This window comes from Natator depressus, chromosome 7 (genome assembly GCF_965152275.1).
Source record: "Natator depressus isolate rNatDep1 chromosome 7, rNatDep2.hap1, whole genome shotgun sequence".
NCBI lineage: Eukaryota > Metazoa > Chordata > Testudines > Cheloniidae > Natator > Natator depressus.
In genome coordinates, this window is record NC_134240.1 from 56741078 (window position 1) to 56885256 (window position 144179).

Sequence of the window (144179 nt, forward strand, 5' to 3'; positions counted from 1 at the left end):
ATACCACTCTCAGCAGTAACAGTACACAACCGTTTAGGCAGTGAAGGATGCCATACCCAATTAGTCAGTGAGGGAATTTAGAAGACAAGAGAGTGGACAAGTTATCCACGTCAGAACTTGGCTGCATGTCTGTTGAACACCCGACATCTTCAGAAGTGCCATGACATTGTAATGGCCAGACATGACTGGGAGTGCAGTTTTAAAACATATTCATAATAAGGCTCCTCTAGTAGCCTAGTGCCCCAGTACCAGACCGGGATGTTTTAATACTTAATGAGTAGAAGGAGAAATGGTTTCAGTAGGTGGTGCTCTAACACTACTTTCTGCAGCACCTGTGTGTTCCTTGGAGGTCTCCCCTACAAGTACCCAACCGGCCCAGTGCGATGTTGGTACAAGGTGGTAAAGGCTGCCAACAGTATTGCCTGGCGTGTTAAACATCTGCTGAAGTCTGGTAGCACCTAGATTTGCTTGGTTTGACTGGCTTGTTTGCAAGACAGAGAGACTTTCAAGATGCTCAATTTTGGCCTAGCTATTCCCACTAAAGGGGAGTTTTACCACTGATTTCAATGAGAACAGAGTTAGGGCAATGCTGTAAGCTTCTGAGAACGCTCCCTTCACTTCCAGCACCCTGTAAAATATTAAAAGTTAGTACTGAGCTTATGATAAGCGCATGCAAACCAGAATAAAATTTAATATTTATTAGAATTTCTTCTGGTAACAGCACTCAACATCTTAACAAACCAAGTTGTGAAGTTTTAAAAAATCTAGGATTACAAAAAAAGTTAAAATAAGTTGTTCCTTGTATTTAATGGCAACAAAGGGAATTTTCTATTTAAAAAAACTGCCATATAAAGAGTAGTATTTTAAGAAATAGTGTGATTACCATGATATGTTATTTGCAGAATGGATACACAGTATATGAATGCCAATCTGAACGGAACAGAAGTGCAGAAAGTACCACACTCTTTGAAGCTCTGGACAGGTGGTTCGAAGTAAGGGGGAGACTTCCTAGTGAAATAACTTAAGATACCACACAATGGACAAAACACAAGGTAGAGTACAGAGACATTACATGACACCCTCATTACAGCACCCCCTCAAGTCTGGTTATACAGTAAATATGAAACTTAGTAAAGTGCATCTTTTAAAGACTTGTCTAGTGAAATAGCATTTTCAGATATAAAACACTTAACACAAGACGTGCAAGAACAGTTAAAATCATAGTGTAAGTTTTTAAAAACTACTTTTTAAACTTTTGATTCACTAAAGAATAAAGGTGTCAGCTACAGTAGTGTTCACATTATTCTTCAATCAGATGCATCCTCATGTGCTTTTGTTACTTGGCAAATCTTTAGATATGGAGCAGGGCAAAATAAATGCAGTCGAAGCAAATGCTGCTTCTCTCAATGTAATACAATTCCGCCATGGCAGCACAGCCACATGCAGCACAACCATGGTTAGATTTTGGGAAGCTTTGGTGCACTAACGACGGGATTAGTTTCCTGCAAGTACCTCCGCCCCGCACTCTTGTAATCGTAGGTGCAGGTGTGAGTCTCTGCATAGCGATGAGTTGCACAGAAGTTGTTCCCACATCTGAAGAATGAAGAACATGAAACGTTAGGACTCACCTTCCAAGAGCCTGTTTCTCTGTGACACTCCGAAGATGCCCTTTGCCTTGCCCTTTCCTTCCTTTTTGGAGTTACTGCTCCCCCCAGCCCCCGTTACTGGGTCACCACTGCAGCTCTCTTCCATGGGGAGACAAGGAAAAGACTGCTTTGGGTATGAGCTGGCAGAAAGGTACCCAGCATTGCTCTGGCACTTAACTCCAATCATTCCAGCTTTATAGAACCATCCCAGAATGTGTGCAGGTGAAATTCAGGAGAAATCAACCAACCATTATTTACCTCTTAAAATCCAGCCACAAATATCACTCCATCCCAGGCTGGGATGAACATGGAGGCACAACTACAATTCTGCTACACGAGACGAACTTTGCCTCTCCCCGGATAGCAGCAGCAGATACAAGTTAAGAGAAGGGAATGGTTTTGCCCTAGAATTTGACAGCTTGACTAGCTAAAATTCCTAGCATGACAAAAGGAAAAACGGCACACTGCAGTCTGCTGCTTGGGGAAAAGGACTAAGGGTCTGTCTCCATGGCAGTTAGCTTGGGTTGGAACGTGAGCATTACCTTCACTTGACTCCCGGCCACACACACAAATCTCTAGTTTGAGTAAAGTCAGCATGCGGTAACTAGCCCGTCAGGGGTGGGTGGGTTGAAGCTCAAGTGATGCTGATGCTTGAGCTAGCAATGCAGTGAGGAAGCAACAACATGAATTACAACTCAGCAGCAGCCAGTCAAATCACTCTGTGCAGCTCAGGTATATATAGTTCTGAGGCATGATCCCTCTCACTCACATTAGGCTAGCTCAAGTGCAGTAATTTGAGTGTGCTAACTCAAGCTAACTATTGCAAGAAAGACACACCCTGACATAAGCTCTCCCCAGCCACAGCTTGTGGCCCTTTGCCAAGGCAGTGGGAGTGTAACAGACTGTCAAAACGAATGTCAAGTCGTAAATACTTATTTCAGGAAGTTTCTGAGTTTGCGTCTGATAGTAATGTGTTCAGCTGTAAGAGCTGATTAGGCTATATGCCTACTCTATTTAGTTTTCTGGGTTCTTTGTCCAATGTTCCTGTAGAATTTTATACTGATTTACTGATTTTTAGGTCAATTCCCAAGGTCTATAACTGGAAGTTCTCTTGTACAATTACATTCCTTACCTGGTTGTCCTTCTGTTCTAATAGAGGAACATCTGGATCTTTTTAGGGTCTCAGGAGTGGCAGACCCTATTACATTTTCAGGTTCAAGCAGACCACTTAATCTAATTCCACAGGAATCTCAAGATAGTCCCTCAATACAGAAATGTGTAACTTCTAAAATCTTTACAAAACCAACAGGCTTTAGAGAATCAGTCAGGAGGCAGTGCCTCATCCTTCTGTCAGTCCCCAGTGCCAGCAGCTGCAACGGAGACTGTCTGCCTCATTGACAAAAGTTAAGTGAAAAATTCACACCCCTGACGGATCTAGCTTTGCTGACCCAATCCCCACTGTAGGCACAGCTATGCTGACAGAAACATGCTTCCATGGACCTCACTACTGTTGTGCAGAGAGCTGGTGTTCCTACACTGATGAAAAAAACCCTTTTGTCAGGGCAGGCTGCAGCTACACTGTGGGATTATGCTGGCATACCTATGGCACTCCAGCTACGCTGGCATAGTCTCTGTGGTGTAGACATACCCTTATTTTAGCCCAATCTGGTTCAGGTGTTTCCTAGGGTTTCTCTTAAGATAACTCAACGCTACTCAGGAACTAAAATCTAAAGAACAGATTCTCCTGGACCCATTTTTGATATTTTGGCTAACAGAACTTCTTAAAGGGAAGACAGAATGGAGGTGGGGAAGCCAAAAATTGAGATGCTATCATTGTATTAGGGCAGAGGTTCTCAAACTGTGGTCCGCGAGTTTGATTCAGGTAATCCACAGATAGTTCCCTCTAAGGTGCGCACCTGGGCGGCCACACACGACAAAATGAAGGGCCACCCACCTAATTAGCGGAGCTGTGCAGGCGCGGCTCCCCTAATTAGGTGCCTGGACCCTGGAGAAGATGCACATGTAAGGTGAGGTGGTGGCCTTGGGGGGAATAGGGTGTAGGTGGGAGGAGGCAGTGGGGTGAGAAGAGGGCGTGGGGGAAATTTGGGATGCGCAGGGCTGTGGCGGCCAGAGAATGAGGTGACTTTCCCCAGCTTCTGGGCTGTGGCTGCCAGGGAGAGATGGCCCGGCTTCCCAGCCTCAGCTCTGTGGCAGGGGAGAGACCCCCCTCCTTCCCAGCCCCAGCTCGGGGGCTGCCACAGGGGGAAGAGCGGGCACATCCATCGCATTAGAAAGGTAAGACTACTGACATTAAAATACGAGTTGTGTGCTTCTATTTGTAGAACAAAAAAAAATTATTAAGGGTTTTTTGTTTTTTTTGTTTTTTAAATATATAGCGCTTTTATCCAAAGTGCTTTACAATAGTTAGCTGTTGGTACAAACAACATTTGGAAAGATCATTAAGTGGTCTGCTGAGACCCTCAGCAATTTTCAAGTGGTCCGCAAAAAAAAAAAAAGTTTAACTACCGAAAACTGTGGTTCTCAAAGTTAAAATTCTTTTAGAAGACCTAATACAGGACAACTCTAATACGGGGGGGATCACACCTTGGGAAAATGACTCAAGATCTATATGCCAGTATTTCTCCCTCGACACCCAGTGAAGGTTTATTTGGATTTACTGTCAATTTCTTAAATTCTCTGGATGCTTTAACTGTTTAATATGAAACCTGATTTGAGAGAGCGCAACTGAATGCAAGATACATGGATGAAAAGTAGTAAAATTTTATCTGAAGACGTAAACATCCATATCTTTACTGATGTGGCGAAGGCCACCCAGGCTCATTTGCCTTCCAATCTTTCTTACTTGGAATGGAAACAACGCAGAGAAACCCAGTCAAATAATGGCTCATAGATAAGGTAGCTTATTTTTATGATTTGGATTACACCAATGCTCTTTTGGCACGTCCTGCATCAAATCCTCTGATTTTTTCATTATGAGGAAGTTGCCTCAGAAACTCACATCGTTAGTTCTAGTACTGAATTTTTGACATTTTCTTCTGCTAATTCCCCCCTTTCTTTTTTTGTGAAATGCACCATTATCACCTTGACCATATCGATTTGCTTTGATTTAGCACGTGGGGTTAATGGTAAAATTTATTTGCTTTGAGAGGGAATAGTTTAACACATTTTTCTTTTTTCCTCAGTATGTTTAGATCACACAAAACAAACAAAGATTCCCATCAACCATTTTAAACTTTAGTGGTTTATCTTTCCCCACCTTTAGATTGTCTGACTTTATGAAAGCTAATTAAAAACAGAGGATAAATGGAAGAGTGTTCAGTAGCGACTGCCGTTTTACACAAAATAGACCACTTTTAAAAACAGTACGTTACTGAATACAAAGTAATAAAGAGGAGTTGCTAGCTAGTTGTTTTGGCTTACCCCAGGGTCGAATGTAACCCTAGAAGTCAATCAGACACACAAGTTGGGGAGGTAATATCTTTTATTGGACCAACTTCTGATGGTGAGAAAATTAAGCTTTCGAGCTTACACAGAGGTCTTCTTGAGCTCTTCAAGCGAACGGAAGAAGAGTTCTCTGTAAGCTCAGAAGCTTGTTCCTGTCACCAATGGGATAAACACCAATAAAAGATATCACCTCCCCAACTTGTCTCTGGAAATCCTAGGACTGACACAGCTACAACACCACTGCATGCAACTCTGAAGTCAATGGCAGATTTACACAGAAATACCAACCAAAGCAGCGTATTCTCCAAGTTGCTACAAATGTATGTTCTTAAGTTTCTCTCACTGATGACGGAATCTTAGACAAGTTCTTCCCACACTAGTTTGTATTCTCCCCACCATCATGCTCTCTTGGCTACACCTAGTGAGCCAAAGTCTCCTGTGAGCCCAGACGTCTTGACTGCAAGGGCACAGGATGGATACCCCCGAGAACAGAGAATACATTCTCTATTTGAACCTCATTTCTCACAGTTGAGGAAAAGTTAAAGTCATGAACAATTCTCTCAACTTGTTCTGAACACTAGTTGCCTTGTGGTTTACCAAGCTTTAGAATTACTGTACCTTCCAGAACACACCCACCCACACCTACACCCCCCACCCTTTTGTCTGATCACAGCCATACATTTTAACCATTTTTGTTATATACTCAGCCTACCTGCATTCATAGCTGGTTGCCAATCCAGTTTTCTTGCCACAGAGAAAGCAGTGCTTTGTAGTTTTCTTTTTTGTTTGCATTGAACCATTCACAGGTGGGAGATGGGTTGCTTCACCTGCTTTCAAAGGTAAAACATGTAATGAACATATTGTATAGTTACATTTGCTGTTAAACACTTGTATTTCAAGAGATGATATTCAACTACTCCCACAGCCAGAGAACATACTTTGCCTTTACATAGCACCTTTCAAAGGGGGCTCCCAGTCTATTTTACAAGCATCAGTTAAGCCTCACAGCATCTTAGGAAAGTGGAAGTAGGCTATGGGTCCTGACATACAAGAGAGGTTATGCAACTGATCTAAAGTTTACCTTAATGAAGGGCAGAACCAAGTGGTGCAGCTCCAAGCCTGTCTCCCTGCTGCACTGTGTGTGTTTTTATTTTGTGATTGGAACAGAATGCCTTGACCACTGGTGACTTTCCAGTGGAATCAGTGGACTGTTAGGATGTACCCAGTATAGAGCATATGCAGCAGCAAGTAAACTCAGAGATGTTTGCCCTTTAAATATCACAGTATAACAGGTGTCTGGCTATGTTAAGTTAACATTTTAAAGTTTTGCAGGCATATGACAAGTTAACAGGAAAAAGAAGGCATGAAACAACAAGATACTCATTTTCCCCTTTACCAGAGATTTGAACACTTTAGTCAGTCACCTTGTCCATGCACACCTACTGTATGATGCTATGTGGCAAGTGATGGTTAGCAATCAGGAGAGGAAAATACCAACCTATACAGAGGATTATAAATGTATTTCTACTGCACTGATCACCATAGTACCTGGATGCTCACAGCACAAGCCATCAGTACACAAGTACTTTATGTACGGCACATCTTAGTTTCCAATAGCCAGTCCTTTACAGATGTAACTGGCAGCGGACCAAATTCAGCCCTAAGCTAAGCTGACAGCTCCCAGTGCGTGACTGGGAGTTGTGCCTGCTTACACAAGGGCTGAATTTGTCCCACTGAAGCTATGGCTGCTTGGCATGGAAGACTTATTTCTAGCTCTAGCTAGTTCACACCAACAGTTTCATCCTCTAAAACTGTGATCAATTTACTGGAGCCATTTTGGGGAGCGGGTTTTGTCCCCAGACACTTACCAGGGGGTTTCAGTTAGCCCAGTTTGGGAATGGTGTTGAGAGCAGTATATAATATTAAGGGTTTATACAACAGGGTGGGTTTAAAAGTATTTTTCCTACTGTGGACCACACAGATTCATAGATCCCAAGGCCAGAAAGGCCACTGTGATCATCTAGTCTGACCTCCTCTATAGCACAGGCCAGAGAACTGCCCCAAAATAACTCCCCAAAAAAGAGAATGCCTCATGGACAAATGCCCTTCCATCTGCAATCAAATAATATCTTTGCTGCTCGTACAGCAATTGCTTACATGGAGAAATAATATTAGGGAAGCTTTTAGCTCACTGTTAGCTGTCTTTAATGTGTTACGGGAGCTGGAAATGAGAGAAGCCAACACCATGTGACTAGCCAGCCCTCCACAGACCACTAGCGATTTGCAGAGTACAGTTTGGAAACTGCTGTTTTCAATACTGTCTTGCTCCTTCCAAGGCGATTCACCTGGCTGACAAATTTACTGTAACATCAGCCACTGAAGAGTGAAGTTTTCAGCACACTGCAGGAGACCATTAGCAATTCGTTTCCTAGGAAATCTCCCAAGGCTCTGCACAGTGCAACACCAGCCTCTCTTCTTCTCAGATGTCTGGAACTGTTTGCAAGACATGCTGTTTGTTGGCATAACAGTGGTTTTCAACCTTTTTTCATTTGCAGACCCCTACAAAATTTCAAATGGAGGTGCGGACCCCTTTGGAAATCTGAGAGACTCTGCAAACCCACTGGGGTCCACGGACCACAGGCTGAAAACCACTGGCATACCGTGCATCAGGCTAGACCCTCTGCTGGTGTAAACTGGCATAGCTCTATTTAAGACCGTGTTGCTAGTTTATACCTCCTGAGAATCTGGTTCACCATGCTTTGCCACAAATGCTTGAAAAATAAATGCCTGGTAATAAATTTGACCCTGCCAGTCTCTGTTAAGACTGCTTAGATCTGATCTTCCAAGTGCATTCAATTGCATTTCATCTGATTATTCAAATGCTGCCACTTTGAACCACTCAAAATGCTTCAAAGCAGATGAAGGAGAACACTGTGTAAGAGCCTATTAAATATACCCAAGCAGTTTGCAAACAAGATTGTTTGCAGAGTTAAAAAGACAAACATACCAGAAGTCAAGCTACTTGGCAACCAATAATAGCTGGAGATTACAATACAGTATACATATCTCATATGATAGATGTTCCAAGAGTAACAGAGTCAGCTAGTGTTCTCACAAAGTTTTATATGACCTACATGTACAAAGTCTACTATATACCCCTCCCCCAACTAAAGAAAACCTGATAGATTTTATTTGTAAGGCCCTTCCAGTCAAATACATTGTTCCGGCACAGATAACAGCACCAAGAGTGGAGCAACAAAAAAGAACAAACAAGCTTTGACAGTGCAAGCGCTATGGCAAGCATGTATACACAGCCATGTAATAAGTCCAGAAGGAGGAGAAACCTTAATATCCCACTTACCCTTATTGGCTGTACACGATCGCAGAGGAGAAGGAAAGAAAACAGTACCAAGTCCTACAAAATACTCACCCCCAACTCAGTTTTTGGAGTGGACTACATAAGCAATAGCTTCCTTGACCCTGGTGAGTACCACTATAGCGCACACATACTCCCTTTAGACTGGAGATTGGTGCTAAGGACACAGGCTGACATTAATGTAGCTTTGGATTAACCAACAATGACACCAGCAGTGGAAAGAAGACAGTGTCCACTGCCTCTGCCCATTGGTCTTCTGCAGTTGTCACCGTGAAAGTAATAGGATTCCCTTGTGAGGAACAAGGTCTTCTAGTTAATTCATCACAAATATATTTTAGATCTTATTGCTCATCACTTTTTCCAAAGTCATGCTAGGTGGAGGAAAAGACTGTAGGACAACTGTGAAGGGTGTGAAGCAAAGAAGGAAAAGAGTCAATCATGCTCAACTGATTTCTTAACTCCTAAGTAAAAAAGAGTCACTGCTATTGTGAGTGATTTCCTTGGACTTGCATGTAGGTTTAGGGATTGCCTGCAGGCTCTGAAAGTTAGAAAAACTAGAGATATTCTATCCAACCCCAAAGCAACAGTCCTAACTACCTAAGAGGTCTTGCCTGCACCAGAAAGCTATGCAAGGCTTGACGCCAGTCGAGGCCTTCCCAGGCACCTGATAGCGAGAAAGGTTTAAGAGTTTTAAAAAGATGAAAAAACCCTTGAGTTTACTGAGCCAACACAAAAATAACTATTAAAGCTAATCTGAAGACAAAATGAACACATTGATACTTTCCTTGAATAAGGAATTAAATATAACCAAGAAGCTTATCTCCAGGACTGTGAGAAAGAACGGCATTCATCATTACAGGGCTTACTCTGCAACACACTCCCTGAGATGCATAACTGACTCTTTAAGGAAAAAGGTTCACAGAGACAAAAGATCTGGTGAGGTCTTATCAGGCCATGTGCTGGAGCAATCATTGCTTAAAGCAACAGTAGCTAGTAGCAGTATCCTTCTACCTCTGTCCCTAACAAATAGCTAGACTTGTTTCATATGGCAGAGCTACTTCCATACACTGAACTAGGCTAGGTGCACACTGTTCTTGTTCTCTAACAATGGGACTACAAAAATTGTTCAGAGAAACATCTGCTTACATACAACTGAGTTTTAATCACACACCAATGACCGTTTAACAGTCAGATTATCAAAACATACTAATATTCAAAATGGAACCAAAAATAAGTATGTTATTCATGGGAACTTGTCCAGAGATAAATACTCCCCTTAAAGAATATCTAATGTTGTTGGATATCCAAATATAAAACACTTGCAAGTTACAATGATATTCTGAATACTAAGATCTTACCACAATACCTACAACTGTACATGCATGTAAAAGACAGTATACCTATGTAAAAGGTCTGAATCATTTACAAGTACAGTGCATTAAAATCTGTCCTGCTCACTTGAAATTCTTAAGAGTATATAACTCTAAATGAGGTGTGCATCAACTAAGCTATTAATGTTAAAACTATCTTTAGGCAAACACATTATATAAATCATTGGCAGTGTTAAGTAGATAGTAGGCTACAACTGAAATACAAAATACTGCAACAAACAAATCTTAATGAACAATGGTAAGAGTTATGTAAAAACAAAAAAAAGTGGGATGAAACAAAGCAAACAGGCAATTTTTTTAAGACCAGGTCTACACTACAAACTTACATTGGTTTAACCATGTCGCTCGGGGTGTGAAAGAGCCCTACCCCTGAGCAACGTAGTTATACCAACCTAACCCCCGGTGTAGTCAGCATTATACTTCTCCCGTCAACATGGCTACCACCTCTTGGGAAGGTGGACTAATTATGTCAACGGGAGAAGCTCTCCTGTCAGCCTAGTAGCGTCTTCACTGAAGTGCTTTAGTGGCACCGCTGCAGCGTTTTAAGTGTAGACCTGCCCTAAGAAAAGTGTGTATTGGCAAGGAAAACGTGGCAGCTAGGCATTAGGAAGCGTACAGGAACAAGATGGCAGCAACAGGTAAGAGCTTATTTTATTAAAATTAGAAATATAGATCAAGATTTTTGACCTTGGATCCCCAAAGTCGGGCACCTAAATCCACATCTAGGCATTAAACATGTGACTTGATTTTTAGTAGATATTCCACATTCACAACTCCCCACTAACACAAGTAGTGTGCTCTAATAATAAACCAAACTCAGGACCTTACCTGTAACCCTCAACTTCCACCCTGCCCTCACCTGCTCCATGTTTCCTATTGCAAGGTCTTTCAGGACCCAGTCCTGCACACGTAAGAGTAACTGCACTATGTGAAAAGAAAGGGAGTACTTGTGGCACCTTAGAGACTAACAAATTTATTAGAGCATAAGCTTTCGTGAGCTACAGTGGATGCAACCGATGAAGTGAGCTGTAGCTCACGAAAGCTTATGCTCTAATAAATTTGTTAGTCTCTAAGGTGCCACAAGTACTTCTTTTCTTTTTACAGATACAGACTAACAAGGCTGCTACTCTGAAACCCCTCACTATGTGAGGAGTCCCACTGACTTTAATAGGTAAATAATTGTTTGCAGGATCATCCCCTTTACATTACAAACCTCAGTGCAGAGAACGTGTGTATTTTTGTGGATGATGCAGAACACTCTTGGGCTCTCAGTGAACAAAAATAATGCAGCTAAAACACAGTTACACCACCACGTCCATGCTCTTATATAGCACTGATGGAAAGTGCTTTAAAAAGAAGGGCAATATCATTACCCCCATTTTACTGATGGGGAAGCTGAGGCACGGAGAGGGAAGTGGCTTGCCCAAGGTCATCCAACAGGGCAGTGACAGAGCCAGGAATACTCTCCTGGGTCCCAAATTCTACCCAAGGTCAGAATGAGATCCATGTATGAAAGCACAACTCAAAACATTCAGGTTTAATCCATTCTGTAAAAATCTAGTACAGAGAAAGTGTTTCAAAGCTTTATGCCCTACACAAACGTATAATTCTTGCTCTGTGTTTGATAGCTGGGAAGAGACTTAAACAAACAGTCAACTTCAGCTCTTTAAACAAATTCACATTACTTACCTACTCTTTTCCCTGAAGCTGCAACATTTCCATTCATTCCAAGCCCATGGGCAGACTAAAAACAAGAATATTTTAAGTGGAATTACTGACAGACGGTAGACAAATAAAAGATTAAGCAACTTCATATCAGCTTGTCTGACGCTCATGTTGTATCAGTCAATATACGTATGAAGAGAGCTATGAGAAGTATTTTGTATATGAAGTTCAAGTTAACTGGAACAAACCTTGTTTAAAAATGACTGTGGTTTTAATAGTCTTTCCATACTTTATACAGCATATTAGAAACGTGGTACAGCATATTAAGGGTCTGTGGTTAGGCACATACAGTGGCAGTTATAAGGTAGCCTTTAAAATGGCTCACAATTAATGAATAGCTGGAGGAGCCAAATGACATTTCTACACATACAGTATTTAGCCAACAGAGTTACAAGTAGTAAAGGAGTTTACATTCTGAACCAAAAGTACTTTAACATTACTATACATCTGTGGGGAAATTGCCTCTAGAAACCTATTAGCTAAACATACAATCCAGGTGCCAAAGAAATCTAAAAAACCGTCTGTTTGAACTATTGATAGCATGAGATGAGATTTATAGTTCCCCAGCTTGAAAAATAGGCATTTTTTGGCAGTCTTTACTAGAGACTACTGTACAGGAAAACCCCAATTGTTCAGGAAATACTGGTACTTACTAGGAAGTATTCAGCAGCTTCATCTGGGGGAGAGGCTTTCCTAAAGCTTTCTTCCTGAAAACGCTGGAGGTTCGTAGGTAGTGCAATACCAGAAGTCCGAAACCTGCCTGTCCCGCAGGAATTCTGTAAACTTTCCCTGCTTGTGCTTCGGGCCAGCGAAGCTAGAAATTCTAAGTTATTTACAGAACCCACAGGTTCTTTGAATGCCTTGTTTGCCACCTCTGTGATGTCCCTAGCCTCTATTTTAGAAATGATATCAGGTCTTTTGCCAGGTGAATCTACCTTCACACCACGAAATCTTGTAGTCCTTGGAAAAGAGGAGTCTGCCAAATTACGGACCTCCAAAGATCGGAGCAGATTTGGGGAGGCAGCAGGTCTCAAGTTACTGACCTCAAAGCATTTGGGTTGTGTCTGTGGTTTCAGAGAACTGTGATGTGCCATTTGGGCTGAATATCGAAGAGGTGACAAGAGTGTGTTCTTCGGAGGACTTAGTTCACGAGTGTTGAGAAGCCCAGCCTCCATTGTTGTAGTACTCAAGATGTTTGTAATGGGTTTGCTATGCTGTTCTACAGCCTTAGATTCCTCATCCCCCTCAGACAGTCCAAGCTCGGGGTTTAGCTTCCCTATTCCATATAACTCACTATACTGTTCAGCAGTGTTTGCTTCTGCTAACAAAGCAAAAGCATCTGTTTCAGGTAGAAGCTTGTCTTCTGTTGCACACAGTTCTACGTTTGTTAGATGTGGATTCAAGACAGGATCGTTCTCATTTGTGGATGTCACATTTTCTAAAGCTTTTTTGGAATTTGTAGGTAGCGATGGGACAGGGGGAAGGAAGTTATTTGTAGAAAGTTTTGCATTTTCTAGTTCGACACGAGATATTTTCGGTGGTAGTCGAATGCTATTAACTGACTGAGACCGGGAGGTGCTCTCCCAATTGTCATCTTCCTTAAGAAAGTCACTAGTAATGGATGGCATTGTTCTACCAGCAGTGGCCAAAGTAGCCAAAGCTGAAAGTGCATTCTGGGAAGACTCCGAGGGATACGAATTCCCAGGAGGAGGTAGGCAGGACTGTCCAATGTGGGGGAGTACTCTTAAAAACCGGTGACGAGCAGCTGCTGCTGAACTGCTAGACGGTCGAGGAGTCATAGGTGGACGAGGTTTCACCTTGACAGTCTTCTTAGGCTATTTCAAAGGAAAAAAGACATTAATTGTGTTACAGTAGCATCTAGAGAATCCAACTTAGACTAGGTCCCCATTGTACTAGGGGCTGTATGTACACATAGCAAGAGATTGATCCTGCACAGAAGATAAAGGAAGTACTCTCATTCCTGTTTTACAGACAGGAGACTGATGCACAGAGACTAAAGTGACTTACCTAAGTTCTACTGCAGAGGTGGGAACTGAACCCAGCCTAGTGCCTCAGTCTCTTGTTCATACTCTTGCTAATTAAAAAGGCATGAATACTTTCCAGCAGCTAATTATCTTGCTTACTGATTAAGAAAAGCGGGTGAGGTAATATCTTTTATTGGATCAACTTTTCTGTTGGTGGAAGGACAAGTTTTCAAGCTACACATGTGTAGCTCAAAAGCTTGTCCAATCCACCAACGGAAGTTGGTCCAATAAAAGATATTACCTCATCCACCTTGTGTGTCTCATATCCTGGGACTGACACCACTTGCTTATTGACTGTACTTATAAACACTATAGCATTACTACAAAACAGCAGACTTAAGTATTAAATAGCCTTATGTCAGTGAAGCATTGAAAGGTGATACAATCTATGATACAGCACTGAATTCTTTGAACGCAGAGGCAGTGGGTCCAGATTAAACTATTATTTGCATAAAAAACATGCCCTTTATGTCTACATTATCCAAGAGCACAACCAGAATGTATTTAATCAGCACTCTAGAAAGACCTGCACTGGGAAGGCATGAACCATTTTATCGTGGGGGTATTGAGAACACAGCCTCACCTTTTTACTGAGATTCATGTTCTCCATCTTTGCCTTGAGCAGCTTCATTTTATTCATAGTAATCGAGTTCTCAATAATCTGTTGGCCAGATGGAGATGCCTCTGATTCTTCGTCGTCATCTGCATATAAGTTATAAACTGAACCACCACTGAAAAGAGAAAGAAAACAAAAACTATCAATGTAGAGTACACACACACACACACACACACCTACCTAGAAAGTCAAAGCCAGTAGTCCATCTGTTTGTCAAAGCATTATATGAACTGTATGAAAGGATATTTCAAAAGTAATTTTCTTAGGTGAAAACAAGAATTCCTTAAATGGGATGTTCACACCATGAAATGATAATGAGATTAGAATATAGGCAAGCTACTGGGAAATTGTTGTACTGTATGCAGTTGTTTTGCACTCCACTATATATTTTCCCCTAAAAGTCAACATCCAGTTCCATTAGCGTCTCCTGCTGGCATGGCCAAAGCTGTTAAATTGTGCGACTCAGACAACAGGCTGATCAGTTTTCCCATTAACCAGACACTGTCATGGAGGGAAGTCCAAATTTCTACCCACCCCCAGGGGTGCTTTCACAAAAAATGGAAATGGAGGGGTCACCCATGTGGATTTGACAATATATGTCTGTTTTTTAAAATAAAAAACAAATAGGATCAGTTAGGGTTCTAAAGAATCTCATTTGGAAAAAGGAAACACTAATACCATTCAACCTAACAAGACAAAATACGTCTAACACAGCCTGCCAATCAATGTGACTGATCACTGGAAATAATGTAACATCACACCATCTTCTCAAATACACAGAATGGAAGTAGAATATGCACCTCAATCTGTTTTAAATCTTATACCTGATTGTTTTCCCTCTAGCAAGCATTATTCTATTAATACACAACTAACATTTAACTATGATACACTGGGAACACTAAAAAAGCTTATAGGTTTTGATTCATACAAGTGTCTTATCAAGTTTAACGGAAGTATTTTCTCTCCAAGAGAGAGATGGAAAGAACTAACAGCCAGAAAGTAGTTATCGCTGGTCAAACAGGTATAATTATAAACAAAGCATGCCAAATTTTATATTTGCACGAGCCAGATATGTCTAAATCATATGATCACAAATTAAAGCGGTCATCTTCCATGGTTTACAGTCAGTCTGCTCCACTTAAATGAAGAACCAGTATTTGTGTTGACTCTCTAGGCACAGATCAAGGACAGTTCTTGGAAGAATAGGAAGGCAAATCCTAAATTAGCATATGAGTAACAGTCATGTATTTCAGCACTAGAAACTGAACAGCTGTGTGTAGAGAGAAACCACAAACATTTGATACCTTTACTAGTAAAGATTATGCATTAAAGAACCCTTCCAGCCTCTCAACCTTGCAAATAACTAAAAAAAGTCACTTCTGTCTGCCTGTTGTTCACCTACAACTGTTCTAAGCAAGGCCTACGATAACTACAACAAAAGAATTGAGAGCTCTCCCCACCCTCCCCCGCTTTTTACATTGTGCAGTTGACAGCATGTCTCTTTCACTGCTTTTCCTGTAGTAGGTTTTCCTGCTTGAACAGGTCTCACACCACCCACTGGGGGCGGGGAAGTGGGGGGCGCGGGGGCATTTTTTAAAAAGAGGAAAGTGTCTGGAAAACCGCAAATTGTGATGGGAATTTGGGGAGAGAAAGTACCTGAAACTACCTCTAAGTAATTGTTTGAATTAATGGATTTCAAGCGGACTGGGTCCTTTTAAGTATCAGTCTTCATGAGTTCCATGCTGTAAAATTCATCCTTACCTGAAGTAGGGTTTGAATAAGCTCCCAATCCCATGGGCCCCAGGAGTGGTGAATGAGGGCTACACCAAGACTTTAGCAACCTTCCTCTTCAACATAAAGATAATGTAATTACATTATTTGTTTACTGTTTAGCAGGTGCTAACTTTTACCTTTACTGTAAGGGTGGGATAAAATGGTCCAGAAGGACAGGCCACATAATCCAAACCAGCCCCAGGTAGCATCAATTGCTCTGGGGAGGAGAGGTTTGGGGTGTGGGAGGGGGCTCAGGGCTATGGCGTGGGGCTGGGGATGACGGGGCTCAGGGTTGGGGCAGACAGTTAGGCTCTGTCTGGAGATGAGGGGTTTGGGGTGTGGGAGGGGCTCAGGGCAAGATTAGGGGTGTAGGAGGTGAGGGCTCTGTCTGGGGCTGGGAATGGGGGGTTTGGGGTGTTGGAGAAGCTCAGGGATAAGGCAGAGGGTTGGAGTGCTGGAGGATGAGGGCTCTGGCTGGGACTGGAGATGAGGGGTTTGTGGTGTTGGAGGGGCTCAGAGGTAGGATAGAGGGTTGAGGGTGCGGTGGGGGGTGAAAGCTCTGGCTGGGGATGTAGTGATTCCACTTCTAACCGTTGGCTGAATCAATGGAGGCTGATAGATTGCCGCCGCCGCCCCCCCCCGCAAAAGTTTAAACTCATTTAGAAAAAGATGTTTACCTTTCAGAACTGTTGTTCTTCGAGATGTGTTGCTCATGTCCATTCCATTGACTCCCAAGCAGTATCATCGAAGGGGGGTTCAGAGTTCATGGACGTGTCGATTGCAGTACAGCTCTGCCAAATCCAGCATCATCTCTGGCTTGCTGGGTGATAGCGTAATGCACCATGAATGTGTGTACTGAAGACCACATTGGCCTGCAGTTGTCCTGGATAGGGACGTGCACCAGGAAGGCAGCTGAAGATGCCCGAGCCCTAGTCGAGTGAGCCTTCACTATCAGTGAAGGCACAACCTGCGCCAACTTGTAACAAATACGGATGCAGGCGGTGATCCAATTCAAAATCCTCTGAGAGGACACCGGAAGACCCTTCATCCTATCAGCTATCGCGATAAAGAGCTGGGTCAATCTGTGGAAGGGTTTGGTGCACTCCAGGTACAACGCCAGGGCACGCCTGACATCTAGAGAGTGTGCAGCCGCCTCTCCTCATTGGTCACGTGAGGCTTTGAACAGAACACCAGGAGGAAGATATCCTGGTTGACATGGAAGCGTGACACCACTTTTGGCAGGAAGGCTGGATGGGGCGCAGCTGGACCTGGTCCTTGTAGAATATCGTGTATGGGGGCTCCAAAGTGAAGGCTTTAATTTTGGAGACACGTCTCGCCAAGGTAATAGCTACAAGGAATTCAACCTTCCACAATGAGTGGGAAAGGGAACAAGAAGCCATAGGCTCAAAGGGCGGACCTGTGAGCCAAGAGAGGACCAGGTTGAGGTTCCACTGGGGAACTGGGTCCCGGACCAGTGGAAAGTGTCTTTTAAGGCCTTTCAGGAACCTGATCAACATCTCATGCAAGAACACCAATCTACCCTGGATGCAAGGCCAATATGGCAGCCAGGTGCACCTTGATTAAAGAGAAGGTGAGACCTTGGGGCTTTATGTGAAGCAGGTAATCCAGGATGGACTGCAGAGACAACTGGATTGGGGAGATATTCCGTCCCGACGCCCAGCAGGAGAAACGCTTCCACTGTGCCAGGCAAGTTGCTCCGGAGGAGGACTTTCTGCTCTCCAAGACCGCCTGCAGTACCTGACAACAGTAGGCTTGTTCCTCTGGATTCAGCCACACAGCATCCAAGCAGTGAGTTGGAGAGGTTCAGTTCAGGTGCAGGAGTCGACCATGATCCTGTAAGAGGAGGTCCGGGCAGCTGGGAAGTGGCCACGGGGCTGCTACGGCCAAGTGATTGAGCATTCCAAACCAATGCTGGGGAGGCCATGCTGGGGTGATCATAAATGACCATGCCTTGTCCCTCTTGATCTTTAGGAGGACTTTGCTGATGAGCGGAACTGGCAGGGAGGCATACATCAGGTCTCCTGCCCATGACAGGAGAAAGGCATCAGATAAGTGAGCCTCTGCTGAGGCCTTGGAGAGAACAAAACTGATGATGCTCTGTTCTGTCTGGTGATGAACAAGTCCACTCGGGGAGCTCCCCACTTCTGGAAGAGCATTCTGAAAACCTCCAAGTGAAGGGACCACTTGTGATGAGAGAAGGACCTGCTGAGGCAATCCACCAGTATGTTCCTGACGCCGGGGAGGTGCGAGGCTTCCAAGTGGATCGCATGCCGGATGCAGAAGTCCCACAGATGGAGGGCCTTCTGGCACAGAGCTGACAATCAAGCTTCCCTCTGCCTGTTGACATAGAACATGGAGGCAGTGTTGCCCGTCAACCCCTGCACCACCCGGCCAGAAAGTTGGGGGTGGAAGACTCTGCAAGCCAGTCGGAAGGCTCCCTAACATTTATATGCACCACAAGCTCCTTTTGAGACCATAACCCTTGAGTCCCAGTGTACCAAGATCAGACACATCCGAAATCAGGGAGACCATGGGTCGCAGGCTCGCGAATGGTACACTTTCTACCACCAGAATCAGATCAGACTACCACAGCAGAGAGGTAAGTACCCACGGAAGGATTGTGATGACTTTGTCTAGGTGATGTCTGGCCGGGGAGTGGACCGACGCCAGCCACATCTGAAGGGGATGCACCCTGAGTCTCGCATGTCAGACAACGAATGTGCATGCTGCCATGTGCCCCAACAGTCTGAGACAGACCCGGGCTGTGGTGAGAGGGTGTGCGGTGATGCTGGCTGTTAGGATATAGATATTCAGGCCTGCCTGTAAAGGCCTATACTTTAAGAATGTAGGTATATGTTTATCATTTAGCTAGTAATAGTGGTATACAAGAAAGAATCTGTGTAAGGGCCTTCTCTCACTGTGACAGTCTGAGGCCCTGTTCTTAGGCCAATGCCTTTGGCTAAGCAGCAGAGGCAGCCATAAGCTGGGAAGCGAACGGTCACATCCTCACATTCCAAACTAGTCAATATGGGGCTGTTAGGAAGGTGATCCGATCTGTCACCTCCAGAGAAAGGGAAGAGCCTAGAAGATGTAAAAGGAAATTTAGGTTGATAGTTTTCTGTCTGGTAAAAACTCACTTATCAATAGACACAGCTGGGAAACCCTTATGTCTTTATAGCTGTAATTGTGAAATCCTCACTTCTTTATTGTTTTGTCATTATAGTTCCCACTTTGCTATTCATAGAATATCAGGGTTGGAAGGGACCTCAGGAGGTCATCTAGTCCAACCCCCTGCTCAAAGCAGGACCGATCCCCAATTAAATCATCCCAGCCAGGGCTTTGTCAAGCCTGACCTTAAAAACGTCTAAGGAAGGAGATTCCACCACCTCCCTAGGTAACCCATTCCAGTGTTTCATCACCCACCTAGTGAAAAAGTTTTTCCTAATATCCAACCTAAATCTCCCCCACTGCAACTTGAGACCATTACTCCTCGTTCCGTCATCTGCTACCACTGAGAACAGTCTAGAGCCATCCTCTTTGGAACCCCCTTTCAGGTAGTTGAAAGCAGCTATCAAATCCCCCCTCATTCTTCTCTTCCATAGACTAAACATCCCCAGTTCCCTCAGCTTCTCCTCATAAGTCATGTGTTCCAGTCCCTTAATCATTTTTGTTGCCCTCCGCTGGACTCTTTCCAATTTTTCCACAGCCTTCTTGTAGTGTGGGGCCCAAAACTGGACACAGTACTCCAGATGAGGCCTCACCAATGTCGAATAGAGGGGAACGATCACGTCCCTCGATCTGCTGGCAATGCCCCTACTTATACAGCCCAAAATGCCATTGGCCTTCTTGGCAACAAGGGCACACTGTTGACTCATATCCAGCTTCTCGTCCACTGTAACCCTGAGGTCCTTTTCTGCAGAACTGCTGCCGAGCCATTCGGTCCCTAGTCTGTAGCGGTGAATGGGATTCTTCTGTCCTAAGTGCAGGACTCTGCACTTGTCCTTGTTGAACCTCATCAGATTTCTTTTGGCCCAATCCTCCAATTTGTCTAGGTCCCTCTGTATCCTATCCCTACCCTCCAGCGTATCTACCTCTCCTCCCAGTTTAGTGTCATCTGCAAACTTGCTGAGGGTGCAATCCACACCATCCTCCAGATCATTTATGAAGATGTTGAACAAAACCGGCCCCAGGACCGACCCTTGGGGCACTCCACTTGATACCGGCTGCCAACTAGACATGGAGCCATTGATCACTACCCGTTGAGCCCGACAATCTAGCCAGCTTTCTATCCACCTTATAGTCCACTCATCCAGCCCATACTTCTTTAACTTGCTGGCAAGAATACTGTGGGAGACGGTGTCAAAAGCTTTGCTAAAGTCAAGGAACAACATGTCCACTGCTTTCCCTTCATCCACAGAGCCAGTGATCTCGTCATAGAAGGCAATTAGATTAGTCAGGCATGACTTGCCCTTGGTGAATCCATGCTGACTGTCCCTGATCACTTTCCTCTCCTCCAAGTGCTTCAGAATTGATTCCTTGAGGACCTGTTCCATGATTTTTCCAGGGACTAAGGTGAGGCTGACTGGCCTGTAGTTCCCAGTATCCTCCTCCTTCCCTTTTTTAAAGATGGGCACTACATTAGCCTTTTTCCAGTGGTCCAGGACTTCCCCCGATCGCCATGAGTTTTCAAAGATAATGGCCAATGGCTCTGCAATCACATCCGCGAACTCCTTTAGCACTCTTGTTTATTTGCATGGTCTCTGTCTGGTTCTGTGATTGTTTCTGTCTGCTGTATAATTAATTTTGCTGGGTGTAAACTAAGGTGGTGGGATATAATTGGTTAGCTAATCATGTTACAATATGTTAGGATTGGTTAGGTAAATTTCAGAAGGATTGATTAAGGTATAGCTAAGAATATTACTATATAAATTAGGGGCAAACAGGAAGTAAGTTGGAATTTGAAAATAAGGAAAAAGGAACTTGGATTTAAGCTTGCTGGAAGTTCACCCCAATAAACATCGAATTGTTTGCACCTTCGGACTTCGGGTATTGTTGCTCTCTGTTCATGCGAGAAGGACCAGGGAAGTGGGAGAGTGAAGGAATAAGCTCTCAAACACTGGCAATCAGATCTGACATTGCCCTGAACCTGGCCTCTGGCAGGAACGCTCTAGCTCAGATAGAGTCGAGCACCACTCCGATAAACTCTATCCGTTTGACCGGGATCAACATTAATTTTTGTTCGTTTATCAACAGAGCTTGACAAGTGGCTTGCAATGTCTCGACGCTGCACTGGACCTGGACCCTGGAGCAGCCCTTGATGAGCCAGTCGTTGATTTATGGATAGATCTGGATACCCTAACATCTGAAGTAGGCTGTCACCACCGAAATGCATTTCGTAAACACCCATGGCACCGTTGTTAGGCCAAAAAGGAGCATTGCGAATTGGTAGTGGGCAGTCCCAACTACGAAACGTAGGAACCGTGTGTGTCCGTGAAATATCGATGGGAAAGTAAGTGTCTTTCAGATAGAGGGCAGTGTACCCAGTCTCCCGGATCCAGGGAAGGAATGATGGAGGCCAAGGAGACCATGCAGAACTTCAACTTCTTGAGATACTGGTTGAGGCTCTACAGGTCGAGGATAGAGTGTAGACTCACCTTGGCTTTTAGGATAAAAAAAAATAGAGTAAAACCCTTTCCCTCTCAAGTGCAGAGGGACTTCCTCCATGGCTCCCACCTGCAGAAGGCCCTGCACCTCCTGAGTGAGCAGATGCTCATGAGAAGGGTCCCTGAAGAGGGACGGGGAGGAAGGGTGGAATAAAAATAAACTGGAGGGTATATCCCCCTGTTACTGTGCTGAGGACCCACTGGTCCGATGTTATAGAGACCTAGGCAGGGAGGAAAGGGGACAAACAGTTGGAAAACAACAGGGGAGCGGGATCCAGGACACAGACTGGAACATCGCCCTCAAGCGTACTCTCAAAATGCCTGCTTGTTACCCAGCTGGTTACGGGTGGAGCTTGAGTGAGCAGAGGATGCCGGCTGACGGCCTTGCCTGCGCTTATAGCCCTTGCCCTTCTTGCGGAAGTGCTCTGATCGAGGTCTGCTCCCGAACCTGTGGGGCTGTTGCGGCTTAAACTGCTTCCTCACCGGCCCCGGCGTGTGAAGGCCCGGGGAGCGCAAGGTAGCCCTGAAGTTTTTCAGGCCATGTAATTTACTTTGTTCCGAAAACAGTGCCAGGCCATCGAATGGGAAGTCCTGGATGGATTGTTGAACCTCCACTGATAGACCTGATGACTGCAACCAGGACGCCCACATCATAGAAATGGCCAAAGCCATGTTCTGGGCTGCAGAGTCTGCCGCAACTGACGCTGCTTGGAGGGCCGCCCTGGCCACAGCTTTGCCCTCATTGAGGATAGCCATGAATTCCTTCCTGGGTTCCTCTGGCAGCGAATCCATAAACTTGGGCATGGACTGCCCAATATTAAAATCATAATGGCCAAGTAAGGCCTGATGTTTGACCACTCTCAGCTTGCGGCTGGATGTAGAATAAATTTTTCTACCGAAGAGATCGAGCCTCTTTGCCTCCTTGTTCTTAGGTGGCAATCCCAGTTGGCCCTGTCTAGCGCGCTCATGGGCTGCCAACACAACCAGTGAGCTTGGGCAGGGTGGGTATAAAGATATTCATACCCCTTAATGGGGATGTAGTATTTTCTTTCCACCCACTTGGAGATGGGGGACAGGGAGGAGGGTGTCTGCCACAGGGCATTAGTAATTTTCACCACTCACTCGTTCACCAGCAGTGCCACCTTGGAGGGGGCTGCTGCCCTTAGCACATCAAACAGGGAGGCCAAGGGTTCTGCCAGTTCCTCAGCTTCCAGCCCCACGTTTGACACAACCCTCTTCAAAAGCTCCTGGTAGGCCCCGCTATCACCTCATTAGGCAAAGATGGGGAGGAGGCAGGTCTGCCAACTCTGCCGCTTCTGCTAGGGGATCCGAGGCCGAGGCCGGCTAGCCCTAGAGAGCCTGTTCTGACTCTGCGTCAGAGTCAGTGGGCGAGCAGGAGACTGTCGCTGACCGTCTTTCAGATGCCCCCAAGAATGACCTACGCCCCTGTGATGGGTGGGGAAACCCCCAGGGGTTCTATAGATGCCAGGGTTCGGGTCACTGGCCCTACGGCCATGCTGCCACTGGTGGCTCAGAGGGGAATGCCAATGCCTCCAGTGTGTGGCCTTGGCTTACGAACAGGGTCTCCTCCTTGCTGTCAGAGGCCCAAAGAGGAAGAGACTTGTCTGGGGGCCCAGGACAGTATAGAGGCCGCCTAACTACCCTAATCCCGTCAGCTCTGGCAGCGGACCTCCGCTGAGGACCTGTACAGGGGTGATAGCTCTCGGTGTTGCGTCCCCGGCAGCAGCGTTTGGTGGATTGGCAATGGTACCCCAGCAACTGACGCCTCACGTTCAGAGAGCGGTGCCACGCCGTAAATCGGGAGTGAGAAAACCGATGTGTCGGAGACCGTCGACGTGCCCACGGTGAACCGTACTGGTGATCGGTGATGGGGCTCCGAGGACTGGAGTCTCAACCCTCCGGAATGGTGCCATGAGCTGGGAGACCGCTGGTGATCGATGCCTAGAACCTGCGGAACGCTGCCTAGAGTCCATGGACTAACGCCAGGAACTCTGGCAGGTAAGCCGACCTGCGTCCGGGAGCTGGTGGCACTGTTCAGGCAAGTGCTGACGGGACACCCCCTGCAGCAAAGAGTGGTGCCACACTGATGGAGACCACTGGAAAGGTCCTAAGGCAGGTTTACTCTTTGAACAGGGCATCTCAGCAGCCGGCGCGGGTGGCACTAGAAGAGACAGTATGTCCTTCACAGCCTGAAAGGCCTTCGGGGTGGTTGGCGGGTCTTCAAGCGGGCTCAACAGCTCAGCAGGAGTCAAAGCCTGGCCACCATCCAGAGAGGAAGAGTTACCCAGCATGGGTCTTTGCTCTCCTCTTACTCTCTCCTTCCCTTCATAGGATGTAGGAGAAAGCCCCCTCCTGGCCTTTCTTTGCTTTTTAGCCAGTACCGGGGATGGGGAATAGTGCCAGTCGCTGCCGGCGGTGCACGCCGCACTGAAGCTACAGCACTTGGAGCAGAATCCGATCTCGTCGGCTCCGAGGCCGGTGTGAGGGCTGACTCCATAAGGAGCACTTGGAGACGAATGTTCTGCTCCTTTTTGGTCCGCGGCCTAAAGCTCTTGCAAATGCAACAATTGTCGCTCACGTGGGTTTCCCCTAAACATTTCAGGCAGCTTCTATGGGAATCATTGACTGGCATGGGTTTTTTGCAACAGTCACAAGGTTTGAAGCCCAGGGACCAGGGCATGCCCCATCCCTAGGCTGAGACCCGTACAGGACTAATTAACTATTTCTAATTTAACACTAAGAGAACTATTAACTATACAACTTTAAACAGCTACACACAACAAATTAGGAAAGCTTGCCAAAGCACCATCACTGGCGGTAGGAAGGAACTGAGGGAGGGGAGAGCCGGTGGCATCCCTTATACCAGCGCATATGCGCGCCAGTCCAGAGGGTGCCAGAGTCAGTCACCTACGGATACCAGTGAAGGAAAAACTTCTGGCACCAGTGCATGTGGCAAGCACACACACCTACAACGGAATGGACATGAGCAAGCACTCGAAGAACCACCCTTGATTTTGCCAACTGACATGCAATCACAAATGGAAGCAGAACAGACAGCTGAACTTTTAACTCAGCTACCAGAAGATTTTAAAGAATTGAGAATGTTTTATTAACAGATTCCTAAATTCTGTGATACTATTAAGTTTGAACAAAAGTTAAGATTTTGTCATTATGTATTACACTGGTGTAGTGCATGTCATCATGTCTCAAGTTGCTGGCCTCCGCACTGGTAGCAGCCTACTACTGAATGTCACCTAGTAAAGTTAATTTTCCAGTTAAGGTGATAGAGACTTGTAGCTTTGGTGCTGATGGTCTCTAAGTTCTAGCACAGCTGGCCACGTGTGATAGACCTGATGCCTCAACAGCGTTCATCTAAACAAAACCTATCACTGTAGCTGTCAACAGTACTATTTCAATACTGATCATTTCAGCAAAAAATCCAGCTGCTTGGGTATCGAAGGCAAAACTTGGATAGGATCCTACCACTTCCAGCTGCCAATCTGACTTCTACACATGACTATGACGTCACTGCAGGATAGGTAAGGAAGAAAAGTTTGGGCTGTGAGGGGAGTGAATGTTTATAAAACTACACATGCAACTTTATATGGAGGGCAAAAAGTACTGAAGCAACATTTCTTTTGCTCTCAGTTTCCAAGTTTGCTCTCATCAGAGATGGAAATTCTGGATTGCTCTCAGAGGCCAAGTCAGCTTTGTTTCACTTTGTATTGAGAAACAGAGAATATTAGTCAGCATTACTTACCTCCTCTGTAGTCTTTCTACTTAGTTAGGACATCCAACTTAAACACTATTTTATATATTTAAATACTAATCGTAGAACCATGGAGTTAGAAGGGACCACAAGGGTTATCAGTCTAGCCAAGATGCAGGATTCATCGTGTCTAAACAATTCAAGACAGACAGCTATCCAACATCCTTTCAAAAACCTCCGGTGAAGGAGCTTCAACGACCCCGCTAGGCAGTCTGTTCCATTGTCCTACTGTTCTTAGTTAGGAAGCTTTTCCTGAGATTCAACCTATATCTGCTGTGCTGTAGTTAGGACCCCCTGCCTCTAGTCCTGCCCTCTGTGACAACAAAAAACAACTTTTCTCCATCTTTTTATGGCATCCTTTCAAATATCTGAAGACTGCTATTATGTCCCCCCTTAGTCTCCTCTTTTCCAAACTAATCATACCCAGTTCCTTCAATCTTTGCTCACATGGCTTGCATTCCATCCCTTTGATCATCTTTGTTGCTCGCCTCTGGATCCTTTCCAGTTTCTCTACATCCTTTCTATACACTGGTGACCAAAACCGGACAAAGTACTCCATCTGAAGCCTAACCAGCACTGAGTAGGTACTATCACCTCCTGTGACTTGCAAGCTATGCCACTGTTAATGAATCCCAAAACTGCATTTGCTTTTTTTGTCACAGCATCACATTGCTGACTCATGTGATCCACCACAACTCCCAGATCCTTCTCAGCAGTGCTGCTGCCAAGCCAGTTATCCTCCATTCAGTGTCTGTGCATTTGGTTTTAATTCCCAAAGTGTAGCACCTTGCCTTTGTTTAATTTTAATTTGTTGTCTACAGCTCAGTTCTCCGATTTATCAAGATCCCTTTGAATTTTAGCTCTATCCTCCAAAGTGTTTGCAACGCCCCCGTCTCCCAGCTTTTATGTCATCTGCAAATCTGGTCAGTAATAGTAATGCTTGTGACAGTCTAAATATTCCTTAACTTGTGTCCAAAGAATAACAGCTGAAAAGTTGTACAGCTTTCCCCCCTCTGAAACCAGGCATCGAAATCAAAACCCACTTTTTACCTTAAAGATTCAGATAATGGTGTTAAAGTGCCATCCCCCCTGTCTACAACACGGAAGAAATTCAACTGATCTCCTTCCCGGTACACCAAGAAGGTAACTTGTTTGTTGGATGGCCCCTTCTCCCAGACCTCATCTCGACTGGGGTCCATGTATTCAGCCATTTCCCTAATAGGGTCTTCCACAGGAACTATAAGGAGAAAACAGAATGAAAAACAGTCTATTTCAACATTGAAGTCTAATCCCTCAAAGAGGTTGAGGTAGAATACCTCAGCCTGCATACTGTGTTTAAAGAAATCTACAGTGATGGTCTGAAAATGTCACCGATGGAACAGTCTTCAGGAAGAAAACAGTAATCTGTACAACTTGAAGTGTTGAACCTAAAATTAGTTTTTTCAGCCAGCACTCAAACATAACACACCTGTATAGATGTAGTCCCAGTGGTTCCAAGTCATTCGTGGGAGTGCATTCAAGAGTCTGAAGCACTCTAGTACCTGGCTCAAGTTCCCACACCTCTCCCTGCTATGTTTATATCTCAGGGGACTTCAATGACTGGTGGCGGTTAGCCCAGAGGAGCCAATGGAGCCTCCCTGACTTGACCAGTCTAAATGACAACTATGAGCCTCTAGCTATCTGAGACAGGGTTTTATCACTCAGCTTCACAAGCACCCCCATTCCTCCTGTCAGAGACATTAAAATCCACATCACAGACACTTTGCAGTCACTCAATGCCTCACTCACTGCTCTTTTTAAAGGGAATTATAGTCACAAGAACTCCAGTAGCACCTGCTACAACGTTTAGGAAAGCTATGGCATGAATGCTTTGACTACATCATTGTGTGTATTTGGGGACAGCTTAGAGGTAGGGTTATTTTTAAAGCTCAGGTGCCAGAAATAGTTGACTGGAATGGTAAAAAGCACAGCCTAAAAATGAAGGTGTTTGTTATTATCCCCTATTCATCTGTCTGGTTCTCCGCCCCTTTCCATTACTAGCCCTCTCCCTTTGTTGACTCCTTTTATTGAAGCAGACCCCCACATCACCAGCTCCAAGCAGAGTTTCACATATGGGAAAGGATGGAATGAGATAAATGAGCAGACCATGGGATCCTGCTTAGTTATTGAAGATCTGGCATCAGACCTTCCCTCTCCCTATCAGCCTACAACAGCAGAAGAGAGAAGTTCCGTACATACTGGTGTCTTAGGACAGAAAGCACACCTCTTCCCCAGCACTGCAGTACATGCATAGATGGGGAGCAGGACACAAAAGGAAAAGGCAGACCACACACAGAGGGGCTGTCAGATGTCCAAGGATGGGATAGAAAGACACAGGAGAAACAAAGTTAGCTGGTTAAGGGTGGAGAATTCTACTAACTAGATTTATAAGTAAAATAAATTAAACTAGCACCACCACCTAGAGAAACTGATAGGAAAACCTTAAATATAAAGTTCCCCCTAAAATATTTCAGAGTAGCAGCTGTGTTAGTCTGTATTCACAAAAAGAACAGGAGTACTTGTGGTACCTTAGAGACTAACAAATTTATTTGAGCATAAGCTTTCGTGAGCATCCGATGAAGTGAGCTGTAGCTCACGGAAGCTTATGCTCAAATAAATTTGTTAGTCTCTAAGGTGCCACAAGTACTCCTTTTCTTTTTTCCTAAACTATTTAAATCTCATTTGAAAGTGAGCAGAGATACAAAGATCAATGAAGTTAGACCCACTTTCGTGTTTTAAACCTTGATTAATTTTCCCATTCTAAAATGAGAAAAAAGAGAGTGAGGTTAGATTTGATTACTCGAGTCTGAATTAGAGAAAATAATCCCAGCAGAGCTCACTGTGTTTTAAGTATATTGAGCCGAATATTTTTTCTGGCAAAGAGATTAGTTTGGGGGGAATTCTAGCAGAAGCCTGTGAAGTGACTGATGTTTACAACAAACTGCTTTACAGTTTATTTAGAAGGGCGGGAACCATTCTACCTTCAGTTTTGCCAGAGTATGATTAGAGGAACGAGCACCTTTGGAAATAAAAACTAATGTAATTCTATGAAAATAACTCAACCTACAAGCACTCAGTGACAAGACTAGAGCAGAGTTTTGTAAAACAAGGCATTTTTACAGTTATGTATGGTAGATTGTACTTACAGTGACATTGCAATTGAGGTTTCATTATATGAAAGCTCTAAGTGTCAGGCAGATTATTTTTAATTGCCTTTGAAAGTTGAACTCATATAAGCCTGATTAGATGTGAATCCCCTACAGAATGTGTAGAAGTTCTCTTCTACAGCGTGCTTTACAAGTGAAAATAGCAAAGGGATTTCCTCACTTTCAGCTTTCATGCCTCTGTGGGTTTTATCACAGAACAATGCTTTACCTATCCCAGGCGAGGCTGCTGCCCCATCTGTATGTAGTAATAAGCAAAACAGGCATCAAGATGACATGCTGAGGTAACCACTGCTGCAGTTTTAGAGCTGCTATTCAAGGGGCATAGAGATTCTGAAGTCATAAGAGGATGTTTGGTGCATTAATTCTCATGTTCAAACTACATTGCTCTTCAACCTCAAAGCTATTTCAGAATATTGCTGAAGGGGGCGTTTGCAAAAAGATCTGGATGTCCTAGTATATATGCTTTGCAAGCATGAACTGTTTTCCCACCTTGAACCCCAGCTGTCATTTCGTTGGATAAGAGTCACCTAAAAATTGCAAGGTTCAAAAAGTTTGAAAATTAAAAAGCAAAAACAAATCAGTCCGGGGTCAGCAACATGTCCGTGGTAAAAATGTTGAGGTTTCTGGTAAATTTTCAAAAAACTGAATGACTGAATGACATAAGCCCCCACAAAGTCCGTCACTAAGTACGGTAATTTTGTCAAGTGTCCGTCATACAACATGGTGGTGCCGACCCCTGAATCAATCTATCACATTTCTAGTTCAGAATCAGTATAGAGGCAGTCCTGTGCACGTATTTTCATCACCATTCAAAGTGCACTCCATTCATGAAACTATTTGAAATCGGTAGCTCCACTTTGCTGCCCTCTTCAAAACCCATTCTCCATTTTCACCAATTAAATTTAATATCCTCCTTTTTTGCTTCCCTTTTCACTAGACTATTAAAAATTGAGAACAGTTTACGTGCAAACAGATGATGTGTTGGGTCATGTGAAATGCAGAAGCTGGCAAGGCCATGCGTTGCCAAAATTACTGCCCTACTCTTCCTTCATGACTAGGGATGCACTACAGAACTTCATATTATTAGCCAAGGATGGACTTTATTAGGATGACTCCTCTAGAGTTCTGCGCAATGTATCTCACCCTGAAAAGTGGATAATAAAACAAAGGGTTAACTTATGTCAGGTTGAGGAAGAACTGCCACTGAAGTAAGCAATGAAGATAATAGAAACAATCAAATCTCAGGGCTCTGACTAATTTGGAAGGAAAGAAAAAACAAACCTCTTCAGAGGGAAGCTAATGTGATCTCAAAGCACGACATGCATTGAAGCAAAGGCTCCCATAATCTCTACACACCAAATAGCTCTGGATTCCTGATACTACTCTTCTCATCCCATCCTGTCCCCCCACCCCCTTTTTAAAAAAAGAAAAAGGGATACCGACTTGAAATATAGCCAGTTTTATAAAATGAGTTAGTAACATGTAGCACCCGTGTCCCCGAGTTCGACAGACTATACACAAGTGTGCTAAATGAAAAAAAGTTAAAGTCCGTATATACTCGATAATAAGCTGGTTTGTTTATAAGCCCACCCCAAGATGGATAAATAAAAATGGAAAAATTTTATGACCCATTCATAAGCCAACCCTATAATTCAAGGGTCAGCAAACTTTGGCTCCAAGGCCATCAGGATAAGCCGCTGGCAGGTTGAAATGGTTTGTTTACCTCGAGCGTCCGCAAGCACGGAGGTAAACCTAAGTTAACAAAGTGTCCCGGCGCACCAGCTGCTTACCCTGACAGGCCGGGACAGCAACTGGTGGGGAAATTTTTTTTTTTTGGGGGGGGGGGGGTGAAGAGAAGCTGCGGGCCAGGGGAGTAACCCCCGTGACCACCCCCCACATGACCCCACCCCTAGCCCAGGACTCCCACACTCTCCCCATCCCATCCCTTCCCTTCCTACCTTATCTGGGGAGGGCCGGAGAGGATGTCTCTGGCCTGGCTGGAGCTGCCCCAGCAGGCTGGGCAGTGCGGCCGCAGCCTGGTCCAGCAGGCTGGACCGGGTGGCACGGCCACAGCCTGCTCTGGGGGCCGGGGCCGAGTGGCACGGCTGCAGCCGGAGCTGCAGCTGCTTCGAAGGCTGGGGGGAGAGCAGCGTGGTCAGAAGCGGAGAGAGACTGGCCCCGCCTCTTCCCTTCTGGCTCTGCTGGCTGAGCTGCCTCTCCTCGCTCCCTCTGTTGGGGGGAGGGGCTGTGTCCCACCTCTCCCGCTCTATACCCATTCATAAGCCGACCCCCTTCTCTGGTGCTTCCCTTTTTTACTAAAAAAAATTCAACTTATGAACGAGTATATACAGTAATTATATTCTAATAACTTTACTAATAATAATCTTAGTGTTATAAACAACACCAGAAAATACATTTTTAGGCAAGCATGATTTTTAAGATGTGTCCCTTTACCAACGCATAATATATTTTCACATTTCACATTACACAATTAGGACATGCAGAATTTAGACATTCCAACAGAATGGTAACTTAGCCATGCTAGCTGAGATTTTTCAATGTTAGTTAGGAATTTGGGGATTTCAATGGACATCCAACTCCATAAGTCTCCTTTGGAAATCCCACCATCACGGGTACATATCTATTCCAACATTTCTAATTAAATATATAGATAGTACTTTATTGTATCATTAAATTTATACTGTAAGACATGCAGTTCAAGATATGTAAGGCAGCCATGTCAATAGTTTTATAACAATATTCACTTTTCAACATCTAATCCAACTTCACATCAAGAGTTTCCTTTAGGCTAATGGGTTTGGGCTAATGGCTCTTAAAACCACAAAAATATGACAAATGAAAGATGGGTGAACAGACCCTTACATATTCCTCAAAGATCTTCCAATTCCTTTACAATCGAAGTCCATTCAGCCAAAAAGCTTGGCTAAAGTACAATGGTCTAGAGTTACGAGTACTTGTGCAAGAGTCTTTATTAGACTGTCTTGATGCTTCACATGAAACCAACACAAACTTGCACCTACCTCTTCTAGTGTTAATAGGCCCACCTCGCATAGCCAGTACCAGCTTCAAAGTGCAACCTTCTGAAATGCTGCGAATAGTCAACAAAAAAAGTGAAGTTTTGTAGTACTCTCAGTTTCCAATAGTAATAGTTATATTTGGAACAGTTTGTTTTAGTTTTATCTTACACTCACTTGTAATCATTCAAGCAATAGTCATCCTCCAGCTCCACATTATTCCAAATTAAGTGCTGCTGAGAGACAGGAATACCTTCAAAAAGACATTAAAAATCAGTCAATTAGTATAACATCACTGTAGAATCTTCTTCAGAGAGACTAAAAAATGGTTGACTTTTCCAGCCACACCACTTGCCAGACGTTATCCACGCATTTAAATACATTGCGAGGGCTACAACTTTAGTCTAAAGAGCTACCACCCATAGTTAGGGTTTGTCTATACTGCAAGTTGAGGTGTATTGCAACTCAGGGAAGCACACCCATACAATTAGACCAGGCTCCACCAGTTTGCAGTATTTTTACTTCTGTGTCTGTAAAATCTGAACTTTCAGATTCTGGTGCAGTATCCACGGCTGTGCAAAATTTGCACTGCAAACACTCAAAGGTCTATTTTTTAAACTACAGAAACACTTTACTAGTCTTATGTCTGGTAGAGCTCGTTATTAAACCACACCAACATTTTAGGACAAATTTGACATGACAGCATATTATTAGAAGGAAACAGGGTTGAAATGCTGAAGAGCAGCAGTGTAGATGAGGTCTGTGTTTTGCACTGGAAATTACAGGAAGTCATGTGTTTCACTTCCTGGCTAACTTTGTTTTCCCTCCATGCATATGGACAACTCGCTTATTGGTTGGCACTCATTTAAAGCAAACTGTGCAGAGCTCAGTAATGACCTTTTATACCCTCCTAAAAGGAGGGTGACAATTTCTAGTCTTGATTTCTTGGGTAGACTCACAACCAGACTCAGGTTTGAAAGGAAAAATATTTTTAATCGGCAAGTTATTTAAGACTGAGAGGTAGATAGTCAAAGGCACAAATCACAGTTAGGGTGTTGGTCTGTCTGCTGGGCCTTTGAAAATTAACAAAGTGTCAGGTGGAAGCAATTCTGTCCAAATGACCCACACAAAGTACAGTACATTTTAAGACTTCATCAAAAACTTTCTACAAATAATGTAAGTAGAATGAAACTATATGGAAGTCACAGACTGCCTGCCTGCAGGAGAGGTGTAAACACTAACTTTCGTGCTGAGGTACAAGGGTCATTGCACTGGACGCAAAAAGCTAGCACTCCCTAATGCACGCAAATACCTCCCAAAACACAGCAGTGAAGAATCCTTAGCTTTTGCATCTCTGTTGCTCCTATACATATTCCTTTCTTAGTGGCCTAGTAAGGTGGAAACAGAAAAATCATACCCATTGTATGGTTTGCGCTCCTGCTGGCACTAGTAAGATTCCTTCAGAGGACAATTAACACACTGAGAAAGAGTTACTTGGCCTTATGAATGAATGATGTTTATCCAAATGGCTCTTCATAGCCGAACACTAAAATTACATTGTAGTATGTACACTTCCCTTCATCCTCTAAGACACTGAAAATTGAGTTGTGCTGTGACAGAAGAAATATGGAAGAGGATGCTATTCTTGTATACAACTGATAGAGTAAAGAGAGGTGCAATTACTCCTTGGCAGGATCGAGTGATTTAAATCTTACAAAATCAGGCTGAGGCTCTGTTTGAAAATATGCGATACTGCAACTTTAGATTATAATTTAAATTCATTATAAATTATAAACACTGTTTTAAAATGCTACTATTGGGAGAGTCTTTTTTAAATTTTACAGAACTGCTATAAGCAAACCACAAAACACTGAAAGTTGAGACCCTTATCCTGAAAACACTTACGCAGGTACTTACTAATTTTAGTCCCATGGTCAGTGGGACAACTAAAAGTTAAGCATGAACATGAGTATTTGGAGCATCAGGGGCTAAAACTGTAATAAAATATTCTTCTCTTTATGACATAAAATCTCTTATTCCATTTTGTTTTGTGCTAACAATGTAATGTTACTTAGACTTTCAATATATTAACAATTATTGTTTCTTTTTTTTTTGCACACAGGCCAAAGTTCGCAAAAACAGGGGCCTATGGGTGCAATTTTCAAAAACATCTAAGAGACGTAGGAACACAAGGGCCATGAACTTCAAACTGCAAATCCTGAAGGAAGACTATCGACTGCTGAAACATTTCAGCTTTCTTCACCTGAGGAAGTTCAATATACTGTATAGGAAGGTGATACTGATTAGCAATACAGCATGGTCTATTTGCTTATCAATTTGGTGTCTGAGTTTATGATGGTCAGGCTGTTAATGAAGCCACGGACTTAGTCTCTGTCTGCATACAGCAACACTTTGAGTGTGAAACTTTTTAATAGGAAAAAACAGTAAAATCTGAAATTCTGCTTGTAATTAGGAAGCTACAAAACATTCACTTTAGCAATTTAAGACTACAGAACAGGAAATAAAGAACTAGCAGCATGGAAATGAGTAAAAATTATTTTTTTAAATGATGATTTTAAATCATCCTGCTTCATAGTCAAATTCAGCCCTCAGTTTCAGCCATGAGTACACGATAAGTGTGCATGTTCGTAAATGAAGGCAAATTTTGGCACAATGTGTGTAAGACTCACTATGACCACAAAGAGGAACAACAGAGGGTTAGTGTACATAAGCGTTCTCAATCTTTGTAGATCTTGATGGATGAGAAGTTACTAAGTGACTAGTAATTAGAGCTCAACATGAACTTTCTAATGATTAGCTTTTTTAATAGAGAGAGAGAGAGAGGGTATTTTGCAATTTAAACAGATAGAAGCACAATGATCATAACAAGCTGACAAAAAGTAGCAAGTTTGCCAGCTATAGGCAATTTGTAAGAAATGGATCTTTTCCTTACTATACATTTTTGGCCTACAATAATATCACCAAACAAAAAACTTTATATTATATTGTAGTTTACATAACATTTGTTCTTAATTTGCTTAATCCTAACACTTCAAATATTTGAAGCAGATCATAAGTAGTTTCTATTGACCTTTGTATGAAGGATAACAGAAAAATACAACGCCTGCATGTAACAGTGAAGAGAAATTTTCCTTTTTTGGTGATAAAAGCCTCAAATATTTTATAATTCATAAGAGCCATTTCTTCGCAGTTTCACTAAAACAACAGATACGAAATACACCAAAATTACACCTGGTAATTCTAATGTCTGTATGCTCAATACTCCATTTACTTGTATATTCTAATACTTAAAAGTGAGGGTATAGAATAGTGTAATACAATAGGAGTTCTTAGTAATATTTGCTTGATAACCTAGAGTACACTAAGTCAATTGGAAGAGTCAGTAAGTGACCGAGGAGGATACAAGTGGCATCAACTATGCATGATATCCAGTTATGACACTATAGGACCCCAAACTCACCACCTCCACAGAGCTCTTGTTATGGAACACTGCACAATGTCTGTGATAAACTGCAGCAAGATACAACTTCCATAACTTAGTTTTTAAAGTGATCTTGCCCAGGTGTGTGTAATTTTAATACTACATTGTTTAAGAGCAGGAAGAATGGTTATCAACATTAATCAAATGTCTTGTAAGATCTGCCTAATATTTTGAAAAATATAAGCTGCAAAATATTATGATACAGCAGAATGGTTTGGAACAGTAATGACAGATCATGGTAAGACACAAATACCAGTAAAACTGGGTTGAGCAGAGATGTCACACTTTCGTGAGCAGTTATTCACTAAAAAAGTGATAAAATGACATATCTCAATGACTCTGGATATCGACAATATGGGTTTTTCTAGCTGCCATCCCTGTAAACTCACCCAGCAAACTGAAAGTCAAGCTGACTTCTCTGATTTCTGCATCACCAAGATAGACTGCGAGGGCAGAATTTGGCCCATAGATTTACAACCCGTGCACACTGAGGCTGCACAAGTGTATCTGAGGAAAGACTTTGGCCCTCAAACTGGAATTTAGTCAACAATTATGTTTGATGCACATATGAGAATAGAATCAAGCTCTTAATATCATAGCACTGCAGTCAACACACCTAGCAAGAGTTGAGAACACAACAGGGCATGAACAGGGCACAAAAGAGCCGGTCGGTATGTTTGCTGTTGCTACAGGGCCTAGTGCGCAGTTCTGAAGCAGAGCTCACATTTTGGAGCAACTGTCAATTTTTTAAAAAATAAACTATGAACTACAAGTAATGTCCCCATCAGGTTATGGGAGGGGTCGCTTCTATCCCTTCAACATTAGAAGCTGCCAACAAATTTGTACGTCAGCCAGAAAAAAAGGCATGAAATGACATTAGCGCAGTGCCCATTTGAAATCTGTCAAAGTCACCTATGAAGGAGACACGTTCACATGATAGAGCAACAAATGCCTTTTCTTCAGCTGGCTATTTAATAATTGGTCACATTTAAAGTCTACAGCATGAGCAAAAGCAAACACAAAAACAAGCTGGCAAAAACCAGTGAGTTCTTCTGCAGTAAAACAGTTTTCAACTTAACATTTCTGATTACACAGTCTTTATTGTCTGAATTTGTCATGGTTTTGTCTGCCTTCAGGGGGTGATTTCCAATTACTTTGATAAACTGATAGATCATTTGTTACAAAATGTTCTTCTGCAACAAATGATCTAACTTGACTCCTACAGAGTCAGAAATATTTTTCATTCTTCTTAAGATGACAGTACTTTTTTTGGTGGGGGATGCTGAAAAGAAAATAATTTTACTGTTTGCAATAACGGACGCACAGACACTCATTTTTATGATGTTTCCTATAAATCCTACATTTAAAATGCAAATAAAGTAGTATCCATTTCTGTAGGTTCATATACAAGGAAAACTGAATTAGGTGTCCTTTTGCAGGATTGTAGTTTATCTTCTATGAGGAGACAATTCTGCATACAGACTCAGAATATAAAACTGACAATCATCATGAGGATCACACAGAGCCACCTCCTCCTATGAAGCATGTGGCCCTGCTACTGGGCAGTTCTAATCAGTACTGAACAAGTAGGGCTCAGCTATGTCTCAAGGTTGCATCAGCTCAGCTGGTCAATTGGAGCTCAGGGGAGGGGGTGAAAGCAAATTCAGATTTTGCCTCTCTCCAAACATCTACTGCCGCTCCAAATGACAACCTGCTCTGCAAGAGCCAGGGAAGCAATCCAGGTCCTCTCCCCGCCTCTCTGCCCTCAAAAGCAGAGGGCATAATTTACATTTCTATACAGCACACTATCATTTTCTCCCCTCTTGGAGCCAGCCTGTCAGAGACAGCCCCTGAAGTTCAATCCCATTCTGTCTCACTACATCTTCCAGGTTTCCTTAGTGTATCTGCTTTAACATGCCAGAAACATCTCCTCCACCCCACAACATGTGGATCAGGAAACAGATTTGTATTTAGTGCTGTAACTAAATAGTCTGTTCCCTTTTTTATTATTATTCCACCTTGCATTTTATTACCCCAAATATTCCTCTGAAGGTCAATCTATACAACTGGAACCGTCAACACATATTTGCAAAACCCTCCTCCAGGTAGGACTATCTGCTGGAAGAAGTCCTTGTAGAATATTGACTTTTTAACATTTACTGTCCCTGACCGAAGATGTTGAGTTGGCAAAGCATTCTTTGCTTTGCCTAGGAGATCCTATCTACACTGGGGAAATTTTTCCAAAAATGCAAGCCAGTTTTAAACCCTCTTACAGCAAGAGGCATAAACAAGATTCCAGCAGCCAGAACTACTTTCTACAGCGGATATAAACCCCAGCACAGGCAGTACCACCATTTGCAGTGGTGGAGCTTGCCTCTGCAAGAAACCAGAGTAAGCTGCAGAGTTCAATCCACTCCCACTGCTTGCTTTTCAACTGAAATCAATTCTGTGACATCACAATACGTTGCTGTAAAAGTAACCACCCGTTGATCACGACTTTAAGTGGTAAGGAACAAGACTGATGCTGTTTATATGTAATGCACTTGTGATACAGAATATGAAGAGAACTGGAGGAAACATATTTCTAAAAAGAACATTTATAAAAGGTAGATCCAAAAAAGAGAATCGTGATCTCAAATACTGGCAGGTAAAAACAGGAAAAATTGTTCTGTATTTTGCCTTAAGGAAAGACAACTATGGGCTGAGGGGTGACTTTACAAATGTAAAAGGTTCACTTGCGGGGCCATTAGAGGGAGCTGGGTAGGGATCACTTTCAGTCCAACAGCAACAGAAGAGATAACCAATCATTCCAGTCTCCGCAGTATGTTTTCAGTAAAAGAATTCATATTTACGATTTCATTGTATTGCAGTCCAAAATCTTACCACTTTATGATCACTTTGCTTGTGTTAAGTCTTGATCTACATCTACAGTGATTTATTGTCACGTCCATGATCATCAATCAATATGCTGTTTCTTAAAAACCCTAGCATGCTACCTTAATATACAATTTCTGCAGGAAGTGAAACTGATGTGGTGCAGGTTGCTGCTGATGGTAGTCCTATTCTGAGGAAGACTGACTATGAGAGCATTTAAATTCTTATGCCATTGCTATCACAGACAAATGAGGCTCTCTTTTTCACTACAGCATCTGCAAAGTCTCATTAAATGGAACAGTTCTGGGTGAAGCAAGAATCCAGGTTACCACTGCCTTGAAGATAATCAAGTGTGTTTTGCTAGGACAAGTTTGAATCTTTGCATATAAGTTTCCTGTGATGTGCATGGGCCAGACTGCATGTGTGGGAACAGATCTGTGGCTAAAAGGCATGACCACCACATCAGCTCTGGTTGAGCTTCAAGCAGTTTCACACGCACAGAGAGAGGGTTTAGATGTGCTAGAGGAACTTTGGGGCTCTTACCTGTTATCAAAGTTTACCTGTGCTCTTCATACCTGGTTAAATCAGCAGAGAGGTGTTGGGGCTGTTCTTGGTGAGATATCCAGCTTTCTTAAAGCAGACATCAACTATTTCCACGTCCCTAAACCTGCCCAAGAAGGTCAGATTATGAAATAGGGAGCAGGAAAGTGGCTTTGGCAGCATTTGAAATATTCATATTTACTTGGTCCCCATCTGCCTGTTTTCAGGCCTGGTTACAGTGTAGACAATGTACTGGTGTCTCCTGATAATACAGCAATGGACAAAAGAACAGTTTTCTTTGCTAGTTTTTAATTCTGCCAGCAGCATTTGTTATAGTTGACCATTGTTGAGTGCAGACCTTGCACGGAAATTGTTAACGTGATTCTGTATTTCCCCTCACAGAAATCCCACAGATTCTGTATTTCCTTCTCAGAGATCCTGACCTACACAATAGCATGGGGTAATTACTTGCCTGTAGCTTACATGCAAAACTTACACTTACAGTGTAAGATGGGATGTTTCACCATGGCATTCTATTTTCATGTACAAGCTGATCAACTGCAAGTCAGGAAAAATTGCCTGTCTGCCCCTATACAGCACATTGGGGAGGATCTTGGGGTCTTTTAGCCCCACCCAGGAACACTAAGCCATACAAGTGATTTTCAGAGATGAGCACTGGTGGACTTCTGTGTCTTCCACATTTTTGTGGAGTGTATTTATCCGTAATTTAAAGCCTATACAATCAGATCCATTATTCAGGAACGTCAAGCAGTTTACCACTTTCCCACTCTGAGAAGTGCAACTTGTAAATCATAAAGTTCAAGTAAGTGGTACTATTTTTAACGATAACACAACCTTTAGTGACAGTCAAATTCTCATTGTGATCCTCTCACAAGTTAGACATGCCTACCGCAATATGCCTATTCCCTAGCCTCCAGATTTTTTCTGCAGGAAATTCAAGCTCCTTTTCCTCACCACCTTCAAGGACTTCTACAGATTTCCATTTTCCTTACTCCTCTTTCTCCCTATGCACCACCAGCTCTGCTCACCTTAATATGCTATTTCCTTCTTCCACTTACAGCTCCAGAACTTTTCCTTACATACTGCCTCCCCTTTTCCTCCTCTTCTTGGAACAGCTCTCCTGCTCCTGTGCATTAAGCAACTGGACTCCCAGCAGAAGCAGTATGTCTCAGTCAAGGGAGATTATGTGATAAGCATAGTGACTATCAATGCAGGTGACATATTCAAAGTGGATGTTGGTGGAAGTGAGCAAGCTTCTTTGTCCTACTTGGCATTTGAAGGTGCAACCAAAAGAAAGACCAAATGTGGAGGTGGGAGATCTTATTTATGGTCAATTCACTGTAGCCAATAAAGACACGGAACCAGAGATGGTCTGTATAGACAACAGTGGAACAGCGAATGGAATGGGAGTAGCTGGACTCCCTTCCCCCAAATCCCTTAACTCACTTGATTTGGCTAGCATTCTGCCACACACATATTTACTCTCCATCACCATACTTGGCAAAGATGAGAAAAACAAAAAACAAAAACAAAAAACCACACATACACAAACCTCTTCCTCCACTCGTCATACAACCCATATCCCCACATCCTCCACATGAGATTTAAGAACTTATGAAGTCTACTTAAGGCCTTATCTACATGAAGGAAATTCACATCTGTATAGCTACATCGGTGTAGTTACACTGGTAAAAACTCTTAATGTAGACATGCTAAACTGGCACAAAATGGGGCTTACAACAGCACAGCTGACTTTGGTACCGGTGCAAATCCCTCTGTATACCGGTGTTGCGCAGTCTACGTTAGTATTTACACTGGTGCAAAGCCACTGATTTAGTTGCACCAGTGCAAATTTTCATGGAGGTAGATTTAATCCTTAGAGTTAGGCCTCCTGGGAGTGAGGCCGTACTTCACATGATGCGTTAGATTTAATAATTAACAATAAGTCCCCATCCACTGAATAAAGTCTTTACATACTGGAGAATAAGATCAGCATAAAAGGTGTTTTAACTTCAACACATGCAGCAAATTTGTCACTTTAAGAAAAAGCAGAGTCCAACTCCTGACTATACCTAGAAACAGTTAGTGAACTACAGGCAAGACAAATCAGCAGCTTCTTCACATTAACACTCCAATGCTTTAAAACTCTAGTATGTGAACCAAAAAGTTGTGTCTAAAATAATCCTCTGACACAGTGAATAATATTTCCAAAAAAGGAGAAATTGTTACAGATTTACTAGTGATAAACTGTGCCCTTATAATACCTTAGCAGGATGTACAAAAACAAAGAGGAGTAAATTACAAGAAATGTCAGAAGTCTCTTTAAACCAGAGGTTACTAAACCATTTATGTACAGCATCACCCAATTAAATTAATTCCCTATCCTGATCTTCAGCACAATTATAATTAAGGGTCATTTGCAAATTGACTTTTCCTTTAAAATGATATACAATGTGCTGACTTTATAAAGGAGAGAGACAAGTACCTTCCAACCTTTGAATTTTAGCTTTCACGGAAATCACGGTTTCAAAGGGAGCCACTCGCAGCTCAAAGCACGTTCCTGTAAGCGTCTCAATAAAGAGCTCCATAGTTTCATAAAAAGGAAGTTTGTAGTGAAACGGTCCCACGTTATCATCATTGAAAAAAGGAGGTTCTTTCTTGTTGGCCATTACAAAGGATTTACAAATTCCTTGTGGAAAGATTAGTTTGGAAACGTCGCAGACAACTGTGTTCCAGCTTTGAAAACTGGTAACGCGTATTGCTGTTCATGTTTCAAATGTTGCACCTAAGGAGAACACAAGGGCAGTTTCAGCAATGGCAGGATGCGCTCTTTGGCAAACAAATCGCTCGCTGCTGACTTTTAAACACAAGGAATCATTAAATAAACTGGTGGTTAAAGCCCACAAGGCAGGCAGCCGGGCGGTGAGAGAGAAGCGTAACAGTGCTAGGTTAGCAACACCACCGGAGATAAAGCTCTAGCTCCGGGAGCGGGACGGGGTCACAACAGCCCCTCCACGAGGTGTGCCTAGCACGTGCCGAGGAAGCGCCCATCCCCCTGGTGCCAGTGTTGACCCAGGCCCCAGCCGACGAGGGCGGTGCTCGCTCCGCGCACGCAGAGCCCCGGGCGGGCTCCTGACAGCAGGGCGAGATCCCTGCCTTGAAGGGCGTCCGGGCAGATCGCCTCCTGGGCCCCGCGCCGCCCGGCTCCGTGGGGGCTGCGGGGCCCCGCGGGCTGGGCCGGGCCGGGCCAGGCGCCTGCAAACAAAGGAGACTGCGATCCCTGCCGGGCGGCCCCGAGCGCTGCGCAGCTCCCCGCCCCGCCAGGAGAGCGGCCCCGGGGGCGGGGCAGGCGGGCGGGGCGGCCCCGGTGGGGGCGGGGGTCTCGAGGTCTTACCTGCCGCAGCCGCCAGGCCCGCGCGCGGGGTAGCGGGAGATGAGCGCCAGGCCCCGCCCACCGCTCCTCACGGGAACCCGCCGCCGGCCCTGGGCGCCCTCATGGAGGAGCTGCCGCCGGGAGAAGGGGACAGACAGGGAGGGGGAGCCACCCCCTCCGCCTGCGCCGCCGCTGTCGCTAGCTCCCTGAGCCACCACCGCGCCTACCTACCCTTTGTGACATCCCCTCCCTCCCACTGACCAATGAGGCGGCCGTTCTTACAACCGCTGCCCAATCACGTCGCCACAGGGGCGGTGCTTCTGTAACCAGCAGGGACGGGTGTCCGCCAGGCCTTAGCGCTTCCTGCTTTCTGCTTGTTGTGGTCGTTACGAGGGGAGGGGACGGGAAAGGAGGAGGACCCGGATGCAGCCTCTCCCTCGCTAGCAGTAGTCACGTGACGCCGTTCTAACTTTGTTGCCTCAGGGGCTGATGGGAAACGTAGTTTCAATGGTGCTAGGCTGGGTAGAGCGGGCGGTTATATAGGAAATCGACCACTTCCACCTTTCCCCACCCCCACACACCCCTTCTGCCCGCAATAATTAAGCAATGCCCATAGGCAGCTGTTCGGGCAGAGCTCTTTGCTCCTATGTCATCAGCCCCTGCTTCATAGGGGAATAGGTACCAGATATAACCACACTGCTCTAAGGCGCTGAACCTTTAGAGACAAGCACTCTCACCCTTACCACCTCTTCAAACAAAACTCAGCATGTGATTTACAAAAAAAAAAAAGTTTAGCTCTGCTGAGGTTCAAGCTCTTCTTCACTGCCATGAAAGACTGAAACGTGGGGTGTTGGGGGTTGTTTTATTTCAGTCGAAGCACAAACTCTCTAATCATAGGAGTGGAAGGGACCTTAAGAGGTCATCTAGTCCAGGCCCCCCTCCACTCTTGGCAGGACTAAGTATTATCTTTCATAGGCCACCCAACACCAGAACCTAAGGTTAAGAAAAACATAGGAACATAAGCTACAAAGAAAAGGCACGGTGCTGCTATTATACTAGGGTGACCAGATGTCCTGCTTTTATAGAGACAGTCCTGATGGGTAGGTCTATTTTCTTATATAAGCTCTTATTATCCCCCACCCCCATCCCAATTTTTCACATTTGCTATCTGGGCACCCTATATTACACCAGCTTTGAGTTGCATTTCATAAATAGAGAGCATGTAGATCTTAGAAACAGCACTGGTCAATCAAGGGCCTCTCATCCCCCTATCATTATGGAATCTACTTTCTCCTATCTTTCAGTGTAGCATCACACTGAGCTATCATTAACCACAGAACAGGTAGAGCACAAAACCACTGCCCAAGCTTTCCCAGATGTGGCTTAACAAATGCGGATCAGCTGTGAGCTAGACATACTCCATACAGGCTGAAAGGAAAGTTCTCCCCTAATGACCACCTTTGCTCCTTGGCCTCTCTTTGAGGACTAACAATAAGAGGAATAATTAATGCTCTGTGTGAAGAGTGGGTTTTGTGCTGCATAAGACTTGCTTAGAGGAAGTGGACCAGGACCCCCTCAAATTCACTTCACACATGCTTGAACAGGCAGTAGCAACAGCTTTCCATCAGTGGTTAATTGAATTCTACTTAGCCTGGGACAATCTGTAGTCTGTAACCAATTGAGTTAAAGCAAGTAAAACCAGAGGTAGTTTGGTAGCTGAGGGATAAAGCAGGGGGAAATACACAATACCAAATATAAAAAGGGGAGGGTATTTTTTTTGGAGGGAGCAGGAGAAGGATAATCCCATTTCTCAGATCTTTGGTGTCTAAAGGCCAAGATTTTCATCTGACCACTGAGTTTGGTAACCCAACTGGAGACACTTGACAGGAGCTTGAGTTTTAGAAAGTACTGGCCACCTAAAAAGCTAGAGACTTTTGAAATGTGCTTCAGGATGAACATCACAAGTCACTTCTGAAAAATTAGGGTCTAACTATGCAACAAAACACTGATGTGCTATTGAGGAAAGCATGGGGTATAAGAGCATTAGCGATTGGAAGAAATAGGTAAGGGGGCTCCATTATACATTTGGTATATAGGAAATTGAGAGGCAAATAGGAGATGCATTTAGAGAAGGAACCCCGGTCTGGGCTCTTGTGGATGTGGGTGGCCCCTACATCACATCAGGGGTTTGTCTTATCTCCATCTCTCTCAGAACAGAGGGAAATACCCTTATTTAGTCCCCCATTGTTTGTTTGGAGAAGCAGACAAATACCCACTCATGGGGCTCTTACCCATGTAGGAAGAATGAAAAATCCCCAAGCAACATGGTTCTCTAATAGGAGTCACAGCTGCTCACACCCCCAGGGGAATAAAAACTAGTATAAGCAAGAGGAGAATTGGGTCCCCAAAGTGTGACATAGGTGCTGTCTCTTGATGTTTTACATAGCATATGTTAACATATATGACCACATAAATATACCACACTACACATTGTGCTTATGTTTTACAAAATATTCACCCACAAATCACAAACTCTTAGCAAGCTATTCAGAGAAGGTGGATCTAGCTTATAATGTCTGTCAAAACCAGACATTTTGGAACTGGAAATTAACAGCCTTAAAATAAATTCATGCAAGGTCAGCTATAACTCTGAGGCTCCTGGTATAGTGCCCTAAGCCTGGCACTGCTGAACCAAGTCCATTTTCAATAAGATAGTAAACAGCTCACCTCACCCAGCAGAGCCCAGGAACAAAGATTGGTTTCTTGGCAGCACAGTTCACCAAAAGAACAAGGCAGGTGTAGTTAGCACCTGTTAATAAACTAACCGCTTCACTTTTTTAAAAGGTGATTAGTTTAGCTTTTAAACTATGCACAAGTCAGAATCACTGTCGCTCTCTGGCTTCATGACCAGTTAATATCCATGCCTGAATTACACACGATTTCTCACCAGCATAGAATGACAAATATCCTCTTATACCCTATTTGGAAGGCTGTAAACTGAGGATTTAAATATGCCATGGACCCTGGACACTATCCTTCCAGGATAGTTTGTGGACCTGTTTTAGCAGGCATTAACTGACCACCAGTTAATGGTATTACAAATGCAAGGTTAATGTTGTGGGGTCAACCTAGGCTGAGCCCAAGGGCAAACCAGAGCTGGGACAAAAGTCTGTAAATGCTATTCAAGCCACTCCACAATCATAGTAATTAAAGTTAAAACAGCACCACACATCCAGGGGCAAGGCAGATTGGCAAAGAAGTGAGGTGGAAACTGCCCCTGCCCCATGGAGCAAGTGAGCCCTTTCATCTCTAGGGCTACCAGTCCTTCACTTGCATTGTAAGAATAAGCTCTTTGGGGCAGGGATGTTTGTTCGGTGCTTGTACAACACCTTGCACAGTGGGGCCCTGGCCCATGACTTGCGCTACTGCGATACATAAACACTTTCTCAGCAATACCAAAAGATTCCGATATGAATAGCTGAGAGGAGGAGGAAAAAAACCCATTTTATTTCTTGAAACCCCTTTAAAGCCTTTATAATGCAAGGGAAGGGAATAAAGGTGGAACTCCAACACTGTCACATCTCTCTTTCTGCAGGTCAGATATGGGCACTCCCATAAACCCGATGATGACATGTGCCACCGAGCCATTCACACTGGATTATGACACAGATCAGGGAGACAGCGCTAGCTCAGTTTTAAAACCTGCTCAATGAGGACGCCCACGTTCTCCTCTCTACACATTTCAAACTGTCACTATTATTCCTGTTAATGTTAATGGAGCGGTTGTCAAGGTAACAAGCACAACTCTTCAACGTTTGCACTGGAGCTTCCCCCTCCGCCAGATCCTGCTGTTGCTGGCTCCTGACCTCTAGCCACATCCTGAATGTTACTATCAGTCATGCCAATTCAAGGGCTGGGAGGGATAGAAAGCAGCTATCCCGAAATTAGTGACAGCCACTGTCCAAGTTAGAAGGTACAGGAAAGCTGAGCATCCGTCGCAAGAATCACTCTTGCAGGAGCGTTTACTGAGTGACTGCTCAGAGCGTTTCTTCCTACGCTGACAGCTAAGGCAGAAGAAGTATTTTGATACTGAAATTGATGCAGATCAGAAAGCACCTTTCACAATAAGAGAACAAAAGCAGGTTCACACTAATGGGCTGCAGGCAGGATTTGACACTCACCCAGCTCACAAATGAAACCTTCCACATAATATAGACATACACACACACACACACACACCCCTACCTTGCTCTTCTAGGACACACTAGTGCAGGGGTGGGCAAACTTTTTGGGTCGAGGGCCACACTGGGGTTGCAAAACTGTCTGGAGGGCTGGGTAGGGAAGGCTGTGCCTCCCCAAACAGCCTGGCCCCCATCCCCTCCCCTCCCACTTCCCACCCTGACTGCCCCCATCAGAACCCCCGACCCATTCACCCCTCCTTGTCCTCAGACTGCCCCTGCCCCTAACCGCCCCCCCCCCGGTACCCTACCCCCATCCAACCCACCCTGCTCCCCACCCCGACCCCTATCCACACCCCCACCCCCTGACAGGCCCTCTGGGACTCTCACACCTATCCAACTGCCCCCATTCCCCAACCCCCCCCCCAGAACCTCTGCCCTATCCAGCCACCCCGCTCCCTGTCCCCTGACTGCCCCGCCAGGACCTCCTGCCCCTTATCTAACCCCCGCTCCCCTGCTCCCCACCTACTTACCATGCCGCTCAGAGCGGCAGGACTGGCTTATTGGAAAGCCTAGGAGGTGTGCGGGTGCAAGCGGCGTCATAACTTCAGGGGACAGTAGAGGAGGGGCAAGGGGCTAGCCTCCCCAGCCGGGAGCTCAAGGGCCGGGCAGGATGGTCCCATGCGCCAGATCTGGCCCACGGGCCATAGTTTGCCCACCTCTGCACCAGTGCTTAGGTTCCGTTGTCAAAGTGGAATACACTATATTGCGCTGCACTACTGGACATACATAGATCTATTTGCTTCCTTTCTAGGGGCACTATCAACTAGTTTAGGTCCAAAAGCATTGGTTCAGAAAGCAAGGGAATTATTTTACAAACCTAAGGTGATTACAGCTTTTAACTTTTTTTCTGCAGGCTTGGAAACCCAGATACACCAGTATTGTGCTGGAGCAGGAGAACTTGTAAGTGAAAATGACCAGTCATTTCACTATCTGTCTAGGTAGTTCTATGGCACCCACTCCTGTACTGCAGGAGTGCCCATTAACATTAATGGATTCGTGGTCAACACCTCCGTGAGTTATGGGAGTATTACAGAGTGGGAACTGAGACAGAGAGAGTAAGGGCCTCACCCACAGCTCACTTACATCAATGGGAGTTTTTCCATTGAGTTCCAGTTTTTGGATCATAAGTCAAATAAGAAATCCAGGGCAGAGCAAGAATGTGAATGATCCTTCGAAAGCAAAAAAATTCACCTATTTCAAGTCATGCCAGTGACCACGGAAAACTTTAGTTACATCTGGACGCACATCCCTGGTGCCTCAGAGATAAAGGGATCATTTCACCCTTGCTCAGCATTACAGATTATGAAGGTCCCCAGACTAGCCTAGCAAGGCTAGAGCACTGATTTACTATTTTATTCATGGGACTGTTTTTATGCCAACTCCTGTAGTACAATCCTACTTTCTAGTTAGCTGTAGCGCTCCCTAAGTTCTGTTTGCCTGGGTGTTGGTAGAAACACGACAGCATTGTGATGCTGTGCCAGCTCGGCACGAAGGGCTGCATGGCAATGAAGCATGAATGGCATGCAGCAGAATGCCATTCCATCACTTCTCAATGAACCAAGATAGGCTGAGCCTGTAGCTGCATACTGCCACAAGAGCTCAGATGCAAAATGACCCAGGCATTATTATTTAGAGTGCCCTGAATAACTATGGAGCTGTATATAGGGCACAACAACCGGTGTCTGCATTCAGGAGTTCTGAAATTTTAATGGATGTTAGATTGTCATTAAGCATCCAAGTTTACCATGAATACTGCCAACTATTTCATTGCTGATCATTTAAGCATAAAAACTCCAGTCAGACTGAGATCATGGGCACAGCTGGACAAAAACCCCTTTCCCTCCCTCTGCTACCCTGATCTTTAGTGATACTGGAAAGGATAAGGCAGAGAAGTTATCATATCCCTGCTCAAGGAAGTCAGCTGAACTCTGACATAAGCAAGTTGTGATCATGCAAAGTTTTGAGGTGGCAGCTATTTCAGATTTAGAGTCTTCGAGTCCACATGCTGAAAGAGGCTGTGCTCTAGACCAGATCACTTACAAATTGACAAAAATTCAGAAGACGCTTTAGAATGTCAAGTTTGGTGAGAAATGCAAAATTCACACGAGTTTAGTATCAATTCTCACAGGATAACGAGAGAGAGTTAACTGGTGACCTACCTTTCCAGCTTCAGATCTAACTGAAGTTCACACTGGATCTCTTTTTTTTAAAAACATCCAGCCATCTTGCTGACAGAAGTGGATTTTTACACCCTTGTGGAGTGCAGACTGTAGGATTGTGATGGAGACTCAGTTACTGACTCATTGCCATGGGGCTGCCTAACAGATAGGCGTTGAGTCACTCAGGATTATATGGTTACACACCTGGGCCCTTGTTCTTAAAGCACAGCAGATGCAGAGACATTTAGGGGAGGAATGCTCAGAAAGCAGAAACATCCCTTGTTTTCCTCTTTCCTCCCTACTTTTGAAATAAGCCACCCCCACCCCCGGGATTGCGCCAGGTTCTGCTTTCCAATGGCATTACCTCTACTGGAAGGTTTTCAACGGTTGTATAGCTATTGCATCAAAAAGCACTACATTAAAAGAACACTAAAGTGGCAAAATCAAGCACCTGAAAGTTAGGAGATAGATAATGGAATTAACACCTCCCTCTTCTCCACATTGCCCAGGCATCAGCAGATGGCGCAAGGAGACACTCTTCCTGTTCTCAGTTTTGGTGCCCAGCACCCTGGCAACCCCACCAGCCAGGAGGAACAATTGTAGGGAAAGTCCAGCTCATTCCCTGCAGCCTGGAGATGGAGCATGCTCAGTCACCGTGGCGATGGCGCATAGCCAGTCCAGTCACATATAGGAGATGAAAAGGGGACAGAGCACACTGAATGCAGATAGAATCTAGTTTGCACATGCTCGGTAGATACTTGTTAGAGGCTTATAACTGGGCCAAATTCAGGGAGACTTGCCCCAGGGAGGGTAAAAAGCACATCTGACACCAGGGCAGCTCCCCTGCCAAAATTCGAGCCCCTGCTTCCAAGCCCAGAGCCCAACTTTCTAATGGCACAAAACTGAACATCCTAGCCCCGCCCCTTCCCTAAGGCCCCCATCCGCTCACTACATTCCCCCTCCCTCAGTGGCTTGCTCTCCCCCACCCTCACTCACTTTCACTGGGCTGGGGCAGAGGCTTGGGGTCCAGGAGGGGGTGAGGCCAGGGATGAGATGTTTGGGGTGCAGAAGGGGGCTCCAGATTTGGGGGGTCTCACCTTTGGCAGCTCCTGGTCAGTGGCGCAGCAAGGGGCTAAGGCAGGCTGCCTGCCTATCCTATCCTGACACTGCGCTGCACACACCCCGGAAGTGGCCAGCAGGTCTGTCGGTAGTAGGCGGGGGGAGGGGGGCAGGACGCTCCCCACACTGCTCTCGCCTGCCACAGGCAGCACCCCCCAGCTCTCATTGGCCAGGAACCAGCCAATCAGATTGCGGAGCCAGTGTTCGGGACGGGGGCAGCACGCGAAGACCCATGCTCCCCCCTGCACCCGCCTAGGAGCTGGACCTTCCAGGGTGCAGTGCGGTGCCAGGACAGGTAGGGACTAAGCTGCCTTAGCATCACCGACCAAACCTTTAATGGCCCAGTCGGCGGTGCTGACCGGAGCCGCCAGTGTCCCTTTTTGATCTGGTCTTCTGGTTGAAAACCAGACACTGGGTCACCCTACCAGAGGTCCTAGAGATTCTCAGTGATTCCAAACATTATGCCCTGTAGATGGGACATAGTTTATACCATTGACTAGGTGTGCCCAGTGACGTACAATAAAACACAGTTATCAGGTAACACATTTAGGGCCTGACCCCTGAGAGGTGCTCAGAATCCTGACTTCAGTGAGAACAGCAAGTGCTCAACATCTCTCAGGTTCCTGAATAATTTCTGGGCTCTCCAATTACTTTCATTCTTTGTTAACTGTAAATGAGCTTTAACCTGGGGGGGGGGGGGGAGGGAAGATGACTGCAAAACAGTCCCTCAACTGCACAGTGCCCCAGCACCAAAGGATCTTGTTCCTCCTCCCACTAGTACCAATGGAAACTTTGCCTCAATCCAATATTTTTCAGCAGCTTGCATAACGTCATGGGCAAAAATCTGTTCTCCATTCCTCTAGTTCTTACTTGGCACCCTCTCCTCCAGGAGGATTTATCTATTAAGCACTGACAACATGCTCCAATCTGTAAGAGACAAGAGGTAAAGTAGCTCCCTGATGGGAGGAACTGACATGAACTTACAGGATGCTGCCAGCAGACAGACTGCTGACCTAATGAGAGATGTGGCGTTGGTTTTCCCCATTTTTGGATCTGGAGGCAGAGGCTGCTAGCAAACAGCAGAGCAGAAAGCAAAACAAGCACAGCTGGACCTGGTTCAGCAGACATCATTTACTATTTCACAATATCAGTGATTTTTTCTATAGATCTGTTCAATAAAAGAACTTATACTTTGTATAATAGATTACATTATCACAGGTATTGCACAAGCTATGTCATCTGGGCAGCACTGAAACAGGACTGAAGAAAGTTATGATTGGAGAATCTTTTTACAGTGTTAGGCGTGATTAGACCCAATGCAGGGAAGAGATACTAACCATGTAAAGTGGGGAGCCAGTCATTTGAATGTCCATGGTTATCCGATTCTCTACTCAAAGAGAGCTGACATAAAAGAGTACTAGTACTGGACAGGATAACCTCGCAGAGAGGGCCCTCTCTCTGCAACGCCCACCATTGTTTATTGGCCTCCAAAGGCATTCAGTGGGTCATCAAATGTACTAGATGCCTTGCTTTCAGATTTTGATTCAGAGGCTGTCTGTGAGGATCGGCCTTTGCGGGTGGATGCCTTGGCTTGGCTGCTAGAGGAGAAGATATCATCTAGAGAAAGAGAAAAACAGCGATTGAAAAGGAGAGAAGCTGCTGCCAGACGTAAGACGTTACACAGAAAAATCCCCAACATGTAGCAGTTACTGCCAAGGATACTTTGCTGATAAATGCTTTCCTGCTGCTTGTGACATGAAAATGTATTTGTGAGGGCATATGGGGGAGCTTTTAGCTGTCTGTTTTTACCAGGTATAGTCAGTGAGAAGGAACAAAAGAAATCCTGATACTTGGCATTTATGCCAGCCAGAGATCTCAAAGCACTGAACAAGCACTAAGTGAAGCATCACAATGCTGAGTTAGGCATTACATCCATTTCACAGATGACTAAGTCACTTAACTTCTCTGCAGCTCACCCAGCACCATACAGGAAGCCAGTGGCAGAACTGGGAGACAACTTAAGAGACTCATCCAGTCCTGTGCTTTAGAACCATTAAGTCATACTTCCTGCCTACAGATTTGCCCTTTGGAGAATGTATTATTCATGCATTCACACATATGGGTTCTACTGATTAACACTTTTCATCTCCCAAGTGTTGTACAAACATTCACATTCCCCTGGCCCACTAAGGCATTCCTGCGGCTGGCAGTCTGGGAATACCCAGGTTCAAAGAATTAAGAGATTTTTTGCTAAAACAAACTGCAAAAGTTGTCAGCATTGTTACCCAAGTGAGCTGGAAAAGACTCACACTTGGGGAGGAACTTTTACTACTGTCACTGGCACCTCTGGCTCTGCAAATCAGGTACCTTAAAGCAGTACTGTGAAGTGGAGAACGTGGTTCACCTGGGATCAGAACAAGGATGGATTTAGAAATGCATTTAGTGGCATATATGGATCACAGGCACAATGGGAAAGCGTTAGAAACATTCTCAGGTTTAGAGGAGATGGAGGTTTAACAAGCCCAGTCTCTTTCACAAATGCTGTTGTGCTCATTCACATGCGAGGCAGTGAAACTCATGGGGCCATTAATACTTTAGTATGGAGTTTATTAGTTTCTTCTGTTGCTGTTGGAGTGACCCTAGACAATAGGCCAGAGCCAGCTCTCTGCCCCCCACCCCCCGCAGGGTGGGGTGTCCCATGATGGCATATATCACATTGTGCCATCATGTGCCAGCAATGCCCCTCTGCCATGTACATTGGTCAAACTGGACAGTCTCTACGTAAAAGAATAAATGGACACAAATCAGATGTCAAGAATTATAACACTCATAAACCAGTCGGAGAACACTTCAATCTCTCTGGTCACGCAATCACAGACATGAAGGTCGCTATCTTACAACAAAAAAACTTCAAATCCAGACTCCAGCGAGAAACTGCTGAATTGGAATTCATTTGCAAATTGGATACTATTAATTTAGGCTTAAATAGAGACTGGGAGTGGCTATTTCCCCTTGTTTTTTCCTACCCCCCCCCCCCCCAGACGTTCTGGTTAAACTTGGATTTATGCTGGAAATGGCCCACCTTGATTGTCATGCACATTGTGGGGAGAGTGGTCACTTTGGATGGGCTATTACCAGCAGGAGAGTGAGTTTGTGTGTGGGGGGGGCGGAGGGTGAGAAAACCTGGATTTGTGCTGGAAATGGCCCAACTTGATGATCACTTTAGATAAGCTATTACCAGCAGGAGAGTGGGGTGGGAGGAGGTATTGTTTCATGGTCTCTGTGTATATAATGTCTTCTGCAGCTTCCACAGTATGCATCTGATGAAGTGAGCTCTAGCTCACGAAAGCTTATGCTCAAATAAATTGGTTAGTCTCTAAGGTGCCACAAGTCCTCCTTTTCTTTTTGCGAATACAGACTAACACGGCTGTTACTCTGAGACCTGTCATATTAACCCAGGTGCACACAGAGCACCTGTAGAACCACATGACCAAGCCCCTCATCTGGGCTCTGAATGCTGAAGGTTAGGGACACATGGGCCAGAGATCAGGGGTGGACTGCCACTACGTGCCACTCTGCCTGTGCGAGAAGTCTATTCTCGCTGCCCTCCCCCTCCGCTGCACATAGCCACTGCTGTAATCATAGGAATATGCAGCTTTAATCCAGGATAGAATTTCAGCAAAAGAGAGCAGTCTAGAAAGGCAGCAGTATGGAGTAAATCCCAGTTGGCAGCCCTCCAAAATAAGCCATCCAAGAGATTAGCTTCACAGCCATTTAGGGTCCTCCCAGCTTCCATGGGAAGTATAGTGGGTGCTGTAAGGAGTGAAGTTACACCCCTAGCTTACAACACAGGGACTAAAAGAAGGGGAGGAGGAGGGAGCCTGCTCTCTGTGGCAGGGAAAGCAGCACTACTTGCAGAGGAATGCTCAGTTCCCCAGGAGGCAGCATCCTAAACACAGGCGGAGACAATGCCCAGAGGTTTTTCGGCAGCTGGAATACCAGTGTTGGAAGAGAGGCACTATAAGGATCAGAAGGATGGCTTTAAATACAGTCAGGGTCCCGACACCCACAGGGGAAGATGGGGGTCTGCACTCCAAAGAATAAGGAATTGAATCAACTGGTTGTATATAATGCTATCATGTGTAAATACAGGTCAAGTAAAACATGTAAAATGCTGAGCTTGGTGGTCATTGGGAAGAGTGTATACAGGTTATGGTTCTGAATGTATGTGTGTAGAGCATGGTCATTGTAACAAAGGTCTAACTCTCCCAACTTTGCAGCTGTCAGGAAGCAGTCAGGCAGGGAGGGGTACCTCCCAGGCCAGTGGCTTACACAAAACTAACCAGGGACAGACAAGGGCAGACCATGAAAGTAATGGAAAGCCATTGGAATGGAAAAGACAACCTCAGTCTTGGAAAACTAAGGAAGGAGGGTGTTTCCCCTGCCAGGTAGAAAGAAACCCCCCGCTGCAAACCCTGTCAGAAGCGAAGGGGTTTGAAGTGAAGACTCTCCATGTAATGCAGAAGGTAAAGCGTGAGGTGGCATCGTTATGTTCACTGTCTGTGTAACTTGTCTGCGTTGCTTTATCTGACTAGTCCACCTTTGAATCTGTATTTTATCTATTAAATGAGCTTTTTTGTTTATTTTGAGCCCCAAGCAGTTCTCTGTTGTGCAAACTGTGTGGCCTCAAGTGGACTGATAACTGGGGGCAAGTTTCACTCCTTTGGAGGGGTGACAAATGAGAAAGGAAAACTCTGAGTGGTTGGTAGTTAAGAACTTGGGGGGCAGATCTGGGGAGCCTTGGGACCAGACAGGTTATTGTGGTCACCCTGCCAAGGAGTATACGCTGTTGAGAGACAGGGTGAGACGATTATGCCTGTAGGCTGGCAACTGGTGTCAGGGCTCTGAGCCATAGCAGCCTAGCATGAAAGCAGCCAAAGTTATAAGGCTGGTGGTGACAGAAGCCCTTGCTGGTCTGGGTAATCCCTAAAACATCACAGAGTTTATGGGGAGAGATTAAAGGAACTAAATAGGTGCCTCTAGGCTAAGCAATGAGTGAAAGTGGTTGTGTGGCAGGGGAACATAATTAGTTTACAAATACATCAGAAACTAGGAGTGATTGGGTGCAGTTCGAAAGACAGCATTCCCAGCAGGAAAGGCTCAACAGGCAGTGACAGCCTCTGGTAAAATGCCACGGTGGGCATTGCTACCAGCCCTTAGCTAAACAGCTATGGAAGATGCTATGCCAGTCCTGTTCTGGGGCTGCCAGGCTGATCAAAGAAATTCAAGTGTCTTCCCTGAAGTCCTGCTGGTGCATTGAAGGCAGCACTACCTAGTTTGGAGCACTGAGCAGCCGCCCCTGCATGATCCTTCATTTGGAGGTGTTGTGCCCTTAAACCAACTGAGAACAAAAGAGATGTAAGATTAGGGTGAAGGTACATTCATTTACATGGACATTTCTGACTTGTGCTCCAGGTGCCTCAGTGCCAGAAATGCCACTGCAAACAGTGAGCTCTAGTGCTGGAGACTGCAGGATAACTAGAGCTGGGTGCGAATTTTTAAGACAAAATGGCTTTGGGTCAGAAATTGTGAATTCATCCGAACTGAGACTGTTGACTGGAAAACGCTCGATTCTGACAATTTTCTGTTTGGAAACAGTTTTGAAATTGTCAAGACGTCCCATAGTTTGGAATGAAAGTAGTTTTCTTTATCAGGTGCTTTCAGATTCATTCTGTCCAAATTTCTATTAATACATTTTATGAAAAGCTCTTGTGAAACTATGTTCAGTAGCTACAAATTAAGGCTGGATTTTGAGAAGCACTCAGCACTGAGCTATCTCCACTCTCTTTGGAGGCAATGGGAGTTTTACCATTGACATCAATGGGAAGAAATGGGCGTCAGGGGTGATTGGCTGCAAGTAATTGGAGTGGGACTTTCAAAGCAGTTTATGCTATCCTCACTCACTGAATAGTACCGTACACAGAAGAACAATTCCCCATTAAAATCAATGGGAACTATTTGTCAAGTGAGGTACTCTTCTGTGAGAGAAAGGCCAACACAAACTGGCCTCTAGTGTAAAATATTTTAGACTGCCGAGCAGACACTGATAAAGACAGATATCTCTGCTATGTAAATCCAACACAGAGAGGGAATGGGGGGGGGGGGGAAGGGAGGAGTTGTCACAGTGTAAGATGCAGCCATCTGCTCCATTCCAACATTCAGTCTTCATTCCCATCTCTCTTTAGAGCAGATGAATATTTAACCCCAAAATACATTCTCCTAACTGTTTAAACTCTATAATCACTTGGAATTTCGTGCCCAGAGGTTAAAGGCGGATGGTACTAAGAGTCTTTTCAGGTCCCTTTTCATTCCCCACCCCCTCTAAAGTTCTAAAACCCATCCTTTGTCACTGGGGGATTTAACACACGACTGAATCAAGATGAAGACAATCAAGTAATACCAAGAAGGCCCTTACCCATATCATCATCAAATATGGATTCCACCTTTTTCTTGGTCTTCTTTTCTTTTGGTTTTACGGTGAGAGCCGCAAAAATGTCAGTGTTATCATCAAACAGGTTAGAATCCGACACACTCTCTTTTGTTCTGTTCAGAGGTTTAATGGCTTCTGTTGCGAATATATCATCCTTGGAGCAAAGCATAAATTGTACAGCATCAGTACAGGACATAACTGAGTGTTCGGGTTCAGCTACACCCAGCAGTAGAGAGTTGGAAGTCCTGTAACTACCCTGGGCATCGTAACTCTATCAGGTTAGGCTCAGGTCTTCAATTTGGCATGGGCAGAGATCTAGTCATTGCTGATACTGCACAGGCCAAGTGCAGGATATGAGAGAGCAAGGTTAAGGGGAACAGACAGGCCCAGACAGGATAGGGGCCTCATTCCTGCATTACCATCAGTGCTGTTGTGTAGCTCAGTAGCAGCAGTCAGGTCAGAGCGGGAGCTAAGCATTCCCTTAGCAGGGAGAGAGCCAGGTCTCCTCAAACGCACCTGCTGTCTGCCCACACGCCATCCCTTTTACCCCCTGGTCTGGTAAGAAAGAGTGAGATTTAGAGGACAGCATTTTCTACAGACCAGGCCTCATGCTTAGCCTTACTTGACCCACACAGGCCCCATTCCCCTCTGTGCTGAAGGCAGAATGATTTTGCCCAAGGCCCTAGTGATACATTTCCTCCCTTTCTATTTAGGAAAAAAGAATAAATCAGCCATTACCTCAAAGATATCTTGAACTTTCGGGTCAAGGTCTTGCTGGGTGGTGGGTTTCAACTCCTTCTTCCTCGCAGTTTTCTGACTAGTGAAGAGATCTTCATCCTCCAGGAAAGAGATGGGGCTGCTTTTCTTGGACGCTTTCTGAGTTATGGGCTGGAATAAATCATTGCTGCCCTGATTGTCCAGCACTGACAGAGCAGGCTTCTTCTCACCACCTTTAAGGGGCTTGTTGGCCAAGATCTCTGAGGTTTTAGCTTTGGCTGCTGGCTTCGACACTGAATTTTTCACAAAAAGATAGTCGGACCCAAACAAGTCATCCTCTTGGCCTGTGCCTTTACTAGAAGGGCTTCCAGCCATTCCAGGTGACAGGCTACCGCCATCTGTTGGCGATGGCAGCTTAGCTGCCGTAATGTTTTCCGTGCTTCCCTTAGCATCTGGTTCAGCAGTGCACAACTCCTTTGCATCCACTAATGCAGAGCTCTGCTTGGGGAGCAGCAGCTGCGGCTCCTCTGTGCTGTTCAGCTCCTCGTTCTCACTGGACTCTTGAGCAGCTAGCCTCCGGGCTGTCCTGGAGGGAAGCCTTCGTTTGTTCATCACCTTGATCCTGCTCTGTGAGAAGAGGGAGATCAGGTTGTGTTAAGGGCTTGAAGGCAGACATGCCCTTGACAGAGACCCTGCTCTCCTCACGTTCTATCTTCCCACGTTTTATTCTAGCCCATGATGGGGACCCGATGACCCCCCAAAATCTAATCCCAGCTCTGAGAAGGTTTTGTAATTTTTTGTTACATGAACATTTAATGAACACTAAGGTAAATTTAATATTAGAGCTACCACACTCTGCAAACTTTCATATTGCCTCAGCCCCCACTGTGAGGTAGATCGGCAGCACAAGAAAACCGAGGCAGGCAGACAAAGCAGAGTGCTCAGATCACAGAGCGAGTCAGTGGCAGAATACAGAATAAAACTCAGGGCTTCTGGCCCTCAGCCTTGTGCCATAACACAAGACCATCCCATAACAGTATTAACAATCGCCAGGAAACACCCTGTATCGAGGTCAATGACCAACTTGAGTCCACTGGCTACTGTTCAAACTATCAACTCTTTGCACCAGGTTACTTAGTTCAGTGCAGAGAGCTTTGCTTGGCAGTTATTGCTTAATTAGCATTAGTCACATTACACAAGCAAAATTAACATGAGTGAAGTGTTGGTATGATGGTTCTTTATTGTCTTGGATCACAATCCTGCAGCAGTCTTGCAGTAGGATTTTGACAGAATACTGTATTTAAAAAAAAAAAAATTAAAAATTAAAGAACATAATGGCCATACTGGGTCAGACAAAATGCCCATCTAGACCAGTGTCCTGTCTTCCGACAGTGGCCAATGCTAGGTGCCCCAGAGGGAATGAACAGAACAGGTAATTATCAAGTGATCCATTCCCTGTCATCCATTCCTAGCTTCTGGTAAAACAGAGGCTAGGGACACAATCCCTGCCCATCCTGGTTAATAGCCATTGATGGACCTATCCTCCATGAATTTATCTAGTTCTTTTTGAACTATGCTATAGTCTTGGCCTCACAACATACTCTGGCAAGGAGTTCCACAGGTTGACTGTGCGTTGTGTGAAGAAATACTTCATTTGTTTTAAGCCTGCTGCCTATTAATTTCATTTGGTGACCCCTAGTGCTTGTGTTATGAGAAGGAGTAAACAACACTTCCTTACTTACTTTCTCCACATCAGTCATGATTTTATAGACCTCTATCATATCTCCCCTTAGTTGTCTCTTTTCCAAGCTGAAAAGTCCCAGTCTTATTAATTTCTCCTTACACAGAAGCTGTTCCAGGCTCCTAATCATTTTTGTTGCCCTTTTCTGAACCTTTTCCAATTACAAAATATCTTTTTTGAGATGGGGCAACCACATCTGCACACAGTATTCAAGATTTATATAGAGGCAATGTGATATTTTCTGTCTTTTTATCTATCCTTTTCCTAATGATTCCCAACATTGTTAGTTTTTTTGACTGCTGTCACACACAGAACAAATGTTTTCAGAGAACTATCCACAATGACTCCAAGATCTCTTTCTTGAGTGGCAACAGCTAATTTAGACCCTATCATTTTATATGTATAGTTGGGATTATGTTTTCCATTGTGCATTACTTTGCATTTATCAGCATTGAATTTCATCTGCCATTTTGTTGTCCAGTCCCTCCTGCTTATTTCAGATTTTATTAGTCATATGATCTAACACCAGAACACAGATTTTTCCATTTTAGCTGATCTTTTGAATTTCATTTATTTGAAGTACAGCCTCCTGCAGTTCACACTGCTGCAAAAACCTGAAGGCTTTATTCTAGCCCTGTAGTACCGTATACAGGAAGGGAGATTTCGCAGAGCCAGGGGGAAGGTAAGGGCAGGCACCGACATTCTCCATGTTACTGAGCGCTACCCTGGAGCGGAAAGCCGAGCCGGACAGGTTTGCTGTGTCTTGGGGCCGGGGGCGGGGGTGGGGGGTGGTGGTGTCTGTATTTGTGAGAGGAACATAGTAGTTATACGTCTGCCTACCATGGAATGTGGGTCTGTGTATTAACAAGGGCGTGTTTGGAGAGTAGTGATCCCATGTGGATGGGAGACGCGCTTTAAGACTGATCCCTGTGCAAGTGGGTAGTTTGAAAGGGGAGGGAGAATGCTGGGACAGTTGCTTTGATTCAGCCTTTGGGGGCAAAGAACAGGGGGTGTATTACTTCAGGACTGTTTTGTATCTTAGGGAGTTTAACCTATAAAAGCTCCAAGAAGCAACAATACTAGGTAAAATAGCACAAAGGGATCAATGAAAAACATTTCAGTGTGCTCTCTCTCATACATCTATCTCAGATCGGTGTGGGAAGAAATGAGAGTGGAGGTTCCCCATCCTAAAGAGAAATCTGAGGTTGGGCAGCCCATCCTCTGTGGCTAGACTCAGGTGCTACAACCTCCCCCCTTTACAGATCACGCTGCTTATAGCATTAGAGAAGGGTTTTCACAGGTCAGTGCACGTGGCACTGGAAATAAGGATTCCTGCAAGGCAATGGATTAGTGCTAATGTGTAAGCACTGCAACCCCATCAGTAATAAGGAGTCATATCATCCATTATTATTATTATTATAGCAACATCTGCTGCATCCTTCTAAGTCCTTGTGGCTTTCTTCTGCTTCTTGTCTAGTAATGATCAGTCTAGTTATGATAGAAAAAAATCAATATTAAGACCCTCAGTTATCTTGTTCAAGTCATTTCTGTTGAAAACAAGAGATTTGTGGATCCATAAACCCCCACACTGAAATTCTAGTTGCTCGGTTCAATTCCATTTAAAGACCCATTAAACCCTTAAGTACAATATGGCATTTACAGTCAATAAAATAACGGCATGAATGGAAAACCAACTACTCAAGAGAGAAAGAGCAGTCACTTCAGAGCAGCAACTTCCCCCTCCCACCGCAGAGTGGATTTATTGCTCAGGCAGGAAGCAAGAGCGAATGCCCTGGAAAACAATGTTCTTTATCCACAGAACAGGGACAGCACTGAAAGTAGCATCACTGGCTTCTTCTGTAGCCCTTACAGTGTTTCACGGAGGGATGCCGCTCTCAGGAGTAGAATGGAGTTGTCTCCCAGCTAGATTTGGCAGAGAGTTATGCTGAAGTACAGCTGCTATCCTTTCGTGGGCTAAACAGTGTTGTGTCACTAGAGGAGGAAAATCCCCTGCTTCTGTAGAGCCCGACTGAGCAAACCACCCCTACATGCAGCAAAGTACTTAAGGCACAGGCCATAAAACCCACTAATTTTTAAGCTCACATAACCACTGCTCAAACACACAGTTCTCTACTGAACTTTGATATCAATTTGACTCATTCTCTCTGTAAGCACCTTAGTACCTAGGCACAGAGATTACCTTATTAGCACTGTGCAAGGTATCCACTTGCATGGGATGATCAAAGCTCACACCAGCCTCCTCACGGTTTCCTACAGCAGAAAAGGTTTCAGCACTTTGTACACCATCCGGCTCGTGCAAGGGAGTCTCCAAATTTGGCAAAGCAGGCTTCACACTGGAGATCTTAGGAACTTCACTGGGTAGTAAAGCTGCTGGGTTAATAGCTAAATTAGCCTAAAAAACCATGAACAAAATTGCATTAGTGTTTCCATAGACACAGCCAAGCACCAAAGAGACAGCATGGTCTAGTGGGTAGGGCACTGGGCTAAGACACAGGATTTCTGAGTTCTATTCTAGCTCCGCCACTGACCTTGTCCAAGTCACTTCACCTTTCTGTGCCTTCCTTTCCCCTCCCCCTTCATTTATCCTTTACCTGTCTCACTAGGTTTATACAGCGCTTAGCAAATGGGGCTCTGATGGGAGGCTACTGTAATACCGAATTATGAGCAATCCATGGCCGATTGTTGAACAAAGTTTCTGTACATGCTTGAGAAATGCAGTGCTGAAGAAAGATACAGTAAGTTAGGGAACAGTCCCCCCCAAAATCAGATGAAGAATTACAGATACCGCTGCCCAGAATCAGCCTCCATAGTGAACACAAGATAAAAGCATTAAACATGCAGTATATAGAAAGCAACAACTGAAAATCAACTGCGTCTGGAAAGAGGCCTGGAAGATGAGGCAGTAAAAAGGAGTTTTTGAAAAATAAAGCGCCATTAGTGAGGCGGGGAAGTTTTTATTTTTTTTGAGAGAGAGAGAGAAAAAGTCAAAATGCCAGTAAAATAATTACTTGTAGTTTTCCAATCCGAGACGAGGGCTCTTTGGTTTTAATGGGAGCAGGACCTGTGGATTTCTGCACAAAATTACACTGGATTAAAAATCATCTGGATAAAGGAGATTGAAATCTTCACTCCAATTGGAGCCTGCATTTTAATATGTCTAGAGGAAAGAAGCTAGTTCTGGTCCCCCCGACTACTCAGCAAGAACTGGAGAGGTGACCTTGCAACGAACACTTGGTTCTCACCATAGTGCTTTTCATTCCCAAAGCCCACACAATTAACCCTTAACTTCATCTCCCTATGGCCCCCTAGGCAAGAAGCTACTGCCTCGTCTTGTCCTGGTCCCCGAAGCCCAACAGCATATAGCTCCTGCCTACATACCTGACCTGATCTCCCTTCACCTCCTCCCACACGGCATCTTGTCACACCAATGCTGCCAACCACATTACTGCCCTCATCTTCTCTTTGAGGCAAGTGGACATCTCTTTCCCCACTGCCCAGTATGTACGGAACACACTCCTGAAGTCTGACAGTCTAGGTTTCCCTCCCCAAAACTCACTGCTGCCAAGCAGCCTAGAAGCAGCGAAGGGAAGGATAGGTACCCAATTAAAAAGAGCCAGGCCATCAGGGTATGTACATGCCCTACACATAACTGCACCAACTTTTTGACACCACCCTTTTCCTCCTCCCCACATCTGTTGATAACCCACTCGTGTACTGTCAAGTTGATTGCTCTCTAGCGCAGGGGCCATGTGTTTGATTACAAGGAACCTAGCACAATTCGAGGTGCCTGAAAAAGACCCCATTGGCTTTCCTCACCGCATTTCCATCGTCACATTGCTGCTGTCAGAGCCTCAAGTCCTCCTTCATCCTCACAACACTCCAGTTTTGCCCAACAATGCAAAGGCTGCTTTATAATTTTTAGATCCCACTTTACACTAGCTCATGCTCAAATCCATCCATTTCCTACGCCATCCCTTGCAGGCAGGCGGATCTTTAAACGAGTGAAGTCACAATATATCAGTGTACCCAACTTTGGCATCGCCAGCAAGCTGGGCCACCAGGAGGCACAAGGAAACTCTAGTCTAGATCACTAATATTCAAGCTGAAAAACAACAGAGCTAAAGGGACACAACACTGCAGTTCAAGCTGTTTTCTTGTTCCATTTACTTCAACTCTAAAAAGTGAGTTGACAGCTTGGTGATATCTTTGGATCAGCATGGCTACAATACTACTACATACAGCTTGGGGATAGGTCTGTCCATGTCAAATTGTGAATTCCAATCGCATACGCCATTTGTGACTGTAACCTCCATTGCAAATGGGGGACCACGGGCCTTGATGCTCGGTGGACAGACTGTGTTGGAGCAGCTGTGAGAGAGCAATTAAGGGCCATCAACAAAGAATGGCTCTTGCTCACTAGAACAATGGGTTTTCTCCAGCAGGGCCAAAGACTTAACAACTTTATTTGAAGAAGCCTGACCGAGGGACTAGAGCCTGGACCTACACCCAGCTTGCAGCACATTGAGAAACAGGGGACAGATTTAAAAAAAGGGGTGCTTTCTCTATGTAAGGGAGGCCAGACAGCAGCAGAAGCAAGACCACCAAGAAGAGCTGCCTGGCCCAAGGACTTGGCCCAAACCCAAGACTCACAAGAGAGGTGACATCAGACTGAAGGCAATTCCCCTCAGGAGTGTGTTGCTTTCTATAGATCCCCAACACTTGTTGGCTTTTGTAAGAGTGAAGAAATCCCTTTGTTAAGCCCATGAGCCTTGCTTTACCACAACGTGGCCCCTGAAGGGGTAACTGGGCAACTAGAGCTGCCACAGTTAGGGGGACTCTTGGGAAGGGAGAAGGGGACATGTTTAAGTAACTGGTGGCTCAGGAGGGCCAAGGCACTGGTTTTGGGGTCTAAAGGGAGACACACTGAGGTGCTGCTGCCCAAGAAGGGAATCAGATATGCCCCTGGAGTGTTCCCGAGAGACCCAGCGCTAGAAAACAGCGACCAGTCACTGCCCAGACCCAGTGGGGCTTAGAAGCATCTGGGATCCAGCAGTTAGGACTCCTCAGGCTGGGCCAGTTTACAGAGGCCAGAAAAATGTGTGCTTCTCAGGGCTTGTCTACACTACAAAATTAAAATCGACGTACGTTGACATACAGTCACTGCAGTAATTAAAGCACTGATTCACATCCACGCTTACGCCTGCTGTCAAGAGTGCGCGTTCTTACCAGTAGCGCTTCCAGTGATTGAAGTGGAGCACTGACAGCTGAAGCCCAGCCGCCCTGATGTTAACAGATTCGGCTGTCAGCGCTGCAGTCGAGGGGGGGCCAGCTGTGAGCCCAGCGCCCGGCTGACAGCTCAGGCGGTCAGCACCGGGGCAGCTGGGATGGGGCTCCAACTGTCAGCCCCACTTGGGGCTGACAGCCAACAGGAGATGTAAGTAACTCAGTGTCTACATGGACACTGCATTGCCTGCACTACACCAACAAAAGCAGTACGCCTCTCATGGGAGGGGGAGTTATGATGTATAGCAGGGGACTTACTTTGGCGGAAGCAGTATTGTAGTCTAGACACTGACATAATTAGGTTGACATAAGATGCCTTGCATTGGCCTAACTCTGTAGCATAGACCAGGCCTCAGCGTCTCCACATCAGGGGTGCTCCAATTACAAGTAAAGAGATGCGCTAACTGCCAGCCCTGCAAACTCACCTGGGGCTCCTCCCTCTAGTTATAAGATGCTACGGCTGGAATCTAATTGATAATTCTGTTGCGGCACAAGCCAGAACACAATCCAGCTGCCTCTCCGAGCTGCGTTGGCTCTGCAGGGCCAACAAGAGTAGGAGTCTTATTAGCGGACAATAAAATTCAAGACAGGGTGCTGAACGCAGGGGAAGGATGCAGGTGTCATTGGGCAAGAGTCTCTTCTTACCCTAACCACACTTTAAAGCTCATGTCCATGAGAGAAACTGAGATTTATTTAAAGAAAATGCAAGCAGGAGAGGAAGGGTCAATAAATCTTCATTTTTCACTAAATCATTAAGTCAATGGGCCCAATTCTTCATTGCCCTGCACCTGGCATATTCATGTAGCCCAGGGCTAAGGGGGTGTAATACACTACTGTTCTGATTCAACAGCATTTTAAACCCAATGACAGAGAATGCCTCAACCTTTTAGGAAAGGGAACTGCTGCTCTAGTTTTCCCAAGTACAGTATTAAATGTAATCTTTATGAGTTACAGCAGGTCATGCTGCTATGCTACAGACGAGGCAAAGAGTCGGTTTCCCTTATCAGTTTACACTGACAACAAAACCAACAAACCCTCTTCTGCTTGCTTTGTTTGAACCATTGAACTTAGATGCTTACCTCAGTGGTTTCTGGTTTAGGTCCCTCATCTTGTTTGGCATTCAGCATATTCTGCAGACCCTTACTGCTCTCCGCAGAAGGGCCAGAGCTGTCCTTTTTCACTACTGTTTTCTTTTCTGCTACTTTCTGAAATTAGAATTTTTTTTTTAAAATGAGTCTGCAAAAATATTTTATATCATCATTTTCTTTTATGGTCAGGTAAAAAACTATAGTTTTCTGCACGCTGTCTATCCCTTCCCGCACCTTCTAAATTCCAGTCAAGCTTTTCTAGCTTGACGAAAAGCAAACTCCTAACATAACATAAATCCCTCACATATAAGGCAACAGGAGGAAGGGCTGAGGTTTGGGGCTTTAAATACACACACCCTCGCTGAGGACTGGCTCTTTGCTTGGTTTCAAAAAGAGTTGATTAAGTGCCAAATGCTCATAATTTTGGTAAACACGACCCTAGGTGTGATTATTAGTTCAGCGCACCCTTTTCCAAATTAGTTTGCCAACTTTATATCACTTGAAAGTTGGGAATGTTCTTACTGATTTTACAGCTTAACTCGTTTCATGGACTAAGACGTAAAATAAGATTAAAAGAAAGAAAAACGGGTTCAGTATATTTTAAAGCCTAAGAATACGTTAGCAAATGCATTCTGAACTGCTCAGAGTTTAACAGAGGCCATCCTGAACCCTGCTTGTCTGCTGCTGCTTATGCTGTAGACCATGCCATCCCTGACTGGTCCCTAAATGACGTGCCTGGAGTTTGTCATTGAAACCAACCTAAGGCCTTACATTAAGCCAATCTGCAAAAGGTTTCCAAGGACATTATTTGCGGGGGAGGAGGGTTCTTCTGAGTCATGCACAAAGATAACTACTAGCAAATTATACTAGCAAATGAACCTCTTAGGTCCAAGCAGGTAACAAGAATTGGATCTCTGGACTAAAAGAACTAAGGTCTGGGACAGAGAAGTCCTACAGGGAAAAGCTGAGGCAGAGTCATGCTTGCAGAGGAAGCTTGGGAAAGGTTTATGATTGACAATTGTTAATGGAGTTGTCGATAAAACAAACATCAGGTAAATATGAGCTCTATACAGTGTGAATTCTTCAGAGCAAGGGGAATGGAAACTCAACTAATTTGCCAGTCAAATATACAGAAGTCAGAGAGTGTGAAGGTTGATCATGGAACTGTAGGGCTGGAAGAACTCATATAACTCATCCCCTTCCTCCCCCACAAGGTCATCTTAATGTAAAGATTGTTAGCTCAACCGTAACATCTCCTTGTGCATGTTTCATATAACTACAGATTCTCTGTGTACACACACACACTCACACACCCCTGTAGAAAAAGAGTGTTAGTATTTTAAAATACACAATAATTAACTGTGAGGAAGATGGGAGGGGAGGGATTAGAATCATAGACTATCAGGGTTGGAAGGGACGTCAGGAGGTCATCTAGTCCAACCCCCTGCTCATCCTCGTTCTGCTGAATTTCTAGACTATCAAAGAAGTCTAGTCAGTTCCAGATTTTGATTAGTTTCCCCAACCAAAGTCAGTGGCTCTAGGAAAAAATAAATTCTAACCATAGCACAATAATTCAAAATAGTGCATAGGCTGTTTTATGGCAAGTGCAGTTCTAGGATAAAAGGCGACTAAGTGGCAGCATTGTGGGCGTCCATGTTTATTAACTCTACTTTCCATATCAAGTGGGCTCAGCTTATTAAACCCCCTTGTGAACGGTCATCTGTGCAAACCTGCCCGGGAATCAGAGAGCAAGGCTGGAGTTCTTGCCATCTCCCACAGCATCACCTTTGTAAAGGTTCTACAGAACATGTCAGGACCTCAGCGACACAAGGGCAACCCTACTGCCCCCAGTGATTTTGCACAACTCTGACCAGTTGAAACAGCCAGTTTAATTGATGATGTACAAGGAGAAAGAGTCCAACTCATTTTCCTGTAGCTTTGGTGACTCAGCAGAAGTTAAAAAAACAAAAAAAAATATCAAGCAATAAAAAGACACATTTGTCATTAAAATCAGCTGATGTGAACCTGAATACACACAGGGAACAGGTCTGTTGAGCAAGGTTCCACTAACTGAAGAGAGTCACTTTAACAATTTAGTTTCTACTCTAAACGCAACTGATTTCACTTGGAAATCTATGTTACCCCACCCCTCACACACACCTTTTTTCTACATCTTTTAAAGAAGTCATTTACAATAAAAAGGCAAGTACCGGAGGCTTTGCTTTAGCAATACTGAAGAGATCATCCTCATCATCATCTCCAAAGAGCCCTCCTGCAGATGACAGCTTCATACGGAGTTTTGCAGACTGAAATAAAGACAGAATGCCACATAGGTCAAAGCCACATTTCTAGCTGCTGATTATTGCACCCACATTTACTCTGTCATTTCTGGCGGTCAGCGACCTTATCCAGAACACCCGAGTAAGGGACATCAGAGCAATGTTACAATTAGTACATTTCAAAGAATCCATTTTTAAACAGCAGGTTCAGAACACTGCTTTGAACTCACCCCTGATTTCTTGGACCTGGCAAAGAGATCAACATCAGGATCATTGTCTTTCTGTAGCTTGTGACTGAAGAGAAGTTCCTCGTCCTGAAACACTCCAGTGCTTTTGGAATGAGAGCTTTTCTCAGCGGGCTGTGGGAAGGGGAGAAAAACACACAGTTACAAAACCCACTAACAGTTTGTTCCCAGTATCACACTTGTACACTAATGAAGTGGGTTTGCAATACAAGCCAGGCTGGCCTTTATACACACAGCACAGTTGTACAGCTTTAACTAATCAAATCAACTCAACTAAACGCTAAACCCCCTGCAGCACACAATGAAATAAAAAGATTTAACCCTGGCTTATATCTAAGCGTTCACACAGAGGTTTGTACTAGTTTAATTAAACTGATTTAAACACCAGTTTCACACTGCACCTCACCTGTTAAGACAAGCCCTCAGCAATGGGAAGTCTAACAGATGTCAATTTCAGCATTCACTTATTGATGTAAAACAGACGTGGGGGCTAGGCTCCAGAAGGCAGATTCAGACACCAACATGAACACACCCACTGCAAATTAATTCATCAATGCTATGAGCGCAAACCATGGAGCAATTCATAGTCAGAAAAACTGTCCAACTCTAGGGGAAGTTAAGCTCTGGAACAGGCTTCCAAGGAGGTTGTGGAATCCCCATCACTGGAAGTTGTTAAGAACAGGCTGGACAAACACCTGTCAGGGATGGTCTAGGTTTACTTGGTTCTGGCTCAGCGCGGGGGGTTGAACTTGATGACTCTGCAAGGTTCCTTCCAGCCCTACAATTCTACAGTCATCGAGCCAGAGAAACCCAATGTGAATTCCTCTATAGCCCAGTGGTTAGGGCACTCACCTATGATATGGGAGACTCAAGGTTAAGTCCCCGCTCCAGTGACTATTCAGTAATTCATTTATAGTTAGTTAGGGTCCTTTGTTTTCTGGTTTTATTTTAAAATTTATTTTTCTCCAGCAATTTATTGGTGTTTTTTACTACAGCAACAAAAGCAGGTGAAAAATTAGTGAAAAATTAATTTTTCTGGGTAAATATTGGGTTTATTTTAGTGGATGGAAGGATATGGGGAAAAAGTAGATTAATGCTTTGATGAATGGAATTCAATGTGGTTTGCTGCAGAACTAAAACAGAACTCAAAACACAATGCCACCTCTGAGTTTAAGAAAACAATATATCTCTAATCCCCAAATAACTTTTCATTTGGGCAAACAATTTACTGTTGTAGACTTAGAACTATTAGCCTATAAATAGTTACATTTAATAATTGGGCCACACCATTTGCAGCACAGATGCTCAACTTCCTCCTTTTCTCCTTTTTTTTTTAAACTTTTGAATACTTTGTGTTCTGAAATGTAAACAGATTTTCATTTTCTTCCCATTTTAGTGTGTCAGATCTTTAAACCATTATCTGCTAACAGCTTGAAATGTGTACGTGAGATTCATTAGTACATTCAGATGAGCACGCACTTCAGAGCTTGCGTGCGCACCTGTTCATTTCTTGTGAGTATCTTCTAGACTAATACTGCTTTGCATACACACACACACACAGACTAACGTATTATCGTAATACATCTCTCTCATCCAATGTATTGTATTTTCCTAACAAAACAAGTTATTTTTTACATATTTGAATGATACAAAAGTAGGGTGAATGTTGGGGAAAATTTTCGTAAAACCCAGGATTTTTCGGTAAAAATCAGTTTAAACTGAAAACGAAGGGGCTTATTTACAGTTGAGTTTATTTATAAAAGCTTTTCTACAGGAAAGATGCGGGATCCCCACATCAGAATATCCTATAGTTTACGGCATTCTCCTGCCAAGGGAGACACCCAAACTCAAATCCCTTCTCCCCATCAGACAGAGAACTGAATCTGGGCCTCCCACAGGCTAGCTCACTACCCTAACCACTGGGCTATAGCTCATAACCAAGACCAGCCACCACACCTTGTTTCTTGAACCCTTTGCTTGCTTTTCTCAAGCTGCCTGAAAGCCTAAACAACATTTTGGGGGTTGAAACAAAAACAAAATTTCCACCCAACTTTTCAAAACTGCCAGTGAACCGAAAAAAATCTATTATGTGCCCCGGTCTGCTGGAGAGCGCATCAAGTACCTCACAATATATCCTGTGTACTTGGAATGCCCTATAGCAGCAATCAGCAGAGATGCTCAGGCCAACAGCCACCTGGTTTCAAACAGGTGGATGCTAGAGGCAGAGTTCTTTCAATCAGGAGCCATCAGCTCCAGAAATTGCTGCCCATCCCATCTGACAGAACTCAGACTTATTATTAGCATTTAGGGGCCCGCTGCATTCAAATGAATGAAGTTGACGACAAGTTCTCCTAATTGTAGTTCTGTATTAAAAAACATTAGCGTACACAGTGCACTGGGTTCAGGCCCACAGCGCCTGGCGATGGAATGTGAGGAATGCTGCAGCGCTTGCTGGAAAGGGGGAGTGGTGAGGTGGGCTGATTCAGGGTGTCAGCAGGCCAGCCTCGCCTCAGCAGAGCTCCTATAGTGCGTCGGCAGAAAGGAACACTGTGCTCTCCGTCCCTTGGTGCAACACCCGCCAGAGGGTAGTGGTGGAAATACCAGGTCGGGCTCACTGGCACAGAGGTGAGAGTTACACTAGTTTGTCCTGGGGAGGCGTAAAGGGCCCTAAGAGTTCAAATACCACATATATGGACGGCTTGGAACTAAGCTCCCCTTTCATAATGGGAAATGGCTCCTGTTAGATCCACCTGCTCCAATGTGAGGAGGGGAGGGAACGGTGAAGGGAGGTATCAGAAGCACCTCTGCATTCCCAGCCCCTCCCACCACAGCAATATCAGAGCTAGCTCAGGATCTGAGCTCTGGACTTATGTGCCAGGCCAACCCCAGGCAGGTAGCATCAGACAGACACACACACACACAGCATCCCCTAGAAACACACTGAAGAGTTAGAGCTAGTTACAGAGAGCTTGATCAGAGAAGAGAGATCCAGAGGAACAGGCAACCAAGTAAAGCTGGTTTCAGACAGGATCGGGAAGAGCTGATGAAGCAGAAACACAGAACAGCTGTTCTAGACAGCAGGTGAGACAAAGGGGCAGGAACATTGCAAGGAGAGGGGGTCAGAGGAAGACTAGATCTGCAGGCAAGCCAGAGAGCCAGTTTGCTCTTTGCTCACCTTTCTTATTTCTTTCCGCTCAATCTTATTGACATCTTGATCTTCCATTTTCTCCTCTTCCTCCTCTTCAAACAAGCTCAGCACATTCTTAGTCCTGGTTTTGGCTTCCTTCTCCAGCGGTGGTGGAGAGGCCGAGAACAGATCCAAATTACTGATTGGCTCCAAAGACGATGCCGCGAAAGGCTCCAACTGTAAAAACAAAAAACAGAGACTGGAATCTGGTGCTGTTTTGCTCGATTATCTTGGTTTGGATGTTTGACGTGTCCAGAACTCTGGGATCCAGTAACATGGCAAACAGCTAAAAGCACCCATCCTTCCCAGGCACATAAACAGGAGTGCCATATGCATTACTTGAGGCAGGGGTCGGCGACCTTTTAGAAGTGGTGTGCTGAGTCTTCATTTATTCACTTTAATTTAAGGTTTCTCATGCCAATAATACATTTAACGTTTTTTAGAAGGTCTCTCTCTATAAGTCTATATATTATATAACTAAACTATTGTCATATGTAAACAAGGTTTTCAAAATGTTTAAGCAGCTTCATTTAAAATTAAATTAAAATGCTGATCTTATGCAGCCGGCCCGCTCAGCCAATTGCCAGCCTGCCCACATAGGCCAGCAGCGTGCTGAGCAGGGCCTGTGCCCGGGATCCGTGGCTGGCAAGAAGCCAGCAGCCAGAACGCCAGACTGGCAGTGGGCTGAGTGGCTCAGCCCACTGCCGGTCTGGGATCCCGGCCTGCCCACATAGAGTGGGTACCTACCTTCTCCCTGGTTCTAGCCATTCTCTTCCTCTCTCTGCACTGAGATGAGAGTGGGAATGTGCGGAGAACAGGGCTTGGGGTGAAGGAGCAGGCTGGGGGTTGGGGTGCAGGGTCTGCCAGGAGCTAGAATGAGGGAGGGGGCTCAGGGTTGGGGCAGGAGGTTTGGGTGTGGAGCGCTTACCTAAGCAGCTCCCATTTGGTGCGAGGGGTGCAGGTGGGAATGGTGGGGGGGGGGGGTGCAGGAGCTCCCGTTTGGTGCTCAGGGTGGGAGTGGGGATGTGGGGGGTGCAAGAGTCAGGGCATAGGGTGTGGGGGGGCTGGGGTTGTGCTGGGGGTGCAGGGGTCAGGGCAGAGGGCTGAGTGGCTCACAGCAGGGGGCTGGAGGGGATATGCCCTGATTCCACTCCCCTTCCCCAAGGTCCCCGGAGCAGAGAGAGGCGCTGCGGCTCCGCTTGTACCTCTCCCCCTCCGTAGCAAGGGCCGTCAGCTGATCGGCCGCAGGGAGGTAGGGGAGGAGGGGCAGGAACCCAGCATGCTGGGGGAAGAGGCCGGGGGAGGGGGAGAGTGCGGTGGGCGGGAGGTGGAAAAGAGCAGGCTGGGCCAGGCAGGATTTTTAGTGGCACGCTGCTGTCTGCCCGGGTCCGGCAGACAGCAGCGTACCATTAAAAATTGGCTCGTGTGCCGTGTTTGGTACATGTGCCATAGGTTGCAGACCCCTGACTTGAGGGTATCACAGATCTGATGGCCCTCCTGCAGAAGTGCACAGGTCTGCATCAGTACCCTGCACCCTAGTCCTGTTGTTCAGCATGTTGTGCATCAGGGTTTGTTTGGGGTTTTTTTTAGCCTGGCTGCTTCTGCTCCACCCCAGAGATGGCTGCTTGTCAATAGTTGTACTGCTAGTTTGCTAAACGGTCTGGGCTCCTCTGAAGCGGAAAGCATTACATGACTGCTAGATGTGCTCAGAGTAGTTTTCTACAAGCGCATAATGCTGCTAACAAACTAAGTACCTAGAAAGTCATTGCCCAGTAATTCTCACAACATTCATTGAGCAATTTAGTACCTGGGAGTTAGCCTACATTTGGCTGACCCTTTCCAACATTACACTTAAGACAATTTCAGTTAGCAAATATTGCTGCCAAAAGCAGAAACTCTCATGGTTTTAGCAGGTCTATAGTCCCATGGGCACACTAGTGTGTTGCATGTAAATAGGATGTTTCAATAGCATCACAACTGTTCCTGGGTTTGTTGCGGGGGGGGGGGGGGGGGAAGAGAGAGAGAGAGAGAGAGAGAGAGAGAGAGAGAGCGCGCGCGCGCGCGCGCGCACGCACGCGCACACAGGCTAAGGCAGCTCGTCCAGTTCACAGTTGGAAAGGAATACTGCACCTGTGTGACTGATGATTTGCATACTGAGAGGCATTTCTCTGTATGACCCAACTGGAAACGTTTTTAAAAACAGCAATTATTCAGTTTGCCATTTTGGTCCAAGCACGATTTTGGTGGCCAACCAATGGGGTTGCACCCTTGATTTTGAAACAGGGCCACTACTGCTAAGCATAGAACATCTAGAGGCTGTTCAAAGAATTCTGCGAAATGCACTGTTAAAGAGATTAAGGGAACATTTGTCAAATCTCTAACTAAAAGAGTATCTCTTACCTTTTCCTGCTGCCCTGCAGCCTCTGTTCCTCCAGTCACAGGAACTGCTCTACGTTCCTCTGAATGTCCTGACTTCTCTTCTACCAGTTTGTTCTTTGATGTGTCAAGCAGATCCTCTTTTTCCTTCACTTCATCAAATAACGAAGGTGGTGCTGGAGGCGATTTTGTTTTTTCCTGGGAAATGAAAGGATGTTACTACTCACACACGGAGATCTGGCACATAAGCGCACACATAGATACAGGCCTTTTATATGTGTCCATGAGGGAGTGGGGACAGCAGATAGGTAAACAGGGCTTCCCCTGTTCCCAGTGGCTCAACAGATCGTTGAAGCCTGAGGTCCACACATGGCAAGTGGGCTTGGGAAAAGGAGAGGTTTAGGGGCTGTTATGTGGCAGGTCAGAGTAGATTCTATGGTAGCTATTCAGAGCAGTGTTTTGGGGTTGGCACTACAGATATGGTGGCAGAGTGTTTATTACTAAAATCAGCACACCAGGCTGGGATGATAGGAACCTGGGTGATATCAGAAACCCCTATGGAGGGGGGCTGGGGAGAACTATAGCCACAAGTGGAGAATCAGAGTTTGGTGGGTCTGACACAGGGGAAAATCCTGCACCTACTGAAGTCAATGGAAACTTTGCCATTGATTTCAATAGGACCAGGATTTCATCTCCAAGACCGTTCTCAAAACCCTTCAGTAATACTCACACAGCACAGTCTGAGCAGGCCCAGCCCCAGCAAAGGCAGCATTCAGACTCCATTTCAGAGTATAGTTTTAACCTAATGAAGCCAAGTAGTTTTAAGCCCAAAATTCCAATCACCTTAAACCTATTATAAATTTGTTGGAACTCATCTAACCTAAAGGCCCTGGTTAGTGTGTTATGGAGAAGCCTGCCTTGCTACAAACAGTGCCATTTGGTAAATCATCTACTTTGGGGTTAAGCAGGAAAAGGAGGTACCGCTGTGGCTTTAGCTGCTGAAGGAAGACGTGTCGGCTGGGAGCTGAAGAGCGGTCCTCCATTAACAGCATCTTCTTCAAACAGAAGAGAAGCCTTCTGGTGCTTCCTCTGACTGGAGAGAGAAATCCATGCACAGGAGACATGTTTAACTGGTCAAATGGTATTGTTTAGACTGTCCTCTTTAGGGACATGGTATAGAAGAACACAAAGTCTGAACAAAGTATGATCAGGGCCAGGTTTTCTCTAAGCTACGGAGGCCCAGGACTGCTACTCTAGTCTGACAGGAGACCTTGCCTCCATCCTCAGTCCATAGGTTGCTTCCATTCCTAACCTCAGTAGCACTAGAGTCTCACCTCTTTATGTGAAGGTGACACATACACCCTTTCCCACTCCCTGCATCCATCTTGCCTATTTAGCCTGTAAGCATTTAGGGGCAGAGGTTGTCTACTATTCAGTGTACAGCACCAAGCACAACAGGGCCCCAGCCTTGGTTGGCCCTTAGGCACTACTGTAATAAACGTGATTAAAAGAACAAGCAAAGCAGCATCACTACTGGAGTGGAACTCAGATAGGATTGTGGCCTCCAACACGACATGCTCCCCTCACTTGAGTCGGGATCCTTGTGGCAGGACTGTGTGGGGAAAGAAGCCCAACATGCTACTCAGTAGAGGGTGAACTCCAGGAATAAAATTCTGTATACACTGCTGAAAAACACTGAACAAAAACCTTAATTCAGCACGATCACTGGGACTTTGCTTTTGTATTTACAGAAAGAATAGAGCACTTCAAAATATTGGAGAGGGTTCAGAGAAGAGCCACAAGAATGATTAAAGATTAGACAATGTCTTACAGTGTTTGAGCTCTTTGAGCCTATCTAGCTTAACAAAAAGAAGGTTAAGAGGTGACTTGTTACAGTCTATAAGTACCTATATGGGGATCAAATATTTAATAATGGGCTCTTCAATCTAGCAGGGAAAGGTCTAACACAATCCAACGGCTGGAAGTTGAAGCTAGACAAATTCACACTGGAAAGAAGGTGTAAATTTTTAACTGAGAGAGTGATTAACCATTGAAACAATTTACCAAGGTTGTGGTGGATTCTCCATCACTGAATTTTTAAATCAAGGCTGCATGTTTTTCTAAACTATCTGCTCTAGGAATTATTTTGGGGAAGTTCTATGACCAGTGCTACACAGCAAGTCAGACTAGATGATTGCATCAGTCCCTTCTGGCCTTGGAATCTATGAACTGTCTCACAAGAACATGGGGTTCTCTCCACTCGAACATTACAGCTAGTTTAATAACTCAGTATGACCTTAGTCCTGTCCATAAATCCATCCTGGATTCTGTAAATCCATATGTCACTCAAGCATCAGCAGCACAGTTTATAGCAGGGGTGGGCAAACTTTTTGGCCTGAGGGCCACATCGGGGTGTGAAACTGTATGGAGGGCTGGGTAGGGAAGGCTGTGCCTCCCCAAATAGCCTGGCCCCTGCCCCCTCCCACTTCCCACCCCCTGCCTGCCCCCTCAAAACCCCTGACCCATCCACCGCCCCCCCCAGGATCCCACCCCTTGTCTACCCCCACCCCGGTACCCTGACTTCCCCCTGGGACCCCCTGCCCCTTCTCCAACCCCCCGGCCCCCTTACCATGCAGCTCAGAGCAGCATGTCTGGCTGCCACGCCGCCCAGCTGGAGCCAGACGCGCTGCCCTGCATGAGCGGGCAGCCCAGAGCGCTGCCTGGGCGGCAGCATGGCTGCGTGAGAGGGGGAACCGCAGGGGAGGGGCTGGGGGTGAGCCTCCCGGACCAGGAGCTCAGGGGCCGGTCAGGACGGTCCCGTGGGCCGGATGTGGCCCCCGAGCTGTAGTTTGCCCACCTCTGGTTTATAGACTATCAAGGTGTTCACAAGCTGTCACTGACTGCTATTTCTGGTGTGCAAGTCAGTCACCTAACTCACTTGATATCAATTCCGCTTCCTGATTGGATGACTGCAACTTTTTAAACAGGAGGAGAATTATTTACTCATCGTGCATCTCAAACAATGCACTTTTCTTAGATCCTTTCAGATGATTAGACTTTTAGCCTAAAATCTGAAGTTTTCAAAATCCAAACATTTTCATAAGTAAAGTAGTAGCAAGCTGGATATTCCCCAAAATTACCACCCTGCCCCCATGAAGCAACAGCACATCCAAGGCTGCACTTCTGTTTGTGAAGATATTTACACAAAATTAATAAACCCGTGCAAAAAGCAGCAGCAAAAAGATTGATCTCCGTCCATCTAACCAAACAAAAATGAATTCCCCACCTGTCCTACCAGATCCAACACTCCATGACAACCTGAGAACAGGTGAGCTTTGCCATGTGCCCTGCAGGCAAACCGATCTGAGCTATTTTGGTCCCAGGAGAGGATGGGGAGCTCCAGAGTCAAGAGTAATGTTACTGCTCTGTCAGCAGCCCTCTCCCTTTAAAGAGGCTCTTCCAGCTTAGTTGCCTATGGTGATCCCAGCTATGGCGGCACCACAGGGTCATGGTAAACCAGGGTCTAAACCAACACCTTAATCTCCAAGTGGAAATCAACATTCAGCCAGTGCAGCCTACCGGTTCATCAGTGTAACAATGGAATATCAGAAATGCACAGCAGGAGACAATGATTTTAAGATTACTTGACATCATCTCAGCCTCCTGGGAAAATGAAGGCATTGTGCTATTTCAGGATGGGAATCCCATAATACCCGTGACAAGCTATTGAAACAGGTAAGCCTGCTCCAAGAAATTGGAGAGAAACCTGCTGCTCCGCTGTCAAGTTTTTTCACCTGTCTTTAGTGATTGCAAATAAATCCTCCTCCTCTTCATCCTCCTCAAAGAGGCTGGTCTTTTTCACAACTTTAGCCGGATCGACTGCACTGACAGGTTTTGCAGGTTCCCCCTTTCGGATGTCTTCGGAAATTGGTTTAGCCGGCTTGCTGACGTTCCAGTGGTCCTAAAAAAAAAAAAAATAGGCATTATTCTCTTACAAGCCTATTTCCCGCAGGTCATTTCAGCCATTTCCTCACCTCTTCTACCTTAGTCAGCATACTATAATCAGTGCTTGTTCCTTTGAAGACATGGGCTGTTCTTACATCTATGCATTAAATACAAACATCAATGCAACACCAGGCCAGAAAATGATGATGTTATTAACCCCCACTGCATAAGCTTTCAGGACATAGACCTGGCTCCCATTTAGCAGGTGCTAAATGAGTTGCAGGTGTAAATGAGTACTAGCATCTGAGATCTGTCCCTGAAGCTGGTTTTGTGAGTGCATGTTATGCAGCCACAGAAGGGAGAAGCTTGCTCTTTTTGAGAATTTGGCCCATAACACTTTGATGATTAGACAGTTAGAGGTGTGTGGAAATACACACTATGCAGTGTCCCGAGATAATATTAACAACAACGCTGCCTCATTTCCTGACTTCTAACTGTAATATTAAGGCAGTTTTTTCTCTTGGGTTAACAAAATAATTGACCACACTAAATAGAGTGTTAACTCTTAAATGGCCCAACTAGACTTATGTTCATGCCTCAATTGGAGGTCAATGTGCTGAGATGGGAAGAGCAAGGCTAAATGTATGCCTCTGCTGTTAAAACTGGTTGGCTGAAGACAGTTTTCTGAAAGGCTAGGTTAACAGAGCAATGGCATAACCTGTCTCTTTCTGCAACAAAGCTATTTACATATTGACATTTTATCCAAGTAAGAAGTCAGAATCTGCATTAATATGGAATACTGCAAATCCCAGAAATATTTTCCGTTTTCATGCTTACAGTGTGTCTCTTTATCCCTGTGTTACAGGTGGTCTGCAGATGGAAGACCACAGCATCCCTTTCCTACTTATGATGTATTAAAAAAATGACAAAGGCTTTTTTTTTAAAAATTCAGCCTTGCTTTATTTTTACATTTGATATTCATATCTCATCTACCTTAAAAAAAGCACACTGTAGGTTACCTGGAAAGCCAGTAGTTTTATGACAGACACTAAAGCAGCAGTGAAATATAACAAGGTTCAAAAAAAGAACTAGATGAGTTCATGGAGGATAGGTCCATCAATGGCTATTAGCCAGGATGGGCAGGGATGGTCTCCCTAGCCTCTCTTTGTCAGAAGCTGGGAATGAGCGACAGGGGACGGATCACTTGATGATTACCTGCTCTGTTCATTCCCTCTGGGGCACCTGGTATTGGCCACTGTTGGAAGACAGGATACTGGTCTGACCCAGTATGACCGTTCTTATGATTAATTAAGCAGGAATGTGAGTTTTATTCACACAGTAAAGTTCCTTTTAAGTGGGTTATGCTGACACTTCATTAACTCAAGTACCTGGCTACAAATCTTGATTAAGGATTCAACACCCTCCAACTCTTTAATTAAGGGTTGGGAAAGCCCCCAAGCCCTGTACCTGAGTTATCCAACTAGCACTCCCAACAGAGATGGGTAAAATCTTGTTTTCCAATTCCCCCATATTTCTAAATAAACCCTGATTACCCCAAAACTTTCAGGCCCTCTTTATACACATTAGTAGTAAAGGAGCTCATGCTCTTTTTTCCTCTTTTGTAGGTCAGCTCTAAGTCACCCTTCTTGGCAGGAGGCCGCTGTGCAATTTTCTGTTAGACACTTATAGCCTACCTCCAGCAAGTTTCCCCAGCCCATGGTACTTCTGCCAGCTAGTCCCATTGTGCATGCAGCTAAAGAGCTCCCCCAGCCCCACAGATATACTGCAACAGCTGGAAGGAGCATTGTCTGTAGACACAGCCCAGGCACTTAACAGTCCACACTCAAGTGCAATGGAGTGAATGCTCTATTGAACATTTCACCTTGTGGAGAGCTGTAAGCCCACTATCCCCCTTTAAAAAGCATCTCGCTCTACAGTACCTCCTCATCACTGCTGAACAACAAGCCAGAGGCTTTTTTGAGGGGCTCCGATTGTTTTGCTTTCTCCTGGGGCGGTTTTGACTGTTGCTTCTTAGCAGGTGCAGTACCAAACAGATCCTAAAAAAATATTAAAGCCAAGAAAGGTAACTCTGCCTGGTACTTGGTGGGCATCAGCACTCAGGTTCCGAGCAACATCTGTTTCTTGGCTGAGCTACATTCAACTTGTTAAGGAAATATAAATACTTCCACCAAAACCTATTCAAAAGGAGAACAGCTTCAGGTACCATAGAGCAAATGGTTCTCAGCCATGGCATCCACAGATAGATGTTCAGTAGAGAAGTTACAGACCAAAAGCCTGTAAGTATCAACGCTTTCAACTTGACAAACTAGGATAAGAACCCAGTCCTGCAATGGGATCTGCTAGCCAGGACTCCCACTCAGTCCCCCTAAAGTCAATTTCCCATTGCAGGCTTTGGCTTTTATTCTGCAACTTCGTTTCAGCTGGGGAATTCCGATTTATAACGTGATTAAGAACATCATCTACCAGGCTTTTAACCCTAGGATCTGAAAGGGATATTTTAAAGACCACGCCCCCTCTTTGGAAGAGGTTCTCTACTGACTGCAGCTTGCACATACGCTTTCCATTGTTGTTTATTTTGCATTGTCATTCATTTTCTATCCTCACATTGGACACAGCCCTTGTCTCACATCTACAGTAGCTAGCTTTGTAGCTGTAAGTCACCACAAGCACCAACAGGACTCAGGGCTTGTCTACACTACATCTTCAGATGATGTAAGTTATGTCACTGAAGGATGTGGAAAAGCCACCCACCTGAGCGACGTGAGTTACATCGATTTAAAGCGGTGTCTAAACCATGCTGTGTCAGCAGGAGACACTCTCCCACCGACATAGCTTCCGCCTCTCGTTGAGGTGGAGTAATTATGCCGACGGGAGAGCACTCTCCCATCGGCATAGCACCTCTTCAGCAATGCACTACAGCAATGCATCTGCACTAATGTAGCATGGTACTGTAGATTAGCCCTCAGGCACTTAAGACACCACCTCATCTTAGCCTTGTCATGCAAAAAGTGGCAGATCTGGGTGGTGGTGAATTATGGCTATACGAAGTTTGCTGGGTCAGTGAAGAGGACAGCAAGAAGATGGTGTAAGATGGCAAGCATTACAATCAATAAGCTCACATGGATACTCAGTTTAGGCATGTGCATATCTTCCCGATTAGGACGCTGTAATCGGCTGTCTATGGCAGAGTTTTGGGAGATGCACTGTACATTCATTTCAAAGAGCCTCACAAGGAGGGAAGTTTTTCTGACAGTCAAAAGATGTACTCATGTTTATTCTTGGAGAAAGAGAGAATCCTGATCATTACCAGCTGATCCCCCATCACCTCTCTGAGCCTGGCCTCACAAGAAATTTCTCTTTCTACAGGGGGACAGAGATACCACCATATGTTCACCAGCTCATTACTGCAGTTCAGGTCTTCCCAGCCACAACCCACTGCTCAGCAGCTCTGCTGTAGCCTAGCAGACCACTACACAGAGCTGCCACCTCTGCAGAATAGGGATGGAGGAGGGACTCTTTCCAACAGGACAGGCAAGTAAAGTCAAAGCATGGCTACATCTGGGAAAGAGACCAGGATCCTGATCTGCAACAGTCATGTGGCCTACCGTACATGTAAAAAGACACCTGGTGAACTTGGCGCTTGTCCATGTGCAAGACTCTTATGAAGTGGGTTAAAAACAGAATCCCTTAAAAGTTTTTCCAGTTGAACTTGGATTCCTGGTTAGAAACTTTGCAAAAAACCCAAAATCAGGAATGCCCAGTAGGACGGCTTGCTAAGCAATGGGCAGCTTCTGCTAACAGTCCCAGATGGGAAAAAATGGGAGCTGGAGGCAGGGTGTTCTCAGACGAGGGCTCTGGAATTTGCATAAGCCACAGGCCTGCCACAATCTGCTGACACCTCATCACAGTCAGGGGATGATTGTGGGGCAGGCTAGTTTGCTCTGGGGGCTGGGTGTCCAAAGATGGATTGTAAGCTCTTGAAAAGCAGAGGGTGATGCTTCCTTGTGTGTTTGTACAGTGCCTAGGATGGGGGCTTTGGGGTAGTATCACAAGACACACTAAATTAAGAATACCGTGAACCTGTCTATAGTTATTACCCACTAGAGAGGCAGCATATCCTGGAGAACAGGGCACCAGCTCCACCACTGACCACGTAACCCTGAGCAAATCACCTCAGCCTCAGCTTCCCCACCTCCAAAGTGAGGAGGATACAGACTCTGCTTGAGCTCCAGGGATGAAGGGGACTAGAAGAGCACAAAGTAGTAAATCAAAGATCACGGTTGTCCATACCCCTTCTCAAGCAGCCATTATGCTCAATCTGTTACAGGAGGAGATATGTAAAACTTGCCAGCATGGCACTAAACCCTGGCATATGAACAGTGACCCTTTTAACGGATTTACCTTACTCGCAGAGCCCAGTGAGTGGGCTACAGAGAAAGTGCAGCCAGTGCTGGGGAGACACTTACCTCTTCATCCTCATCGTCAAAGAGGGAGAGTGGGGCTTTTGTGACTGACTTGCTTGGCGGTAGAGATGTGCTCTTTGACTTCCCTGTTAGACTCGATGAAAACAAGTCCTGATAGAACCAAACACAGTCACTTAGCAAGACAGTTTGAGGTGAGAGAAACAGGGTTTAAGAACTAGGAAAATAATATGCACTTTGCATTTATTCAAAAAGAGACTGGTGTGCTGCTGAAGAGGAGTAAGATGGCTGATTCTCACCACTCCTAAACTAGAGGCCCACACTTTCACAAAAAAAGGTCACTGATTTGGTGGCCCTACTGAATATACCTTCTGCCCGATTCAGAGATATTGAGTGCATGTAACTTCTCCTGGGAGCTCTCTGAAGCACAGTTGCCAACTTTCAGGTGGTAAATAAGCACCCGACTTTCAAAATAAGCCAAAAAATCAAGCGAATCCCATTTCAAAACAAGGCCAAAACAAGCCAATCCCTAAGAACCCCAACACTCAATGTGACTAGATCCCCCCCGGAGTGCAGTCTGGGACTATGATAAGCCTGCTGTGCACCCCTGACTCTCTCCCCCCCTTGCCCCTGCTTGCCAGGAGTCAATCAAAAAAAAGCAGCAACAAGCTACAAGTCAAAAACTAGCCAGCAAACAACTCACAAGCTGATTGAGCCAAAAACAAGCCCAATTTCTGCATTTTTTCGACAGAAAAAATTGGCATGTCTGCTCTGAAGGCTCCAGGTCAGGTCCAAGCTGGGAGGCAAAAAGAAAGGGACTGAAGAGCTTGCCTGACCCCTGTACATACTGAAGCAAATACAAGGGTCAGATGCTCTTTCCTGCCTTGTTACTTCATTTAACCTTCCATCTCATGCCTCTGTGTGCACGCAAAAAAGAATTTTTAAAATTGGTGGAAAATGCTGGGAGACACACACTGCTCCTGCTGGAGAGAGTGTTTTTTGGGGGAACCACATACCAGAGATCCCATTCCTTGGAGCTAAGCAACGATTTGAGACATCTCTCAACAGGAATGGGTTTTAGGTAACGTGGCAGTAGAAATGCAGTCATGCTGCGGTCCAGGCCTCCTATAATTCCATTTAGATCTAAGAGTATTTAGCACTTACTTCAGAATCTTCTTCATCAGAGAATAGGCCTCTTTGGTTTTTGGGAAGTATATCAGATGAAGGTTTGGAGTCCTCAGTGGAAGATGGTTGACTCTTCAAAACAAGAACATATCAGCACCCATTTAAATCAATCCAAACAGCACACTTCATATTCCTCTTTGGTAGCTGGCCAGTTAAGTGCCCCAGCTGTTGAAAAGGGATGGCTAAAACCTAGGAAATTCTGATCCAGACACTAGAGAATCCAAAACCCACATGGTTTTGAAGACAGATCTTTCTGCAGAGCCTCAGCTGCATGAGGACAATTTCAAGAGCTGGCCATAGATTTTTTTTTGCATACAACTCCTACTGACTTCAACAGGAGGCACTATAGGGATTCCATGGCACTGCTTAGCTATATTTTCCTGGATAAGCCCATGTAGAGACAACAGAGATGAACTAGCCAATGGTGAGAGTACTATACCCCTAAGTTAATAAGTACCGAGTATGAAACATTTCGCCAGAAGTGAAATTTGTTTGATTTTTTTTCCTTGATTTTGGGTGTTTACCCTTTTTAAAAAAATTTAACTCAATCTAGCTAAGTTTCTAAACAAAATGTTGTTTAGAAACAAGAGTGTCAAAATGAACCATTTTGACTTTTGAAAATTTATTTTCCCCATTTTTAGTCAGCCAAACTATTAGCCAAGCTTGACGTGAATTCATGAATTGCTTCGGTCAACCTGAAACTGCATTTTTCAGCAAATAAACTAGTCGGCCAGGAAATTCCTCCCAGCTCTACTTCACAGCCAGCTTCTGCCAGCTGCTACAGAGCAAGAAGAGGAACAAGAGAGGCACCATGGTCACATGACAGAGGAGACCAACTCCAGCCTTGGTGAGACTCCCAGAGACCAACCTCGCAGCACAGGAAACCCCTGGGAGGGAGCCCAGAAAGTCAAAGAGCTGAGGAAGACATACAGGCAACCCCCAGAGCTGGCTGGGGAGGAATCTGAAAACTAAGCATCACGTTCATAGAGACAAAACACATTCCCGTTATTCTGTGGGATAGACTCCAGCAGAGTTAGAGCCAGAATGGCCTAACTATTCCTCTAAGATCAGTTCTTTGCGCACAATGGAAAAATCCACTTCTAACGTTACCTTTTTCCCTCCCATGGATTCTTTACGGCCTTCAGCTACCTTACTGACAGCTGCAGGAACAACTTCAGGCTTTTTCTTGAATAAGTCGCCTTCATCATTGTCAAAGAAATCAGCAGTGGCTTTGACTTTGTTTAAAAAAAAAGAAAAGAAAATACACATTCATATTGGGTAATGTTTTCTGTTGGAAGAGACCAGCTATCACTGATCACAAGAGAGGCTGTGACATTCTAGAAGGAGTATAGTCTCTTCTGTAGGGAGCAGAATGACAGCAATGAGCAACAGAAGTCCATTTTTGATTGGGGTGTGTGGGTTGGGCTAGCTCACAAGGTGAAGTGTCAGTTGGGTACAACAGTCATCAGCCAAAACGTCAACGGGTGCTGCAGTTCTCCGTCCTTCCCCCACACACTGCACAGGCACACCCATCTAGACACACACAGCTCTTCTGAACCAAAACTAGATATCGCCTCACACTAAAAAGCCTCCCAGAAAAAAGAAGAAAAACCCGTAAGAAGAGCGAATGGCCAACAGCTGCCAAGAAGGATCACAGACATCACTGATGGTAATGTTCAGAGGGATCATATATAGATGAGACAGTGGAATAGCAGAGGCAGAAACACCACCAAGAGCAGGGGGGATTTCATGACCTGCAGGTTCCCACTGGCCCTAGTTTCTATGACCTTTAATAGTGTTCTGAACACACTTTACCTGATTTTAAGTGTTTGTTAGTCGGTTCCACAAAAAAGTCATCATCATCATCAAACAGACTAACTTTCCCAGGCTGTTTTGTGGCATTCTCTGCGCTCTGCTCCACGGGCTTCTTGTTTTCTTTCTCCGTGAGAACAGAGGCGGAACTAAACACATCATTCCCACCTGCGAGTCAGAATATTGAATAACTGAGTCAACACTGACTACAAAGTTTAAGAGCTATTTAGCCAGCGATTTTTGAACAGTGATTAAATTCATAGAAGTCACAATCTACTTGCACAATTCCTGAAAAGGAAGAGAGGACTAAATTCATCACCTCAGTTGCTTGCAACAGATAGTCTAGCCAGGTCCAATACTGACAAAGTGTGCACTCGCCTGAGAGGAACAAGATGGCATCTGACCTAACCCTGTGCCAAAGCCATCCCTGGTGCATTAGTGAAAAGGTATGAGGGAATTCTGAGCTCATCTAGCCAGTCTTAGAACCAGCCAGTAGGGCATGAAAGAGGAAGAATATCCAATATATAAAAATAAGACTTTGGTGCAAACATGTTACCTCAGTTTGCTTTTGTTACTACACTTAAAATGTGCATCATGCTGTCTAGTTCAAAACTAAAGATACATCCAGAAGCTCTTCCCCACACAGATCAGCTCTCTGAGAGAAACTAAGGGGGACAGGGAGTTCTGTAACTATTTCTTCTCCTTTTGATCATGGGGGAAAACAACAAGTTTAACCACCTCTTTCAAAAGAAACTTAACAGGCTAGCATGAAGAAACGGCACAATACTGTAAAGATCTAGCCAACTTTTAAAATGCAGCCCATACTACCGCTTGAAAGAGGAAAAGGACATGCAATATCCAAGCCCTTATGCATTCAGTATATGAATCACTGATACAAACAGATTCTTAAAAAAAAAAAGCTATCCAAGATTATGCTAGCTTAGAAATGATATAACCAACTTCACTGGTATTCACGCTTTCTTGAATGCCCCCCACAGAACCTTTACAAGTGCACAGAACACAGTGAAATTCAGACCTAGCATCTTTACAGTTCCTATGGTTTGATGCTGAATATCCAATACAGCAGTGCTGCATTTTGATAATTTTTTTCTTTAAAACTATTGTACAGTAAAAGCTTTGTTATCCGGCATATTGGGGAAATGGGGGGTGTCGGTAAGTGAAAAATTCCAGTTAATTAAGAGTGAGGGAGTTTGGGTGTGGGAGGGGGCTCAGGGCTGGAGCACAGGAGAGAGGGAGTGTGGACTCTGGGAAGGAGTTTAGGTGCAGGAGGTGTTCGAGGAAGGGAGTTGGGGTACAGGAGAAGGTGCGGGGTGCCGGATCCGGGCAGCGCTCACCTCAGGCGGCTCCCCGCAAGCATCAACATGTCCCTGCTGCTCCTAGGCAGGAGTGAGACTAGGCAACTCTGCACGCTGCCCCCACCCGCTTGCACTGCCCATGCAACTCCTATTTGCCATGGTTCCCAGCCAATGAGAGCTGCGGAGCCAACACACAGAGCCACCTAGCTGCACTTCCACCCAGGAGAAGCAGGGAATGTCGCCGCTTCCAGGGAGCCACGCAGAGCCAGGTAGGGAGCCTGCTGGCGCTGCACCAACCAGACTAAAAACTGGACTTTCAATGAAGATAAGCAATTCTGGCTTTATAGAGCTTTCTGGTTGGTAAAGTGCTGGATAACATAGCTTTTGTAGTGTGTTTTAAAGCAAGAGATGTATTCCCTGCATGAAGCAGGTCACCATCAATTGAACCATACCTGGGAAGAGAGAGACCGCGCCCGCAGGAACTTTCCATAAAGCCTTTGTTGATGGCTCTGAAATTATGGGAAATACAAGACAATAACTTAGATGCAAACATTTTATACAATTAACACCCCAAATACTGCAGTATAAGAAACGTGACTATTGTACTGAGCTTTCTCGTTTTTGTTCAGGAGCCCAAATGGCTTCAAATCCATGTGCTTTAGACACATTTTCTGAATTTCTGTGGTTGTTTTTCCTCAACAGACAAAAAGTGAGTCCAGATGTCCCTTCCGTGTTGCAAAACAAGCCCATGAAACTAAAAAGCCAGGAATAAAAAGAATTCTTGTGTGGAGACAAGCTCTTGTAAATCACCCACAAGTTATACATCATTTAAAAATCCACTCTGTGCCCCAGAAACAATGCCTATCACTTAGGAGCCTAAGGTCCATTTGAAAATTTAGCCCTTGGAGTTAGATGACTTCAACAGGAGCAGCTGAGCACATAGCACTTTTCAGAGTCAGGCTGCTCATATATGAATTTAGAAGCCTAAATTTAGGCATAAACATTTTCAAAAAACATTTGGCCATATACACACCCTGCTGCAAATTACTCCATACCTGACTCTGCATCAAGCCCCTAATGGGAACACCTCCCACCCAGCAACCTGATGGGGGCCATAAAATATAAAAAAAGTTAGTGGAGAAACATCTAGCTTTTTAAAAAATCAAAGAAAAATGTGAATATTTCCCCACTGAAAACAGAAAACCGTGCATTCTGTTGAGAGTCTAGTAGAGTTAACTACTAACTTCTTTTCTAGCTTATTTTTTGCTATTTATCTAGTTTGGTTCAGATCACCCTTTAAGAGATGATTACCAACCACAGAGAATCCAGACACCTATAGTGCAACTGGAGACGTGTGCTACTTGCACAAATCAGTTCTTACCATCATTTATTGGGGCTCGCAGCTCTTTTTCTTTCAAGTCTTCCCCTCTTGGTGCTTCAGCAAAAAGATCGCTCTGATTGAAGACAAAGACGCACGACAGAAGAGTGTGAGAACTTGATCAACTGACTGCAAAGATACAGACTTGGGGCAACAGCCAGTGGAGAAGAAGTTGAAATCTGTGCATTTCTACACGTTTCCATTTTTGTTCTGGGTTAGAAAAAGTTCTTCCCCTTTGCTTCACTTCATGTTTAAGGGCTTGGCCACCCAAACTTGCATCAATTTAGTTAAACTAGTGCAAACTTTTATGGACACCTATTTTGGTATAAGAGTAGCTTTATTCAGTTTAAATTAAACCTGGTACCAACCAATTTATGCTAAACCAAAGAGCCACTCCTATACCAATGTAAGCACCCACATGGGTTTGCAATGGTTTTAACAACAGTAGAACCTCAGAATTACAAACACCTTGGGAATGGAACTTGTTTGTAAATCTGAAGTGTTCGTAATTTTGAACAAAATGTTGTGGTTCTTTCAAAACTTTACAACCGAACTTTGACTTAATACAGCTTTGAAACTTTACTCTGCAGAAGAAAAATGCTGCATGTAACCATCTTAATTTAAATGAAACAAGCACAGAAACAGTTTACCTTGTCAAGTCTTTTTTTTTTTAATTTCCCTTTTTTTTAGTAGTTTATGTTTAACAGTACTGTATTTGCCTTTTTGGGGGGGGGGGGGGGGGGGGTCTCTGCTGCTGCCTGATTACATACTTCTGGTTCCAAATGAGATGTGTGGTTGACCAGTCAGTTCGTAACTCTCATCTTTGTAACTCTGCGGTTCTACTGTATATCGATTTAAATTAATCCTTTAGGTTATCCCAATGCAACTTTTTCATGTAGACAGGGCATAAGAGGGATAGGGGCATAGCATGAATCTCTCGAGTTTCAGACCAGGACAAAAGAAAGGGTTAACATCACTGGTCATAGTATGCCGTGTGACAGATTTAGATTGGCATTTAAAGTCCCCCTGTTCCCCAAAAGTACATGTTACAACTCAAAAGAACAGCTGACTACTATGGAATCCCTTCCGCATCTGCATAGACACATTGCTCCCTTGGCTAGAGACATGCCAAATCCACATAGCTCGAGATAGATTACCAGAAGCTGAAGAGAACTTGAAATTGCACTCCTCAAACGGTAAACACAGGTTCCAATTGCCCTATGCCGATCACTCAAACGAGCACTTTGAAAACGTCACCCTAGGTACTACTCAAGGATCCTAAGAGCTGGGCATCACTGAAACTCAGAGGGTGTTAAGCATCCAACTGTCTCTGGCACCCCCAAAAATATCCCAGCCCTAGTGTATAAAAGGGATTTGGGTACAGCTGTTTGAAAACAGGCTCCTTGAGGAGTCCTGCCGCAGACTCATTCTTCTACTAAGCTTTATGGAGGATGTGTCTATACTGAAAAAGGAAACATTTAATAAAAATTAAGATGACAGTAACTTTTACAATAATAAATGAGAGCCTAGTTATTTTACCCAAATATGCATTGATGTCAAAAACAAAACTTACAATCCTATAATTAAAAGAAAAATCAATTACTGCTGCTTAGAGTGGAAATATATTTTGAGTACTTTAAAACAGATGAAGGCAGAGTTGGGGTGGGTGGACAGATATCTGTAATAAAGAGGCTCCCCATTCTGTTGGAAAGTATCCAATAAATGTCACAATCTTTGTGATCTCTGACACCCACTCCAGGGTAAGTCTGCTCTACAAGTCGCTAGATAGCAAAGCTTTGTCCTCAGGGAACATCTGAATCAGTGGGTGCACTGTTGATGTCATGCTTCTATCTTATGTCTCATTGGTCATGACTAGTAGCTCAACAGCCTGTTTGAGGAACTGTGCGTGTGTAGCCACAAAAGCCAACAGTTGCTGCTCTAAGTCAGTCAGCTGACTCTAGCTCGTAACACACAAGTAGTTATTTTTCTTGTTTACCTCCTGACTCTTAAATCTTATTAGAAATACAAGCATTTCTTTTCACAATACCAACATTTTTCTGCATAGAACTGAAATATGTATAAATGTGGGGGCGGGAGAGGAGAGAGAAAAGAGACAGTTTAGTTGCATCTCTCTGTAAATCAATTTTACACACACAAACAAATGTACGCATTAAGTTTTCTGGGCAGTGCAGGTACCCAGGAGTTGTACAATCGCAGGTTAACAGGACCAAGGGGTGAACCAAGAGTCTAAGATGGGTCAGGGAGGCTATTAAACATTAGTTTTAGGTCTATACAGCTGGCCTTCCATTCCAAAGGATCACACAGCACTCCACAAGTTATGTATATACTGCACTGTTGCAATATGGCTACCTCTGGGGTAGGGGTGGCAGAGCAGTTATTGACAAAATCCATAAATGCTAATGGTGCAGAGGGAGTGGGAGGGATATTCTGCCCAAAGACCCCAGGGTCAAATCTGCTCCCTTCTGAAGAGAGGCACATGATTTTCAGCATCCATGTGGAGCTGTCTTTAAAAGTCTTTACTCCGCACAGGTCTTTTCAGTTAACTGCACTTTCCTTGATTTATCTACCTCAAAAAGAAGGGCTGAGTCAACCCAGCTGGGAGCTGAACCTGTGAATCCAAGGAATCTATTTCCAATATGATTTTCAGAACGCCAAGCCATCCCCTCATTGCTTTTAATACTATAGATTCATAGATACTAAGGTCAGAAGGGACCATTATGATCATCTAGTCCGACCTCCTGCACAACGCAGGCCACAGAATCTCACCCACCCACTCCTGCGAAAAACCTCTCACCTATGTCTGAGCTACTGAAGTCCTCAAATCGTGGTTTAAAGACTTCAAGGTGCAGAGAATCCTCCAGCAAGTGACCCGCGCCCCATGCTACAGAAGAAGGCGAAAAACCTCCAGGGCCTCTTCCAATTTGCCCTCGAAGAAAATTCCTTCCTGACCCCAAATATGGCAATCAGCTAAACCCTGAGCATATGGGCAAGATTCACCAGCCAGATACCCAGGAAAGAATTTTCTGTAGTAACTCAGATCCCACCCCATCTAACATCCCATCGGGCCTATTTACCATGAATATTTAAAGATCAACTACTGGAGAAAGGGCATCATGCACAGAGGAACAAAATGCAGAACCTCACTCGAGCATTATGTTTGTGGCTCAAGCAGGAAAGATGTTGTGGTAAGTCTGAGAGTTCCTCTCTCCTCACCTTCCAACAGCATCAATCCCTTTTTTAGGGGGACATCTGTGAAAGAATCCATGTGCCCCTCTACCCCACCAGTAACTAACCTCCTCCTCATTGTCAAAGAGTCCCATCCCACCACTGAAAAGGCCACCCTTCGAACCAAATGGCGAGAAGTCCTCATCAGTCAGCTTGGGAGGTTTGAAGATGTCATCCTCGTCATCTAGAAACATAGCACACGCATACTGCAGGAAAGCTGTTAACTGGGCCTACTCCTCTGCATTCTCACGAAGCATCACAGAGAAGGGGCCAAATAACCTACATGCTCCATGGTAACAATCCTGTTTTGATTTTACAGACGTACATGCACAAGAAAAAAATCAGCTTTGTCTATTCTATAGAAGTTCTGACATCACACGTATCACTGTAGCAACTAAGCATGAGATCTGTAGCAACTGGACCAAGCCAAGTAAGATCATGTGTGAGCAAGGAACTTCCTCTATACCCATTTCTACTCTTGCTTGGTACAGACATGAACACAGGCTACTTTACTGCCAGTCATATAAACTGAAGGATGCTAATTGATACAGTGCAGAAGTGGGGTTTCTGGAATATATCACTTTATCTGGAAGATCTGACCCCCCCCGCAAATTTAGAAGCAGAAGCTACAGAGCAGAGGAGGAAGTCCTACCGTCTGATGGAACTCTAACTTCCTTCTTTTCTTTCACAGTCTTCTTCGTTTTGATTTCTGCTGACAGAGCTTGGAGAAGAAAAGATGAAGAGGTCATTAAAAAGAGTCCATCTTTACTCTTGTCATTTATTACTGGAGGCCAGTTTGCTATAAATGCATCTTAAAACATGAGGAGTCAGAACAAGAGCCCGTTTGTATATTTTTCTACATTGCACAGCTTCCTGAAGCAACCCTGCAAATTAGTTTTATGCCCATTGTTCAACTGAGTGAACATTTTAAGAGCTTGAGGCGAATAGAAATTTGTCATTTTTTATTACAGTAGCACTTAAACTTTATATATCAGGGCCCCAACATGTCAGGCACTTTACAGATTAAAGATTTTAATTTAAAAGTATTTGGTGGGGGTATATCTGGAAGATGCCTCTATTTATTTTCATAAACAAGAACATTTTTCAAATTAAGCATGAAACGGACCAATCTAGTTTGACTATTCAAGCTGAGCAAAGTAGAAAAACAACAACCGGTGGTCTAAATGGTCAAGAGTAAAGATGCAAAAATCTTTCACAATCTTAGTCTATGGTGGGACTAACACCAGCAGTAAGGAAGGTTTCTCAGAGTACAAGTGATATTGACAGGTTAGGTTTTATTTAAAAGCCTGAACATACTAAAGCACTAGAATATTTTATTTCTCTCACTCTTAGAACAGCCAGAAGGGGAAGAGGCTAGTGGCCAGTGTCTCCCCCTAAGTCAGATGAAACAGCCAAACAATGCGCATACACCAATGCACAATTTTACACCATGTGGGGAGCAGACAAGGCAAGAATCCCCTTCCCGACCTAATCTGCAGGGAAGTGGAGAAGTGATTAGCCCAAGGGTCTCCAGTGCAGTGCCCGCGGGTGCCATGGCGCCCGCCGGGGCATTTTTGTGCACCCGCAGGACACCCCGCCACCGAAATGCTGCCGAGAAGCGTTGCCGTTTTCTTGGTGGCGATGCTTCTTCCCGCTGCCGGTTTTCAGCAGCGGCATTTCGGCAGCAGAGTGTCCGGCGCTTGCCGCAGTCTTCTGGGAATAGCAGTATGCTATTCCCACAAGAAAGGTTGGGGACCGCTAGATTAGCCTATTCCTGACTGGAGGATTCTACTGGTTCTCCGTACAAATTCCAACATGACATTCATACCTACCCCTGGCCAGAACCCCTTTAGGACCCCATTGTCAAATGCTGTGTTATTAGAATGTCATTGTCTGTATCATTTATTTGTCCTTAATTGCAAGAGGACAGACGCATGCTATTTGCTTTCATGAAAAACGCACTCACACATGAAAATACTATTGTACTATTACAAAGAACTCCTCAAACAACCTCAAGACCCTAGCACTTCCCCACAGACATGTACTAAAAAGAGTAGCTTACAGGACTGCTCTTCATCTTGTTTGCTAGGCACATCCCCTTTGATCCGTGCTGCCAGCTCATCTGCAAATGACGTTGGTCTTTTCTTTTTCTGAGGATACAACAAGGAGAAGGAAGAGAACACTGTATTCCTTTCAGTGAAGTCCTATTTTATGTCTCAATGAGTGTTTGGCTCACCCCTTACTGGCAGAGATAAGAACATTACCCAAGGGGACAGTTTAGCAGCGCAAGCAACAGGTTTGATACCTGTAAACACACAGGTACAGATGCCAGCAGAATCAATCAGCCCTTCCTTCATCTGAGGCTAATCCATAGAGTTTCAGCCCCACTAGTGCATGGGATAGGAACGGGGTTCAGATCAGATCCTTATGGAAGGGAGCTCACGTCCTAGCACTGCGTGTAAGAGGAAGGGTTTTGTCCCAATATTCTGGGCTAATCACTTCCCTTCCCCTATTGGATGCCATGCTCCACACCAGAGGCAGCACTGCTTCAACAGGGCTATATGCCAATGGTTTGCGAAGCACTTTGGAATCCTGCAGGACAGAAAGTATTATGCAAGTTTAAAATATCAGGTAATTTAATGGGTCATGAGGCAAGAACGCAAGCCATTTCCCACTTTTCTCCAAATTCTTAAAGCCGCCACCTTGCTTCTGGGCAGTCCCCGGAGTGAGAGACAGACAACATTTGCATGTAGGAGCACAATAAGCTACTTTGCACAGCTACAGAGGCCGCTCTGGAGCCAACCTGGGCCTCTGGCATCCCAAGAGGTATCATGAACAGGCAATAATGCTAGAAAGGAGCCTCAACAGTCTCTGCTACACCCCGTGCCAGAGAACTCCTAGCCATCACTGTGCTTGCTCATTTACTCACATTACTGATAGTATTTCAATTCCTTCATACCCGCAAGAGGGAATTATGCCCCATTCCCACTGGCAGCAGTAATCCCTTACCGGCCTTGTGTTTTCTTCTAAGTCCTCTTCCTCTTTTTCAGAGTCACCAAAGAGGTCACACCCATCCTCCTCTTCCTCCTCATCACTCACAAATGTCCTTCTCTGAAAAGCAACAACACAAGTAATTGTCGTCTGTTACAGCCAGAAAAAGAAAGGCCAGCGGACTGAACTGAATTTGCTTACAAGAACATTCAACTAGTTTTAGGGGTATGATTTTTTGGGGGTAGGGATGACAGGGAAGGAAGTGTTCTAAGCCCCAAGTAATGCTCCCTGTACCCAGCACGAACAGACAGGTCCTCCAATTAACTAAAGGGAACAGAGATGACAAAAAAAATCTGATCATAAGGACAGTATCCTCACCATTACACATATACTCCTCCCACCTCTGTTTCTACCTTCCAGCTTCCCTTCTGCTTCATCCCCTATCTACTTTGCCTTTTCTGTTTTATCTGTGACATTGTGCATTCTGAAGGTTTAGACTTGAACTGCAAGTGGGCTTTACCTCATTTTTAAAGCATTCACCCACACCCCACCCCACCCCACCCCCAAACCAAGGGCCATTGGGTCCAAACATGCTGAGCACACAAACAAGGTATCTGAAAGATGACACGATTCGTGTTTTAACCTAGACTTTGACCAGCTGTCCCTACAAAATCCTATCTATCTCCTCTCCCTTGCATCTCCATTGTGTACAGCACATAGATACATCGATTCCCAGGCCAGAAGGGACTATTGTGATTATCTAGTCTGGCCTCTATAACGCAGGCCAAAGAACTTCCCCGAAGTAATTCCTAGAGCAGGTCTTTCAAAAAAGCACCCAATCTTGATTTAAACATCAGACAGCCTTTTGTTCCATTCCACAGTACTTGCCCTTACTGGCTTTTGATCGTCCTCACTTGGGTTTCCAAATTCATCATCCGATTCCTAGAATGCAAAAGCAATTTGATAAACAGACAATGCACACAGTCATGCTATGTGCCTAAGGTAGAACGCTTTAAAATTCCATGCCTGCAGCAGTTCTGACCACCAAAACAGCCTACTGCACCTATTCGGCTTGCTTTCTGTCACTGAACCCAGCAGTCTAATAACTAGGCACTACAGACCATGACTGATGCACAAGAGTTTTTAAGGCTTTGTTTTCAGAAAAATGTTCAACATATTTTAATAGGAGTTTTAGTCTGGCTCAAAAGGAAAGCTCAAGTCTTACAAAATGCAGAAAGCAAAACTTTTCAGGAGCAGAGAGTATGCTTCCACTAATTAGCACACAGCTGGTGCATGTAATGTACACATTACAGACATAGCTTGTCAGATGCAAAAGATGTGATACAGTAAATGTATAAAACCACAAGTTATGGTTCACCATAATCAGTAGAGACAAGCAGGTTTACAGAGTAAGCAGTGAATGGGGTTTCTGTTCATCTTGTCACCATACTGGATCATTGCATATACCTGCAGCTCGTGGGAAGCTATGGGAAGATCTAATTTTCTGTCATTTCAACAATAAGTGATTAGACTGAAAATACTTCAGCCACATATGCATGGCTCAATATAGGCAGCAAAATTAGAACTACTGTCTCTTTATTGCTCTATTGAAAAGATTTTGTTTCAGGAAAAATGATCACACAAGAACAGCAATGTGAAATATTTGCATCACAGTTAAAATATACAATTTAGAAAAAAAAAAAGATTTGACCCTTTAGTGATGTTGGAGTGGAAAATGTCATTCTAAATAATGAGGCCATCATATAATCACATAATCAAGAAGCCCAAGTGTTTATGCCAAAAATTATTTGTATCATCATAGCACCTAGGAGCTCCAGTCATGGACCAGAACCCCACTATGCTAGGTGTTGTACAAACAGAACAAGGATAGCCCCTGCCCCAACGAGCTTAAACAGCCAGTTATCTTCCCCTCTTACCTCTTCATTGTTTTCTTCACTGTCAATTACACTCCCACGATCACTGTCTACTGACCCTTCTATTCAAAAATGACAAACAGAAGAGAGAGCTCAGTTCAGACAGCACAGTGACACATGCAGCTTTCCAGCCTTCAGAACACAGACATCTACCCTACAGCATCGTAAATGAAGAATTAAACACTGTGTAAAGGAGAGATTGGTTTGAAAAGCACAGGTTATGATAATCCCTCCATTCCATGCCCACAAACCTCAGATCTTGTAAGCACTGAGCACTCAGTCACATTAAGCTTGGCCAGTTCGCTGTAACATTTAGCTCTTAGCAGGTACCTGTTATGGTGCATGCACGCCCCCCCCTTAGTACATCAGTCACCAAAATCACCAACACACAACATAATCAGAGCCATTCACTTCAACATGAGCCAAAGCAATAAGCCAGGAACTAGTTACCAACATAAATAAGGCCAATGCCCGCACAAACCTTCGCTAGAGAAATCCCCCAGCCCAACATCATCACGTTCCATGAACAGCTGGGAGCCAATTAAATAAGGTAAAGGCCTATCAATATAGAGATCCTGCAAAGAGACAAAGAGGGTTGGGTTTTGTTTATATCTCTATGCCATGGAGAAGACACTTTACAGTTCCTATTTCAAAACAATACCGCACTTTTTTTTTTTTTTTCCTAAAGACCCCAACACTATGCAGACCATTAGTCCCAAAACAGTTTTCAGTTCCAAATCAGGTGCTGAATAATGCTTGTGAAGACTGGAGAATACAAGCATTAGGTTGGAGTCCTGGGTCTAGAATTGATGGTTAGGGCTGTTATTCGCTGGTCCAATGGAGATCGTGTCTATACCAATTAAACTGTCTCAGAACCCCATAAAGGGACTCAAAAAAAAAAAAAAAAAAAAAAAGAGAGAGTTCACATTCATTAAGACCGCCTCCCCACACAAAAACTGAATGTGCCCCCTCCCAAACCCATCAATATGAACTACCCCCTTGTATTTCAACATGCACCAGAAAACCCACAGAAAAAGGCCCTGTGCCCTTTTCTATGTACTCTTTGCAAGTACATACAACTACTATCTGGTTGGCTCTAAGACACAAGAGCTAGTTACACAATTCCAGAGATAGCTCAGCAAGGCTGCCCGCCACTTTAGCTCCAATCAATGGGCCCAATTCTGATGCAACTTGTATCAGTTTTACACCAGCATAACCAACTTGGCTGGTATTGCTCCCAGCTTGCACTGGTGTACATGAGATAAGATTCAAGCCCAGTGCTCCCCAAAGGCAGGTTTCTTTACCTTTGGCTCCAGTATTAGTTCTACCCTTTCATTAGTTTCTTCCTCTTCAGAGTCTGAATTGCCTGCTTTGATGTCCAGCTGCTCAAACGCACTGTCCAGCACTTGCAACCCATAGTTCACCGCTTCCTGGATTTTAGGAATCAAATCTGCTTCTTTTTGCTCCCGGGTTTTCTCCTTTAAATAATAGAAACACCGTATTTCTGTTTAGTTTTAGTCAAAGTCATTTTCACTGTCAAACATAACTGCAGGAGGTTAGCTCCAAATCAGCATTGAGCCCACTCTCAATACAGCTACCTTCAAGATCCCTTGGTGGCATAGAGGTATGGTTTCCACCTCTGATGGTGGGTTCAACTATGTCATAGCAGCGAAACTGAAAATTGCAGTCTCTCAACAGAGCTGTTTCACTGTAGTTAAAATGACAAAAACTACTTTGGTAAGCTTAAAACTGATAGAATTGAATACATCTTTTCATCGCAGATTAAATTCCATTTTACCAACCCCAAAATACAAGAGATCTTTTAGCTTCCAAGTGCATTTAATTATCAAATGAAGAAAAGACTTCCTGGCTTTGCACCATTACAGGATTCCAGACACAATCCTGTGTCTAGTCACAACTCCAGGATTTGGGAAGAGTGTTTAGCCCCCTGCCTCTTCTGCTACAATTATGTGTTGCACTTAGAAAACTAGAATTTAAGCTTGGCTACTGGACACAAGACACTGGGCTTGAAGTTACGATACACCAGTAGTCTTCAATAGTGCTCCTGAGTTTTTAGGGTTGTGAGACTCAAGTCATCCAACAGGTGGACTGGCAAGAATAACGTAAACAAGATTCAGCCTCTAAGTTGCAAGTGCCTGGGAGTAAAAACAAACAACAACAAAAAAAAACCCAAAAACTTGTGTCTTCTTCTATGTTTTCCACAGCTCCAAACACAGTGTCATCACTCGTAATAATATAAGTCATCTAACCTGTTCTGCTTTGTCTCCTACTTCAGCTTTGGGAATAGGTTCTTCCACTTCTTCATCATATACTCTCTATGGATCCAAGAGAATTGATTCAAATTAATATAACGTTCTGCTGCAGATGATAGAAAAATGCATTAACATACTGAGACTCTATTCCCACTACTTTTCCAGGAAATAGACCAACAATACGATCATTTACATCTGAGGGATTCAGCATGATGCTATTTTAGAACTGTCTAATGCATTTATTTAAAAAACACACGTATTACTTTAGCATGATTAGAAGACTGGGCATTTTTCTACAGTTCAGTTGAAAATATTTTGTACTCCTGTAGCACCTTTCATAGGTGAATCGCAAAACCATTTTATGAATAGGGTTGGGCATTTGACTGTTCCAAAAATAACTGGTCAATTGACAGATCAAACATCACAAATGGTCAAATATTTTAAAGCACTAATTTATTAGAACAGTAACAAAAGAGTAAGACTTTATGGTCTCCAATAGGCTTAGCCTTAGAGACTTATGCCTAATTACAAAAAAACAAGTTACTTAACTGATTTACTTTAACTCAGAAAAATGTAACACACAATAAGGTGAAGTTCTAAAAACAGGAATGATCATTATTACCTTTTTTTTAAGCAATGTCAGCTTAGCATTTAAATGTGAACTGATTCAAGACTGAACATTACGAAAAAGAAAAGAAAAATTAAGTTAAATCTTTTCTCTCTGTGTTGGGAAAGGATTTTAATGACTAAACCCTCCTCTCCCTCCCCCACTCTCTTCTGAATTAATTTTTGCACATTTGTGTAGTCATTTTAGACTGTAAATTCTTCGGGCAAAGACTGTCTTAACTTATTTAATGTGCTTTGTAAACCACCATGTGCACTGATGATACAATCAAAAAGGTAGGCTGCTGCCTACATCAGGACACTTGCTGGAATACATGACCATGGTCAAACAAGGGACGGTCAATTGACCAGCTTGCCAAACCTAGCTACGAACATCTGGTAAGACGTTAAACTGGTTCGCAGATTAGTAACTGAAGCACAGAAAAGTTTAGGCCAAAGGTATTAGAAGCAGCCCCCGATTCAGAGTACTTCAATTTTTGGGCAACCAACTTGAGACAATTTGGACCACATTTTCAAATACATTGAGCACCCACAATATCATTTTTTAAATGTCTTACACAGCAGCATTATGATGCAGCACAACACAGCTAGGTATCACAGTATCTAAAGATGCCCAGGGCCTGATTCTCCACTGCTTTGTCCCTGTACAAAGGCCCTTACAGTAAAAAAGTATTTCTGCTTTATGTAAGCCAAGCACAATCTGAGTACAATGTTGATCAAGGCAAAATACCTGCCAGCGTGCAGAGCACTTCAGAATGCCTAAAGAAATTAAAGCCATTCATTGTTATAGCATTACTCACTTAGTAGTTAAGTGTGTAACGCCAACATTTTTCACATCCAACTTCTTACTGTACTGAAACAGTGATGTTCACATCTGCGAACACCAATAGTGTCATTCCATAACAGTAAATACAGTGTAAAGAAACCAGAACCACAAACTTGCCTAATATTTCTGGCATAATTTAGAGAAGTGACTTCTGAACAGACAAAATCATCAGAAACAATACATCACCCCACCAATAGTTACAGGGTTGCCAAACAAAAATGATCAAACAATAGAGATCTAGGAGAAATGCTCTCTATTTTAACATACTCCAAACGATATCACTTGCTTCTAAGCCTGTTAGATCCTGGTGCACTCACATTTTCAATGAACTGCGTGTTGGACAACATAAGAAAGTCACTGAAGACATTATGTAGGCGACAGTCTGTGGCTTTGGTTTCATGAATCAGTCCGTCTACTTGTTTTTTAATTTCATGCGTCCTGGAGATGGTCTGCTGGGAAAACTCTTGCAGAAAATGAAGCAGCTATTTACAAAACACATAAGAGAGTGGTGTTGAATTTCAGATAACTTTAGTCACAATAAAAAGGCCACAGCAATTCATTCAAGTGAATTAAAAACAGGAAAGTGACAAAAAAAGATATTTTAGACTGGAGAACTCCTGACTCAAGTCACTAATACTCTAATTGTTCTTGTGATTTCCCCCCACCCCATTATTTTTGTGGTTTATTTTTTGCAGTTCACACAAGGTCAGCTCATAAAATAAGAGTATTAAAATAGCAGAAACCACCACTGATTTGCTGAGGGGTTGGATTTAAAGTGGCATCACATCCCTCTCCTTTCACCATGGCATCCCCACCAGGCCCTAGTCACACTATGATTCCATGAGGACTCAATGTGACATGGGAAAATGAGGGCAAAGCCCAGGATGGCAGCTTTCCACAGCACCATTTTAGGTGTGCTGCCAACCTGAGAAATTTCTGAAGGTAATTAACGCTGAACTTGCCACTACTGGTACATGCACTGAACAGATAGGAGGGAGAGAAAGTCACAGAGGGGACTAGGGTGAGTAGGGTAATGGGGAGATGGGAAATTCTAGAGCTCTCAGGACATCTGTGGGTTGCCCCCTCCCCCATCCACAGGGAAGGTGGCCCTCAGCGTGGAGAGCAAGACCAGTTTCATTTTCTGTTTGTACTTCTGGAAAGGGGAGGGATTCACCAGCTCTTGGGAACTAGCACCCGAGTGCCATGTTTGGGTTTCCAGACTGCAGAGGGGGGTCCATATATTCAAGAATCCGCACAGCACAGGAGAAACACATCCCTCATTAGAGCCAGCTGCCCAAAGAGCCCCACTGCCAGCTTGCATATGACCCCCCCCTCCCGATCCATGAGCCTACCCCTACTTTTGCAGCTAGCTTTGGGGAACACAGCTGGCTCAAGCAACCACAAGCACCCCACTGCTCCCAACTGCCAAGACCCTCTCGACTGCACCCGCTAAAGGGGGGTATACGCTGCCTGAGGACCCTGGCCCCCTTCACAGGGGGCCAGTAAGAAGCAGGCTTGGCCCCCATCGGTGAGCAATGAGAAACACCTGGGGAACAGCCCCCTGGTGCAGCTGCAGCATGGGGAGAGGGAAGTGGGTGCCAGGAGAGGCTAAGGAGGGTCCAGAGGCTGAGAGCAAGTCCACCTGGGGAATCACCTCCCCCACAACCTCTCACTACCCCCCCCCATAGCTCCCTTCACCTCCCCCTGCCAGCCCCTCCACCAGCCATCCCATCATCTCCTCCATCTCTCCCATAGCTCCCTTCACCTCTCCCTCACCGGCCATCCCTTCACTCCCAGCCTCCCACAGCTCCCTTCACCACCCCTGCCAGATCCCCACCAGTCCCCATAGCTCTCTTCACCTCTCCCTCACCAGCCATCCCCTGCCAGCCCCCCACAGCTCCCTTCACTTCTCCCTCACCAGCCATCCCCTGCCAGCCCCCCACTTTCTCCCATAGCTCCCTTCACTTCTCCCTCACCAGCCATCCCCTGCCAGCCCCCCACTTTCTCCCATAGCTCCCTTCACCTCTCGCTCGCCAGCCACCCCCTTCACCCCCACCTCCCCTATAGCCCCCTTCATCAGCCACCCGCTTCACCTCAACCTACCAGCCCCCGCCTCCCCTCACCAGTCACCCCCCTTAACCCCGGGAGCCGCGCCCATGGCCCCGAGCCGCCGCCGCCCAACGCTCACCCCGGCGTCCGCGGCCAGCGACCAGCTCTGGCTGCCCTTGCGGATCTCGTCCAGGGCCCAGGCCCGCTCCCAGACCGGGTCCGCGCGCTCCATGGTGGAGCCTGGGCAGCGCCTGCGCCCTACCCGTCAGCCCGACCGGCCGTCAGCTGAGCCCGATCACGTGACCCGCCCGCCACGGGACGCCGCTGCGTCCGGATACTGGATGGACGCGCTTCAACTCAACCCCGCCCCCGGGGTCACTAATCCCGCCCCTCCCCCCGCCGGGCTCACTGATCCGCCTCGCTCGTCACTGGCCCCGCCCCCAGCAGGGGTCACTTACCCTGCCCCCACCGGGCTCACTGCACCCACCCTGTCCTCCCCTCCCATAGGGGCTTATCCACTCCAGACCCTCCAGCTAGGGCTGATTCTCCCCCTCCCCCGCCAAGGGATCATCTCCCCCCCCCCCACTCACCCTCCCCCACATCGGGGATTACTGACACCGGGCTTGATCCACCCCCTGCATTCACCTCCCACCAGGGATCACTCATCTGGGCTCTTTCACCTGGCACATCCCAGCCCCTTAGGTTGCCAACTTTCTAGTCACACAAAACCGAGCACCCTAGCCCCGCCCCTTCCCTGAGGCTCCACCCCCCCACTCACTGCATTCTCCCTCCCTCCCTTTCACTGGGCTGGGGCAGGGGGTTGGGGTGCAGGAGGGGTGAGGGCTCTAACCAGGGTGGGTCTAGAAAAGTCAGGTTCAGGGTGTGGGAGGGGGCTCCAGGCTAGGGCAGGCATTTGGGGTGCGGGAGGGGATGAGGGCTTCAGCTGCGGGTGCAGGCTGTGGGGTGGGGCTGGGGATGAGGGGTTTGGTGCAGGAGGGTGCTCTGGGTTTGGGGGGGCTCAGGCCTGGGGCAGGGGCTCAGCGTTGGGGCGTGGGCTTACATCAGGTGGCTCCCGGTCAGCGGCGCAGCAAGGGGGCTAAGGCAGGTTGCCTGCCTGTCCTAGCACCGCACTGCTTGTGTCCCAGAACCAGCCATCAGGTCCAGGTCCTAGGCAGGGGGGCCAGAAGGCTCCATGTGCCACTGTCACCTGCAGGCCCCGCCCCCCAGCTCCCATTGGCTGGTTCCCAGCCAACAGGCGTGCAGAGCCGGTGCTCAGGGCAGGGGCAGGGTGCAGAGCCCTGTGGGCCCCCCCCCCCCCCCGCAGGAGCTGACCTGCTGGCCTTTTCTGGGGCACAGCACAGGGCCAGCCAATACGGGTAGGGACTAGCCTGCCTTAGCGCCGCAGCACTGCAGACTGGACTTTTAATGGCCCGGTCAGCGGTGCTGACCGAAGCCACTAGGGTCCCTTTTCGACCAGGTGTTCCGGTTGAAAACCGGACACCTGGTCACCCTACAGCCCCTCCAGGGCTCTCTCATCCCACTAGAGGGACACAAGGACAGCAGGGAGGCCAGGCACCAGGTGGGCGTTCAGGCAGATTCAGCAGCTAGAGGTTTTGTTAATGGCAGGGGGAGCCAGAGCCCTGTTTAGCAGGGAAATGCACAAAATCCTAGAGGACAGGTCTGTTTGGTGTCCTGCAGTCCGTCGTCCACACCTTACCCCCAGGCCAGGATGGTCCTCTGCAGCATACAGTATTCATGGCCTATCCCCAAACCCCCTGAAGTCACAGGAAAGAAAGACTCCCATTGATCCTCATGGCCTTTGCATCAGTCAATAGCTGACAGCTGCACTAGACTCATGTCCTGTGTGATCCAGCCACTGGGTTGGGATGTTTAACACACATTGAACAAGGTGATCCCATTTCATTCCAGGACTCCAAGCCTGGCAACACTTCTGTATTAGCCAACAGCATACCCATGTCCCGTCACTTAGTAATCTACTGGGCTTCCTTACAGCTTTGAGCTCTGAGAGACTGAGCAGACTCAGCATGGAGATTCTTGGCTGCTTTGCCTGCCACAGAACTGCAAGTATTTAGAAAACAGCTAGTAGAAGTGCTCAGTACCTAAACTAGAATTAGGGCCAGAGGTTCCTAAACACTCAGCTCCCATTTAGGCACCAAAATTAATGGCCAGATCTGTAAAGTAGCTCAGCATACTGAACTCCTTTGAAAATCTCGCTTAGGTGTGCTGGCTGTTGTATTAATTTAGATGGAATAAAGGGGCCCAAAGCGTCAAAGGTCTTTACATTACCCAAAACTGTCCACCATTAAATAAACAAGTTTCAGGGTTTGGTATACATGGCAAATGCACTTTGAAAAATCTTTTTAACCTTTTCTTACAGATACAGAAAAGAAGGATAAACAGTTAAAGCATTTGGAATGTAAAGTACTACATAAAGGCTTTCGTTTTAACGACATCCCTTGTTCCCTTTCCATTTAGCTGGAGAAAGATTTTATACAGAAAATTTCCTTGTTTGACAGTCTTTTAGGTGGTAAAAACTGTCCTTCATGGGAATTGAGAAGAAGTTAGTTGAGATGGACTGGAGCTGCTGTTGTTAAAGTCTGATCCTGCTTCCTTTAAGATGAACCCACACAAAAGGGGAGAGGAAAGAACAGCAAAGACAGAAATGCAGCTTCTGACTCTGGTGTTGACTCTCACTGCTGGAGAAACATGGGACACAGCACACGGTCTTATCACCGCTCCGAGACCTGGCAAACTTGTACCAGCACCAGGCTGTTTAGGGCATAGCTTTTAGTTGCCTCTTTCTGGTCACAGGCTCACAGCAGTGTTGCAATGTGTACAGTCTTGGCCAGCTAAGCCAGACTCTTACTAGACAGAAGGAAAAAGGACACACTGGAGGAAGCATGCGTGTATAGATAATGTCTCACATCCCTGCTGGTGTTCAGGATTTAGCCAGGATTTAGTGGAGGTGATGGTGTCACCCGGGTCCCTCTCTCTGGCCCAGTCTGGTCAGGACATCTCTCACGATCAGGATGAAGACAGTCCGGGGTCCCACGAGACAGTGGGGGTGGCAACCATAAAGTGATGCTCAGTTCCTCCCCTTTTGTCTTTCAGTCAGCCAGGCTCATGGTAGCCAGCCTGCCCCCCAGAGCCTTTCTTGTAGGACCCCAAAGGGAGTGACAGGTAGATTAGGCCATCCCCTCATTACTTTGTCCATCGGTTAGGTCTAATTTCTGACTCACCAATTTTGGTTCATTGACTTCTGGTCTCACGCTATTCTTGTTTGCTAGACATGATCTTAACACAGTCCTTGAATTATACCAGTAAAACCCTTTCTGTTTAAATTAATTCAGTCTTTCTGACTCCTTCATACAGCTTTTCTTAAATGATTTTATATAACCAGTCAGTGTGACAACTTATGAACTTTCAATCACTTTTTTACAACAAAGGTAAATTTGTAGGCCCAATTACCACAGCATGGCCCTCCCAACCCAGAACAAACCCTCCCCAGGACTAAGCACTCAGAGAGAAAAAACACACTTGGCTGAGTGGCAGTGTCCACACTCTCCCTTGCACAGGTGCACGTCTGTTTAGGGTTGCCTAGTTTCTACACACAGAAAACTGAATGCCCTCTGCCCCGCCCCTCCTCCACCACCCTGCCCCTTCCCTTAGGCCCCACCCCATCTCCAAAGCGACCCCCTTTACTCCATCCCCCCTCCCTCTGTCGCTCACTCTCCCCACCCTGGCTAGGGGGTTGGGGTGCAGAAGGGGATGAGGGCTCCGGCTGGGGGTGTAGGCTCTAGGGTGGGGCCAAAAATGAGGAGTTCAGGGTGCGAGAGAAGGATTCAGATTGAGGCAGTGGGTTGGGATGCGGGAGGGGGTGAGGGCTCCAGTTTGGGGTGCAGGCTCTAGGATGGGGCCAGGGGGCTCCAGGCTGGGACTGAGGGGTTCAGAGGTGAGAGGGGGATCAGGGCTGGGGCAGGGGTTTGGGAAGGGGTCAGGGGGGCAGGGGGGCAGGCTCCGGGCGGTGCTTACTTCAGGTGGCTCCCAGAAGCAGTGTCATGTCCCCACTCTGATTCTTATGTAGCGGCGCGGCCAGGCAGCTCTGCGCACTGCCCTGTCAGTATGCGCCACCCCCGCAGCTCCCACTGGCAGGGAGCCTGTCTTAGCCCCGCTACGCCGCTGACCGGATTTTTAATGGCCCGGTCAGCAGTGCTGACCGGAGCCGCTAGGGTCCCTTTTTAACTGGGTGTTCCAGTCAAAAACTGGACACCTGGCAACCCTATGTCTGTTTCCAGAGATGTTGACTCTTTTCCTTAACATGCCTTGCTGCTTAGCCTGTGTGCTGTACCTCTATTTGATTAACCCAATCCTGCAGTTGCTGGACAGCAAGCATTTGAATAACTAGGGAGAATGATCAAGGCCCTTGAAATGCATGTTTGAAATCCTATGCCATACAAGAGACAAGATTCCAGTGCAGCAGAAGAAGGTCCATGAGCTAGTTATGGTGGCGGGTATGCTGCACAAAACTGTGCATCAATGGAACATGGTGCCTAGATATGAAGATGTTCAGTGCCATATAAATATTATTACTAATACATTAAATGGCCCAAATCCTCATGTCCTTGCTCAGCTTTTACACAGTACTTTAATCGGGGAAAACTCCCATTGATTTCACAATAATGCTTTGTGCAAACAAGAATGTAAAGCTAGACACATCATAGAATCATAGAATCATAGAATATCAGGGTTGGAAGGGACCTCAGGAGGTCCTCTAGTCCAACCCCCTGCTCAAAGCAGGACCAATCCCCAACTAAATCATCCCAGCCAGGGCTTTGTCAAGCCTGTCCTTAAAAACTTCTAAGGAAGGAGATTCCACCACCTCCCTAGGTAACGCATTCCAGTGTTTCACCACCCTCCTAGTGAAAAAGTTTTTCCGAATATCCAACCTAAACCTCCCCCAAAACTGGACACAGTACTCCAGATGAGGCCTCACCAAAGTCGTACAGAGGGGAACGATCACGTCCCTCGATCTGCTGGCAATGCCCCTACTTATACAGCCCAAAATGCCATTGGCCTTCTTGGCAACAAGGGCACAATGTTGACTCATATCCAGCTTCTTGTCCACTGTAACCCCTAGGTCCTTTTCTGCAGAACTGCTGCATAGCTATTCGGTCCCTAGTCTGTAGCTGTGCATGGGATTCTTCCATCCTAAGTGCAGGACTCTGCATTTGTCCTTGTTGAACCTCATCAGATTTCTTTTGGCTCAGTCCTCTAATTTGTCTAGGGCCCTCTGTATCCTATCCCTCCTTCCAGCATATCTACCTCTCCTCCCCGTTTAGTGTCATCTGCAAACTTGCTGAGGGTGCAATCCACACCATCCTCCAGATCATTAATGAAGATATTGAACAAAACCAGCCTGAGGACCGACCATTGGGGCACTCCACTTGATACTGGCTGCCAACTAGACATGGAGCCATTGATCACTACCCGTTGAGCCCGACAATCTAGCCAGCTTTCTATCCACCTTATCGTCCATTCATCCAGCCCATACTTCTCTAACTTACTGGCAAGAATACTGTGGGAGACTGTGTCAAAAGCTTTGCTAAAGTCAAGGAACAACAAGTCCACTGCTTTCCCCTCATCCACAGAGCCAGGTATCTCATCATAGATTAGTCAGGCTGTGTTTGATTTAAGATAATTTTCATGGGCTTTCAGTGCTCTCCATGCTCTCCAACATTAAGTAATGGAGCAGGCTGTCTCTGGTAAGTTCAGTTATTCTTCATGCTCATTCAGTATGGCCTTGAGCCAATAAGCTCTATGTCAGTAAACCGCTGCACCTGCAAAGAGCCTCACTGACTTCAGTATAGGATTGGGGCCTATATTTATGTACTTTTTTCCTGAACAATAGCGTCATCCCTTTGCCAAGTAGCTGCAGATTTGGGGGCCTTGCTGGTTGTTTTCCAGTGGAGAAGAAATCAGCCCTGCCCTCCCCTGGATATGCTTTTTAAAATACCTGACGCTCAGGGGTGGCAGGTTTGTAGATGGAATTTGGGTGCTGGGTGCAGACTCCGGGCTGGGGCAGGGCATGGGAATGCAGGAAGGGATAAATGGTGCAGGCTCTGGGATGGAATTTGGGTGCTGGGTGCAGACTCCGGGCTGGGGCAGGGCGTGGGAATGCAGGAAGGGGTGAGGGGTGCAGGCTCTGGGATGGAGTTTGGGGATAGGTTGGGGTGCAAGGGTGAGGGCTGAGGATGAGAGGTTTGGGGTGTGGGAGGGGGCTCAGGGCTAGGGCAGAGGATTAGGGTGCGGGGGGATGAGGGCTCTGGCGGGGGCTGGGGATGAAGGGTTTGGGGTGTGGGAGAGGCTCAGGGCTAGCGTGGAAGGGCAGGGTAAGGGCAGCCTGCCCTGCCATTAGTGAATGGGGGCACTGGGACCCTATGGCAGCAGTTGATGTGGGGAGCCGGCAGAGCAGAGTCAGCCTGAGCTGCAGGCTCCGGGGCCCAGGGAGAAACCCTCCCCAAACATTGGTGGAGCCGGACCCCCAGGCCCTGAATATTGCTGGAGCCCAGGCACCATGAGTGTATATAACTTGCTGCCCCTGTGCAATCTGGTTCACTCTGAAGGCACAAAGTGTAAAAATTTGCTAATACAGTAGGCCAACTTCATGTCCACTAAAGGGAAAAGCAGAGCCTTTGAAACATTTCCACTACCTGCCATTGCCCTATTTGTGCACAGAACTTTCAGAAAGTCAACACAAAGGCCTCTTTCTGTTTGATTTCAGCCTGTGTTTTCTTTTACATCTGTCTGTTGCATCATGCAAAAAGAAGCGATAACACGAACTATCACCTGTTGGTCTAATATCATGCTTATCAGAGAGGAATTCAAAATTAGGTAAATTGTTTTTTTTAATTTGACCTAGGTGTCATAGACAGGCAGATTTTGATTAGACAATATCAATTAAAAATGTCCCCATGTATCAGGACTCATTAAACACATCACTGTTCCTTATATGCCCAGATGATTGCAGGAAAAATAACTTACAGTGGCAACTGACAGACCAGTCTATTTCCTTTTATATATGTTTAATACACATTCCAGGCTATTAAGGACCTCAAGGAATCTAAAATCTAGAGTACATCTTCCGCTTGCCCTGCTTTCTAGTGGAAGATTTTAAAATGATCATCACCACCAAGACTCTTACCCAGCTGATGCCAACTTTGTTGAATCACCATTGCCTCCTGAACTTTCAAACTGTTTTGGCTCTGTCTGCTCCAGATCACAAGTACCCACTTCAGTGTAAAACCATAGCCTTATGGAACAAAACCTGGCCTGGAATCTGTTGAATCTAGAGTAAAATAAGAGTTATACATTTTAAAAGAATCTGTAAAGGTGAATATCAGATTAATACTTTGTCACAGAAACTAACACTGCATGTTCGGGAAATAATACATTGCACTTCTACCACAGCTCAATCTTTAATTCAACTTCACAACACCCCTGAAAGGTATGTAATTGTAAGTGAGGGATTTGTAATTGTAAGTGAGGGATTTGCTCAAGGTCACACAGAAAGTCAATGTAAGAGCCAAGAAAAGTCCCATGTACTCTCCCTTAATTCATTAGCAAACTTTGGAACAAGAAACTCCTGGCAATGATATCTCCTCTGAAATCTCTCGGACCCTTGACCCATAGCTGAGGGACTATAGAGCATTGCCATTCTTCTGAGCATGACATCTGCTCCCCCTTTTGTAAGCAATCATGTCTAGAAGACTATCCAAAAAGGCTTGATTGCTTTGGCATGTGCTGTTAGCTGGGGTTGGTGGTGCAGACCCAGAGAGCATGTGCGACTGACACTTTTACAGTTTGGCTGTCCAGGGCTGACATTCTTGGTTTGGAATTGGAGCTTTCCTTCTCCTGCGTGGATGTCCTGCCATGGCGGGAGAGTCCCACCTGCTTGACAGAAGTACCAAGAGATGAAGTGACTTGTCCAAGCAAGGTCCATGGCAGAGTCAGGGGCAGATCCCAGGTCTTCCAAGTCCCAGTTCTGCACCCTTGGATCATGCTGCTTCCCCACCACCCAAAAAAGCAGGGTTGGCCTTATCATGAGGCGAACTGAGGCGGCCGCCTCAGGTGCCAGACCTGTGGGGGGGCGCCACTAGGACCCAGAGTGTAGAAAATTGTGTCTGCTGCTGGTGCATATGTATTGTCTCTGCTCTAGATGCACAGAGATGGTGGAGTGCTGTGCTGGAGGAAGGAGGGCACAAGAGACATAACAGGCAGGCAGGAGAAAAGGGGAGAGGGAATAACAGAAAGCAGCAGGAGCTGCAGGGAGAGAGAGGAGGAGGAGCTAGGGTGACCAGACAGCAAATGTGAAAAATCAGGACGGGGTGGGGGGTAATAGGAGCCTGTATAAGAAAAAGAGCCCAAAATCGGGACTGTCCCTATAAAATCAGGACATCTGGTCACCCTAGGAGGACCCTCTTATGTACCTCTCTAGCACCCCCAGGAGCCTGGACTGATTAACAGCAGCTTCTCAGGGAGCTTCCTGCTGCTTCCCTGAACCCACTTGAGGAGAACAGGCAATCAACTGAAGTAGTAGGAGCAAGCTAGGCCCTTAAGACGCTGATATCTTCCCTCACTCAGGCCCTGCTACCAGCCTGCTTATTTGTCCCCTTCAACTAAGTGTTGAGAGCCCCTATAGTTGGCACAGAACAGCAGTCATGAGTGAAAGAAGAAAACGCCCCTCTGGGACAGCAGTCAGAAAAAGGAAGAAAGCAAAGGAAGCTTTTCTATCTAAGCAGGAAGGAGCTCTCCTGAGATACATAGACACAAATGTTCACGGTGAGCCTTCCGGCCCCAGTGAGGATGTGAGTGGTGAGGAGATTGCTGATCTTCCAGTTAGTCAAAGTGCAGGTGACCTGGCAGCTACTGCAGCATCCATATCTCCATGTCAAATGGATGTAACCATGCACATTCCTGAAGAAAAGTGTAGATCAGAGAAGAGTGTGGTGGAGGCGCAAGAAACAGCTGCTGCTGAGTTTAGTTCCTTAAGTCTAGATGATCCAGGACTGTGGACCCACTTGAGCAGTAGCCTGAGGGACTTCCTTGTACTGCATGGGCCGCAACAAGTGAAAAACTTCATGTTCCCCATGCTGAGGACACTGGGCATGGCCACTAGGTAACTCGAGGGGATGGAAGACCACAAGTGTCGATGAAGCCCCCTCGCACTAGGCCCAAGTGACCTTGGCCCCCCCGCCCAGAGGCACTCGCAACAGTCATGCTGAGGATTTTGCAGCAACATGCTGCAAGCGCAGACTGTCTGAAACTAAACAAGGCCAGACAGGGCAGATATGGCAAAACAATGCTGAACAAAACAACTCTATATATGGTTTAACAGATGGTACAAAGAAAAAGGGCACTAGCTGGTATACCGGATTGGCTGGCTATATGCATACTTAGGGCAGCTTGCTATTAAATAAGTATGCTAAAAAAAAATGTATAAAAGTCTGTGTAACTTCCTGCTTGGTGTGCAGGATTTGAGATTAATGTCTCCCTGTACCACTTGAAGCTTCAAATAAACTTTTCTGCTTCTCCACCCCGTTGTGATTATTGGGCGACGCATACCGGGCAACGAACCCTGCTGTTGCTTGCCTCGGGCACTCTGTGCCGGCAACAGCTTTTGGCGTCCCTGGGTGGGCCCGAGGCTGCTATTTAGCCTTGCCCGGACCCCTCTCGGCGGTCGAGGATTATGGCGACAACCGACGCCCAGTGTACACTGGTGAGTTCATCGGGGGCCTCGGAGGAGACGCGATTTGATCAACCCCGGAGGACACAAAGGTGCAACGCACTTATATAGTGGAGAAGCAGCTGCGGGCGACGGTGGGGAACCGGTCCCTCGGATAAGGTAGGAACCTCTTGAAATCCGGATTGTATGCTCTGTTGGAACCTGGGGACACCCAGAGTTACCCTGTAGGCATGGGACAGGGACAGAGCTCGGGAGGTAGGGCACAGTGTACGCACTTAGAGTGTATCCTAGCAAACTGGAAGGTATTTGGTTCGGATCCGATGACTAATAGTCAATTAAAACGATTCTGTACGGTTGATTGGCCTCAGTATCAACTAGAGGACCAGGAGCGGTGGCCACCAGGAGGGTCAATTAATTACAACACGATCCTCCAGTTATTCCTGTTCTGTCAGAGAACAAGGAAATGGAATGAACATCTGTATGCGCATTTGTTTCTGGCTTTATGTACTCGAACAGATATTTTACAGCAATGTAATTTGACTCCCACTGGCTCGGTAGCAGCTCATGTTAGTCCCCAGACCCCCACCCACACTGTAATGGCAGATCCGGTGTCCCCTTTGGCCCCTACACCCACCCCAACACTTGGCTTATACCCTTTGCTCACCTAAACTAAAATCGCCCGTTCTGGATCGGAAACGCGTCCGGCCACGACTATGCAGGTCTATATTCATGTGCCCTTTAACCCTGTGGAGTTGGCTGCTTTCAAAGCACAGGCAGGGGAGTTTTCCACCAATCCAAGCAGGTTTATTTCAGTTTTTGAGGGATGTCTTAGCAGCCACAAGCCGGACTGGGATGATTGTAACATCCTCCTTTGAACCTTATTGTCTGAGGCTGAAAAACAACAGGTTGTGTCCAAGGCAAGGGAGGAGGCGCAGAAACGGTACGACTGGGATCGTATTAATGTCCTTGACCCGGATGCACAAGTCCCCCGAGCAGACCCCAGGTGGGATCCAAATAATCCTATGGATATGACCCGCCTTACCTCCTATAAGGAGTTGCTTTTGCATAGACTCCGTCACTCGGCTGTCCGACACAAAAATTGGGCAAAACCCCATATGAAGTAATGCAGGATCTAAAGGAAAGCCCAGGGGCCTTTCTACAGCGTATTTGGGACACAATTTGACAGAACACCAATGCAGACCCTGATGATCAGGCAACTGAGTCAATCATTAAGGGAATTTTTACGAGCAGAGCAGCCCCTGATATTAAGAGAAAGTTACAAAAAAAGGAGGATTTAATGGGCATGACCATGGTACAAATTTTAGAGACTGCAAACCGAGCTTATAGTCTGAGAGAGACAGAGAAGGAGAAAAAGCAAATTAGAATGATGGTAGCGGCAGTACAGGCCGGCACTAAGGGAAGTGGCCGGGGAGGAAGGGGCCGTGGACGCGGACGTCCGGGCCCACAGGAGAGACGACTGGGTCGCAACCAGTGTGCCTTGTGTCAACAAGAGGGACACTGGAAGAATAAGTGCCCAGAAAGAAAAGAAAAGGGGGGCGCCTCTATAATGGCAATGGAGGAGCAGGAATAGGGGTGTCAGGGGGGACGGACCACCCTACCCCCGGAACCCCGAGTAAAGATGTGGGTAGAAAGCTCGGAAATAGATTTTTTAGTGGACTCTGGAGCGGCACGAACTGCCGTAAATCGACCCCTTCAGTTGCCGGTAGCAGATTCCCTTACCGTGGTGGGCACCACAGGCAGAGACACCAAGTGCCCAGTGTATGCCCCAGCAGAATGCGCTTTGGGAAACAGGACTATATCCCACAAGCTGGTATACCTCCCTGAGTGCCCAACATCTCTGCTGGGACGGGATCTGCCTTGTCGCCTAGGCGCCACCCTGCATTTTACTCAAGACGAAATAATCCTTACCCCCTGAAAATGCATGGATTGCAGTTGAGCCCTCAGCTATGCAAGCCCCAGAAGCCCAGAATGGAGCCCGTGGGTAGACCAGTTGTACCCCCTCGTGTGGGCATCAGGGATCCCAGGAAAGGCCATCCACCAGACCCCCATTACTGTTCAGCTCATACCAGGGAAAGGCCCGGTGCAAATAAAACAGTATCCAAACAAAAGAAAAGCCAGAGAAGGTTTACAGGACACTATAGATCGATTCCTAACGTATGGTATTCTCCGGGAATGTCAGTCAGCCTGGAATACTCCCATTTTACCCGTACGGAAGCCTGATGGCACGTATCGGCTGGTACAGGACCTAAGGGCAGTCAATGAACGGGTTAAGACTCTGCACCCTCTTGTCCCTAACCCGTATACACTATTGGCTTCCATAGGGGGACAGTATACCCATTTTTCAGTTCTCGATCTGAAAGATGCTTTTTTTACCATCCCAGTTGCCACCCCATCACAGGAGATCTTCTCCTTCGAGTGGGAGGACCGAAACAGGGTTAAAAAGCAACTTTGTTGGACAGTGTTGGCCCAGGGATTTAAAAACTCCCCCACCCTCTTTGGCCAGGCTCTGGCCAGAGACCTAGAGGAGTGGAATAATGAGGAGGCCCTCCGTCTGCAGTATGTAAATGATTTGTTAATTGCCACTATTGGCCTAACCCCATGCCTTAAAGCCACCGTGAGCCTCCTGAATTTTGTTGGACTCCGGGGATATCGGGTAGCATGGAGTAAGGCTCAAATCGCCCTCCCAGAGGTACGGTACCTCGGGTTCCACATACGGCAAGGGGAGCGCCAGCTTTCAAATGAAAGGAAGGAAGCTATATGCCAAGTTCCTACCCCAAGTAATCGTAAACGGCTCAGCGCATTTCTGGGTATGGCAGGCTTTTTCAGGATATAAATCCCAGAGTTTGGACTATGGGCTAAACCCCTGTACGACTGTGTAAAAGGAGCAGATCATGACCCCTTCTACTGGACCCCAGAGGCCGACAGGGCATTTAAAATCTTAAAAAGGAAGTTAATAAAAGCCCCGGCTCTGGGCCTGCCGGATCTCTCTAAGCCGTTTCAGTTGTATGTACATGAACGAAAGGGGGTGGCCCTAGGAGTGCTCACACAGCTGTTAGGAGCATGGAGATGTCCCGTAGCCTATTTCTCTAAGCAGCTGGACCAAGTGGCAAAGGGATGGCCAGCATGCCTACGGGCAGTTGCAACCACAGCCCTGATACTTGCAGAAGCTGAGAAACTAACCTTAAAAAAAAATACAAATATATACCCCTCATATGGTCCGAGCCTTATTGAATGCAAAGGAAGGCCTTTGACTCACCCAGGCTCGGATGGCTAGATATCAGGCCAAACTTCTAGAGAACTCTGAAGTCACCTTACAGTCTTGCCCCTCCCTTAACCCCGCCACCCTCTTACCGGAGACTGAGGAACAGGAACATGATTGTTTAAAGATCATAGATGCCCAGTACTCCAGCCGTCCGGACTTAAAGGATGTACCCCTCCCAAATGCAGATTATGAGTGGTACACTGATGGTAGCAGTACTGTAATAGATGGGCAAAGGAGGGCGGGTTATGCTGTTGTGACCCTCCATGACACTGTGGAAGCCGAAGGTTTGCCCGCGGGGACCTCTGCCCAGCTGGCCGAACTAGTAGCCCTGACCCGTGCACTCGAACTGTCAAAAGGAAAGCGGGTCAACATTTTTACCGATTCAAAATATGCTTTTGGAGTGCTACATGCTCATGCTGGCCTATGGAAGCAAAGGGGAATGCTGACAGCCCAAGGCTCCCCAGTCAAGTACGGGCCCCAAATCCTCCGGCTCCTAGAAGCCGTACAACTCCCCTCGGAAGTGGCGGTGGTACACTGTAAAGCCCATCAAAGGGAAGATCAAGATGTAGCCAGGGGTAACGCCCAGGCAAATAAAGAGGCTAAGCATGCTGCCACCCTGACATCCCCTCAGACTGAGAACGCCCATATGCATGCCCTTATCCCATCAGTGGGGGAGCTTCCGACCCCTCAGTACTCTGGGGAGGAGAGACAGCTGACCGACAAACTCGGTCTCCAGGAAAAGAAGGGATGGCTCCATTCCCCGGAAGGGAAGGTCCTCCTACCGAAGGGCCTGATCCGGCCGGTGCTGCAGAAACTACATCAAACCACTCATGCTGTCAGGAAAGCACTTATCCAATTAATGGGAAAATACTTTATCACTTCCGGACTCCGACCCCTGGCTGCCCAGGTACAAGCGGACTGCTTAGTCTGCCAAAAGAATAACCCCCAACCGGGACATCCCGTGCCACCAGCTGCACTAGAACCCACTCCGGGCCCCAGACGGGTGTGGCAAATAGATTTTACTGAGTTTCCCCGGACCCAAGTGTTCAAATATCTCCTCGTCTTAGTGGATCGGTTCAGCGGATGGCCAGAAGCCTTCCCATGCCGTAATTGCACTGCCAGAACAGTGGCCCTCAAATTTGTTAAGGAGATCATTCCTCGCTTTGGACTCCCCCAGTGGATGGAATCTGACAACAGGACACACTTCACGTCAAAAATAATCCAAAGCATCTCAAATGCCTTACAGATCCCCTGGAAACTCCATACGCCCTGAAGACTGCAAGCCAGTGGTGTCGTAGAGCGTACCAATCAGACCCTTAAACGACATCTCTCAAAAGTGTGCCAAGAGGCCTCCCTGCAGTGGCCTGATGCTTTGCCCCTCGTCCTGCTCCGTGTCCGTGTTCTCCCAAAGGGTAAATTAGGGCTTAGTCCCTTTGAAATTATGTTTGGAAGGGCATGGCCTATGAATGGCACACCGGTTCTGTCAGGGGAATGGGAGTTAGGTAATGGTTTTTTGTCTCAGTATATGTCTTCCCTGTCTGCTGTTCTCTTGTCTCTTCACAGGTATACTAAGGATTCCCAGCCTCTCCCCTTGGACTCTCCCGTCCACTCCTTACAGCCTGGCGACTCCATGCTTGTTCGTACCTGGAAAGACGAGCCTCTCCAAAAAAAGTGGAAAGGACCCTATACCGTCCTGCTGATCTCCCATACGGTGGCAAAGGTCGAGGGACACAAAAACTGGATCCATCACTCTCATCTGAAGGCAGTACCCACCCCCTCGTCAGCAGAACAGTGGACCGTCCAACCTGCTGACTCCTCATCTAGTGACGATCTCGGGCTAAAGCTACTGTTTAAAAGACACAAATAGTGGGCACCTTAACGCCAAAATGGGCCCACCCAGGTACTGGAGACCCTGGGCTAAAAAAACTCCGGTAATAACTAGTTGGGTAATGTTGTTATTCTCTGTATTGTTATTTCCGAACTGTGCATATCGGGAGCATAACTTCTTTGTTTTACTTGTGCACCATGTTGCTACTTTAATAAACCAGACTGATTGCTGGGTGTGTGCTCCGACTCCACTGTCCCCCAAAACAGGAATGCCCCTTGTCATGCTGCCTTTGACCCTAGCAGAATTAGCCGCCACCAAAAAGCAAAAAAGAACGGACTTGCCATTCTGAAACAAGACCTCTTTACAGCAAGACACCTGCCAGGATCAGGAGTATTCAATTGCAGTACTCACTGAGGGAGTCTTTTGTTTTACCCAAAACCAATCTGATCACTATGGGCATCCTGTAAAAAGAGCTCCTGTGTTATTACACAGTGAGCTAATGGGTATTAAATAAAAACCAAAAGGGGAGGTCAGCAGTATGGGTGTAATGGTTCCTCCCCTTTTGAAAAAACTCTTACAAATAATCTTACCACAAAAAAAGAGTTTAAAAATATAAATTGCCGTTCAGTTAATATTTCCGATATAGCAGGCCAATGGTGCATTTGCAGTGGTCCCTATGGCGAATGTAATTTGAATGGCACAACTAGAAACACCCCCACTTGTAACCAATCAGGAGGATGGAAAGCCCCCTTAGGGGCATATAAACTGTTTAAAAAAGCAGCCTTAAATATCCCAGAAATCCCCTTAAGAAACAGTCCTTACTGGGCCCTACAGGGTCACTATTTCGTATGTGGCCAAAAGGCTTACAAGGTGCTGCCAGCCAACTGGACAGGTAGCTGTTATATAGCTCATGAAGTTCCTCATCTGTCAATAACTACCACGCTGCCCAAAGGAAAAATTAGAAATGCCCGAAATACCTCTGTTGAGTCACGAGAAGAGACCCTGCGGCGACTAACTGCAGCATTAAAAATCAATATAAAGAATCCCCTCACAACCGAAAAGCTTGTAGGGTGCTCTATACTGGGAATAGCGCCACTGTTTTCCCGGCCAGCCATGGCATGCATAGGCCGCTATACTGTAAGGCTGCAAATGGTACTTAAAAAAATTACCTTAAAATTAAAAAACTCAATTAGTAATTTAAGGTCAGCAATAAAAACATTAAATAAAAAGGTACAGCAGCTCAAGACGTTTTCGCTCCAAAACAGGCTGGCTTTGGACTATTTCTTGGCATCCCAAGGGGGGGGGGGGGCTGTGCCCTCGTCGGGCCCCAATGTTATGTATATATAAATAATAGCAGTTATAAAATCTACAAAAAAACGGTACAGGCTAAGGCCCATGCCCAAGCCGAAGCACAGGTTGCCTATACTGCCCCCAAAAGTGATTAGTTGCAAACCTTGTTTTCAGGCTGGGGTTTGTCGTCTTTTCTTGGTAATTTATTTAGCCTGTTATTAAAATTTCTCTTTCCTATATTGCTTGTATTAATAGTATTATGCTATGCAGTATCATGTGTTAAAACCCTTTTGCAAAATTTAATAAGTCATTCTCTTCAAGGCTATCATAAAGTGCTTATGCAAAGTCCTATTATAAAAAAATAAATAGCCCAATTGAGAAAACTCAGAGCCAAGGCTGTTGAGTGTTCTCAAAGGAGGAAGTTGTTGGGAACACTGGGCATGGCCACTAGGTAACTCGAGGGGATGGAAGACCACAAGTGTCGATGTAACCCCCTCGCACTAGGCCCAAGTGACCTTGGCCCCCCCACCCGGAGGCACTCGCAACAGTCATGCTGAGGATTTTGCAACAACATACTGCAAGCGCAAACTGTCTAAAACTAAACAAGGCCAGACAGGGCAGATATGGCAAAACAATGCTAAACAAAACAACTCTATATATAGTTTAACAATAATACAAAAAAAAAGGGCAGTAGCTGGTATACCGGATTGGCTGGCTATATAAATACTTAGGGCAGCTTGCTATTAAATAACTATGCTAAAAAAAAATGTATAGAAGTCTGTATAACTTCCTGCTTAGTGTGCAAAATTTAAAATTAATGTCTCCCTATACCACTTGAAGCTTCAAATAAACTTTTCTGCTTCTCCACCCCGTTGTAATTATTGGGCGACGCATACCGGGCAACGAACCCTGCTGTTGCTTGCCTCGGGCACTCTGTGCCGGCAACACCCAAAACCAATGAAAATAGAAGTTTCCATCAAACACATTACTGGCGTGAAATCCCCAATGGTGACAAAGTGGAGAGGCCATGGCTTTTGTACTCAGAAACCCAGAATGCTGCATACTGTTTTTGTTGCAAACTCTTCCAGTCTAATGTTCCAGCCACACTGGGTTCTACGGGAACAAAGGACTGGAAAAATCTGGCTAGAAATCTGGCATGCCATGAGAAGGCAGCAAATCACCAGAGAGCATTCGATAGGTGGAAAGAGCTTGAGATGAGACTAAGGTTAAAGGCCACCATAGATGATCAGCATCAAGAGAAGATTGCATCAGAGTCTCTTTATTGGCAAAATGTTCTGAAAAGGCTCATTGCCATTGTGAGAATGTGTGGCACTTCAGACCAGCTGTATGTGCCAAACAATGGAAACTTCCTTAAAATTGTGGAGCTGATGGCTGAGTTTGATGCTGTACTCAAGGAGCATCTAAGAAGAGTCACCACCCAAGAAATGTACACACACCACTACCTTGGAAAAACAATTCAAAATGAGATCATACAGTTATTGGCAACAAAAGTCAAACAGAAGATTGTGGCAGATCTGAAGTCAGCAAGATATTACTCTGTTATTCTGGACTGCACACCTGACATCAGCCATACGGAACAAATGATTTTAATGGTGTGTTTTGTAGCAACAACAGAACCTAGTGAAAATGTCCCTGCAGTTGTGACTGTCAGAGAGCATTTTCTAGAATTTATTGACATTGATGATACTGCAGGAGCTGGTATGACAAATGTGCTTCTTAAAAAGCTGGAAGATATGGGAATTGCGATAGCTGACATGAGAGGTCAGGGCTACGATAATGGTGCCAACATGAGAGGAAAGAACAGAGGAGTGCAGACACAGATCCAAGAGTTAAACCCTCGAGCTTTTTTTGTCCCATGCAGTTCTCATTCATTGAATTTGGTGGTGTGACAAAGCTCTGTCCTTGTCTCAGTGGGTCCCACGTTTCCTGGTGGATTTTGCTAGCCTCAGAGGCTCACTGTGACCCTCCACGTAGCCCTTCTCTCTCTAGAGGCAAGGGTCACAGCCTACTGAGCCATTTTCATCATAAGCCATCAAGGGAGGTGAGGAGAAGCAACCTTCCCTCGCACAGTTTCTGTTGTCTCCCAGTCTTAGTGATTGATTGGGGAGGGGAGTAGGGGGAGCCCAGGACCGCCCTCTACTCCAGGCTCCAGCCCAGGGACCCTAATAGTAGCAGCTATGGTAGCTGATTTTTTGGAAACAGGATGTGTACAATTCCCTGGGCCACTGCCCCACAGCAGCCCCCACTTCCTTAATATCTACTTCACCATTGCCTCAGGGCCTCCTTCCTTGCACCTGATATGGTTTGTACTGCTTAGTTCCTCCAACAGCACAGCTTCCTCCTACAGCTCCTGACACGCACACCCAGCTGACTAACTGGGAGGCTTTTAACTAGTTTCATCCAGCCCCTAATTGGCTTTAGGTGTCCCAATCAACCTAGCTATCTTCCCTGCCTCCTGGAAAGATCTTAATTGACCCCAGGTGTCTTAATTGACCTGGAGCAGCTGCCATTTACTTATCCTGGTAACAGGGATTTGTTTAGCCTGGGGCTAATATATCTGTCTCCCACTACTTTTCTATAGCCATCTGGCCTTGCCCCGTCACAGTGGTCAGTGATGCAGCATCAGCTTCTAGCGAGGCTGCTGAATTTTTTAATGTAATTCAAAGCATCTAGGTATTTTTCTCTGCATCAACTCATTGATGGCAAATTTTGAAGCAACATCTGGGAACATCCTCTCTGACACTAAAACCACTGAGTGCCACACGATGGGAAAGTCGAGTGGAGGCAATAAAGCCTATCAAACACCAAATTGGGAAGATAGTTGATGCCATAGTTACCATTATGGCGGATAATGCTATGACAGAAACTGTTCGTGGGAGAACAGTGGCAGAGGGAAATGGAATCACCAGAAACATACATAACTTCAAATTTCTGTGTGGCTTAGTGTTGTGGCATGACATACTGTTTAAAATAAATGTTGTAAGCAAGAGACTCCAAGGCGTTGACCTCGATATATCTGGAGCAATGGAACAACTGGACGAAGCAAAGTCATACCTACAGTCTTGCCGGTCAGATGAGGGATTTCAAAATGTTCTGAAGAGTGCACAGAAGTTGGCAGAGGAACTTCACACTGAAGCTATTTTCCCACCCATTCAAGAGTCACCGAAGAAGAAGACATTTTGATTACAAGGCACACGATAATCCCATAAGAGACCCCAAAAAACAATTCAAAGTTGAATTCTTTAACCAGGTGCTAGATTGTGCAACACAGTCAGATGACCACCCTCTTTCCAAATGCTTTTGTTGCTTTGCGCATACTTGTAACACTTCCTTTGTAACGGTTGCCAGTGGAGAATGCAGCTTCTCCAAGCTGAAGTTAATAAAAACACATTTATGCTCCACAATGACACAGGAGAGGCTGGTCGGCCTTGCAACCATCTCAATAGAGCATGAGCTGGCCCAGACTGTGGACCTTCAGGAAGCAGTTCAAATCTTGCGACCAAGAAGGCATGGAAAGCACCACTTTGATTATTCAAACAGATAAAAATGCCGGTGTTTCCTATGCAGACAAGAAAAGTTACATTTGCTGTTCAGGCGTTTGAAAGTTAGTTCTGGTTAAACTTGGATTTATGCTGGAAGTGGCCCACCTTGATTGTCATGCACAGTGTGGGGAGAGTGGTCAGTTTGGATGAGCTATTGCCAGCAGGAGAGTGAGTTTGTGTGTGTGTTGGGGGCGGGGGGTGGTGAGAAAACCTAGATTTGTGCTGGAAATGGCCCACCTTGATTATCATGCACATTGTAGGGGGAGTGGTCACTTTGGATGAGCTATTACCAGCAGGAGAGTGAGTTTGTGTGTGTATGGGGGTGGGGGAGTGAGAAAACCTGGATTTGTGCTGGAAATGGCCCACTTTGATTTTCATGCAGGTTGTAAGGAGAGTGGTCACTTTGGATAGGCTATTACCAGCAGGAGAGTGAGTTTGTGTGTGTGGTTTTTGGAGGGGGGTGAGGGGGTGAGAGAACCTGGATTTCTGCAGGAAATGGCCCACCTTGATTATCATACACATTGTGAAGACAGTGGTCACTTTTGATGGGCTATTACCAGCAAGAGAGTGAGTTTGTCTGTGGGGGGGCGGAGGGTGAGAAAACCTGGATTTGTGCTGGAAATGGCCCAACTTGATGATCACTTTAGATAAGCTATTACCAGCAGGAGAGTGGGGTGGGAGGAGGTATTGTTTCATGGTGTCTGTGTATATAATGTCTTCTGCAATTTCCACAGTATGCATCCGATGAAGTGAGCTGTAGCTCACGAAAGCTCATGCTCAAATAAATTGGTTAGTCTCTAAGGTGCCACAAGTCCTCCTTTTCTTTTTGAAAGTTAAGTGTTACTTAAAATTTTTGAACAAGGCATTTTAAGTTGTTAGCTCTCCTTTATTGGGGTAGTTAGCAGAGCAGTACCATGAGAGGAGTAGGACAGGAAGAAGGCAGAATTGAGACCTTTCAAAGTTTTTGCCCAAGGGAGGGGGTATGGGGGCGTCATTTGAGCTCCCAGCCTCAGGTGCCAAAATGTTGTGGGCCGGCCCTGCCAAAAAGCATGTGATATATGCTTATCATGGGAAGATACTGGGCCAAGATGGCTGCCAGTTCATGTTTTAAATTTATTTACGCCTTAATCCAGCAAAGCACTCAAGTATGTGCTTCACTTTAAGCACATGGTGTAGTTTCCATGGAGACAACGGAACTACTCATATACTTAAAGCTAAATATGTACTTCAGGGCTTTAATTATGGTGACCAGATGTCCCATTTTTAAAGGGACAGTACCGTTTTGGGGGACTTTTTCTTATATAGGCGCCTATTATTCCCCACCCCCTGTCCCATTTTTTCACAGTTGCTATCTGGTTACCCTAGCTTTACTGGATCAGGGCCCTAGGGCAGGAGCCTGCACTCCTCCTGTGCCCCATACCCCAAACCCCAGCCCTGAACATCCTGCTGCACCCCGCACCCCTCCTGCACCGCAACCCCCTGTCCTGAGCCCCCTGCTGCACCTCTCCTGCACCTCAACCCCTTGCCCTGAGCCCCCTCATATACCCCAAACCCCTCCTGCACCCAACCCCCTTGCCCTGAGCCCCTTCCTGCACACCACACCCCCTCCCACACCCCACACTCCCTCCTGCACCCCAACCCCCTACCCCAGCCCTACATTCATGGTCCTGCGTGCAATTTCCCCACCCAGATGTGGCCTCAGGCAAAATATTTGCTCACCTCTGCCCTAGGGGCTGATCCAAAAACTGCTGAAGTCACTGGGAATCTTTCCATTGATTTCAATGGACTTTGGATCGGCTCACTTATCTACCAGAGTCAACGTTTCCCCTGCCAACTGACCTAGACCCCCTGATGTGATTTCTGAGCAAATATCTGAGTTATTTACATACATTCAAAGTTCTCAGCATTAAGCATCGCAAAAGACTTGTTCTTTTCTGGTTTATAAATCTGCCAAAAGCGCAAGTGCCCACAGGCTGTGTGATTTCCAGGAAGGAAAGCTTTCACAATGGTAAGTCCAAGTGTGTATCTCTCACCTTAAAAGGATGCAGTCTGTTTTCTGTGACAGGGCCAGGTCAGATGGCTACAAGAGAGTGGCTGAAGGTAGATACATTAGTTCCAGGTTTAGCAGGTCCCTTTTCCCTGGGTAGGATAACGTGGACTATTCCAGAACACTCAGGAACTTTCTAGAACTAATTAAGGCAGGCAGGCTAATTAGGACACCTGTAGCCAATTGGGAAGCTGCTAGAATTAATTAAGACTAATCAGGACACCTGGTTTAAAAGGCTCTCACTCTAGTTAGTGAGGTGTTTGTGTAAGGAGCTGGGAGTGAGAGGATGAGCTGCTGGAGAACTGAGGAGTACAAGCGTTAACAGACATCAGGAGGAAGGTCCTGTGGTGAGGACAAAGAAGGTGTTGGGAGGATGCTAAGGGGAAGTAGCCCAGGGAATTGTAGCTGTTGCACAGCTGTTCCAGAAGGCACTCTAGACAGCTGCAGTCCACAGGACCCTGGGCTGAAACCCGGGGTAGAGGGTGGGTCCAGTTTCCCCCCAAACCTCCCAACTCCTGACCCAACACAGGAGCTTCTACCAGAGGTGAAGGTCTCTGAGCTGGTCCCCGACCCACATGGTGGATCAACAGAAACTGCAGGGATTGTTCTTACTCTTTTTTCCCCATGCTGGCCAGTGATGAGGTTATCTGAGTGAATGGCAGATTTGAGCCATGAAAGTGGCCAAACTGAGGGCTGCCGTGAATCTCTGAGGTGAGCAAAATCTGCCAATAAGTGCAGGACCCACCAAGGTAGAGGAGGAACTTTTTGTTACAATTCCTATTTACTTTATTTTAGTTCCTCTTTGGGCTAGTGACAGCTGCCCAACTATGCATGTATCTGATTTACATAAATTTTAAAGAATACCTGGAGGGGTCCCTAAAGGGACTGAAAGGTTAAGGGTAATTCTATGAGAATACCAATGAACATTTGCTAGTTGGTGCTTGTATATGTTACTCACAGGGCTGAAACTCTTCTTTCGGTGGTGGGAGAAATGGTCATTGTAAAAGCACCTCTGACTCTAAAGCCATTCAGAATTGCACTGTTCTAATTGACATAAAAGGGCTGATTTCAAGTTGCCTCCTGGGAGTTTAGTCCATTGCAAAATGGAGCATAGTTTACTCTGGCACATAGGAATAGCCAGACTGGATCAGATCAATGGATCATCTACTCCAACATCCTGTCTCTGACAGTGACCAGTACTAGCTGCTTCAGAGGAAGGTGCAAGAAACCCAGATATGGATAATTATGGAATAACCTGCCCATAGGGGAAACATCTTCTCAACCTCATTAATTAGTGGCTGACTTATGCCCTACATCGTGATGGCTTATATCCCATATCCATGTCTAACTTCGTTAGTGTAACTCCGAATATTTTTATTATTTGTGTGAGCGTCTAATCCAGGGGTCGGCAACCTTTCAGAAGTGGTGTGCCAAGTCTTCATTTATTCACTCTAATTTAAGGTTTCGTGTGCCAGTAATACATTTTAATGTTTTTAGAAGGTCTCTTTCTATAAGTCTGTAATATATAACTAAACCATTGTTGTATGTAAGGGAAATAAGGTTTTTAAAATGTTTAAGAAGCTTCAAAGCTTTAAAATTAAATTAAAATGCAAATCTTATCAATTTAGTGTGATCCTTGCCCTTGCTTTTGCTTGCTGAGTTTCCAATGTCTAGCACGTATTTGCATACTTTAAACTGCACACAGGCTTCTGAGTGATCAGTTGTTAACTGAGGAGGAGGGACAGAGGACAGATTTCATGTGTGAAAATACCTGTTCACACAGGTATGTGGATTCAAATGCTGAAAGCATTGCAAATGCAATTTTCTTCAAACAGTTAAATTTCACTGGCAGGGACATCCAGCAGGTCAGAATAGAGGCCCCATGATCTCTCTCGGTAGCTTCCAGTGCACTCCGCAGATCTCCAATTCTGAGCTTTTTAACTGCCCACAATTCTGAGCTTTTTAACTGAATGAGCTGCATTTCGAAATCTTCAACACCCATCTACTGAAATACAGACAAATCCAAGTCACCTTCATTGAACTTTTCAGGTTTAATTACAAAAGAAAGCATTGGGCCAAATCGCAGGAAATCTTGAAATCTGTCAGAAAATTCTGATTCCAGTTCTTGGATGTACATTCTAATCTCAACGTCAAACGCAGTGCGCTGTTCCATGTGGCAGAACCCCGGCTGGGAGGGGGCCGGCGGCCGGTACCCCAGGCTGGCAGCGGAGCCCCTGGGACCAGTGGCCGGGACCCAGCGCTGGCAGCAGGCTGAGCGGGGCCGGCGGCTGGTACCCCAGGCCAGCAGCGGAGCCCCTGGGACCGGTGGCCAGGACCAGGGCAGTGTGAGTGCCACTGAAAATCAGCTCGTGAGCCGCCTTCGGCACGTGTGCCATAGGTTGCCGACCCCTGGTCTAATCCTTTATAGGATCTGACTAAATGTTTTGCCTCAAGGTCTTGTGGCAGTGAAGTCTACTGTAATTATTCAAGTGGCACCTTAGAGACTAACAAATTTATTTGACCATAAGCTTTCGTGAGCTACTGCTCACTTCATTGGATGCATGCTGTGCAAAATACAGTGGGGAGATTTTATATACACCGAGAACGTGAAACAATGGGTGTTACCATACACACTGTAAAGAGAGTGATCAGGTAAGGCGAGCTATTACCAGCAGGAGATAAAAAAAAAAACAAGAAAAAACCCCCCACCTTTTGTAGTGATAATCAAGGTGGGTCATTTCCAGCAGTTGACAAGAACGTGTGAGGAACAGTAGGGGGGAATAAACATGGGAAAATACCCAACTAAAACCTCTCCAGTGCATCATCAAGGATCTACAACCTATCCTGAATGATGACCCATCACTCTCACAGATCTTGGGAGACAGGCCAGTCCTTGCTTATAGACAGCCCCCCAACCTGAAGCAAATACTCACTAGCAACCACACACCACACAACAGAACCACTAACCCAGGAACCTATCCTTGCAACAAAGCCCGCTGCCAACTGTGTCCACATATCTATTCAGGGGACACCATCATAGGGCCTAATCACATCAGCCACACTATCAGAGGCTCGTTCACCTGCACATCTACCAATGTGATATATGCCATTATGTGCCAGCAATGCCCCTCTGCCATGTACATTGGCCAAACCGGACAGTCTCTACGTAAAAGAATAAATGGACACAAATCAGACGTCAAGAATTATAACATTCAAAAACCAGTGGGAGAACACTTCAATCTCTCTGGTCACTCGATTACAGACCTAAAAGTGGCAATTTTTCAACAAAAAAACAGACTTCAACGAGAGACTGCTGAATTGGATTAATTTGCAAACTGGACACCATTAACTTAGACTGGGAGTGGATGTGTCATTACACAAAGTAAAACTATTTCCCCATGTTTATTTCCCCCTGCCTACTGTTCCTCAGACGTTCTTGTCAACTGCTGGAAATGGCCCACCTTGATTATCACTGCAAAAGGTAGGGGTTTTTTGTCTTTTTTTTTTTTTTTGTCTCTCCTGCTGGTAATAGCTCACCTTACCTGATCACTCTTGTTACAGTGTGTATGGTAACACCCATTGTTTCATGTTCTCTGTGTATATAAAATCTCCCCACTGTATTTTCCACTGCATGCATCCGATGAAGTGAGCTGTAGCTCACGAAAGCTTATGGTCAAATAAATTTGTTAGTCTCTAAGGTGCCACAAGTCCTCCTTTTCTTTTTGCGGACACAGACTAACACGGCTGCTACTCTGAAACCTGTAATTATTCATTGTGTAAATATATTCTCTTTAATCAGTTTTACATTTGTTGCTTTTCTAATTAATCGTGTGATCCCTAGCTCTTGCATTATGAAAGGGCAAAGAGGAGCACTTTATTTCAGTTCCCTACACCATTTCTCATTTTACATAACTATCACATCCCATTTTCTCTCCTCTAAACTAAATAGCCCTGGTGCAAGTGCTGGAGGAACCAACTAGGGGCAGAGCTCTTCTTGACCTGCTGCTCACAAACCGGGAAGAGTTAGTAGAGGAAGCAAAAGTGGATGGGAACCTGGGAGGCAGTGACCATGAGATGGTCGAATTCAGGATACTGACACAAGAAAGGAGAGCAGCAGAATACGGACCCTGGACTTCAGAAAAACAGACTTTGACTCCCTCAGGGAACTGATGGGCAGGATCCCCTGGGAGAATAACATGAGGGGGAAAGGAGTCCAGGAAAGCTGGCTGTATTTTAAAGAATCCTTATTGAGGTTACAGGGACAAACCATCCCGATGTGTAGAAGGAATAGTAAATATGGCAGGCAACCAGCTTGGCTTAACATTGAAATCCTTGCTGATCTTGAACACAAAACAGAAGCTTACAAGAAGTGGAAGATTGGACAAATGACCAGGGAAGAGTACAAAAGTATTGCTCGGGCATGCAGGAGGGAAATCAGGAAGGCCAAATCACACCTGGAGATGCAGCTAGCAAGAGATGTTAAGAGTAACAAGAAGGGTTTCTTCAGGTATGTTAGCAACAAGAAGAAAGTCAAGGAAAGTGTAGGCCCCTTACTGAATGAGGGAGACAACCTAGTGACAGAGGATGTGGAAAAAGCTAATGTACTCAATGCTTTTTTTGCCTCTGTCTTCACGAACAAGGTCAGCTCCCAGACTAATGCACTGGGCAGCACAGCATGGGGAGGAGGTGACCAGCCCTCTGTGGAGAAAGAAGTGGTTCGGGACTATTTAGAAAAGCTGGACGAGCACAACTCCATATGGCCAGATGAGCTGCATCCGAGAGTGCTAAAGGAGTTGGTGTATGTGATTGCAGAGCCATTGGCCATTATCTTGGAAAACTCATGGCAATCAGGGGAGGTCCCGGACGACTGGAAAAAGGCTAATGTAGTGCCTATTCTTTAAAAAAGGGAAGAAGGAGGATCCTGGGAACTACAGGCCAGTCAGCCTCACCCCAGTCCCTGGAAAAATCATGGAGCAGGTCCTCAAGGAATCAATTCTAAAGCATTTAGAGGAGAGGAAAGTGATCAGGAACAGTCAGCATGGATTCACCAAGGGCAAGTCATGCCTGACTAATCTAATTGCCTTCTATGACGAGAACTGTGCTCTGTGGATGAGGGGAAAGCAGTGGACATGTAGTTCCTTGACTTTAGCAAAGCTTTTGACACAGTCTCCCACAGTATTCTTACCAGCAAGTTAAAGAAGTATGGGCTGGATTAATGGACTATAAGGTGGGTAGAAAGCTGGATAGATTGTCGGGCTCAACAGGTAGTGATCAATGGCTCCATGTCTAGTTGGCAGCCGGTATCAAGAGGAGTGCCCCAAGGGTCGGTCCTTGGGCCGGTTTTGTTCAATATCTTCATAGATGATCTGGAGGATGGTGTGGATTGCATCCTCAGCAAGTTTGCAGGTGACACTAAACGGGGAGGAGAGGTAGATACGCTGGAGGGTAGGGATAGGATACAGAGGGCCCTATACAAATTAGAGGATTGGGCCAAAAGAAATCTGATGAGGTTCAACAAGGACAAGTCAGAGTCCTGCACTTAGGACGGAAGAATCCCATGCACCACTACAGACTAGGGACCGAATAGCTAGGCAGCAGTTCTGCAGAAAAGGATCTAGGGTTACAGTGGATGAGAAGCTAGATATGAGTCAACAGTATGCCCTTGTTGCCAAGAAGGCCAATGGCATTTTGGGCTGTATAAGTAGGGGCATTGCCAGCAGATCGAGGGACGTGATCGTTCCCCTCTATTCGACATTGGTGAGGCCTCATCTGGAGTACTGTGTCCAGTTTTGGGCCCCACACTACAAGAAGGATGTGGAAAAATTGGAAAACATCCAGCGGAGGGCAACAAAAATGATTAGGGGACTGGAACACATGACTTATGAGGAGAGGCTGAGGGAACTGGGCTTGTTTAGTCTACGGAAGAGAAGAATGAGGGGGGATTTGATAGCTGTTTTCAACTACCTGAAAGGGGGTTCCAAAGAAGATGGATCTAGACTGTTCTCAGTGGTAGCAGATGACAGAAATGTGCAGGTCATAGTGGATGGTTTTGCTGCAATGCAATTCCCTAACTGTGGTGGGGCGATAGACCGAACCCATATCCCTATCTTGGCACCAGAGCACCAAGCCGGCGAGTACATAAACTGCAAGGGGTACTTTTCAATAGTGCTGCAAGCACTGGTGGATCACAAGGGACGTTTCACCAACATCAACGTGGGATGGCCGGGAAAGGTACATGACGCTCGCGTCTTCAGGAACTCTGGTCTGTTTCAAAAGCTGCAGGAAGGGACTTTATTCCCAGACCAGAAAATAACTGTTGGGGATGTTGAAATGCCTATAGTTATCCTTGGGGACCCAACCTACCCCTTAATGCCATGGCTCATGAAGCCATACACAGGCAGCCTGGACAGTAGTCAGGAGCTGTTCAACTACAGGCTGAGCAAGTGCAGAATGGTGGTAGAATGTGCATTTGGATGTTTAAAGGCGCGCTGGTGCAGTTTACTGACTCGGTTGGATCTTAGCGAAACCACTATTCCCACTGTTATTACTGCTTGCTGTGCGCTCCACAATATCTGTGAGAGTAAGGGGGAGACGTTTATGGCGGGGTGGGAGGTTGAGGCAAATCGCCTGGCCGCTGGTTACGCACAGCCAGACACCAGGGCGGTTAGAAGGGCACAGGAAGGTGCGGTGTGCATCAGAGAAGCTTTGAAGACCAGTTTCATGACTGGACAGGCTACGGTGTGAAAGTTCTGTTTGTTTCTCCTTGATGAAACCCCCCACCCCTTGGTTCACTCTACTTCCCTGTAAGCTAAGCACCCTCTCCTCCTCCCTTCGATCACCACTTGCAGAGGCAATAAAGTCATTGTTGCTTCACATTCATGCATTCTTTATTCATTCATCACACAAATAGGGGGATAACTGCCAAGGTAGCCCAGGAGGGGTGGTGGAGGAGAGAAGCACTGGGAGGGGTGGTGGAGGAGGGAAGGACAAGGACACACAGCACTTCAAAAGTTTAAAACTTTAAAACTTATTGAATGCCAGCCTTTTGTTGCTTGGGCAATCCTCTGGGGTGGAATGGCTGGTTGGCCGGAGGCCCCCACACTGCATTCTTGAGCATCTGGGTGAGGAGGCTATGGAACTTGGGGAGGAGGGCGGTTGGTTACACAGGGGCTGTAGCAGCGGTCTGTGCTCCTGCTGCCTTTCCTGCAGCTCAACCATACCCTGGAGCGCATTAGTTTGATCCTCCAGCAGCCTCACCATTGAATCCTGCCTCCTCTCATCATGCTGCCACCACCTTTCAGCTTCAGCCCTCTCTTCAGCCCGCCACTTACTCTCTTCAGCCCGCCACCTCTCCTCCCGGTCATTTTGTGCTTTCCTGCACTCTGACATTGTCTGCCTCCACGCATTCGTCTGTGCTCTGTCAGTGTGGGAGGACAGCATGAGCTCAGAGAACATTTCATCGCGAGTGTGTTTTTTGCGCCTTCTAATCTTCACTAGCCTCTGGGAAGGAGAAGATCCTGTGATCCTTGAAACACATGCAGCTGGTGGAGGAAAAAAAAGGGAGAGTGGTATTTAAAAAGACATATTTTATAGAACAATGGGTACACTCTTTCACGGTAAATCTTGCTGTTAACATTACATACATAGCACATGTGCTTTTGTTCCAAGATTGCATTTTGCCTCCCCACTCGGTGTGGCTAGCCCCTCATCCCTCCCCTCTCCCCGTGGCTAACAGTGGGGAACATTTCTGTTCAGCTACAGGCACACAGCCCAGCAGGAACGGGCACCTCTGAATGTCCCCTTAAGAAAAGCACCCTATTTCAACCAGGTGACCATGAATGATATCACTCTCCTGAGGATAACACAGAGAGATAAAGAACGGATGTTGTTTGAATGCCAGCAAACATACACTGCAATGCTTTGTTCTACGATTCCCGAGTACGTGCTACTGGCCTGGTGTGGTAAAGTGTCCTACCATGGTCATAGAATCATAGAATATCAGGGTTGGAAGGGACCTCAGGAGGTCATCTAGTCCAACCCCCTGCTGAAAGCAGGACCAATCCCCAATTTTTGCCCCAGATCCCTAAATGGCCCCCTCAAGGATTGAACTCACAACCCTGGGTTTAGCAGGCCAATGCTCAGACCACTGAGCTATCCCTCCCTCCACTGAAAAAAATCCATTGGTGGCTTCATGTGGCCACGGTGCTGCATTTGAGAAACGCTGCATCTGCACTTAGAATCATGATAGAATCATAGAATATTCGGGTTGGAAGGGACCTCAGGAGGTCATCTAGTCCAACCCCCTGCTCAAAGCAGGACCAATCCCCAATTTTTGCCCCAGATCCCTCAATGGCCCCCTCAAGGATTGAACTCACAACCCCGGGTTTAGCAGGCCAATGCTCAAACCACTGAGCTATCCCTCCCCCCAAATGATTGGCAGAAGCCATCATTTGGTGGACGGAATAAGGCTGCCCTCCCCAGAAACCTTTTGCAAAGGCTTTGGGAGTACATCCAGGAGAGCCGCAAATGCCAGGGCAAATTAATCATTAAACATGCTTGCTTTTAAACCATGTATAGTATTTTAAAAGGTACACTCACCAGAGGTCCCTTCTCCACCTGGCAGGTCCGGGAGGCAGCCTTGGGTTGGTTCGGGGGGTACTGGCTCCAGGTCCAGGGTGAGAAACGGTTCCTGGCTGTCGGGAAAACCGGTTTCTCCGCTTGCTTGCTGTGAGCTATCTACAACTTCATCATCATCATCTTCCTCGTCCCCAAAACCTGCTTCCGTGTTGCCTCCATCTCCATTGAAGGAGTCAAACAACACTGCTGGGGTAGTGGTGGCTGAACCCCCTAAAATGGCATGCAGCTCATCATAGAAGCAGCATGTTTGGGGCTCTGACCCGGAGTGGCCGTTTGCCTCTCTGGTTTTCTGGTAGTCTTGCCTCAGCTCCTTAAGTTTCAGGCGGCATTGCTTCGGGTCCCTGTTATGGCCTCTGCCCTTCATGCCCTGGGAGATTTTGACAAATGTTTTGGCATTTCGAAAACTGGAATGGAGTTCTGATAGCATGGATTCCTCTCCCCATACAGCGATCAGATCCCGTACCTCCCGTTCGGTCCATGCTGGAGCTCTTTTGCGATTCTGAGACTCCATCGTGGTCACCTCTGCTGATGAGCTCTGGCCAGTGTGGCAAGCTGCAGGTGACCATGCAAACAGGAAATTGAAATTCAAAAGTTTGCGGGCCTTTTCCTGTCTACCTGGCCAGTGCATCTGAGTTGAGAGTGCTGTCCAGAACGGTCACAATAGAGCACTGTGGGATAGCTCCCGGAGGCCAATACCGTCTAATTGCGTCCATGGTACCCCAAATTCGACCCGGCAAGGCTGATTTCAGTGCTAATCCCCTTGTCAGGGGTGGAGTAAGGAAATCGATTTTAAGAGCCCTTTAAGTAAAAATAAAAGGGCTTCATCGTGTGGATGGGTGCAGGGTTAAATCGATTTAACACTGCTAAATTCGACCTCAACTCTTAGTGTAGACCAGGGCTTAGCATTTCATTGTCACTATCACTGTCCTGGTCAGGTGGTCGATAATAGATCCCTACTGTTATATTCTTATTAGAGCATGGAATTACTATCCATAGAGATTCTATGGAACATGTGGATTCATTTAAGATTTTTACTTCATTTGATTCTACATTTTCTTTCACATATAGTGCCATTCCCCCATTTAGGCATCTCTCAAAAGATTGAAAGAGAACAGAAGCCAAACTCTGCTCTGGTTTACACCCAAGCAACCCCATGATAGTTACAGGTGTAACCAAAGGCAAAATTTGACAGTCTTTTGATGAGTGCAGGATTTGCAGAATAGGTGGCCGTTTCCGTGGTGTATGTAGATTTGTAAATGAAGAGGAGATGTTATGAATCAGTTTTCTTCATATTGCACCTTTAAACATCATGAGTCTTGCTGCATATGTGCTGGAAAGCAGAGGTCACAGCTGCAGTCTACTAATAGTAATGCTCTATGCACTTTCTCACTCAGGTCTATACTGGTTGTTTCTTTTCTTGTTTTGGTTTTCCTACTCAGAAATAAGTCACGTAGACTAAGAAAAATTTGTGTTGTTCTTTTGAATTATTTCTTCTTGATTTTTGTTTTTACGCATACCAAGATTTCTTCTGTCTGACTCTGTACAAATGAATGTTTTTTAGCTCGTGTCATAAATATAAAGGGAAGGGTAAACACCTTTAAAATCCCTTCTGGCCGGAGAAAAAACCCTTTCACCTGTAAAGGGTTAAGAAGCTAGAATAACCTTGCTGGCACCTGACCAAAATGACCAATGAGGAGACAAGATACTTTCAAAGCTGGAGGGTGGGAGAAACAAAGGCTTTGTCTGTCTGTGTGATGCTTTTGCCGGGAACAGAACAGGAATGAAGTCTTAGAACTTAGTAAGTAATCTAGCTAGATATGCGTTAGATTCTGTTTTGTTTAAATGGCTGATAAAATAGCTGTGCTGAATGGAATGTATATTCCTGTTTTTGTGTCTTTTTGTAACTTAAGGTTTTGCCTAGAGGGATTCTCTATGTTTTGAATCTAATTACCCTGTAAGGTATTTACCATCCTGATTTTACAGAGGTGATTCTTTTACTTTTTCTTCTATTAAAATTCTTCTTTTAAGAACCTGATTGCTTTTTCATTTTTCTTAAGATCCAAGGGTTTAGGTCTGTGTTCACCTATGCAAATTGGTGAGGATTTTTATCAAACCTTCCTCAGGAAAGGAAAGGGTTTGGGGAGGATTTTGGGGGGAAAGATGTTTCCAAGCGGGCTCTTTCCCAGTTATATATCTGTTAGACACTTGGTGGTGGCAGCAATAAAGTCCAAGGGAAAAAGGAAAATAGTTTGTACCTTGGGGAAGTTTTAACCTAAGCTGGTAAAAGTAAGCTTAGGAGGTTTTCATGCAGATCCCCACATCTGTACCCTAGAATTCAGAGTGGGGAAGGAACCTTGACAGCTCATAACCATTGAAAAGCCACCTCATTCTTGCCATGTCTCCCACTTACAGAAGTGCTTTCTGGGTATCCTTCTTGCCTTTGACATCTTGGTGACACTATGCGATGCATTCTGTTTTTCTGAACAAAATGACCTATTGAAATCTACCAAAGGTAAGAACCACAAACACTCACTCTATGTTGGTCTATGTTAGCTGATCGCCATTGAGAATAGCCAGGAAAGGTATGAAAGAGGGAGCAAGAGGGGAATGTAGGAGAACCCCAAAATTACATATTTAGAGTGGGAGGCAGCGGGCAAGAGGCATGCACAGAAAGCATCACAGACGGCAGACATCCAATGGATTTGATTCAAGCAAGTAGCTTGTGTGTTCTGATGCTGTGTAGCAACAGTGTCCATTCTAGCTGGATCTCCTTCCCTTTCTGTTCTATTCCAAAGAATCAAAGAATAACATGAATCCAAACTCTAAATAAGGGACCCAAGATTTTCTCTATGTAAGCGACTGACAGAGAAGCCCCAGTACAGCGATTCCACATGTGTAGGTTTTCTAGTGGGTTTGGAGGTCATCATTTTTTTTCAAGCAGACTCCCACTGGAGTTGATGGCGGTTTTAAATGCGTTATTCTGGCAGGATACGGCCCCAGTTATTTACTGCTCAGTGTCACAAAAGGTTTGTCCCACGAGGGCAGAAAACGAAGAGAAAATCAGCTCGTGCTCTCAAAGTAGTAAACGAGGCTGAAATGTAACACAGGTGAACACAAGAGTGGAGGGAACTACATTTCAGCTGAACCCTACCAACACATGCCCTTCACTCATTTACAAGATGCAGAGAGATATTTAAGTTGTTAGTCGTCTGTCAATGTTTAAGGGAAGGGTTTGGGTTTTTTTCTATTGTAGGTTGTATTCAAGATGGAAAGCTGCATGTATTTGGTACCTCTTGGACTGCAAATTGCAACAGATGTCACTGCAGCCTGAATGGAATGCGTTGTTGCTCCATGTAAGTTCAACAGAACCTGTAGCATCTTTCCAGCGTGGAAACCACATGATGCTCTTGCCAGCCACACTTTGAATAAACCCACTCCCAAAGTCACAGCTCCACCAAGAGATCTTTTCCACCCATTGGGTCAATGGCTGCATTCTCCTTAGCTTACATTCTACCCACTAGTATTAGAGGCAGCCTTGATGGAAACATAGCAAGTTGCCTGGCTGTACGTCTTTCTTTAGAGCTGCTTGTGACACTCACAAATCCCTTGTTTAGTGCTGATACTGAACTTGGTGCTATACAACAAACATTAATACAGTCCCTTTCCACGTTAGTTAGAGGATCTTCAAGTGTTTTAGAAAGTGTGCCTATATCTTGTGGTAGAATATGGCCACAAGTGTCTGTCACCACACAGAACTGGACAGGAATACTTAATCCAGCTGTAATTGTATGGGGAATGAAGTTCAGTGAAATTTGGTCTGGTCACTGAGACTAGCACCCCTAGCTTTATGAAAAATGCCACAAGATTTCTGATGATCAGAGAGGAAGGATAGTCCAGTGGTTAGGGTTTTAGCTGGGACATGGAGAACTACATTAAATTCACTGCTCTACCACAGATTTCATGTGTAATCTCAGGCAAGTCACTTCATTTCTCTCTGCCTCAGTCTCCTATCTGTAAAATGGGGATAATGGCACTGCTCTACCTCACAGAAGCATGATGAGGATAAATACCCTAAGAAGTCCTGCACCTTGTTGTTTACATACTCCAAGCTGTTCCCCCCATGAGAGAGAAAGCAGCATATGAAGCTTCTATCTGAGATATTACCAGGAATGGGAAAATTTCCTTTGCAAATTTAGCTCATGTTAAAAAATATGGCCTCCAGGTTTAGGAGAGCAGCTCAAATTTCCGGAGTTCGATTTCCATTTTTCTAGCAGTGATGTCTCAGGCCAGGCCTGACTCAACTGGCTAGAAAGGAGAAGATGTAATCAGTGGCGGATTAGCCACTGGGCCAATTGGGGGACCCTGGAAAAATGGGCACCCCTGTGCCCTGACCTGCTATGCCCGCCCACCCAGTGCTTCTGCCAGGGAGTGGGGTCAGGGTGTGGGGACTTGGCCTGCTGCGGAGCGAGGAAGACCCTGCACCCTGACTCTGCTCCCTGGCAGGAGCGTGGGGTGAGGGCCAGGGGGAACTGCAGGCGGAAGGGGTGGGGAGGGGCCCCCACTTGCTCTGGCCCAGGGCCCCACAAATGTGTAATCTGCCTCTGGAAGTAATGTTTTAAACTCCCTAAGGCTGGTGTTCTAAGTTCTCCAAACTCTCCAGACGGCTCTCCCCTTTCCTCCAAGAGAGAAACAAGGGCCCAGTGCCTTTACTGTCGTTTTCCCATCTTCTACCATTACACTCATCCAGTCAGAGAACAGAAAGAATGCCATGTGACTAAAGTGACCAATCAGACAATGGGATAATGAAAACTGAAAAACAAACAAACAAAACGTGCATGTTTTGAGAATAAGCCATCAGGTGAAATTAGTTTGCAGACTGTTTGTTGAATGACAAAGAATGAAACAACCTGCAAAAGTCAGACTTTGTTCATGAGCAGCAAAAGGGGCTCAACTAATCAAACTATTAGCTAGAAAACAGCTCAGCCAGCTCTAACGCCTTCCAACACATTCTCTTCCTGCTGGAAGTGTGGATGCTGTCATCACTGGAGATTGTTTGCTTCCCATTCTCACAGCCTGATATTTGCTTTTTTCTCTCCCAATGACAGCTATCATTCACCTCATGGTTATGACAGAGAAAAATGTGAAAGCATTTTCAACAAGGACACTTGCAGTTACAGTGTGGTGGAGAAGGCTGACCCCTCGAAAGCCTGCAAGGTCCATAGTTGGGTGGGTTAATTACAAATCCACTTAGAATTTCTCTGCATAGTGCCTCTCCTTCCCCTTCTACCAATGATCAACAATGGAATGAGTCTTTTCTTCAGTGATTCATGATGGTCTCTGAAGCATCGCTACTAACAGCTGGTTTTTCTTCTCCTTGTTGAGTAGCAGTTCAGTGTGTGAGAATGCACTAAGAAAAGGAGTACTTGTGGCACCTTAGAGACTAACCAATTTATTTGAGTATAAGCTTTCGTGAGCTACAGCTCACTTCATTGGATGCATTCAGTGGAAAATACAGTGGAAAATCTCCCCATTGTATTTTCCACTGAATGCATCCGATGAAGTAAGCTGTAGCTCACGAAAGCTTATGCTCAAATAAATTTGTTAGTCTCTAAGGTGCCACAAGTCCTCCTTTTCTTTTTGAGAATACAGACTAACACGGCTGCTACTCTGAAACCTGAGAATGCACTGTACCTGATTCTGTATTGTTTCTGTTATTCCCTGCATTGACATAACTGAGCTTTGATCACCTGAGTAAAATAAACTTAGATGAAGCATCAGAAGTCCCTGAGTGTCTTCTTAATTAGAGCTAAGTAACAATGGGGTCCCTCTCCTTCCTTTGAGGAGAGCGCATTGATTTTGGCAAAAAGAAAAGGAGTACTTGTGGCACCTTAGAGACTAACCAATTTATTTGAGCATAAGCTTTCGTGAGCTACAGCTCACTTCATCGGCTGCATACTGTGGAAACTGCAGAAGACATTATATACACAGAGACCATGAAACAATACCTCCTCCCACCCCACTCTCCTGCTGGTAATAGCTTATCTAAAGTGATCACTCCTCACTCAAGTTGCTTTTGGTAATTCTCAGTGGGATCATAGGGTAATGGCTTGTAGAAAGTGGTGTTGGAGAGCTGCCGAGCAGCCTCTTGTTCATATTCCGACCTATTCATGATGACAACAGCACCTCCTTTGTCAGCCTTTTTGATTATGATGTCAGAGTTGTTTCTGAGGCTGTGGATGGCACTGTGTTCTGCACAGCTGAGGTTATGGGGCAAGTGATGCTGCTTTTCCACAATTTCAGCCCATGCACGTCGGCGGAAGCACTCTATGTAGAAGTCCAGTCTGCTGTTTCGACCTTCAGGAGCAGTCCACCTAGAATCCTTCTTTTTGTAATGTTGGTAGGGAGGCCTCTGTGGATCATTATGTTGTTCAGAGGTATTTTGGAAATATTCCTTGAGTCGGAGACGTCGAAAATAGGATTCTAGGTCACCACAGAACTGTATCATGTTCGTGGGGGTGGAGGGGCAGAAGGAGAGGCCCCGAGATAGGACAGCTGCTTCTGCTGGGCTGAGAGTATAGTTGGATAGGTTAACAATATTGCTGGGTGGGTTGAGGGAACCATTGCTGTGGCCCCTTGTAGCATGTAGTAGTTTAGAAAGTTTAGTGTCCTTTTTCTTTTGTAGAGAAGCAAAGTGTGCGTTGTAAATGGCTTGTCTAGTTTTAGTAAATTCCAGCCACGAGGAAGTTTGTGTGGAAGGTTGGTTTTTTATGAGAGTATCCATTTTTGAGAGCTCATTCTTAATCTTTCCCTGTTTGCTGTAGAGGATGTTGATCAGGTGATTCCGCAGTTTCTTTGAGAGCGTGTGGCACAAGCTGTCAGCATAGTCTGTGTGGTATGTAGATTGTAATGGATTTTTTACCTTCAGTCCTTTTGGTACGATGTCCATCTGTTTGCATTTGGAAAGGAAGATGATGTCTGTCTGTATCTGTACAAGTTTTTTCATGCAGTTGATAGATTTCCACTCCATACGGCTAAATGCAGTGCCTTGCATAATGACAGGTTTCAGAGTAACAGCCGTGTTAGTCTGTATTCGCAAAAAGAAAAGGAGTACTTGTGGCACCTTAGAGACTAACCAATTTACTTGAGCATAAGCTTTCGTGAGCTACAGCTCACTTCATTGGATGCATACTGTGGAAACTGCAGAAGACATTATATGCGGAAGTGAAGAAACAGATTGATAGAGCCAGAAGAGTTCCCAGAAGTCACCTACTACAGGACAGGCCTAACAAAGAAAATAACAGAACGCCACTAGCCGTCACCTTCAGCCCCCAACTAAAACCCCTCCAACGCATTATTAAGGATCTACAACCTATCCTGAAGGATGACCCAACACTCTCACAAATCTTGAGAGACAGGCCAGTCCTTGCCTACAGACAGCCCCCCAACCTGAAGCAAATACTCACCAACAACCACATACCACACAACAGAACCACTAACCCAGGAACCTAGCCTTGCAACAAGCCGTTGCCACCTGTGCCCACATATCTATTCAGGGGACACCATCACAGGGCCTAATAACATCAGCCACACTATCAGAGGCTCGTTCACCTGCACATCCACCAATGTGATATATGCCATCATGTGCCAGCAATGCCCCTCTGCCATGTACATTGGTCAAACTGGACAGTCTGTACGTAAAAGAATAAATGGACACAAATCAGATGTCAAGAATTATAACACTCATAAACCAGTTGGAGAACACTTCAATCTCTCTGGTCACGCAATTACAGACATGAAGGTCGCTATCTTACAACAAAAAAACTTCAAATCCAGATTCCAGCGAGAAACTGCTGAATTGGAATTCATTTGCAAATTGGATACTATTAATTTAGGCTTAAATAGAGACTGGGAGTGGCTAAGTCATTATGCAAGGTAGCCTATTTCCCCTTGTTTTTTCCTAACCCCCCTCCCCCCAGACGTTCTGGTTAAACTTGGATTTATGCTGGAAATGGCCCACCTTGATTATCATACACATTGTAAGGAGAGTGGTCAGTTTGGATGAGCTATTAGCAGCAGGAGAGTGAGTTTGTGTGTGTGTGTGTGGGGGGGGGGGGTGTGTGTGTGAGAAAACCTGGATTTGTGCTGGAAATGGCCCACCTTGATTGTAGGGAGAGTGGTCACTTTGGATGAGCTATTACCAGCAGGAGAGTGAGTTTGTGTGTGTGTGTGTTTTTGGGGGGGGGGGGGGGTGAGAAAACCTGGATTTGTGCTGGAAATGGCCCACCTTGATTTTCATACACATTGTAAGGAGAGTGGTCAATTTGGATAAGCTATTACCAGCATGAGAGTGAGTTTGTGTGTGTGGTTTTTGGAAAAAGGGGCGGGGGGTGAGAAAACCTGGATTTGTGCTGGAAATGGCCCAACTTGATCATCATACACATTGTAAAGAGAGTGGTCACTTTGGATGGGCTATTACCAGCAGGAGAGTGAGTTTGTGTGTGTGGGGGGGGAGCAGAGGGTGAGAAAACCTGGATTTGTGCTGGAAATGGCCCAACTTGATTATCATACATGTTGTAAGGAGAGTGATCACTTTAGATAAGCTATTACCAGCAGGAGAGTGGGGTGGGAGGAGGTATTGTTTCATGGTCTCTGTGTATATAATGTCTTCTGCAGTTTCCACAGTATGCAGCCGATGAAGTGAGCTGTAGCTCACGAAAGCTTATGCTCATATAAATTGGTTAGTCTCTAAGGTGCCACAAGTACTCCTTTTCTTTTTGCGAATACAGACTAACACGGCTGTTACTCTGAAACCTGATTTTGGCAGTTTTTCTAATAGCGATGGGTGAATCAGTTCAGGAAAACAGTAAGAACCAGCCTGTATTTCCTGAACCACCTCTGTGCCCTTTGTCCAGGTTCATAGATATTAATGAAGGATCCATCCATCTCAGTTTCCAGTGCGGCCATGCTTCTCTCACACACAGCTACCACCTGATTGACTGCAAGAGCCGGCAGGTACCCAGACCCAGCATTTTACTCTGTTTGCACATGCCAGATGCCAGGCTTCCTTCTGGCCCAGGATTCTTTGAACACTGAACGGGTTTGTCAAGGCTGAATCCCCACTCTGGCACTTCGAGTGCAGAAGGTCGGGGCCTGCAAGGATTTTAAAAATTAATACTGGCCACTCCGGGCTTGTATTACACTCCCAAGGTTACAGCTTTTCTTTGACCCTGGCTTGGTAAACACTGCTACCACCCAAATTCAAAAAACCTCCTTGAGCCCAGGAAGGCGCACTTGGGAATTCCTCCCTGTGGGGTACCCTCAAGCCCTTTCACCCCCCTCCAGGGAAGAGCTGAGAAAGAAAACAAAGGAAATTAGCTGTTGCCACCAGTTAATTAAACAACATATGCACAACCCTCTTAGGACACCAAAAATCCAATCCTGTTCTTAAAAAAGGTAAATTTTATTAAAAACAAAAAGGAAGAAAATACATTTGGAACTTAGGCTTTTGCTAGATATTAAAAGAGCAATTCCAAAAATTAAGCACCCAAAATAGCTTTCTTGGGGGTTCAGCTTAAAGGTTACAAGCAGACAAAAGCATCTGGGGCTAGCACAGATGAGACCCACAAGCCAAAATAAAGAAATAAACCTGATTGTGTCTAGCTAAACATTCCCTGTCCCAGTGATTCCTTCTAGGTATGGAAGATAACTTTTCAGACCTGGTTCAAACCTTACACAGCATTCCTGCTTATAGCATTGCTGCTCCGTGTCCCTGCAGCCCAGAGAGAACAACAGACAAAGGGAAAGTTTCTTTCCCAATTTTAAAAAGTTCTACCTTTCCATTGGCTCTTTCGGTCAGGTGCCCACTTCCTTTTCTTTACCTGGGGGACTTTTAACCCTTTACAGGTAAAGCACTCAGAGAACAGCTACCAAAAGGGATTTTACAGCTAACTGGCTGGCTGGTGTCCATAAAGGGAGCTACACCCCCCCTTCGTTTATCACAGGGTTCCTCATTGTCATTCACCAGCAGGAAAACAAACTAGCAAGCGTCAGCAGTGGGAACAATGCTCCGGTTTCAGGAGAACCCAGCTAGCTGGGAACACAGCACTACCACCCTTTGTAACGGCTGTACCTCTGAGCGGTGCTAGCTATTGCAGCTGAACAATCTCTGTTCGCTGACTGGCATGGCCTTAGCTTGGCATCATCTGCTCACCATTAACATGATGCAAGTACATTGAGTATTAGGAATCAGTGCACCATTTGGAATATAGTGTATTATAAAGCAGCAAGGGAAAAACTATTGGGGGAAAGGATCAAGGGCATTGGAAGACATTCCCTTTACTGAGGTAATCCCTTCTTTAACTCAAGCTTTCTCCTAGGGCTAACCTTTCAGCACTGTGTGGGGAGTGACTGGGACAACTGGATTCCTACATGCAATCTCTGCTCATTGTGCTGAACTGTTAGCCATTAATGCCAGCCTTTGCAGGTTTTGGCAAGGACGCTTCTTATGAAACTCCAGTGACCTGTGACGCAGTAGCAGGAACCCTAGGCCTTTGCCTCCTTCCTACTCATTTGTTTCACCTGCAAATGGCCACGTCAGAGCTTTGTCAGTGTAAGCAGAGTCAGGATGAGCTCCACCCTGACATCTGGTGGTGAGGTGTGGCAAGTTGTGGAAAAGAACTTCAGGGGCCCCTTACCTCTCTATAAGAAATATCTTTTCTGTTCTTCTACCTCTTGTATCTGTGTGCCCATTAAAGACGCGCAGCTCGGAGTGAGTGAGCTTCACACAGGTTCCAAATTCAGGCAGTGGAAACTAGATAAGAGATCCGGTGATAAATGTGTAACCCTTCTGCCCGTCAGAGTTGGCAGCAACAAGGGCCGGGTTCAGTATCTAGGGGTTCCATTCCAATAACACAATACAAAACCGGCTCGAGCCCCCACCCAGTGACCTGAAACAAATATATACTACCCCCACTGGGCGCCTCCAAGAGGCAATACTTCCCCTCTCGCAACCACAGAGTCTGGGTGTAGCAAAAAGCTTTTTAATAACAGAGAGAAACAATGTGGCTTTATGTTGGGGAAACACCACCAACAGGATTCATAACACAACCCATGAGCAAAAACCCACCCCAAGCAAATTGGGGCATGCCCTTTCCCTTTCGTTCTTGAGTCCAGCAACCCCAAATCACCCAAAGTCCCAAAAGTCCAATGACCCAAAAGTCTCTGTCCCTGGTCAGGGCAGCCCCAGAGTTCGAAAGTTTATCTGCAGAGCTTTACCTCCCAACCTGGGTGGAGATGGGGGAGAAGAGAGAGGTAAGGGGCACCTTACATGATCTGAAGCTGACCGCCCCACAGCTCCACAGGGCTTCGCCCCGCAGCTCCACAGGGCTTCGCTCCGCTCCACTCCACCAGCAGCCCCACAAACTGCTTCGCTCCGCTCCGCTCCGAGGCCCACAAGCAGCTCCCGCCATCCCACAAACTGCTCCGCTCCGCATCCCACAAGCAGATCCCGCCGTCCCACGAACTGCTCCACCAGCCAGTCCACAAAGCACTGCAGCCGTCCCACAAACTGCTCCACAATATATCTTCAGGCTCTCCCACTACTTAACACAACACTCAGTGATTTCAGCTCTTAGTCAGTTCAGCTCTTTTGTGAATTCAGCTTGTAGTAGGGGAGCCTCAGTGCTAGTGCACCATTAGCCCAAAGTGAGCTCAGCAGCCTTTAACTAGACTCCTAACAGAATCAAAATTAGCTCTGATATTCCACAGTAGAGAAAGGAAGAAGTGCAATTAGCATGTAAGGCCCTCACCAGGGGGCCCATACAACCAAGTATTAATACCTGTTCCCAGCCTTTCTCAATTCACAGAGTTTTGGATCCCATGACCCTTGCCTAGCGAGTGCTACTTAGTTGATGGTGAGTCCTTCCATCATAACAAAAGGCCATGTACAGTTTCAAGCACAGTTCCCATAATCAGGGTAATAACAATTTATTCTTTCTGCCCCAATAACAGAGACACTGGGGATCCCACAGCAGCCAAAGTGACATTTGGGCAGCTATGGCCTCATTCTAGGCGGGGTGGGTGTGCCTATGCAAATGAGATGGCCCCTGAAGTTCTTTTCCACAACTTGCCACACCTCACCACCAGGTGTCAGGGTGGAGCTCATCCTGACTCTGCTTACATCCTCCCCCCAGCCGAGAATTTGTCGTCCGGACAAATCACACTCCCTTTATACCAACTCATTGGTTTCCTCCAAAGGGCCTCATGAAGCCCACTTTAGCTTCCACAAGCCTGTGTGCTAAATGTATTGGCTCTTCACTAGTCACACCAGGTGCATCATAAGTTAACCGTTTTACTGGTCTTATCACCCTGTCTCGTCTATTGAGAATCTCTGTTGCCGAGGTAGGGGGAACATCCTCTTGAGTGACGGATGGAGAGGTTTCCGTCGAGGGTCCCTCGGCTACTGGTGTAGGCCTCTGCACTTCTAGTTCTAACACTGGAGGGTCCAAGGCGCCCAGGACATCCTCTACCTGTGTGTCTCCACTGTCCCATAACCTGTGTGTGTCATCACATGGGGGACCCATCCGCGGCACAGGGGTGTCAGAAATGTGCTTAAATAATTCCGCCATGGAGTTTAGGGCGGAAGAGGGAGAACTCTCGTTTGGTTCAGCTGATCGAGTCTGAAATCTTGTCTCCATCCCAGGATACACCAGGGTTGTATCTTCCTCCTCAGACTCACTCT

General features: G+C 45.6%; 2 protein-coding genes across 7 annotated transcripts; both read right to left on the bottom strand.

Moving 5' to 3' along the window:
• Positions 1–413: 413 nt before the first annotated feature.
• ZFAND4 (zinc finger AN1-type containing 4) lies at positions 414–42285 on the bottom strand. Of its 3 annotated transcripts, none has more exons than XM_074958552.1 (10): positions 42084–42285; positions 41175–41474; positions 31930–32005; positions 31759–31826; positions 26562–26748; positions 14232–14379; positions 12257–13438; positions 11568–11622; positions 5824–5938; positions 414–1593 (listed from the first exon to the last, which is right to left on the bottom strand). In XM_074958552.1, the coding sequence occupies exons 2-10, from the start codon at positions 41356–41358 to the stop codon at positions 1458–1460; spliced, it is 2151 nt and encodes a 716-aa protein (XP_074814653.1). In that variant the 5' UTR covers positions 41359–41474; positions 42084–42285; the 3' UTR covers positions 414–1457. The 3 variants fall into 3 exon arrangements, with proteins under 3 accessions (XP_074814653.1, XP_074814652.1, XP_074814654.1); XM_074958551.1 differs by having other exon boundaries at positions 5824–5941; XM_074958553.1 differs by lacking the exon at positions 42084–42285 and adding an exon at positions 38672–38795 and having other exon boundaries at positions 415–1593; positions 5824–5941; positions 41175–41309.
• Positions 42286–50731: 8446 nt separating this feature from the next.
• Positions 50732–101334, bottom strand: WASHC2C (WASH complex subunit 2C). 4 transcript variants are annotated; one of them, XM_074958557.1, is made up of 30 exons: positions 101169–101333; positions 99298–99462; positions 97528–97593; positions 96562–96735; positions 95739–95832; positions 95261–95319; positions 94218–94265; positions 93342–93443; positions 92395–92482; positions 90985–91053; positions 90401–90516; positions 87090–87162; positions 86161–86217; positions 84396–84560; positions 83691–83815; positions 82560–82652; positions 81441–81548; positions 78894–79010; positions 76803–76969; positions 73990–74101; positions 73033–73206; positions 70621–70809; positions 67431–67559; positions 67132–67227; positions 64913–65038; positions 61559–61621; positions 60730–60942; positions 56810–57415; positions 56057–56225; positions 50733–51198 (listed from the first exon to the last, which is right to left on the bottom strand). In XM_074958557.1, exons 1-30 carry the CDS (start codon positions 101259–101261, stop codon positions 51059–51061), a joined length of 3996 nt encoding a protein of 1331 aa, XP_074814658.1. In that variant the 5' UTR covers positions 101262–101333; the 3' UTR covers positions 50733–51058. The 4 variants fall into 4 exon arrangements, with proteins under 4 accessions (XP_074814660.1, XP_074814658.1, XP_074814657.1 ...); XM_074958556.1 differs by having other exon boundaries at positions 94212–94265; XM_074958559.1 differs by lacking the exon at positions 78894–79010 and having other exon boundaries at positions 50732–51198; positions 94212–94265; positions 101169–101334.
• Between the last annotated feature and the right edge of the window lie 42845 nt (positions 101335–144179).

Excerpts from the sequence above, each read along its gene's own strand:
- ZFAND4 (XM_074958551.1), bottom strand. The coding sequence starts at position 41,358 with ATGGCCAACAAGAAAGAACCTCCTTTTTTCAATGATGATAACGTGGGA. Across the intron at positions 14,380-26,561 it reads CCATTATCTGAATCTTTAAG|TGGTGGTTCAGTTTATAACT; the intron begins GTAAAAAGTGGG and ends TTCTCTTTTCAG. Across the intron at positions 1,594-5,823 it reads GCAACCAGCTATGAATGCAG|ATGTGGGAACAACTTCTGTG; the intron begins GTAGGCTGAGTA and ends TTCATTCTTCAG.
- WASHC2C (XM_074958556.1), bottom strand. The coding sequence starts at position 101,261 with ATGGAGCGCGCGGACCCGGTCTGGGAGCGGGCCTGGGCCCTGGACGAG. Across the intron at positions 87,163-90,400 it reads TCTTTGACAATGAGGAGGAG|AGCGATCTTTTTGCTGAAGC; the intron begins GTTAGTTACTGG and ends GTCTTCAATCAG. Across the intron at positions 65,039-67,131 it reads TTGCTAAAGCAAAGCCTCCG|AAAGTAGCAGAAAAGAAAAC; the intron begins GTACTTGCCTTT and ends TTCTAATTTCAG.